The sequence below is a fragment of the Symphalangus syndactylus genome, chromosome 6 (assembly GCF_028878055.3).
Source record: "Symphalangus syndactylus isolate Jambi chromosome 6, NHGRI_mSymSyn1-v2.1_pri, whole genome shotgun sequence".
NCBI lineage: Eukaryota > Metazoa > Chordata > Mammalia > Primates > Hylobatidae > Symphalangus > Symphalangus syndactylus.
In genome coordinates, this window is record NC_072428.2 from 119,985,292 (window position 1) to 120,087,623 (window position 102,332).

The 102,332-nt window shown below is 42.9% G+C and overlaps 3 protein-coding genes across 7 annotated transcripts; 2 read left to right on the forward strand and 1 right to left on the reverse strand.

The window, feature by feature from the left end:
* Positions 1–4,989: 4,989 nt before the first annotated feature.
* On the forward strand, positions 4,990–6,803 carry LOC129485002 (uncharacterized). 2 transcript variants are annotated; one of them, XM_055284012.2, is made up of 3 exons: positions 4,990–5,956; positions 6,340–6,545; positions 6,699–6,803. In XM_055284012.2, exons 1-3 carry the CDS (start codon positions 5,701–5,703, stop codon positions 6,735–6,737), a joined length of 501 nt encoding a protein of 166 aa, XP_055139987.1. In that variant the 5' UTR covers positions 4,990–5,700; the 3' UTR covers positions 6,738–6,803. The 2 variants fall into 2 exon arrangements, with proteins under 2 accessions (XP_055139987.1, XP_055139986.1); XM_055284011.2 differs by having other exon boundaries at positions 6,340–6,803.
* Positions 6,804–28,373: 21,570 nt separating this feature from the next.
* On the reverse strand, positions 28,374–72,061 carry TMEM209 (transmembrane protein 209). 3 transcript variants are annotated; one of them, XM_055283981.2, is made up of 16 exons: positions 71,828–72,061; positions 71,015–71,234; positions 69,624–69,760; positions 69,440–69,498; positions 68,169–68,300; positions 67,494–67,741; positions 57,921–58,122; positions 50,260–50,435; positions 49,302–49,373; positions 46,748–46,844; positions 42,146–42,271; positions 39,285–39,382; positions 37,594–37,708; positions 37,401–37,498; positions 34,096–34,169; positions 28,374–30,215 (listed from the first exon to the last, which is right to left on the reverse strand). In XM_055283981.2, the coding sequence occupies exons 2-16, from the start codon at positions 71,015–71,017 to the stop codon at positions 30,161–30,163; spliced, it is 1,692 nt and encodes a 563-aa protein (XP_055139956.1). In that variant the 5' UTR covers positions 71,018–71,234; positions 71,828–72,061; the 3' UTR covers positions 28,374–30,160. The 3 variants fall into 3 exon arrangements, with proteins under 3 accessions (XP_055139956.1, XP_055139957.1, XP_055139961.1); XM_055283982.2 differs by lacking the exons at positions 71,015–71,234; positions 71,828–72,061 and adding an exon at positions 70,724–70,872; XM_055283986.2 differs by lacking the exons at positions 42,146–42,271; positions 71,828–72,061 and having other exon boundaries at positions 71,015–71,133.
* A 1,447-nt stretch (positions 72,062–73,508) lies between these two features.
* Positions 73,509–82,721, forward strand: SSMEM1 (serine rich single-pass membrane protein 1). Of its 2 annotated transcripts, none has more exons than XM_055284003.2 (3): positions 73,509–73,742; positions 79,118–79,172; positions 81,878–82,721. In XM_055284003.2, exons 1-3 carry the CDS (start codon positions 73,560–73,562, stop codon positions 82,297–82,299), a joined length of 660 nt encoding a protein of 219 aa, XP_055139978.1. In that variant the 5' UTR covers positions 73,509–73,559; the 3' UTR covers positions 82,300–82,721. The 2 variants fall into 2 exon arrangements, with proteins under 2 accessions (XP_055139978.1, XP_055139980.1); XM_055284005.2 differs by lacking the exon at positions 73,509–73,742 and adding an exon at positions 75,017–75,078.
* The last annotated feature ends 19,611 nt before the right edge of the window (positions 82,722–102,332 follow it).

Genomic DNA, 102,332 nt, shown 5'->3' on the forward strand with positions numbered 1-102,332 from the left:
CACGAGGTCAGGAGATCGAGACCACGGTGAAACTCTGTCTCTACTAAAAATACAAAAAATTAGCCGGGCGTGGTGGCGGGCGCCTGTAGTCCCAGCTACTCGGAGAGGCTGAGGCAGGAGAATGGCATGAATCCGGGAGGCGGAGCTTGCAGTGAGCCGAGATCGTGCCACTGCACTCCAGCCTGGGTGACAGAGCGAGACTCCGTCTCAAAAAAAAAAAAGACTTTTCTGAAGGTTGGAAGAGCTACAGAGAATTCAAAGGGAAAATGTGAACCTGTGTGTATAGTCGTATGACTGTCTTTATGATCTGAGGGAAGAGCCCCAGGAGCTGCTGAGCCCTGTGCAGGGGTCCTCTGGGGGTAAAACTACGCTTCCTAGCTCTGCCCTTGGTTTTCCAGATGCTTCCCTCACCAAAACAAACCTCTGTTTTATGATGCTGCGATCTCTAATCCTCTAATCCTTCTCCATGCAGTACTTTTCTCCATGTCTGTTTAGTCCAGAGTAGGTAGGGAAGGATACTCCCAAGTCTGGTCACTTTTAAGGTCTCCCTTCTAGAATTGCACAGATGCTCTTATTTGTCAGTGTTTCCATTGGTTAACTATTGGATCGAACACACCTTCCATGGACAAATAATCTCAGATATTACAATATACATCTACAAGGAAGAAGAGAAACAATTTCTACCCATTCATCCACCTTACAGTTAATACTTTATTATGCAGAGCAGTCTTCTTTCCTTGGGTTTATTTCTCCTAACTATACTCCTCTCCAACCTACCAGATATAAGAAATGCACCCTATACCTTTCAGTCTCTAGACCAGCCAGAGCTTTGAAATGGACTCTTATGTGCATCTGATTTGGTTCTTAGATAAGGCATCTAAGACCCATCTTGGCCTAGTGGGAGGAGTTTCAGTGGCCTAGTTGGTTTGCATGGTTTTGTTCTTCCAGTTTATGTGTATATAATTCTAGTTTGCTAAAATGATGTTGTTAAGCTACTTTAACAACAACACATTCTCTTGTAGTTAATCTTCTGTAGTAATTGCTTGAGGGAAGAAAACATTGGTAAAACCATCCAGTTTCCCTACTGCCTTCAAATGAAAGGCCAGGTTCTAGCCCAGTGCTAGAGCAATAGAGCTTTCTGCAATGGTGGAAATGTTCTGTATCTGTGCCATCCAATGTGGTGGTAGCCACAAGCCACATGGGGCTTTTGAGTACTTCAAATGTGGCTAGTATGGCTGAGGAACTGAATTTTTAATTTGATTTAATTTTCATGTATTTATAGGGAAACAACCACACGTGGCTAGTGGCTACCTCTTAGTGCAATTCTAGAAAGAGATGACCTGGGGGTTAGGAGACGAGGGCTCGGCTCTTGGCTCAGTCCATAATAGCCCTGTTCTGTATGCAACTTGCTTTTCTTTGGGTCTTGGTTTACTTATCTGTCAAATGTGAGGAGGTTGGCTAGATAATCCCCAAGATCTAACATTCTTTATTTAGGATGTTTGGCCAAAAGCCTGCAGCATAATGGTGAGTACCATAGGTGTGCAGTGCTAGGACTAGAGTTACCTCTTAAACTTGATCCTGATCTTAAGATCACTGATCCCACAGTGGTGGGAGGTCTGCTGCCCACTCCAGGTGGTTCCTTAGTGAGTGGCACAGTCAGGATTTCCACTTGCATAGTGCAGGCTCCAAGAAAAAGTATTGAAAATGGAATAGGGGCTAGAACATGGCCACTGCCAGGCCACCTGTAACCCACTGGTTTCAAAACCATGATCCATACTTGTTAACAATACAGATTCCTGGGCCCAAACCCTAAGGATTAGATTTTAATAGGTGTGCAATTTTAATAAACTCTTTCATTGATTCCAATTCAGCTGGTTTAAGACATTTGGGAACCCCTGTCCCACAGCTGAGCTAACTGGCCAGTGCCGGCCAAGATGAGAGATTTTGCTACCTTACTTTTTACTGTCGTATTTCATTGTCCAGCAGGGGACTTCACTGCAAAGGCCAGAATGAACGTTTCCCAATCCTTGCCCCATTAGAATTCAGTGGCAGACCGAGTACACAAGTATTCTCTGCTCCTTCTTGGAGAACCACTAAAATAATAATAAAATGGCCCTAGTTTCCTTTCCTCTGAAATGGGGCTAATAATAGTAACCTCTCTCCATACTACTGTGTGGCTGAAATAAGTAGATATGGGTAGGGTGCTTCAAATGACGCCTGGCATATAGTAAGCGTTATGGAGATACTGTGGTCGCTCTCTAGTTGATGGAATAAAAAATAAAAGTGAAGGCCGGGCATGGTGGCTCACGCCTGTAATCCCAGCACTTTGGGAGGCCGAGGTAGTCTGACCACCTGAGGTCAGGAGTTCGAGACCAGCCTGACCAACATGGAGAAATCCCGTCTCTACTAAAAATACAAAGTTAGGTGGGCGTGGTGGTGCACACCTGTAATCCCAGCTACTTGGGAGGCTGAGGCAGGAGAATAGTTTGAACCCTGGAGGCGGAGGTTGCAGTGAGCCAAGATCACACCATCACACTCCAGCCTGGGCAACAAGAGCAAAACTCCATCTCAAAAAATAAAGTATTTATTAAAAATTACAAAGTTAACCAATAAAGAAGAAACTATATGTAGGACGAGGGAGGGAAGGTGGTGATGCAAGTGAGCTGAGTCCTGCTCTCCATAGTAGGAAGGGGATAAACAGAATGTCTCAGATTGAAGCAACAGCCAGGTACACCTGTAAATTAGAGATGTAATGGTGGGTATCAGGCCGGGCACGGTGGCTCATGCCTGTGATCCCAGCACTTTGAGAGGCTGAGATGGGCAGATCACCTGAGGTCAGGAGTTTGAGACCAGCTTGGCCAACATGGCGAAACCCCGTCTCTACTAAAAATACAAAAATTAGCTGGGCATGGTGGTGGGTGCCTGTAATCCCAGCTACTCAGGAGGTTGAGGCAGGAGAATTGCTTGAACCTGGGAGGTGAAGATTGCGGTGAGCTGAGATAGTGTCATTGCACTCCAGCCTGGGTGACAGAGCAAGACTCCATCTCAAAAAAAAAAAAAAAAAAAGTGGGTGTCCAAAAAAAAAAACAGCTGCAAGAGCTTATGGTAGTAAGACAGGTGACAACGCAGAGGGGCTGTGGCAGTGACTGCTGGTTTTTGAGTGTGATCCTGATTTTTTGTTTTTTTACTTTTTCCACCTTCCTAAAGCAGAACCTTCTGTAGCTCTTTCAGTCTAGCTCTTCTTCAGAATACGGCGAGTCTGAGTCTCTTCTGACCACATAAGACGGGGTGATTCAAAGCGTGCAGCTGGAGTATTCATATTTTCAAGTTCCTCCCTGATTCAGCTGCAGCCTCACTGGTACTTGGGAATCTTTGATTTAAAAGCCAATCCTAGAGGCTAGTGGAAGGAAAAAATGGAAGAGAGGGAGGAGGTTTTTAAAAAATACACATTCTGTCAAGTTTTAGGTGTGGGGTTTTTGTTTGTTTTTGTTTTGTTTTATTTGAGACAGGGTCTCGCTGTGCTGCCCAGGCTGAAGTGCAGTGGCTCGATCACAGTTCCCGGGCTCAAGTGATCCTCTTACCTCAGCCTCTCAAGTAGCTTGGACCACAGGCATGTACCACCACACCTGGCTTAGCTGTGATTTTATCCTGTTGCCCAAAGCCTATTCCTTACCATCCTGTCCATTCATAAAATCAAGCAAGAACATTATTGTAGAGCAGAGGTTTTTTCTTTCATCCACAGCCAGGTGAGAGGAGGTAGTTTTGAGTGACATACAAAGCCAACCCAGCCAATCTGCTCACCCTACACTGGCCTTGCAGCCTCAAATGCAAAAGCAAGAGGCTTCTCAGATTCTCCAGCAGACAGCTCAGCAGGGGAGCTCAGCAGGCCATGCAGGAAGGTAGGTGCCACACACCACTCAGGGAGGTCAGGAGCCACCACAGCCCAGCTCCAGGACTTGGGAAGAGAGGGCAGAGATAGCCGGGAGCTCAGGCCACTTACTATTTGGGGGCCCCACAGCAGGCAAGGAGCTTTAGAGTATTGCAAATGACATCCATGAAAAGAGAAAGCAGCTGCCATGCAGGGCCTGTGTCACCTTAGAGGGGTCAGACTGGTCAGTTTATCCTCCTTGAACCTGCCACCTAAAACCAGGAAGCTCTGGGAGTGGAGGAGGCTCTCACCATGACTGCTAAGGACGTGTTCAAAATCCCCACCCCACTCTCAGGAAGCAAACTTTGTTACTCTCCCAGCTCCAGAAAAATACATCCAGGCCATCCAGGCGTCTCCTGCACCTGGGTTATTTACTACCCAAACCTCACCTTGAAACAGCTAAGATCAAGTCATGGTTCGGGATGTCGGCCTCCGCCTGGGCTCACCCTGCACTGCACAGGCTTGCTGCCCACAAAGACGCGGTTTATAAGAACAATAGGCACGAGGGTGTCTCAGAGCTACTTGCATACTAGGGCATCCAGGACGAGAACTCCAGCTTTACACCGGATCTAACCCCAGACCCCAAACACACACACTACCCCAGAGCCCAGCCTCTGCCGCCCCTGCCATGTCAGCTAAGCATTTTCAGTTCATTTTCTCCTCGGCAAGCCTGTATTGAATCGCAGGCCTAGAAGTTTTATCCCCGTTTCACAGATTGACAGGCCAAGACAAATTCATTGGTTTGCCAAGGGCTAGAGAAGGGAGTCCAAGTCTGCAAGCTTGCAAGGTCGCGTTCATGAGAACTTTCATCCTCCTGGGACCCGGCGGCAGGCACATGGGCTTGGGTAGTTACTGAGAAAATTCTTTCAGAAGGGCTTTCGGGGACGTGAAGTTACCCCTGGCTTCCCGAGATTCGGGGTTGGGAGCAGCCACGCAGGGGCGGTGAAGCCAGGGGCCAGGGCGGTCGGTGCTGCGGGCGGCTTCCCAAGGCCGGGTGCGCTGGGCTACCCGCCCTCTGGCCATGGACTTGCCGCCTGTAGCGCACATGGCTGGGGAGGAAGAGCCGTGGATTTCAGTCTGTACGCCCAGACGACTAAGAAGCTGCCGCCCGCCAGCGGGGAGGGGACTCGGCCGGGAGGTGGCCCCCGCAGCCCGGCGCCGCCGCGCGTCCCATCCTCGAGACCACCGTCGCTCACGGAACATCTGGCACGTGCCGTTGGTGCTGGGGTGCTGCGTGAGCGGGCCCTGCCTTCGGGAAGCTTCCATAGGGGAGGAGGCGATCGATCAGACCACAGCAAACGAGCAAGTCGACCACAGTGGCCCATGGAGGGGGAATAGGAGCTGTGTTGCGTAGAAACAAGGAAAGCTTCCCGCCCGGTGTGCACGGAGAGCTAGAAAGTGTGACCAGAGTGTTCGGGGCAGGGACAAAACCCAGCTTCTGGTGTCTTCTGCAAGGGGAAGAAGCCTTGCGGTGGGAGCCAGGGGAATCCCCGCGAAGAGGCGGCCCCGCACCTATCCGGGGGCTGGGACGAAGGGTTTGGCTTCTCTAATCGCAGCGGGAAGCTTTAAGCCAGAGCCACACAGAGCATCCCTGTAGCTGCCGCAGGAGAGTGCCCGGGGGTCCCAGGAGGGCGAAAGCACCTTTGGGGCCGGGACATTTCTTCTGCTCCCATCACCCCCGCCCCAGCAGGGCGCCCCTGTGCAGGGAACAGCCAGCAATCAGGGGACAGCGCCCCAGGCCCCGCTAGCGCCAGCACTGGCAGGAGGGACGCATGGAGGCCGGACGGAACTGGGGAGGGGGCGCTGGCCAGGGCGGTCTCAGGCCCTCCCCACTAAAGCCAGCTCGGCCCAGGGCCTCCCTGCGCAGCCTAGCGCGCCTTGCCGGAGAGGCTCCTAGGACCGGAGGGGTAGCCGCTCTGAACCGGAATGATCTGGTTTGGAGCGGGTTGGCTCCCTCCCTGCTCCCCCGCCCACTGCTCTCCCTCTCCTTCAGCGACGGGCTGGTTTTTGCCGCAGTCCCTGACCAAGGTAAACAGGAGGGAAGAGGAAAGAAGGCTCTGTTTCCATGGCAACCCAGAGGATAGGCGCTGTGGCTGTCCGGGATATGCGGGGGTGACTTCGGGGAGAAGAAAAGGCTCCCTGGAAAAGCCACAGGGAGGAAGGACCCTCCCATGCACACGGTGGGGTGCGTTCAGAAGTGGGGGATGGAGGGAAAAGGAGAGGGGTCAGGCAGCCTCGGTGAAGTGGAGAATTGAGCAGGGGCCTGGGGACACAGAGACACATAAGGGCCAGGGGTCATACCGAAAATGCAAGCACACACGCTCTTCTGGCCACTCAACCCAGGGAGCAGAAAACAGAGGTGCCAGAGCGCTCAGAGCTTCAGAAATCCACACCTTCCTGGTCCTTTCCAGAAAACCCTTCCTGGGGGCAGCTCAGCCTGGGGACAACCACAGAAGTGGGACCTGGGCCCAAAGACAAGTGTCGCCTGAAACAGGCCACTGTTGTCCGGCTGCAGTATGCTGGGAGGACCAGCTCCCGCTCCACCCTGCTCCCCCTGGGAGGAAGGCTGACCCCTGCGTGGCAGTGTGACTGCTGGAAAGGCCTCCTTGCTGCAGCTGTGAGTGTGATGGGACAGCAGAGTCACTCCTGCATGGGATTCTAGGGCTGGGGGTCCCAGAGGGGTGGCCTCCGCCCCTCCTGGGGGCCAAGGACTGTCACCGTGTCACTACGGCACTCTCCAGCTGCTGACCAAAGCCCTTGCTTACCACAGCCCTGCCATACTCCGGATCTTTCCTCTGGAGCAACCTGAAGAGACTGCAGTGAGGCGTGGAATTGGGAAGCTCTTCTGGTTTCATTAAAAACTCGTTCCACCACAGGAGTCAGCCTGGCCACTCAGGTGTGGGGCGGGTCTTTCCTCATTTAGCTTTCACCCGCGTGCCCAGGGATAGGAGAAAAACGGCAGAGGGAGGCTGTAGGGAGTAAGCGTCCCGCCCTGGCAAAGCTGAGTGAACGTGGGTAGTTTTAGCCCAGTGAAGCAGCAGCAGGGACGCCTGTGGGAACCTGGGTGGAGGTGCCCTCTGACCTTGGTTTCTCTGGGCCAGGGGGCGAATGCTTCTGGCAGTGGAGCTTCCAGGCCCAGAAAACCCAGGCCTCTTCTCCTCACGTGGGCCCTCAGGTGCTTGTGGACTGCCCGGAGACAGAACAGAACTGAGGGTGGGAGGGCCTGCTTTCACCTGCGGAACACCCCGAATGTCCCATTTACCCAGCTCTCTCCAGGGCCCGCACAGTCCAAGCGTCTCTGGCCTCAACTCCTACCACTGTGCCTTTGCTGACTCTCCACCAGCCGCGGTGGCTTCCTTGCTTCTCCTCGAGCGGTCAGGCATGCTGCCTCTTTCTGGAGGTCTCCTCCTCCAGTATCCACATGGCTCTAGGCCTGGCTTCCTTCAGTTTTTTAATGTGGTCTTCTCACTGAGGCAGAGCCAGGGCTAGGGTGAGGCGAGTGAGGCAGCAAGGGCTTTCCTGCCCTCTCTGGTTAAAACTGTATACTCTCCCCTCCGCTCAGGACTCTCCACTCCCTGTCCTCTTCCCAAAGAATGGATCACCATCTTGTTCAGTACATACCTTGTTTATTGCCGGACTTTCTCCATTAGAATGGAAGTGCCATGAGGACTGGAATCGTCTCTGCCTTGTTCTTGTTCTGTCTGTATTCTTCAGAGCCTAGCACATAGTAGGTGCTCAGTGTACACTGTCAGGTGGAGGGGTGGATGGAGGGATAAATGGGGCCATGGGGTCAGTAGGCTGTGTCCTTCCCCAGTTCCCCTTCCAACAAGTGGGAAGTGTGCTGCGGCCTTAGAAGAGGCTGGCAGAGTGGCATAACACACTCCTGGTGAAGCACACAATGTGAGGCACAGAGGTTACAACTAAAAAGAAAAACAGACTGGCCTTAAAAAAATAATGAAGGCGGATGCCGTTACTTCTACCAGGCCCAGTAGCCCCAGCCAGGCTTTAAGAGTCCTTCTACGTCTACCAGGTGAGGTGGCTCAGGCCTGTAATCCCAGCACTTTGGGAGGCCGAGGTGGGCGGATTACTTGAGGTCAGGGGTTCAAGACCAGCCTGGCCAACATGAAAAAACCCTATCTCTACCAAAACTACAAAAAAAAATTAGCCAGGCTTGGTGGCATGTGCCTGTAATTCCAGATACTTGGGAGGCTGAGGCAGGAGAATTGCTTGAACCCGGGAGGGAGGTGGAGGTTGCAGTGAGCCGAGATCGGGCCACTGCACTTCAGACTGGGTGACAGAGCGAGACTCTGTCTCAAATAGAAAAAAAAAAAAAAAAAAAAGAGTCCTTCTACATGACAACTGCTAGCACAATTGGAGAAATTAAATTCATCCTGAGGCCAAGACTCTGCTTGCTGGGAAAAGCAGGGTGGAGGGCAATAGCCCAGGTGTGCTCCCTGCCCCTACCCCACACCAAGGACTTTTGGGGATTGTGCAGGGGCAGTGGCAATGAGGCAGCTCTCTGTGGGTTCAGCCCAAGCGGGATGTGCTGGAGGCCTCCACCACTATTGATGGGCTCAGCCTGGCAGCGCATTGGGAGGGGTTGGGGGAGAGGAAAGAAGGGAGAAGACCCTCTTAGAACCACACTAGCCCTTCTCTCAGACATGCAGCCCTGACACCTGCACTGGGGGCTCCATGCGCCTTTCTGCTTCCTGTTCCTCGCTGTGTGTAACCAGCAACAACAGGTTTCACAGTCCATCCGTCGAAACCCCCACTTGCAGAGGGAGTCACCTTCAATTTCCTGCCCACCTGCCTCTTTCCTGATTGACCTGATAAATTCAGGACAGCTTTTATTGCTTTTGGCGAAAAACTGCCATTAAGATTTACAGAGCCGAAAGCTGGTACAATGTAATCTTCAGAGTAATTTACACAGTGAGTTTCAAAAGACGAAAAGTTAGCATTTCAGAGGTAATTTCATAAAAAGGATTATCAGATTAATCACTATGTCAATTTAATAGCGGTGTCTCAAATAATTAATTTGCTTTCTTGAAGTCAGCAATGCAAGAAAGGCCTCTAAAAGGAATACAAATGGCTGTGTCAGACAGTAAGTATGTTTTGGGCAATCGATCTTGAGAGAATTCTTCTTGGAATTACACCGGTGGAATGTCAGACGTGGGCTCATTGGCACAGAGACAAAAATCAGAAAGTGAAAAGCTCTTGGTACGCCCAGGTCTCCTGGAGAGCCTTGGGACGTGACTGCTGGGGGCTTGTCTGTACCCACAGAGCGAAAGCTGACCTGCCACGTGTTGAATTGTCCTGTGTCACCTGGAAAATGTGTCTAACCAAGCAAGCCACTGACAGGTTGCTCTAATGGGGGATCCAGGTGTGAATTGCAGCCCGCTTGTGAAATTACCCATGGGTGCTCCAAGGTGGAATACAATCAATGCCTGGGCTAGTTATAAACACAGCCCTCCCTGTTTCATAGCAACACCACTCCTAACAGCTGCCACATGGCAGGGCAGGGCTGTGTCTTTAGTGGATGCTATGGATTGAACTGTGTCCCCCTCATCCCCCCAAAAAATATACATGTTGGAATCCTAGCCTACAGAACTTCAGAATGTAACCTTATTTGGAAATAGGGTCTCTGCAGAGGTAAATTAAAATGAGGTTCAGCCTATAATCCCCGCACTTTGGGAGACCAAGGTGGGCGGATCACCTGAGGTCAGGAGTTCGAGACCAACCTGGCCAACATGGCAAAAACCCGTTTCTACTGAAAATACAAAAATTAGCTGGGCCTGGTGGTGTGCGCCTGTAATCCCTGCCACTTGGGAGGCTGAGGCAGGAGAATCGCTTGAACCCAGGAGGCAGAGGTTGCAGTGAGCTGAGATTGTGCCACTGCACTCCAGCCTGGGCAACAGAGCAAGGCTCTGTCTCAAAAAAACAAAAACAAAATGAGGTTATTAGAATGGGGTAATCTAATACGACTGGTATCTAATACGACTGGTATCTAATACGACTGGTATGACAAGGGGAAATTTGAACCAAGACACACGCAGAATACCATGTGAAGATGAAGGCAGAGATCTGGCTGACAGGTCTGTCTATAAGCCGAGAAATACCAAGGCTTGCCACTAGACCACCAGAGCCAGGAGAGAAGCATGGCAGATTCTCCCTCACAGCCCTCAGAGGAAGCTGACTCTGCTGGCACCTTTACCTCAACGGCCAGGCCCCAGAACTGTGAAACAATACATCTCTCTTGGTTGAGCCACTCAGGGTGCGATACTTTGTTTTTGTAGCCCTAGGGAACTCACACAGTGGGGCCTCATGGAAAGGGTCGACTTGAGCGTCTTTGTTCTTAACATTCCTATGTTTCTCTGAACTTTTTTTATACACAGGCTTGGGGCAGAATGTGAAGATATGACACATCTCAGTAGGTACAAGCGTATTCTCTATGTTAATCACTATTTCTTTTTCTTTCTTTTCTTTTCTTTTTTCTTTTTCTTTTTTTTTGTTTTTATTGAGACAGAGTCTTGCTCTGTCACCCAGGATGGAGTGCCGTGGTGCAGTCTCGGCTCACTGCAACCTCCCCCTCCTGGGTTCAAGCGATTCTCCTGCCTCAGCCTCCTGAGTAGCTGGGATTACAGGTGCCTGCCACCATGCTGGCTAAATTTTTTTTTTTTTTGTATTTTTAGTAGAGACGGGATTTCACCATGTTGCCCAAGCTGATCTTGAACTCCTGATCTCTGGTAATCTGCCCAAATCGGCCTCCCAAAGTGCAGGGATTACAGACATGAGCCACTGCACCCTGGCCACTATACTTTTTCCTAAAGAACTAAAAGAGGGTGCGGTGGCTCACACTCAGCACTTAGGGAGACATGCTGGTGGCTCACTTGAGCCCAGGAGTTCGAAGCCAGCCTGGGTAAAATGGCGATACCCCATCTCCATAAAAAAAAATACAAAAGAGTTTGCTGGGCCTGGTGGTGCACTCCTGTAGTCCCAGCTACTTGGGAGGCTGAGGTGGGAGAATCACTGGAGCCTGAGAGGTCAAGGCTGCAGTGAGCCAAGATCACTCCACTGCACTCCAGCCTGGGTGACATGAGCGAGACCTAAAGAAAAAAGACTCAGATTCTTTCTCCTGGGGTTGCTGACCTAAGGCTCTGAGCCTGGAGCTGACAGGAGCCCTGTGACCTCTGCCTGGGGACAGCCTGCCCTAAAGAGAACAAGCCAGCAAGGCAGAGTGGATTCTGGCGACACATGCGTACCTGGATCCACACACTTGGCCAGGTGTTTTAGCTGCACAAGCTCTGCAGAAAAGCCTCCTTGGCTTTAAACAGTACATGGTTTTGGGTCTCAGCAATTCTGCTTAGAAATATCATATTCTGGCCTGGTGCGGTGACTCACTCCTGTAATCCCAGCACTTTGGGAGGCTGAGGCAGGCGGATCACTTGAGCCCAGGAGTTCAAGAGCAGCCTGGGCAACATGGCAAAAACCCATCTCTACAAAAAAAAAAAAATATAAAAATTAGCTGGGTGCAGGCCGGGCGCGGTGGCTCACGCTTGTAATCCCAGCACTTTGGGAGGCCGAGGCGGGCGGATCACGAGGTCAGGAGATCGAGACCATGGTGAAACCCCGTCTCTACTAAAAATACAAAAAATTAGCCGGGCGTGTTGGCGGGCGCCTGTAGTCCCAGCTACTCGGAGAGGCTGAGGCAGGAGAATGGCGTGAACCCGGAAGGTGGAGTTTGCAGTGAGCCGAGACTGCGCCACTGCACTCCAGTCTGGGTGACGGAGCGAGACTCTGTCTCAAAAAAAAAAAAAAAAAAAAAAAATTAGCTGGGTGCAGTGGTACGCTCCTGTACTCCCAGCTGCTAGGGGGCTGAGGCGGGAGGATTGCTTCACCCTGGGAGGCAGAGGCTGCGGTGAGCCGAGATGGCACCACTGCACTTCAGCATGGGCAGCAGAGTGAAACCCTGTCTCAAAAAAAAAGAAAAAAAATATATATATCTTGGTCTTTGCCTACCTCCTTGCCAAAGAGAAAATCCACACTCAAAAGGTTGTGCTAATCAAGCACAAGGATAAAGTCAGGGTAACCAGGAGAGTGCCAGACCAATGGTAGGTGTTTGATTAGATACCCCAGGAGCCACCGATGCTACATTTAACAGCCTGAAAGGAGCGGTGGTGCCAGCCTCCTGAGCGGCACCACCCACCCGGGTGCCTCCAGCCCTCGCTGCCGTTACAGGGGGCTTTTCCCAGGGTGCTCTTCTCACCCTTCGGGGAGCAGGCTGTCTCCTCAACACCACCTCTTCCCACCAGTTTGCCCTCCCCTGTCTTTGTAGTCTGGAGTGCTCCCTGGGAGGATGACGGTGAGTCCCTTCAGGAAGGGCACCGGTGCCCAAGAGGCTGATGACCCCTGGGGTCTGCGTGTGACACCCAACCCGTACCCAGGGTGAAGCTTCCATGGCTGAGGAGCTTCCATAGGAGTCTGAGGCGGGCAGCGGGGTGTAAGGGGAGCCAGCCTAGTTGGCTCAAGGCTGCTAGCAAGCCCTTCAGTGGGGAGATCTACCTCCAACAGCCTCCTCCTCAACAGCCCTCTTGGGAAAGAAGAGCCCAGCTGCTCCCTCGCTGCGCATCCAAGAGCAGAGCCCAAGCCCCAGCTGTGGTTTCCACTCTGCCGCCCCGTCCAGTCTTCCCGCCTGCCTTGGCCTCTTTTTCACAGGGCCACACCAAATGGGGCAGGGGCCACTCCACCATTGCCAGAGGAGAACGTATGGGAACCTTCCATGGAGGCACTGCCCTCCCGGCTCCAGAAGCCCAGGCTCCCTTGCAGTGGCTCCTTGAAAAAGGGACAGCCAGCACGAGCCCCCAAAGCTCTCTCCTCTGCTTGAATGTCACTGTGGGCAGTGTGCCTCTTCCCCGCCTTTCCACCATAGACTTAGGTTCAGGCTGTCCCTGGTGAGAGCAAGGTGGCTCCAGAAGAGGAAGTGTAAATCATAGACGGGCTTGTAGGAAGAATTAGAACTTTTTTTTTTTTTTTTTTTTTTGTCTTTTCCACTAGCACAATTTATTTCCTGCTCCCAGACTTCTGCACATTTCTGCACTGGGGGCCTCCTGGGGTACCTTGACCTGCCAGCCCTTCCTGAAGATGCTGCGTCATAACGTTTGGCCTGGAATAGGGAACAGAGGGCTGGCTTGGGGCAGTGGCAGTGGGATGCAGGAAGCAAACGGTATTTTAAACCTAAGCTGCTTAGGGGCATAACTCTTCCTCATTTGGAAAGTCTTTTTTTTTTTTTTTTTTAAACTTGGGTCCTCGAATGGTGGAATTGCTCATTCTTCCCTGGGAGGAAAGTCAGGTCCAGATGGTGTCATCCATTTCCCATCCAGTCTGGCAAGATCACAGGAAGGGCCAGCTGGTGGCTTCCTTGTTATTATAAAGGTTATTTAATTAATTCATTTTTTTTTGAAAAGGAGCCTCGCTCTGTCGCCAGGCTGCAGTGCAGTGGCATGATCTTAGCTCACTGCAACCTCCATCTCCCGGGTTTAAGCAATTCTCCTGCCTCAGCCTCCCGAGTAGCTGAGATTACAGGCATGTACCAGTGTGCCTGGCTAATTTTTGTATTTTTAGTAGAGAAGGGGTTTCACCATGTTGGCCAGGCTGGTCTTGAACTCCTGACCTCAGGTGATCCACCCGCCTCGGCCTCCCAAAGTGTTGGGATTACAGGTGTGAGCCACTGAGCCTGGCCTAATATTTTTTTTTTAACGTTCTATTGATTAAAGTTTTGAAATTTCAAGAGGCCAGATGGGAGCCAAATAATATGGCCCTTTTGGTTTTCTTTTAATGAGACCAGGTTTGGGAGATACCTTGGAGAGACCTGAGATGGTGAAGCTGTCTGCTGGGTACCCTGGGACCTATTGCCCAGAGGGCTTGGCAAACCGTGAGTACTTTCATCCTCCTTCCTACAGGGAGTATTGCCTCTGTTTTTCCAGAAGATTCTTGTAATGGTTTCTGTAGGACCGTGCACTTCATAGGCTTCAATTAAAATTGGGCTCAGCTTGTGGGTGGAGAGACTAAAGCCCTGTGAAGACGTTTGATCCTGCAAGTCCTCAAAGCCTCCTGTTCCCCCAGGGGCGGCTGGGCACACGAATATGGAGAGCGGCATTGAAGATGTGCTGTCCTCTTCCCAGATCCTGCTGCCTGGGGACCAGCAGTGAGGCCCTCTTCCTGCAGAAGGGCACTCTCAGTCTTGCTGGGCTGGAGGAGGAAGCCACGGGGGGTGGTGGGCTGCAAAGGGCTGGGCACAGAGAGGGACCTGGCAAGGTGGCCGAGGGAGGTGACTGGGCTCAGGCTGGCACCTGTCCCACCTCACTGTCAGCCAAGCAGATGGAGAGGTGGGTGCTCTGCCCACTGCAGCCACCTGCCCCGTGGCCTTGGCTGTGCCCGTTTCTGCTCTGGGTCTGCCAGCAGGAGCTCAGCCCTCATCCTCATGTTCAACTAGTGAGGCGAGGGGAGGCGGTCAACCCAAGCAGGTGTGGGTGCAGAAGAGGCAGCCGCAGGTGTGGGGCCATTGCAGCGAGGGGCCCTGCCCTGACTCCAGGAACTCCCACGGGCTGTTAGAGTCTCTCCAGGTTGTCGCCATTTCACTTCTGCCTGCAGTTGGGCATGGGCTGTGTACGGAACACACATTAGACCCTGGGGAGCAAAAAGGAAACAAAAACAAGAAATGTGTCTGCTCTCAAGGATATTATTAAAATGGTGAGAGGCCGGGCGTGGTGACTCACGCCTGTAATCCCAGCACTTTGGGAGGCCGAGGCAGGCAGATCATGAGGTCAGTAGATCGAGACCATCCTGGCTAACACAGTGAAACCTCGTCTCTACTAAAAATATTTTTTAAAAAAATTAGACAGGTGTGGTGGCGGGCGCCTGTAGTCCCAGCTACTTGGGAGGTTGAGGCAGGAGAATGGCGTGAACCCGGGAGGCGGAGCTTGCTGTGAGCCGAGATCGTGCCACTGCACTCCAGCCTGGGAGACAGAGCGAGACTCCATCTCAAAAAAAATAAAAAAATAAATAAAATAAATAAAATAAAATCGTGAGAAAACACAAATCTACCCACGAAATGGCCTGAGAACAAAACGCACCCAGTGGCCCTGATATTCACGCTACTTAAACCAGAAGGCTTCGAATGGGCACAGTGCAGTGGGGCTGAGGGGGCTAATCAGAGGAGACATTAAATGTTCAAGAACACTAGCATGCAAGAACAACTGTGACCCAGGGAGACATTTGCTACCAAGTATACTGCGGGGCCCCACCACCCCGGAAGCGCGCATCAGCAGGTACTAAGGAAGACCAGGCCGTGGTTCCCTGAGGTCGCGCTGTGTGAACTCACCAGCTGCAGTTACCAGGAAAGCTTGTTAAAAAGGGCAGGTTAGCAGGCCCCAGGCCTACAGGTTCTGATTCAGTAAATCAGCGTGGGCCCAGACCTGCATTTTAAGGAAGGGCCACAGGTGGCTGTGCTGTAGGAGGGGCTGAAACCACACTTTTTTTTTGTTTTGAGTCTCGCTCTGTCGCCCAGGCTGGAGTGCAGTGGCGTGATCTCGGCTCACTGCAGCCTCTGCTTCCCGGTTTCAAGTGATTCTCGTGCCTCAGTCTGCCAAGTAGCTGGGATAACAGGTGCCCACCACCATGCGGCTAATTTTGTATTTTTAGTAGAGATGAGGTTTCACCATGTTTGCCAGGCTGGTCTCGAACTCCTGGCCTCAAGTGATCTACCTGCCTCGGCCTCCCACAGGGCTAGGATTACAGGCGTGAGCCACCGTGCTCAGCCGAAGCCATACTTCTTCTTTTCTTTCTTTCTTTTTTTTTTTTTTTTGTTGAGACAGTTTCACTCTCGTCACCCGGGCTGGAGTGTAATGGCACGATCTTGGCTCAATGCAACCTCTGCTCACTGCAACCTCTGGGTTGAAGTGAGTCTCCTCTCTCAGCCTCCCTAGTAGCTGGGATTATAGGCGCATGCCACCACACCGGGCTAATTTTTGTATTTTTTTTTGAGACGGAATCTCGCTCTGTCGCCCAGGCTGGAGTGTAGTGGCGCGATCTTAGCTCACTGCAAGCTCCGCCTCCCGGGTTCAGCCATTCTCCTGCCTCAGCCTCTCCGAGTAGCTGGGACTACAGGTGCCCGCCACCACGCCCTGCTAATTTTTAAAAATATTTTTAGTAGAGAAGGGGTTTCACCGTGATCTTGATCTCCTGACCTCATGATCTGCCCGCCTCGGCCTCCCAAAGTGCTGGGAAAACAAGCGTGAGCCACCGCGCCCAGCCTAATTTTTGTCTTTTTAGTAGAGATGAGGTTTCACCATGTTGGCCAGGCTGGTCTCGAACTCCTGACCTCAGGTGATCTGCCCACCTCGGCATCCCAAATTGGTAGGATTACAGGCGAGAGTCACCACGCCCGGCCTCGAAACCACACTTCTAAGAAAATTGCTCTTAGTTGTTCTTAGGAAGGCACCACGGCCCTTCCCTGCAGCAGCCCTAGGAAGTACTGCACATCAGGTTTCCCTTAGGGAACTCCGCTCCAGGGCAGTAGAGGCACAAGCTGCATTGCATCATATCACACAAACACGCCACAGGCCACACAAACCACATCACACACGCCACAGGCCACACATACCACATCACACACACACACGCCAGAGGCCACACACACATCACACACACACACGCCACAGGCCACACACATCGCATCACACAAACACCACATCACATCACAAACCACACACACCACATCACACACACCACAGGCCACATACACATTACACACACCACAAGCCACACACATCACACACACAACACCACAAACCACACACACCACAGGCCACACACACATCACACATACCACAAGCCACACACACATCACACACACCCCACAGGCCACACACACCACCTCACACAAACACGCCACATCACACACAGCACACAAACACTACAAACCACACTCACACATCACACACACAAGCCACACACACCACAAGCCCCACACAATCACACAAGCCATACACACATATCACACACACATCACACACACACCACAAGCCACACACACATCTCACACACACCACATACACACACCACAGACCACAAACCACACACAAGCCACACACACATCACACACACCACAAGCCACACATACCACAAGCCACACATACCACAAGCCTTGCAGGCCCGCGGGTCTCCCTCAGCTCCAGGGAGGCGCCGGCCTCGGCCTGCCATCTTCTCGCGGGTCCCAGGCCCTCTCTCTGCCCACGGCCACCGTGCCTCCACCTGAGCCCTGTCAGGTTCTGTCTCCAGAGCTCAGGGAGATGCCATGGGGGAGGAAGGAGAGGGGCAGTCAATTCTGCAAAGCATCTTCTAGAAAGGGGCCACAGAGTCCGCCGGTCAAGGTCTGTGGGCACCCAGGCACCGTGGGCTGAGGGTCTCTGGCCGCTTGGCAAACACCTCACAGCTCTCGAGCCCATGGGAGCAGGTGAGAAACAGTTGCGTTTCTTTTACCCACAACTCCCCATGTTACAGGAAACTAGTGGTCATCCGCCTCCATGTCCTCAGTGAGGAAGGGACAGCTGTGTTAGTGTGGCCCTGGAGCCTTTGGGGCGACCCTAGCAGGGCCGCAGAGCTTCAAGGTGAGACAGAAAAAGGTGCCTTCTCACGCCTGGGCTTCCAGGTTCTCAGGGGAGTGGGTTTGGCCTGGGCTGTGTGCTCCACCTGGGGGCTGTCCCAGGCTGGGGCAGTGCTGCCAGGGTGTGAAGGGGACACGGGGCCCAACTGCTTCTGCTTTGCTCACAGCTCTCAGCACCTCAGGAGCCAGAACCCCTCAGTGTGTGGTGGGGATGGCGGGGGAGTGGCGGGCAGGGGTGTGGGGGGTGGCGAGGAGGGCCAGGCCTGGTCAGAAGCCAGGAGGCGAGCCAGGCCCGAGGCTGACACCAGCTGGCTCTGGGCTCCAGCCAGGAGCAGGTGGCCATGAGGAGCCAGGCTCCCTGCCCCTCCTCGGGAGGGCCCCGCAGGAGCCCTGGCACCTTTCCCAGTGCCAGCTGTGCAGCCCAGCCCGGAGTCTGGGCCCAGGAGGGCCCGCAGCACCTGCAGCTGCCTGGGGACCACATGCGTGACTGGCTGGCCATGTGCTCATCCCGCCTCTCTCCTCCACCTGGCTTCGCGCCACCTGCCTGCCCTCAGGGACAAGCGTGCCCATCTGACACCTCAGCGCCTGCCCATTCCCCGGGACCAGGCCATCTGGCCTCGCTGCTGCCTCTGCTCCGTGCAACCCCCACGCCCCAGCTGGTCTCCTCCTGCTGCAGCCTCCGCTAGGACTATACTGTGCGCCCATCAGGGTGTCCTTGGTACCTGGCTGGCAGGCTGTGCCCAGTCAGGAAGTCCTCCTGTAAGCTCTCCATGCATCTCAGTGCCAAGGGGCACAGCCCTCAGCATGGAGGTGGCCGTGGAGGGGATTATCAGAGTGCAGGGGCCCAGCTCACCCTTGTCAGGCCACCATCAGGCCTTCCTGTGACCCTCCCAATGGTGTGAACTCTTGTCTCCACTTTGACCAGAGGCTGGAAGAAGAGTCTGACTCAAGCAGGGAACAGGAGGTGCAGGGAGGGTTAGAGGAGCCAGCCTGAGGGGGAAGCCAGGAGGAAACAAGCCCCCCCAGCAGCGCTGCCAGGGGACCTCCTGTTGCAGCAGTGTCCTGAGGCCACACTCCTAGAAAGGCCTTGGACCCCAGCACCAGCAGGGCCCGGGCACTCACAGGCCCACTCTGGGCTTCTGGGCCATCTGTAAAACAAGACAGTCCAATTGTTTGATCTCCAAGACCACTTCTAAGTTTTTCTGAGCTGTGACAAAGACAAAATCTCACCGAAAACCTGAAGGAGCTGGAAAAGCCAACGCTACTGGCATGGGGTGCTTCATATTATAAACCACACCTGTGTGTGGGGTGGGCCACAGAGCTGGCTTCACAGGCCTGCAGACTGCACTCTCATGGGCCCTTAGGAGGGCCCTGTGCTGGGTGTAATGCCCTGCTGTGGCTGCCTTGAAATTCTTGAACAGAGGGCCCCACATTTTCATTTTGCTCTGGTTCTCTCGCAAATGAGGTAGTTGGCGCTGGCTAAAAATACTTGGAATGTTGCTCCAGAAGCACTGTGGACACGTCTACAATGTTTTTGCTCTGCAGGATTTATTGAACATTTCATTTCCAGTGCCTGGGGAAGGGACAGAAGATGAATCAATTGGCTGGGTGTGGTGGCTCACGCCTGTAATCCCAGCACTTTGGAAGGTCGAGGTGGGCAGATCATGAGGTCAGGAGTTTGAGACCAGCCTGACCAACATAGTGAAACCTCGTCTCTACTAAAAATACAAAAATTAGCCGGGCATGGTGGCATGTGCCTGTAGTCCCAGCTACTCAGGAGGCTGAGGCAGGAGAATCGCTTGAACCCGGGAGACAGAGGTTGTAGTGAGCCGAGATCACTCTACTGCAGTCCAGCCGGGGAAACAGCGAGACTCTGTCTCAAAAAAAAAAAAAAAAAAAAAGATGAACCACTTAAGGAAGTGCTTGGTGAGAGTAAGAGGTTTCAAGGGAACTGATGAGTCCTCCATCTGCAGCAGTGACCATCCCCAGAGTCAGGTGTAGCCAAGGCTCTGTGGGCTTATTTAGACATCTCCTGCAGGGTTGGACTGCTGCTTTTGATTCACAGCCATCCTCTTCTTCCTTTGTGTTAGATTCCTAGCTGGACACGGCCACAGAGAACCAAAATTACTTTGCCCAGGTTCCCTTGCAGCTACAAGTGTTCACGTGATCAAGTGCTGGCCACACGGGATGTACGTGGAAGCATCTGCCACCACTCAGGAACCTTCCTTCAGAAACAGCTGGTGTGGGCCTGGCACAGTGGCTCACACCTGTAATCCAAACACTTTGGGAGGCTGAGGCAGGAGGATTATTTGAGCCTGGGAGTTCAAGACCAGCCTGGGCAATAAAGCAAGAACCCCATCTTTACAAAAAATACAAAAATTAGCCGGACATGGTGGCATGTGCCTGTGGTCCCATCTACTCCAGAGGCTGAGGCAGGAGCATCACCTGAGCTCAGGAGGTCGAGGTTTGCAGTCAGCCGTGATTGTGCCACTGCACTCCAGCCTGGGTGACAGAATGAGACCTTGTCTCAAAAAACAAAATTAATAAAATTTAAATTTGGCTGGGCGCGGTGGCTCACGCTTGTAATCCCAGCACTTTGGGAGGCCGAGGCGGGCGGATCACGAGGTCAGGAGATCGAGACCACAGTGAAACCCTGTCTCTACTAAAAATACAAAAAAATTAGCCGGGCGTGGTGGCGGGCGCCTGTAGTCCCAGCTACTCGGAGAGGCTGAGGCAGGAGAATGGCATGAACCTGGGAGGCAGAGCTTGCAGTGAGCCGAGATTGTGCCACTGCACTCCAGCCTGGGCGACAGAGCGAGACTCCGTCTCAAAAAAAAAAAAAAAAAAAAAAAATTTAAATTTAATTTTTTTTGAGATGGAATTTCGCTCTTGTTGCCCAGGAGGAGTGCAGTGGTGCGATCTTGGCTCACTGCAACCTCCACCTCTTGGGTTCAAGCAATTCTCATGCCTCAGCCTCCCGAGTAGCTGGGATTACAGGTGCCCACCACCATGCCCGGATAATTTTTGTATTTTTAGTAGAGACGGGGTTTCACCATGTTGGCCAGGCTGGTCTTGAACTCCTGACTTCGGGCAATCTGCTTGCATCAGCCTCCCAAAGTATTGGGATTACAGGTGTGAACCACTGCGCCTGGCCAAATTTTTGTTTTTTTAAACAAAGAGCTGGTTTGCATCCTTCCTTCTGAGTTGTATTTTTGATCTATAACTTAGCAGGAAAGTTTTAAACCCTTAAGACTAAAGGAGTCAGAAAAACATGTTACTTGTTGTATCAATTCACAGTAGAAATTTTCGTTGAGTGAATTGGTTGCTTTTTACTTTTTTGTTTTTTAATCCTGAATATTCTTTTCTTTTCTTTTTCTTTTTGGGACAGAGTCTTGCTCTGTCACCCAGGCTGGAGTGCAGTGGCACCATCACAACTCACTGCAGCCTTGACCTCCCAGGCTCAAGTGATCCTCCCACCTCAGCCTCCCTGGTAGCTGGGACTACAGGCATGCACCTCCCCAACGGGGTCTTCTTGCCATGTTGCCCAGGCTGGTTTCGAATTCCTAGGTGCAAATGATCTGCCTGCCTCCACCTCCCAAAGCATTGGGATTACAGGCCTGAGCCACCGTGCCCGGCCTTCATTCTGAATATTCTTGACATGCTTGCCTTTTAATGTTCAGTTTTTCAAACGGGAAGTTGAGACTAGTGTCCCAACTCTAAAGGTGATGCTCGAGGAGGGGAGCAAAATCTCAGGTAGGTGCAGAGAGGAAGAACTGAGCAGAGCGAGGGCGGTGGTGTGTGTGTGTGTGACAGGGGCACCACTGTAGGGTGGCAGGAAAGGGCATAAAGAGGTACTTGAGCAGAGACCTTACTGAGGACCGGAGAGGAGACAGCTGAGGGAAAGGCACTCCAGGAAGAGGGGATACGTTCCAGTTCTTCTGCCAAAAGTAAAGCTTTCCTCCTTGAGGTTCAGACTCGCATTTCCAACTCTCTGTTGTTATCTCCATGTGGATGTTCCAAAGCCGCTCAAATGCAACCCGTTTAAAATTTCTCTTCTGCTGCAAACCGGTTCCTCTTCCTCATTGCTCTATTGCTGGTATTTGTGCCACCCTCTTCCTAGTCACCTAGATACATGCACTGAGCTCCCAAGTTGTGACCATTTGTCTTCCACAAATGCTCTCCAGTCTTTTTTTTTTTTTGCCACCTCTGCAGTCCAGGCCCTGGATGACTGCAGGGGCCTCCTCATGGGTCTCCCCAGCTGCTGCAGCTCTGCCTCCAACTCCCCAACTGCTCCAGCTCTGCCCTTCTTCAGGACTGCGGTCGGTCATCTCCCTTCAGCACTCTTTCAGTTAATGCTGTGCTCAAAAAGCTCCAGAGTCTCTTGGAGTAAAGTCAGAAATCCTGAGTCCAGCACCTGAGGCCCCCTCTTCCTTCCAGTGCTATCTGCCCATGCTCCTCTAAACCCATCTCAGTTTGGATTCTTTGCAGTTTTCTAAAGACATCTCTTCCTTTCCTGTCTTGAGCCTGCTTCTTCCTCCTACTGAAATCCAAATATCACCTTTTTATTTTTGAGATGGAGTCTCACTCTGTCACCCAGGCTGGAGTGCAGTGGCATGATCTCAGCTCACTGCAGCCTCCGCCTCCTGAGTTCAATCGATTCTCCTGCCTCAGCCTCCTGAGTAGTTGTGACTACAGGTGTGAGCCACCATGCCCAGCTAATTTTCTTGTCTTTTTAGTAGAGACAGGATTTCACCATATTGGCTGGCCAGGCTGGTCTCAAACTCCTAACTTCAGGCCTCCCAAAGTGCTGGGATTACAGGTGTTTGTCACCACTGCACCTGGCCCAAATGTCACCTTTTTAATGAAGTCTCTCCTGTCAGCTTCCCACCCAGCAGCACCTTCTCTCCCTTTGACCTATAATTTGCACCACAATATTTTTTCTGGAGCTTTTCAATTATAAAAGATATATAACATTGAAAAGTACTTCAAAAAGAAAAGAAAAGAAAACGTAAGGACAATCATGCATATTCCCACTTCAACAAGTGAGTTCACATTTGGATATTCTCTCCTAGTCCTTGGTGATATGCATGCATATTTTTACATAATTGTAATCACAGTAGACATACAACTTTGATTTGTTTTCACTTCTATCCAACATTTCCCCATCTTTCCACATAGTCTTTTCAGAGCTGCAGAGAGTTTTAAAAAGAGGTCAAACTAAAAATCCTTAAGTGATTATAACATCTCAAGATCGTATCTCCTAGAGTTTACATATAATTTATTATTATTTTTTTGAGACGGAGTTTCACTCTTGTTGTCCAGGCTGGAGTGCAATGGTGCGATCTTGGCTTACTGCAACGTTTGCCTCCTGGGTTCAAGCGATTCTCCTGCCTCAGCTTCCCGAGTAGCTGGGATTACAGGCGTGCACCACCACACCCAGCTAATTTTTGTATTTTTAGTAGAGATGGGGTTTCACCATATTAGCCAGGCTGGTCTCGAACTCCTGACCTCAGGTGATCCACCTGCCTCGGCCTCCTAAACTGCTGGGATTACAGGTTTGAGCCACCTCACCTGGCCTACATAGAATTTATTAAACCATCTTATTACTGGACATTTGGATGGGTTTTATTTTTAGCTATCATAGACTGGAAGCTATGTGAAAGAAAGGATAGATCTTACGTTTTCTTTGTATTCCTAGCATCTGGCAAAATACTTCAATCAGTATTTATTGGATTGACTGGGCGTGGTGGTGGGCGTCTGTAATCCCAGCTATTCAGGAGGCTGAGACAGGAGAATCGCTTGAACCGAGGAGGCGGAGGTTGCAGTGAGCAGAGATTGTGCCACTGCACTCCAGTCTGGGCAACGGAGCAAGACTCTGTCTCAAAAAGAAAAAAATATTGGATGTATGGGTAAATAAATGAATAAGCACTCACGACAGACACCTTTAGGCATAACTATTTTTTTCTGTTGAATATTTTCCTAAGGTAAATTTTCCTGAGATCAATGAGACAAAGAGCATTAATTTTTTTTTGGCACTGTACATTATGGCAGATTGTATTTTCCAAAAATGGTCACACCAATAAATATTCCATCTGACATGCTGTGATGTCGCACACTCCTCCACTGAGTGGTAGGGGTCTGTGTTCCTTCCCCTTGACACTGAGCAGTTCTTTGTAGCTGCCTTGACCAACAGAATGCAGTGAAGAAACATGGTACTTCCAAAGCTAAGTTATAAATAAAAGGCAATATGCTTCTGCCTCTCTCTCTCTCACTTTCTCAGGACACTGGCCCTAGGAACTCAGCCACCATGTTATGAGGAAGCCCAGGCCCTGTGTGGAGGCCAAGTGTGGGTGTTCCACCAATATCTCCAGTTAGGCTCCCAGTCAGTAGCTTGCATCAACTGCCAGACATGTGAACCTGCAGACATTGTGGAGCAGACAGGAGCTGTCCCCACTGTGTCCTGTCTGAATTTCTGGCCCACGGAGAGAGGTACTAAATGGTTATTGTGGTTTTGGGGTGCTTTGTTTAAAGAATTCACGCAGACCATTCAACTGGAAGCAGAGTGTCATACTGAATTTAATTTTGAGATGGAAGCCACGTAACACACCTTCTCAAACCGCCAGGTTTGGGGCCTGGCAGCTTAGGTTCAGATTTCTGTCTGCCAAGTCTTTCCCGAGTCAGGGGACTCCTCAGGCTGTACCGTGGATGACACTCCTCCCCACTAGGAACACAAGGGGCCTTTCTTTGGAGGTGGAGCTCATTAAGCTGGTGCCTGTATTCCGGGCCAAAACTATCACGGAGCTGCCTGATTCCAGTCTGCACACCATGTGTTTGAGAAAGAATCATGCCTGGCTGCTGCTCCTGAGAAAACAAGTTTTGCCCCCAATAGAGCTGATCACCACCTTCTAACTTTCCTCCTATGGGATGCAGTGCATGAAAGCAGAGTCTGATTCGGGATTGTTATTTTTTCCTTCAAGTTTAGAAATGGGAAAGGAAAGAGACTGTGTTTTCTTGGTATACCAGAAAGCCCAGTCTTCAGGCTACAAGAGTGCTACTGTCTATGACTGGGGAATGAATGGCCAGGTCTCAGGAAGGGAAGGACAGAGGGAGCAGGAGGGACAAAGCTGGGCTAGCACAGTTGGGGTGGGTGGGTGTCAAGGCCATGAAGATCTGTAGCTCAGTGTGATCCAAGGAAGAGACAGTTGCTTTACAGTGCCAAAGGGGCCACTTCCTACTTTTATACTAATTTGCTTTTTCCCTTCACCTAAAAGCAGTCCATTCATTATTTTCACTTTGAGCTTCTCAATTACCTCTAGGTATGAAGAGTATCTTATCACTTATTATTTTTTTTAAGAGACAGGGTCTCACTATGTTGCCCAGGCTGGTCTCCAACACCTGATCTTAAGTGATCCTCCTGCCTTGGCCTCCCAAAGTGCTGGGATTACAGGCGTGAACCACAGCATCCAGCCCATCTTATTTTTTCAGAAATCAGTGTAGGGCTGGGTGTGGTGGCCCATGCTTATAATCCCAGCACGTGGATCGCTTGAGGTTAGGAGTTCGAGACCAGCCTGGCCAACATGGTGAAACCCCATCTCTATTAAAAAATACAAAATTAGATGGGTGTGGTGGCAGGCATCTGTAATCCCAGCTACTTGGGAGGCCGAGGCATGAGAATTGCTTGAACCTGGGAGGCAGAGGTTGCAGTGAGATGAGATCACACCACTGCACTCCAGCCTGGGTGACAGAGCAAGACTCTGTCTCAAAAAAAAAAAAAAAAAAAAATCAGTGTGAGAGACTAGTTGTCCCGCCCCAATTAATGACAGAGCTTAGTCCTCCCACTGAATGCTCAGTGCACTGAGGCCAGTGGCTCTTCTAGCCAGATTGATTTTGAAATACTTATTTTGGTTTGGGGCACAAAAGGATTTACATACAAATCTCATCCACAGTAGTGCCTGGGACTGCTTGCATGCAAGTTTGCTAAGAAATATCCTCAGGGTCGCTGCTGTCCCCTGTGGGGCGGCAGGGCTGTGGTGCTGTTCTCCACACCCATCCTGCTGTTAGACTCTCCTTCCTAACTCCCAGTGAGGTGCCGCCTCTGTAGAATCCATAACCTGTCCCATCCCAGGTCAATGCAGTTCAGTGTGAAAACATTATTATTGATGAACATTTAGGGATCAAATTATAATGTGGCTCAGAGCTAACACCTAACAATCCTGCACACCCAGCAGAAAGCTACTGGCATACCCAGTGAGATACGGCAGTGTCACTGGGGTCCAAGAGGCATAGGTGCTGATTGTACAAAGCCCTCTCATTCTAACTGGGCAGACAAAGCCTCACATGGGTCCTTCCCTGAAGCCTTCCTGCCAGAGAGCCCAGCTGTGTGCTGCTTATCCTTGAAGACTTTTGACCTCATCCACGGTCCAGGGACAGCTGTGACTAAAGCCACCCAGAAGGACAGGTAGGCCAGCCAGCCCCTGCCGGTCCCCGCCACTGGTCCTTGCAGCATTTGGGACAATGTTGTGCTGCTGCACATAAGTGCAGTGCCCTCACCCCCAGGTTACTAAGGAAGACCCCCAGAAGCACTGGAATGAGTTTCATCATTTTCCTAACACCTTTACTTTTCAAGCAGTCCCCCTGCTGCAGCTGTCCAGGCCCAGGAGTGCTTCCTCCTTCTTAGGTCTAGCCACAAAAGGAAAGCCAGTGTGCTTGGAGGGATCAAAAGGTGTCCTTTGGAGGAGAACGTGAGGCTTTCCCAAAAGGCAGTTTTAGCCATTGACAAGTATACTTGAACAGCAGCACAGCTCAGACTAGTAAGAAACTCAGTTCTTGTGCAAGGATAAGACAAGACATGAGGACCTACTGTTCGACTAAATCCATTCATGTAGCTGTTGAGTGCCAAAGGAGGGGCACAGATCTAATCACTCAAGGGGAGAAATGACTGCCATCTGGAGTGGTCAGGACTAGCTCCAAATAGCAGGTTTAATTAGAGTGAAGTCTCAATGCAGGGGAAGACAGTAGATTGGGAGGGGTCATCCCCAGAGAGTGATCAGGATGAGGAGAAGGTAGCATAGAGAGAACCCAGCAAGCAGTGAGCAGCCTGCACTGGCTAGAGCCAAGGGTTTAGGTGTATGAGGCCAGGTTGGGGCCAGATTGCGTGGAGCTTTAAATGTCAGGCTAAGGAATTTATCAGGGGGATGAAATGATCAAACAGGTGTTCTAGGAAGATCAATTTGAAGAGAATGTGCAGGATGAATTGGAAAATCTGGAAGCATGGCAACAATTCGAAGGCTGTGAGATTAATTAGACTGTTGCAGTAGTCCTGTGTGGGTTGATAAGGGTGTAAATGAGCATAGTGGTGGCAGAAATGGAAAAAGTACAGCTGCAAGAGACGTTGTTAAGAAAGAATGGATGAGGTTTGCTGCCTGATTGGATTGGGGACCCAGGGAGCTCCAGGAATCAAAAGATAACACCAGAATTTTGAGCATGGGTAACTGGTAGTACAATGAACAGAAAAAGGGATGTAAGTAGAGGAAGCTGATTTGAGCAGATGTGAACTCAGTTCCAGACACGGAATTCACAGAATATCCAAGGGGAAATGTCTGACAGGTAGATGGAAATCAACACTACACCTCAGGAGAGACATTATGCTTGATGATGAATTTGGGAGTCAAAGGCAGAGAGGTGATAAATGAAGTGGAATGAATGAGATCTCTAAGGAAAAGCATATACAGTCAATCAGAGGACCGAAGACTGACCTTTGAGGAATGTGTGCATTTCAATGTGTGCATTCCTATTACAAAGCTGTCTAGAAAGGGCTGGGCGCAGTGGCTCATGTCTGTAATCCCAGCGCTTTGGGAGGCCAAGATGGGCGGATCATGAGGTCAGGAGTTCAAGACCAGCCTGGCCAACATGGTGAAACCCCGTCTCTACTAAAAATACAAAAATTTGCCGGGCGTGGTGGCAGGTGCCTGAATCCCAGCTACTCGGGAGGCTAAAGCAGGAGAATTGCTTGAAACCAGAAGGCAGAGCTTGCAGTGAGCTGAGTGTAGTGAGCTGAGATCGCACCACTGCACTCCAGCCTGGGCAATAAGAGTGAAACTCCATCTCAACAACAAAAAAAAAAGCAAGTGCCACCCCACATGCTGCATGTCTTTACTGTTAAAATACAAAATATCAGTGTCAAGTATACTTTAGTTTGAGAAAGCCACACAACATAACATTTGTATGTCTCAGTAGAAACTAAATTATAAACACCTAATATGCCTCTAAAAGAAATCTGGCTTAAGGATGATATTTATAGACAAAGAAAAGGATAAATGATGAAGTGAATGTAATCTAGAAGATTAGTGGATCTGATCCCACAAGAAGTCAAGCAATCAAAAAAAAACTTGTGACATATATCCTGTAAATAACATTTGATCAGAGATATTAGTAGACATTTATTCATTTTAACACAAGGACTAAAAAAATTGCCTTATTTGCAGTGCACTGTCTTCCTGAGGGGTGAATTCAAATGAATCTACCAAAGTATTTTTAATAAAAGCTATATTTAAGTACAAACTGGCTCAAATATTTGGGAAGAAAAGGTAATATAGGAAAGCTACCCAGAGTACAGTAATCCACACTAGACTTATTAATAGTATGCAAACAAAACATCTTTTTAAGTGTGTATCCCCATGTATATATTTACTGTAGACTGTAGTTTTTTGATAGTCACTTTAAAAATATTAGAGCTTTGAATTTTTAGACTAAAGGCTATCTAAGTCCTATAAAGAAAAAAAGACATTTTGTCTTATGAATTGTTAAATTTTTCTCCACAGTGCTTTTAATAAAGTATATGCAACTATATAGTTTAACAGCATAACAATCGTTATTCCAAGACATCTTCAGTAACTTTTGAAATAGCAAATTTAAATTTTAACATGTTCTTATATTTAACATGTTTGATATTTTCTTCTAGAATATCATAGCAAATAAATATTTAACACACACCAAAAGTACTTAAAAGGTAAGAAGCTCCTTTCCTTTGGACATCAACTTTTAAAAACACGTACAACTTTTTGAAAGACAGAATTTACAAAGACAGAACTGTACTGACTTAAATTTGGAATTTACTAATTACCAGGGATACTTTAGTGAGTCTGCATATGTGTATTATTAATACATCTTAAACCATACTGCAGATAACAAAAAAAAGATACTTACACTTCTCTTCCAGAGAGTAATGACTGTATTCAAAGTCTGAGGGAATGACAAAATGGGATGCACATCTAATACTGATACACAGTTCTTCGGAAAAGACTAGTTTCAGCTGTTTCCAGGTTTACAGAAGATGATGGAAGCAGTCTCTAATATGTTAATCAAGAAAATATACGCAATTGCCAGCTACTATATATATATATATACAGAAAATAAAGATGGTGAGTCAAACAAAACATACAAACTTGGTAACTTCTCACCCTCCAGATATTTTGAACATATTTAAAAAATTTAAACAGATAGGATATCACTGTGATCTTAAAAAGAGAACTTTAAAAATAACACATTATGGAATAGTAAAACTGAGTTGCTAAAACCAAAGTGGTAAATAGTTTTCTTGATGTCCTCACACTCTTAACTAAAACCCAAATTAAAACTACCAGCTAAATTTAATCCAAGTGTTGACTTTTTAAATGTCAATACTTCCAAACCTCCTTTAATAATATTTTAAAATATACATAAACTTAATACATTACTTAAGAGTTAATCTCATTTCTTTGAATGTGGGCTTTGGCCTAACTTGCAGAATGCTGGGGAAACATTAAAAAAAAACAAAAAACAAAAAACAACAACAAAAAAAAAAACTAAATCAGCAATTTTCTTACTTTCTAAGTATACTATTAAATAAAGTAACTGAGGCTGGGCACAGTGGCTCGTGCCTCTAATCCTAGCACTTTGGGAGGCCGAGGTGGGTGGATCACCTGAGGTCAGGAGTTCGGGACCAGCCTGGCCAACATGGTGAAACCCCATCTCTACTAAAAATACAAAAATTAGCTGGGCGTGGTGGTGCGTGCCTGTAATCCCAGCTACTCAGGAGGCTGAGGCAGGAGAACTGCTTGAGCCTGGGAGGCAGAAGTTGCAGTGAGCCAAGATCATGCCACTGCACTCCAGTCTGTGTGACAGAGACCCTCTCTCTCTCAAAAAAAAAAGACTGAAAAAATGTTTTTGTAGTGCAAGAATCAAGTAGATGATTCTCATTTGGGGGTTATAATGAAAAAAAGACTCAAAATCTATTTCATTAAGGGGAAAGGCACTATTTTGAGTCAATAAAAATCTGAAGGGTTGCAGTTTTGTAGTCAACTGAAATTTCTGAAAAGTGATATAAAATTAAAGGCAATGTCTCGATATAGAAGATACAGGACATATTTTTACAATTACATTTCATAACAGCTACATTTTTTGTTAAATCTAAAGAGTCTGTAACATACACCCATGTGTATTTTATTTCTGAAGAGTCAGTGGCTCAGAGATGTTTAGTTTCGACTTCCGGTTCAGTGAAATAGTCCAAATGTTGGAATTAAATATATGACTTGCTACTCGCCAAAGATCCACAATATATTCACACCAGATAGACCAAGATTAACTCTCCTATAAAGAGAAAAAAAAATTTTATTAGAATTGGTTGCCAAGCATTTAAGGTCTTTTTCTAATAACAAAAATCTTTATGATTAATACATGTTTAATTGATATTTAATGTGATTCTGCAATGAATTATGTTATACATGGTTTATCAGGTGAATTCCAGTAACAGTAATTACTTTCTTAACTATGCTTAAAACTCAAATTTATAATAAATAGATTTATGGAGTGTTGAGAGTTAGTTTTTCAGTAAACAAGAACTATTACACCAGGTAATAGCTAACAGAATAATTTTAACAAGCAAGATTAAAGTAAAAGTATCAATTACATTTAAAAGATGGAAGATATGGAGATGCTAGCCTCTCAGAGAACTGTATTACTTGATTTGAATTAGGAATTTACTAACTACTGGAGATACTTTAGTGAGTTTGCATATGTGTATTATTAATACATTAAATCCTACTGCATATAACAACAAAAAAATACATATACTTCTCTTCCAGAGAGTAATGACTGTATTCAAAGTCTGAGGGAATAAGAGGGCTATAAGAGAAAGAAATTACTCACCTAACAAAATAAATCAACAGATAATATCTGAAACTGAAGAATCAAGAGAGCTGTATACCTCTATTATTTGGAACTATGAGAGTAATAACAGAAGAAAAAGCCACTTGGGGAATACAGTCTACTTTGGGAAGCAGACTTGGGGAATACAGGGAATTGCTCATTTCTGTCATGAACTTTTAGCCCTCTATGACTTTTAAAATTATAAGAATGTATTAACTGGTAAAAAGCTGCCAAAAATGCCTTTCAAAACAGGTAATTTTTATCAACTGTATTTTCCATTTCTTCATACCCGCACCGACACTACAAATGATAAATATCAAATTTGACAGAAAGAAAAGTTAATTTTGACTTGTTTGTGCATGAGTCTAAGTATCTTTTTGTGTTTAGGAGCTGTTTGCACACTTTATGAAGAAATCTTTCATACCTTTGTCCATTTTTCTAATAAAATCATATATGTTCTTTATATATAACAAATATAAGCTTGGATTTGCTATATTTGCAAACCCAATTACTACTGCTCGTATTATAGCAGAATAATGCTTTGCTTCAGTTTGTCATTTAACTTTAAACTTTATAGTGTCTTTTCCTGAACAGAACATTTAAGTCACTGTGCAGTCAATTCTGTCTAGATTTTTTTTTCCTTTTGCAAGTAGAACATTCATCTGATTCCTGTTACTGCACAAATACCTGGCATTAAACTGATAATGTATTTGGATCAATCTGTGGGTTTATGGTCATAAATCCAAATGGACTATATTTGAGCTACTCACTTATTTAAGTTATAGGAAAGTTTTTAACTATTTGTTTTAGGATGTATTTAAAAAATTATTCATGTTCGAAAGGTTAATAATTTCCAAGCTTTTCCCAGAGTTCAAAAACACTAGTTTTAGTCTAAAATGCTTAATTTTCCATATATAAGTTGCTCATTAAGAGAAGAAAGCGCTTTAAAAATTCTATCAATTTCTTTTGGCCTTTCAGAAAATTTCATTACATTTCAGTAAATGAAAAAGTGCTGCTCCACTAAGCACTTTTTCATTTTAATGCATATGACAGACCGTATATGGCACTCAAACCTCATGCTATCATGACAAACCATTAATGCATCAAAATATCAATTTGGATCCACAGAGGAAAAGATACATTTTCAATTAAAACCAAAAATTAATTGCTTATTTATATTATACAGGTTAAGCACCTACAATCTGAAAATCCGAAATGCTCCAAAACCCAAAACTTTTTGAGTGACATCACGATGCTCAAAGGAAATGCTCACTGTAGCATTTTGGGGATTTTTAGATTAGGGATGCTCAGTAATTATTGCAAATATTCCAAAATCGGAGAAAATCAAATCCGAAACACTCCTGGTTCCAAGCATTTCAGATAAAGAATACTTGACCTGTATTAACAACATATTTATATCAAATTCCATATTCCGTCTAATATATATATGTAAGTATATTTACAACCAAACATTCCTAGACATTTTAGGGGAAATTTGACATGGGAGAATGTCCAAGATATACCATAAGACTAAAAATTAGATCATGAAGTACTACGTTTGGATACAATACATTTTTAAGCAAAAGAAAGAAAAATAAAGCCAGGTGGAGTGGCTTATGCCTGTAATACCAGCACGTTAGAAGGCCAAGGCAGGTGGATCACAGCCTGGGCAATATAGTGAGATACTGTCTCTACACATAATTAGAAATTAGTTCTAGTTTATACACTCCTGTGTTATTTAAATACTTGTCTACTGAGTATGCATTATTTTCATAATTTAAAAATAAAAAACCCTGTTAGTTTAGATGCCTCACAAAAGTGAGTTTCCTAATCTTTCTTACATTAAAAAATATATGATAAAAGAAGCTAATAGCTGGGCGTGGTGGCTCACGCCTGTAATTACAGCACTTTGGGAGGCCAGGCAGGCGGATCACCTGAGGTCAGGAGTTTGAGACCAGCCTGGCCAACATGGAGAAACCCCGTCTCTACCAACAATACAAAAAATAGCCGGCATGGTGGTGGGCATCTATAGTTCCAGCCACTTGGGAGGCAGAGGTTGCAGTGGGCTGAGATGGCGCCACTGTACTCCGGCCTGGGCGACAGAGCAAGACTCCACCTCAAAAAAAAAAAAAGTTAATAAATGTTCATATTTGTTTACAAATTTTTGTTCATGTCTGTTTTAATCTTTACATCTAATATATTTAAAGACAGGAGCCTTGCTTTCTCTAGAGCAGTGCTGTCCAATAAAAATACAATACGATATAAACTGCAAATGCAAGCCACATAATTTTAAATTTTCTAGTAGATACCTAATAAACAGGTGAAATTAATTTTAAGAACATATTCCACTTAACTAAATCTATCCAAACTAGTATTTCAATATGTAACAAATATATACAATTTTTAAGGAGTTATCTTACTTTTTGGGGGCTATGTCTTTGAAATCTGTTACACATTTTACACTTTAGCGCACCCCAATTTGGTCTAGTCCTGCTTCAAGTGTTCAGTGCCACATGGGGCTGCTGGCTACTGTGCTGGACAGCACAGTTCTAGGACACGTATAAACTCTAAATTACAAATAGGATGCTATCTAAAACTTAAAGACGCATGCATATCCAAAGTGGAAATGACCACAATCCCTTCTGCTCCAAGCCCATCCCCCCACCCCTTTTTTTTTTTTTGCTAGCCTTAGGTTACTTAGTATGGCAGAGCTGGACCCACAACCCAGGTTTTCCGACTCCCAGATCAGGCACTACAAATATCCCTAGCTTTAGCTGGGGTCTACTTATTTCATATGTCATTTGATACACTAAAATTTCTAATCATCAAAATGACTACTAAAATTTTGAATTTCTTGCAGTATGTGAGCTTTGTTACCAAGTATGTAAACAATTTCAACTGACTACTTTTCCATTCCAGTTAATGATATTATGGAATAGGTACCGACTCAGTTTCTCTGGAAGTGTAAACACTTTGCAGAATACTTTGTGTCTGAAATGAAATGGCTTGGAAAAAAACAGACTCCAGATTTAAAAAAATGTTTTTAAACGGCAAGAGTCTAATTTTTACCTATCTATGAATTATTCCTCCAGGGAACACAACTATAATGCTAATGATGTAGTCTACTTGCCTTTTACCAATGGGTTCTGAGGAGTCAGCTAATGGATTGCCCAAAATAGCAGTAGTTTGTGACAGGGCTGAAGCCATTATCTATTGTTCAATCCATAAACCTTCAGTTACATGCTGCTGCCTTCTGCAGAATCTTAACGTAGGAAGAAAATCAGTAAATAACTACTTATGTTTTTAAAGCATAAGTACCTACCCAAGCATTCCTGACTCTTTGGTCTTTATGATGTAGAGAAACATCAACAATGTATGAAACATATTATTTCTGCCCTGGAACAAGGACAAAAAAGACAAGATTTAAACCAAACCAAGAAGATTCAATCTGGTAGGTAAATATATATCTTATCAATTCATATCCTACTAAACTCAGAATTCCATATAATTCAGACTTTCATTTATTCATTAAACAAAGTACCTACGCTTTGTGCTAGGAAGTGGGAATACTGCAGTGAGTAAGACAGAAAGGATACATGTCAAGGACATAAGGGCCAGTAGGAAAGGCAGACAGTAAACTAAGAATCACAACAAAGCCTGAGGAATGCTATGAGAGGAGGTGCCATAGGAACATATGAAGACGCAGTGTCTGATTTAGACTGGTTAGCAACAGAATGTCTCCCTGAGGGAAAGATTTTTTTTTTTTTTTTTTTTTTTTTTTGAGACCCAGGCTGGAGTGCAGTGGTGTGATCTCAGCTCACAGCAACCTCCATCCCCTGGGTTCACGTCATTCTCCTGCCTCAGCATCCCAAGTAGCTGGGACCACAGGCGCCCACCGCCACACCCGGGTAATTTTTTTTTTTTTTGTATTTTAAGCTGCAACCTGAAAGATGAGCTTAAAGAAAGGTAACATACTGGGCGGGGGGGCAGGCGGCTGGGGACTATGTTTCACACATGGGGAGAAACACTTAACTAAGGCCTGGAAGAGCCTGGGGAGCTATTCTGAGGTTGGTGCCCCTGTGCACTACACACACAAAAATGCTCTATAATGGCATAAACAAGTGTTGGGGTAAAAAAAAGCTTTTAGTCGTACTTTAAAATATATCAGAATATACTTTAGCATATAAATAACATTAAATATAAATTTATTTTATCTGCAAGGGAATACTAGGCAGCATATTGCTAGCTCTAAAATCAAACTATTGTATGTAATTTTTTGGTCTGTAAAAACAGCTCCTAATTTAGATTTTCAATTTACAGATTAACTTTTCCCCACTTACTCTGACTTAATGTGTTTTTAACTCAAGAATCTGAGAGAATGTATGATTTTTAAAAGATAATGTTTACACTGTGAGAAAAAGGAAAAAAAAACAGACAGTTGTTAAAAAACAAAGATTGGCATGGATATTCACAAGAACTTCAATGGCCCAAAGTATTTACATACAAAGCTAAAATATTAAACTTGAAAGAAATGAAATTAAAAACTCTTCCTGAGAATCTGAGAGAGCACAATTTATTATTATAGCCAATGTAAAATTTCTTAGTAAAGATGCTGGTAACAAAAATAATTGCAAAGGTTATCAACAGAACTGACGCTTGCAATTAAGAATAAAAAACCAGGCCGGGGGTGGTGGCTCACATCTGTTATCATCCCAGCACTTTGGGAGGGCAAGGCAGGTGGATCACGAGGTCAGATCAAGACCATCCTGGCTAACACGGTAAAATCCCCGTCTCTTACTAAAAATACAAAAAAAATTAGCCAAGCGTGGTGGCACACGCCTGTAGTCCCAGTTACTCAGGAGGCTGAGGCAGGAGAATCCCTTGAACCTGGGAGGCAGAGGTTGCAGTGAGCCGAGATCACGCCGCTGCACTCCAGCCTGGACGTCAGAGCAAGACTCTGTCTCAAAAAAAGAGTAAAAAACCTGTATGTGCTTGTAATCTTAGCTACTCAAGAGGCTGTGTCAGGAGGATTGCTTGAACCCAGGAATGTGATACCAGCCTAAGCAACACAGCAAGACTACCTCAAAAAAAAAGTAAAACACATTAATGGAAGTATAAATTGATACAATAACCTTTATTATAAAGTAATTTGGTAATACGTTATTTTTAAAGTCTTAAAAATATTTTGACCTAGAATTCCACTTTTAGAACTCTGGACTAAAGAAATGCAGATAGTTGTATGCATGAAGATACATTTTCAGCAGTATTTATTTTTTTATTTATTTTTTTGAGATGGAGACTTGCTCTGCCACCCAGGCTGGAGTGCAGTGGCGTGATCTCGGCTCACTGCAAGCTCTATCTCCCGGGTTCATGCCATTCTCCTGCCTCAGCCTCCTCAGCAGCTGGGACTACAGGTGCACGCCGCCACGCCCGGCTAAATTTTTTTGTATTTTTAGTAGAGACAGGGTTTCACCGTGTTAGTTAGGATGGTCTCAATCTCCTGACTTCATGATCCGCCCACCTCCACCTTTTCAGCAGTATTTATAATAAAAAATAAGAAATACCCAAAATGTACAACAGTAGAGAAATGGTTGAATAAATTATACTAGTGAAGTTTTTTTAGTAGCCATTAAGAAGTATTTTTAGGCCGGGCATGGTGGCTTATGCCTGTAATCCCAGCACTTTGGGAGGCCAAGGTGGGCAGACTGCCTGAGCTCAGCAGTTTGAGACCAGCCTGGGCAACGTGGTGAAACCCCATCTCTACTAAAATACAAAAAAAACAGCGGGGCGTGGTGGCGGGTGCCTGTAATCCCAGCTACTCAGGAGGCTGAGGCAGGAGAATTGCTGGAACCTGGGAGGCAGAGGTTGCAGTGAGCCGAGATTGCGCCATTGCACTCCAGCCTGGGTAACAGTGAGACTCTATCTCAAAAAAAAAAAAAAAAAAAAAAAAAAAAGATTTTTAATAGTATGGAAAATTAATTATGTTATAAAGCTAATATTTAAAAGCAGATATAAAACTACATAAATAATTTTAGCCCATAAAAAATATAAAGAAAGGGCCAGGTGCAGTGGCTCATGCCTGTAATTCCAGCACTTTGAGAGGCTGATGTGGGAGGACTGGTTAAGGCCAGGGGTACAGGACCAGCCTGAGTAACATGGAGAAACTCTGTCTCTACAAAAAATAAATTGGCCAGGTATACTAGTACGTGCTTGTAGTCCTAGCTACTTGAGAGGCTGAGGTGGAAGGACTTCTTGAGCCCATGAGTTCGAGGCTATAATGAGCTATGTTCATGCGACTGCACTCCAGCCTAGGTGACAGAGCTAGACTCTGCCTCTAAAAAGAGACATAAGACCAAAATGAAATTTACCAAAAGGCAATATAGCAATCAAAAAATCAACAATGGCTGTCTCAGGTGATGGAATGAGTGATTTTCCTTCTTTTTCTTTATACTTTCCCAAATTAAGCACATATTACTTTTATAGTAAGAAATATATATGTATGAAACACATTTCCCCTAATTTAAAAAATTTACTTCTTCTATCAACATGAGATTTTAATTTTAAAAACATTATCCAAGCAAATCACCCAAGACATTCTGTAACAGCATCTTCTTTATATAGAAATACCTTTGGCAGGTTGTATACATGACGCTGGTAGATGAGCTCGTAATGGGGAGGGTTGATGGCACTCTGATAAATGCAAAAAACATTCTCATTTGTAACATCTGTAAAGGAAGGCAATATGCTGCATTAAAAAACCAAACCCCCAGAGGTATTTTGTGTGAAAATCTCAACACATTCTTTTAGGAGAGGTTTATACCTGGTTTATTTGGTGTCTGAACAAAGTGCTGAGAAGTAAAAGTTTTTCCATCGGGATACTTCGGATGTGGAGGTAATCTGGAATCAAGGTAGGTGCAAAATACATGCATGATGATCTAAGGATGAAGAAATATATTTTTTTTTAAGTCAGCATGAAAATCTAGCATGGATGTAGAGCCCTTTAGAAACATCTGTATCTATAATGATTCCAATTAAAAAATTTTTCTCTAAAGAGTGAATTAGAAAAATGCTGTCAAATAGTTAGATTTACAAGATAAAATCTGTAGAATAAAAAGATAAAAACACATAGTTCAGGTAGCACACCTATTCTTTTAATTGAAAGTATTATTTCCTATAAAGATAAGGAATTCAATAATTCCTCTTAAATCATAAAGGAATTCAGTGTGTTTAAGACATGAAGCTAGGCTTAATTCAAATAATCTACTCAAAATTTAAAATAGAAAAAGATATTTGCCATCAAATCAGTCTATATTTTGATGGGAAGGTTTCCTTTTCAAATTGAAAAAGTTTAAATACTCCAGCCTACAAAGTTACCATTATCTGTTGAGGGTAGGGGTGGAGGGTGGGGCTTAAACACCAGACTCCCATTCCCTACATATTTGATCTTCATTTTTAGTTTTCCATAGCAACCTAGAAAAGCAGGGCATTCTTAGTTTTTTGCTAAGTGGATCATTCATACCAACACAGTTAATAGCAAAACCAAGATAAAATACATTCAATTCTCAATCTGAATCTCAACATAAAACTTAATTTTCACCCATAACAGTCACTATAAAAAAAAGAGAGAACATAATTTTGAAAAACTCGTAAGCATACAAAAACATTTATGTTCTTTGATCTCCTAAATATAATTCTAGGAGTCTCTCTTAAAGTGACAATCCCAAGAAAGCAAGCAATGCGCATCACACTATTTGCATGCTGCATTACTTAAGATCAAAAAACAAGTAAAAATCCTTCTCTACCACAAGTGTCTCAAACTTTTAGGTCCACTATAGGAGAATAGTTAAATGACAGTGTGTAATAATGAAAAAATATCTAGGTAGGAGGAGGCTGAAGTAAAAAAAGCCCTAAATATTACAGAAGCGGAAAAAAAGCAGAATACATAATTTTACATACAGGAGAATTACAAATATGACAAAAACATTAAAAAATAGTAGCAACCAAGTAAAGGGAAAAATACACAAAAATATTAACAGTGGTTGGGTGAACATGCTGATACTATTATAAATACCTTATTTTCTAAATTATTTTTAATACTTATGATAGGCAAACCAAAACACATAAATCCAGTAATGGAAACATTGAACTGAAAAAAACAAAATAAATCTAAGGGTCAGGCACAGTAGCTCATGTCTGTAAACCCAGCACTTTGGGAAGGTGAGGCAAGGGGATCACTGGAACCCAGGACTTCGAGACCAGCCTGGGCAAAAAAGTGAGACCCTATCGCTACAAAAAATAAAAAAAATTAGCTGGGTGTGGCAGCTCGGGCCTAGTCCCAGCTACTTGGGAGGCTGAGCTGGGAGGAGCACTTGAGCCCTGGGAGATCAAAGCTGCAGTGAGACGGGACTGTGCCACTGCACTACAGCCTGGGTGACAGAGTGAGACCCTGTGTCAGTCAGTCAATCAACAGTAAATAAATGAATGAATGAATGAATGAATCTAGGGGCTTACAGCAGAATCAGTGGGCAGGTCTGTATCCCACTTTCGTCCTTTGAAGTCGCCACCTCTGTTCCATCGAAATGAGCTCATACAACCTCCTTGAGAGAGTTCTGTGGCAACAAGGTGAAATTTTTAAAAGCTAAGAGTATGCAAAAAAGAAAAAAAAAAGGCTAAGGGAATATAATAAGGGAAGCAAATCATTTTAACTTGATCAAAACACCCAAACCTAAAGAAATACAAGATATAAAAAGATAAAAGTTAAACATGTCCCTGAAGACATCAGATAAATCCAAAATGTGGGATTTTAGATTTATCTGACTACTATTCTGGCTTCTTAAAAAAAAAGTCGATGGGTAGGGAAAATTTGAATATGGACAATATATTAAATATCAGAAAATTATTATTTTTTAAAGGTATAATTGTATTATGGTTAGGTAGGAGAATGTTCTTACTTTTAGGAGAATGCATGCTAAAAAGTAATGACGTCTGCAATGTACTTTCAAATGGCACAGCAAGAAAAAAAAGTGTGCGTGTATATACATATGTAGAAAGAAAGAATCAAATATGTCAAAAGGTTTCTAACTATCCAATCTAGAACAGGACAGTGTTCACTGTATTTTTTTTTTTTTTTTTTTTTTTTTTGAGACAGAGTCTTGCTCTGTCACTCAGGTTGGAGTGCAGTAGTGTGATCTCGGCTCACTGCAAGCTCCACCTCCCGGGTTCCTGCCATTCTCCTGCCTCAGCCTCCCGAGTAGCTGGGACTACAGGCGCCCACCACCACGCCCGGCTAATTTTTTTTTTTTTTTTTTTGTATTTTTAGTAGAGACGGGGTTTCACCGTGTCAGCCAGGATGGTCTCAATCTCCTGACCTCATGATCCACCGTGCCCGGCCCACTGTATTCTTTTAAGCTTTTTTGTATATTTGATATAAAACCTTTATATACTTTGTATATATGTGTACATACACAGACACTTTCTTTTTTTGGATGTACAAATACCCTGCTAACTACAAGGCAATCTTGCCAAAAAACTCAAACATGAATTTATGGGAAAGAGAAGGGGTTATGTAAAACTACACCATAGGGATGCATTCAGCAAAATCCACACTATGGGAACCTCTAAAGACAAACAATCCAGTTCTTCTGACAAAGAAATTGCAAAGGAAAAAAAAGGTGGATGGGAAGCATACAGCTTAAAATAAACTGAAATAACCAATTTCAATGTATTACGATATTTGAATCCCAATTCAAACAAACATTGCCAAAAAACTATGTATTTTTTTCAGATAGCTGGAAATTTGAACACAGACTTAATATCTCGTAACACAGGAAATATTAGGGCCAGGCAGCATGGTGGCTCAATCCTGTAATCCCAGCACTGTGGGAGGCTGAGGAGGGAGGATTGCCATAGCCAGGAGTTCAAGGCTGTAAGGAGCTATACACTCCTGCACTAGTGCCATTACTGCACTCCAGCCTGGGTGACGGAGCGAGCCCTGTCTCAAAAAAAAAAAAAAGAAAAAAAAAATAATAATATTAAGAATGATAATTGTGGCCAGGCGTGGTGACTCACGCCTGTAATCCCAGCACTTTGGGAGGCCGAGGTGGGTGGATCACCAGGTCAGGAGTTCGAGACCAGCCTGACCAACATGGTGAAACCCCATCTCTACTAAAAATACAAAAATTAGCTGGGCATGGTGGTGTGTGCCTGTAATTCCAGCTACTCAGGAGGCTGAGGCAGGAGAATCGCTTGAACCTGGGAGGTGGAGGTTGCAGTGAGCCAAGATTGTGCCACTGCACTCCAGCCTAGCAACAGAGAGACTGTCTCAAAAAAAAAAAGAATGATAATTGTATTCTGGTTATGTATGGTTGTATTAGTTTTCTAAAGGCTTAGCTGGGCACAGTGGCTCATGTATATAATCCCGGCACTTGGGGAGGCTGAGGTGGGAGGACTGCTTGAGCCTAGGAGTTGGAGACCAGCCTAGGCAACATAGCAAGACCCTGTCTCAAAAGCAGGGGGTTGCAGGAGGCTTATCTTTTAGTAATATACAAAGAAATATTTACAGATGAACTGATAATGACATGAGGGCTTGCTTCAAATAACACAGGAAGAAAGTGGATGGGGTATGGATAGGGCAGGGGCTGGCCAGGGACTAGTGATTGTTGAGGCTGGGTGATGTGTACAAGAGGAGTGTGTATACTATTTTTTCTAGTTTTGTGTATGTTTGAAATTCACCTTATATAAAATGTTTTAAAAAGTCATGAAAAATGTTTATTCCTGAACCCTGCTCTAACCTTACGGGAAAGGGAGAATGCTATAATATTTTCAAATTAAGATTTATGATAAATTTGAATACTATTTCTAAAACTTGTCTTAGTGATGAGAACCTTTTAAAAAGTTTATCCAAATTTTAAAAAATTCTAACTTTATGAATTGCTCTGTAAGTAGAGAGGCATAGAGGGTGTATGGGGGTGTCAGGGAGCCTACATTTCCTGATTCTCAAGTCAGTCTCCTCAGAAGAGCACATCTTCCACCAAATAAGAAGAATATAACAGAAATATAAGGAAGCAACTTATTAAATAGGAATTATAAAAATTAAGAGAAATAAGGCTCAGCACACTGGAACTATAAAGAATGTCATAGTGGCACCCATTCTTATGAGTCTAAAACTAGGAAATGAGTGAAATAGTCACTGGAGCCCACTTAGCTCATATTTAAGTTTCCTACACAAAATAAAATTATTAAGCTATAATTAATACGTATTTATAAGACATAAGTTATACTTTTAATTAAAACAGTTTTTCCTTGTTAATCTTTACTGATAAAATTCCAGCATAGAAAAAAAGCTATTTTTTCCTCTTCAAATCAATAATTACCTTTGATCCTTTCAAACAAGTATTCCTGATTTGGAGTAAGGTCTAGATACTGAACGATTGTGTTCAAAGTCGGAATGAGAGGCGCTTTAACCAGGGCGGCTTGTTTCAAGCTAGTAATACTAGCCTCTGTTAAAATAAAACACAGAGAACACTGATTATTCTAAAAGTGAGTTTCCAAAAGAACTTAAATGCTCTTCTCATGTGTTCATATAGCTGGTTCCTCACGGCCTTCAGGTCTTCATACAAGTCAATGACGTCTCCCCTGACCACCATACCTCAAATTTCACCCCTGCTCTCTAAACATTAGTAACACTACCCTCCTGTGCTTTTTTTCTCCTTAGCACTAAACACTGTCCAATGTACTTTTTTTCTTTTTCTCTTTTTGTTTTTTGAGACAGTGTCTTGCTCTGTCACCCAGGCTGGAGTATAGTGGCACAATCACCACTCACTGCAGCCTCAATCTACTGGGCTCAAGCAATCCTCCTCCCACCTCAGCCTCACCTCAGCCTCCTAAGCAGCTGGGACTCCAGGCACATGTCATCACACCTGGTTGACTTTTTTTCTATTTAGTAGAGACAAGGTCTCACTATATTGCCTAGGCTGGTCTCAAACTCCTGGGATCAAGCAATCCACCAACGCTAGACTCCCCAAGTGTTGAGATCACAGGTGTGAGCCATCATGCCTGGCCCAAAGTACTTTATCTTTTTTATTGTCTATCTCATCTACTAGAATGAAAGCTTAATGAAGGCAGGGACTTTGGCCATTTTGCTCACTGCCGTATCCCCCAATGCCTAGAATAGTATTAACACCTGGAACAGACTAGGCACTCAATGTCGAAGGAATAAATGAAAGAAAGCATCTTAATTTGCACGATCTACATTACCTAGAACCATTCTCAGCAAGATAGCCAGATTTACACATGCAACACCCCCTCCTCCCCTTCCCCAGAGAAGCAGCCAAATCGATTTTGGCAAATCTATAAACAACTAATATACAGAAAATTTGTGTAAGATATGTATAAAAAGGCACACAACTGTTTTCAAAATAAGTTGAATTAGAAATTGCTCATTATGCCAGGACAAGCAGAAGCTTTTTATGGTAGTGACTTCTCTTTTTTTTTTAAGTTTTTAATTTTTGTGGCTACACAGTAGATACACACACACACACGAGGTGTATATATGTATGGGGTACATGAAATGTTGTGATACAGGCATGCAATCCATAATAATTACATCATGGAGAACGGCATATCCCCGCCAGCATTTATCCTTTGTGTTACAAACTATCCAATTATACTCTTTTAGTGATTTTAAAATATACAATTAAGTTATTATTAACTATAGTCACTGTTGTGCTATCAAATGGTAGGTCTTATTCATTCCTTCTAACTATTTTTTTTCCACCCATTATCCATTCCCACCTATCTCCCACCCCACACCCCAATACCCTTCCTAGCCTCTGGTAACCATCCCTCTACTCTCTGTGTCCATGAGTTCAATTGTTTTGATTTTCAGATCCCACAAATAAGTGAGAACATGCAATGTTTTTCTTTCTGTAGCTGGCTTATTTTACTTAACATAATGATCTCCAGTTCCATTCATGTTGTTGCAAATTACAGGATCTCATTCTTTTTATGGCTGAATATTACTCAATTTGTATATGTACCATATTTTCTTTATTCATTCTGTAGCTGGACACTTAGGTTGCTTCCAAATCTTGGCTATTGTAAACAGTGCCACAACAAACACGGGAGTGCAGATATCTCTTCAATATGCTGATTTCCTTTCTTTTGGGTATATACCCAGCAGTGGGGTTGCTGGATCATATGGTAGCTCTACTTTTACTTTTTGGAGGAACCTCCAAACGCTTTTCCATAGTGGTTGTAGTAATTTACATTCTCACCAACAGTGTACAATGGTTCCCTTTTCTCCACATCTTTACCAGCATTTGTCATGGCCTTTTGGATATAAGCCCTTCTAACTGGGGTGAGATGATATCTCATTGTAGCTGTGATTTGCATTTCTATGATGATCTTTGATGTTGAGCAAATTTTCACATGCCTGTTTGCCATCTCTCTGTCTTCTTTTGAGAAATATCTATTCAGATGTTTTGCCCATTTTTTGATCAGATTATTATATTTTGTCCTATGAATTTGTTTGATCTTTTTATATATTCTGGTTATCGATCCCTTGTTAGATAGGCAGTTTGCAAATATTGTCCCCCATTATGTGACTTGTTGTTTCACTATGTTGATTGTTTCCTTTGTTGTGCAGAAGCTTTTTAACTTGATGTGATCCCTCTTGTCTATTTCTGCGTTGGTTGCCTATGCTTGTGGGATACTACTCAGGAATTTTTGTCTAGACCAGTGTACTAGAGATGTTCCCTAGTGTTTTCTTGTAAAAGTTTCATAGTCTGATGTCTTAGATTAAGTCTTTAATTCATTTTGTTTGTTTGTTTGAGACGGAGTCTCATCATATCCTGCAAGATAACTATGCAGAGAAATGTAAAAAGCAATTAAAAATTTCAAAATATCCAACCTTACTAGCAATATCCAATGTTAGGAAAAGCATTCTCATATGTGTCATGGTTGCTAGAGTACAAACTGGTAAGTTTTTTGGAGAGATGTGTATCTTCTAAGTCTTAAAATATATCCAGATGCATTGGCTCATGTCTGTAATCCTAGCACTTTGAGAGGCCAAAGTGGAGGGACTGCTTGAGCTCAGGAGTACAAGACCAGCCTGGACACCCCATCTCTATAAAAACACAAAAATCAGCCAGGTGTGGTGGTGTGTGCCTGTAGTCCCAGCTACTCGGATGTGGCTGAGGTGGGAAGATCTCTTGAGCCCAGGAGGCTGAGGCTGTAGTGAGCCATAAAAGCACCACTGTATTCCCTCTTGGGCAAAAGAGCGAGACTCTATCTAGAAAACAACAACAACAACACAAATCTTAAAATATTCATACCTATTGACACACAACTCTACTTCTAAGAAATTATCCTAAAGAAATAATTACAAATGTATACAAAGATTTAGATAAGAGGATATGCACCGTAGCATTATTGGTAAAGGTAATTAGTTAATAACTAAGTTATAGTATATATATTTTAGGTAATTTATATGGCACCCTAAAATTTTACCTTTAGCAGATAAGAGTTGAAAATAGGTGATAGAAAATTACTATTATTACATAGTCTTTACGCTTTATACAACTTTGTGATTAATATCTGCTAAGAGTCTTGGTCTTATATCTAGAATATATAAAGAAAACATCTACCATTCAACAAAAAGACAAATAACCAAATTTAAAAACGGGTAAAGGAACCAAAAAGACATTTCTCTTTTTTTTTTTTTTTTGAGACAAAGTCTCAAACTTGAAGTCTCACTCTTGTCCCCCAGGCTGCAGTGCAATGGCGCGATCTCGGCTCACTGCAACCTCCGCCTCCAGGGTTCAAGCGATTCTCCTGCCTCAGCCTCCCGAGTAGCTGGGATTACAGGCACCTGCCATCATGCCCGGTTAATTTTGTATTTTTAGTAGAGATGGGGTTTCACCATGTTGGCCAGGCTGGTCTTGAACTCCTGACCTCAGGTGATCCGCCCGCCTCCGCCTCCCAAAGTGCTGGGATTATAGGCGTTGAGCCACCGCAGCCGGCCAAAAAAGACATTTCTAAGAAGATATACAAATGACTGATAAACACATGAGATGTTCAACATCAGTAGTCATCATGGAAATGCAAATCGAAACCAAAATGAGACACCATTTCACGCCTACTACTGGATGACTATAAAACATATGACAAGTGTTGCAAGGATGTGGAGAAAGCAGAACCCCATACATGCTGGTGGGAATGTAAAATGGTGCAGCTAGCTGCTTTAGAAGAGTCTGGCAGTGCCTCAAAAGGTTAGTCAGTCACCATACAGCTCAGCAATTCCACCCCTAGGTAAATACCCAGGAGAAATGAAAACATAGGTCCAATATAAACACTTGTACGTGACTGTTCACAGCAGCATTATTCATAATAGCCAAAAAGTGAAAACCACCTAAATGTCAATCAACTGATGAATGAATAAGCAAAATGTAGTAGATCTATTTTGAATATTATTCAGCAATAAAGAAAATGATGTAATGATAAATTCTACAACATGGACAAACCTTGAAAGCATTATGCTCAGTGAAAGAAGCCAGTCACAAAGTCATGTTCATATGCTGTGATTCCATTCATATGAAATATCCACAACAGGCCTATGTATAGAGACAGAAAATATACTGGCACCTGCAAAGGGCTGGGAGAAATGTATAGAATGGGGAGTGACTGGTAAAAGGTGGAGGGTTTCTTTTTCAGGTGATGAAATGTTTTAAAACTGACTATGGTGATGGCTGCATAACCCAAGACTTTGGACTGTACATTTTAAATGGGTAAATTATATGGTAGCTAAATTACATCTTGATAAAGCTGTCTCGTTAAAAAAACAAACTAGATTACAGACATTTGGGGTTTTTCACCCCAAGGTAACAAAATAAGTTAAGCCGTCCATTACAAGAAGAAGTTTTCCACTTGGTAGATTTACTAATAGAAATCCAACACTGGGCTCTGTTTCCACATACCTCCTATCTGCAGCTCTGGACAACCCATTCGTCTCATCTGTGTGCTGACAGACTCAATCTCTTGAACAAGCGGCACTAATATTGTCTCATTGATCCACTAGAAGAAATAAGGTACAGATTTTGGATACATAATTCCCAAGTAGCTGTCAAATAATTCCTTTCTTTTTTACAAGCAACTCTAAGAATTTTTTTTTACTATCTTACAGTTGAATATTAAAAGAATCATAAAGTATAGTGAAAGAGAATGAAAGTAATAGCTACCTGAAATCAAAGATGGTTAAGTAAGTATGCCACTGGAGTGTAAATTAACTAACTTACATTCCTTTTTTTTTTTTTTTTTCGAGGCGGAGTTTCGCTCTTGTTGCCCAGGCTGGAGCGCAATGGCACGATCTCAGCTCACTGCAACCTCCACTTCCCGGGTTCAAGGGATTCTCCTGCCTCAGCCTCCTGAGTAGCTGGGATTACAGGCACCTGCCACCACATCCAGTTAATTTTTTGTATTTTTAGTAGAGACGGGGTTTCACCATGTTGGCCAGGCTGGTCTTGAACTCCTGACCTCAGGTGATCCGCCCGCCTCAGCCTCCCGAAGTGTTGGGATTACAGGCATGAGCCACTGCGCCTGGCAACTAAATTACATTCTTAAATGTTTTTTTTTCCTGAAAAAAAAAAATAAAACTTTTAGCTATATGTTAAATCTTTCTTAAAATTTTCTGATTATTATGTTTAGCTAAAAGGATAATCTTCAGTTTACATTTGTAGGGTAACTATTCACACATTTATTAATGTAGTGTTTATATTGGTTTGCAATCAGTAAGATAGTTTTTCAAACTAATATAACTGCTTAACTCTCAGCAGGCTCACCCAATTCCCTAACCATGTGGAAAAACAGAGACTTATTACATTTGAAACTGGCTTTTGAATATTACAATATTACTTTAGGACTGGGACTTTCAAATGCCTTTTCCATGGCTAATATAAAACTAATGCTGGGACGTGAAAAGACTGTCTAAGGATACATCCCATCTGGTTTGTGTGTTATTTTGTGTATGTGTTTGTAGCAACTTCAATTACCACTTCTGTTTCCATGCTTTTGTTTATCCATAAAATAAAAGGATGAACAAATGCTTCCAATGAAATACAATATTATAAACAACTGAAACAAAAACCTTCTGGGAACTTAAAAGATTTCTTGTAATCCATCTAAGGAAGCAAATTTTGATATACTGGCAAGACTTGAACTGAATTCACATGAAGCTATTTATAGGCTTTATCCCACTGAGTGTGACTATTCACATGTTTTTCTGCAGAAGTATTAATGTGGTTGATTACTGGGTGTTAACTAGAGTCTGGTGTTATAAATTATACGGTACAGGTATACATGTATTGCTTAAAAAAAAAATCCAAAAACTAAATTTTATAGCACATGGTCACCTAGGGACTTCAGATGAGGAAATGTATTTGTATTTCTTCTAAGTAGCTAATACTCCATCTAAGACTTCATATTTTAAACATGTTGGCATTTTTAGACTAGCCTATAACAGAAACTACAACAAACTCCAGTTTCAGGAGATGATTTGACTCATTCATCCTTCCAACATTTACTACATGCAACTTAATTTGCCAGCTGTGACAAATGGTACAAAAGAGTACAGCTGTACTCTTTGGCTGTAACAAAATCATCTAACGTGTCCCAGAGAGAGGTCTAGGCCCCACCCTTATAAATTCTAATTGAGTAAGCCTAGGATTGCGTTCAGGAATTATCTGTAAAATGCCATCCAGGTTTCTGGTTCAAGAAAGTAGGCTACCATTTTTTCCCCTCTATTTTGATGCCCTATTTAAATAACAGTAAAAGGATAAAAAATGAGCACAAGTGATTTCAAAATAGTTCTAGAAGATGCAGAGTGGATGGATGAGTGTTGAAGGATGAAACAACAGAAGTAGTAGCCCCTTCAGAGCTAAGTGGAGCTCCGTATAGTGGAAGGAGAAGTCCATATTCCTAACAGAACCCAGAACACACAGGTACTAGAGAAGGTGGGAGGAAGACGTGGAGTTGGAAATAGGGAACTAACTCACTCTGTATATGGAAAAGTTGGCCCAAGATTAGAAGGTTCTTCTCTAGAAAAACAGAAATCATAATCTACTTTGAAATAGCTTCAAGCATACGTTGTCTTATCTCTCTAACTCTTTAAGTTTTCTGATGGCAAGGACCTCATTTTTGTTTCCCCTCACAATTCTAGGTACATAAAAGGCTCCAATAGAAAAGCTCTTTGGAAAATAAAATTGAGAACTGGAAAAGGGAGGATCTCAATAACTAAACATATTATTCCTTTATCTTCTCAAAACATATCAATTCACTTAATATGGAGGAAGAAAAAATCTCATGAAAATAAATACCATATAGTAACAGTCATGTTTATCCTTATATATGTATCATTCATACTGTACCTTTATAACTAATATTCTAATTTATAATGAACTCTAAATGATATTCTAATAACATGCTTTGCATATTAAGAGGCACTAATATTGTCCAAAGAGTAATGCTAGAACTTACATTTCTAAATTTAGCTGTCCATGAATCCATATGATCAAGAAGTTGTCTATTCATAGCCACTCTTGCCCAAACCTATAAAAATTCATGTTTAAAATGAACAATCAGTGAGGAAAAATCTTGCTAGAAATCATCATTCTTTCTCCCATCCTAAAAAATATTTAATGAACTTTGAAAAAAAATTTCCCAAACATCAATATTCATCTAATTAATATTCAGTAATTTTCTTATTACTCACTTATAAATGCTGTTCACACACAGATTTATCTTTAAAAGTTCCTTACATTGGTATGTGTAAAGAACATTTTTCTTGCTTTTTTTTTTTTGAGATGGAGTCTCGATCTGTTGTCTAGGCTGGAACACAGTGACGCAATCTCAGCTCACTGCAACCTCTGCCTCCCAGGTTCAAGCGATCCTCCTGCCTCAGCCTCCTGAGGAGCTGGGACCACAGGCGTATGCCACCATGCCAGGCTAATTTTTGTATTTTTAGTAGAGACAGGGTTTCACCATGTTGGCCAGATGGTCTCAATCTCCTGACCTCGTGATCCACTGTGCCCAGCCCATTTTTCTTGCTTTTAAGAACAAAATAAACATTCCATATTTGGCATTAAAGTGACGAAATTACTGACAAATCTTCTAATCCAAATATATGTTAAAAGCAAGACTTCTGTATGTGATAAGTACAATTATATACCTGAGAGCCTTTTTATAATCAATGTAAAAATATGTTTCAGGCAGGGCACTAAGGTGAACTGTGTGTCAGAGTAAAATGTATGATATAATTTAGTTTTTAGTTTTAGGTACACAAAGTAAGACAGGAGCTTTCCCACTGCCTAATGTGTGCCAGATTTATATTTCTGTCCAACAGAATGGAAGATTACAGAAAAAATGTTCCAAAAGTAGAAGACTCTCTAGCAATGCATAAATCATAAATATTAAGTCACTTTTATTTTCCACTTACCTCTTCTGCGGCTTGTTTAGAGCTGAGATCGGCTTCATCTTTGTTAGCACATGGGGCCTGAGACCTACAGGCAAGCTGATACTGAAACTTCTTTAAAGTTTGTGCATAATCCCCCATAGAACGACTGTAGTTCCAGAAAGTAGGACTGCTAGAAGGAGAGGTAGAATCTGGGCTCCCTACAATTAATTGTTAAGATAAACAGTATCAGTGTGTTGTAGCAATTCTGACATCTAAAGTTAACACTTGTATCTAGGCAATGGCAATCCAGGAATCAGAAGACCAACCCTCAATGAGATTCTCTTCTCCCCAACATAATTTTCTCTTTAGAGAACACAGTCTGCTTGTAATTAAAAATTTAAAATAGTATTTTCTGAGTCATATTAATTTAAGAGTCATAAGAACAATAAGCAGCCAAAGGCATCTGTCTAGTTTTGTTGAAAAGTTAAGCTCGTTTCATTCTCTAAGACTTTTAAATCATTTAGTAAGAAACAAACAAAAGACATTTCTTTAGGAAATAAATAGGCTAAGCAAGTTCTTTATTTGAAATTTCTAGAAGCTCTTTCTGAATGGGATAACTATAGCCTCCTACTAAAAGATTACTCTCCTGGTAACAGGCTAAACTTATTTGTCCCTGTAATTTACTGTGTTTTATTTAACAGCCTGTGGTAATTCCTGAGTTGTACTAAAAGACTATCTGATGGTTATCCTTCTAAATTTATAAATTTACTTTTAAGAAATGTAAAAAAAAGTTCTATTTAGGAATGTACTCCTACAGAGGCCTCTGAACCAGGATACTCATCACACTTCAGGGTTATAGTTTTTGTCTGCTTTCCCAAATAGAATTTGAGCTCCTTGAAAGCAGGGAGCATTTTTTTTTTCCTAGCATCTAGCATAGCGCCTAAATAAATAAGCAAGTTTTCGACAACAACTATATGGTATTTATGAAGGGCTTATATTTTCAGAGTTTAACTGATATAAAAAATATCAATTGGTACTTTATACCCTCAAACAAACTATAAGTTTTTTATAAAAAAAACTTAGAAACAATTTTTTTTAATCTTAGCAGAATTCTAAAAGGAATGACTAGAAAATAATAAAACTTATTTTCCTTATGTTTATGGGTACAAAGAATCAGAAATCATCAAACAGATATGTAGCAATATTTCAATTCATCAAAATTTTGAAGGTTAGCTAGTCTTGTTAGGAGCGTTGGTGAACGTTTCATGCTGGCATAAAAAGTTATATACAGTAAAGAAACATCACACTTCGTATGAAATTCTTGCAAAACTGACTTTAGTGATGAATTAATGTCAAGAAAAGCAGTTGTCAACCAACACAAATGATTTAATAGAGAACAGAAATGGAAAGTAAAAACATGGTCATAACAGAGCATAAAGTTATCCTATTTTGATTAATCATTGCGATTATTAACTTTAAGAAACCTAAGTTTTCTATGAAAAAACTTGTATTTGAGAAAAATTTCATTGAGGACTGGCTTTAGACAATGAATAGGAAATTCTAGTACCTCTGGGCATTAGTCAAAGCGAAGAAAAAATGTACATAGCAAGTAATGACAAAATAGGGCCTTTCCATGATGAACACCACCACCACCACCACAACAGCACACAATCTATAGCTGGAGAACCTCAAAGACCTAAGAGTCAAAGCACATGGAGATTTGGAAATCTGGCAACACAGGAAACCAGACAACCTAAAACATCTCCCACCATAAATATCTAAAAACACTTATTAAATAAAATACATTCTTTAGGCCAGTGCACGGTGGCTCACGCCTGTAATCCCAGCACTTTGGGAGGCCGAGGTGGGCAGATCACTTGAGGTCAGGAGTTCGAGACAAGCCTGGCCAACATGGTGAAACCCTGTCTCTACTAAAAATATAAAGATTAGCCAGGTGTGGTGGCGCATGCCTGTAATCCCAGCTACTCAGGAGGCTAAGGCAGGAGAATTGCTTGAACCCGGGAGGCAGAGGTTTCAGTGAGCCGAGATCACCCAACTGCAGCTAGACTCCATCTCAAATACAAAAAAAAAACTCGGTCTCAAAAACAAAACAAACAAAACATTATTAAGATGAATAATGGAGCTTGCAAAAAAGGCTATAAATAGCCAGTGGTTAAAAATGAAAAAAGAATTAAAAATAAAAATAGCCTGTAAGAGGCTGCTGTGGCTGCTCTAGAGAATTTTGTAGGCCTTGAGAAATCTATCAGCTTGGAATTCATTGCCCAAGTGGGAAACGGAGATAAGGATTTGGGCCCATAAGAGGTAGAGAGTTGAGCTGACACCTTTCTCCTACCCCTAGTCCCTGCTCCTGGTAGAGGACCAGAAATCTCAAAGGGCCATGTTCTGAGTAGGTAAGAAGAAAATCTGTTCAATGGGACCAGGAGATAATGAAAGCTTGTCTGCCATAAGTTGTTGCGAGACTTAAAAAAAAAAAAAAAAAGAACACCACCACCCTGAGATTTAAAAATTATAGACACAATTTCACATGGGTTTAGAGTGCCCATTTATATTACCTGTGAGGTCCAGGAATCTCCAAGCTTAGAAATTACTTAAGTTAGCTCAAAGCCAATAATACTCCTAAGGCACCTACCTGACAGAGGCAAATATAAAACAGCTAGGAAGAGACAAGGCTTCCATCCAGCCAAGATAAGCTTACCAGAAACAAACAGAAATTACATCAATCACAAGGAAACAAGACTCCAGTCATAACAACCAACAAGACAAAAATGGTCAGTATTTAACCTCCAAGAACTTTAGATAATTGAACTATTGGACAAATAACATTAAAAAAGTGTGTTTAAGCAACTGAGATAGAAAAAGGAACTGAAAACATAAGAATAAAAAATATTCTACAAAAACCTGGCATATTTGAAAAGGACCAAATAAAACTATAAAATGAGAACAAGTGGCTGAAATTAAAAAACTCAATGAATTAGTTAACTAACAGTTTAGATATTACTAAAGAAAGAGCTGATGAGTCCACAGTGACTAAACCAAAAAAGCTGGGGTGGGGGTAAAACAGAATGCTCTTCTTAGAGAAGAATGCCAAACTATGAAATGTAGAAATAAATAATTAGAAAATCTCCACTTTGGCTGGGCGCAGTGACTCACACTTGTAATCCCAGCACTTTGGGAAGCCAAGGCAGGTGGATCACGAGGTCAGGAGATTGAGACCATCCTGCCTAACACGGTGAAACCCCGTCTCTACTAAAAATACAAAAAATTAGCCAGGCGTGGTGGCAGGCGCTTGTAGTCCCAGCTACTCAGGAAGCTGAGGCAGGAGAATGGCGTGAACCCGGGAGGCAGAGCTGGCAGTGAGCCAAGATAGCGCCACTGCACTCCAGCAGGGGTGACAGAGCGAGACTCCGTCTCAAAAAAAAAAAAAGAAAATCTCCACTTTATAATCACCACTTTATCAAGGGCAAGGATCATCAATAGATGCTAAAATCACTGGGTAAAAGGCTGTTAGGGAAACCGGACATAAAGGGAAAATCATGAAGAAATCCAGTTGCTATCACCTTAACCAAGTGATCCAATTTTATTATACATTACCGACAAAGAGACAAAGCAGCATCATGCATCTCCTGATGTGATACACTGAAAATGCCACCACCTATGTTGTATTCTTGCCAGAAAATAATATTTAAACGGAATCTAATAGTAACAAAATGATCAAACAGATCTGAATTTTCAAAACAATAGCCTCATCTCTTCAAAATGTAAATGTCGTAAAACAAAACAAAAAACCCCCACAAAACCCAAACTATTCAAATGGTTTAGATTTAAGGAGACAACAGAAGCACAAGTAAATGCAATATGTGATACTGATTGGATCTTGCATCAATAAAAGAAAAAAAAAAAGCATGACAAGGGTCAGTATTGGGTCAACTGGGGAAATGTGAATATGAACACCCGTAGTATCTTAAGCATGACAATCATACTGTAGTTATTTATTTATTTATTTTTTCTTTGAGATGGAGTCTTGCTCTGTCACCCAGGCTGGAGTGCAGTGGTGTGATCTTGGTTCACTGCAACCTCTGCTTCCTGGGTTCAAGTGATTCTCGTGCCCCAGCCTCCAGAGTGGCTGGGATTACAGGCTCGCGTCACCAGGCCCGGCTAATTTTTTAGTAGAGGTGGGGTTTCACCATGCTGGTCAGGCTGGTCTCGAAATCCTGACCTCGTGATCCACCCGCCTCTGCCTCCCAAAGTGCTGGGATTACAAGCGTGAGCCACTGCCCCCAGCCCATATTGTGGTTATAAAGGAAAATGTCTTGTTCTTAGGAGATGCATGAGAAATATTCAGGAATGAAGTGGCATGATGGCTGCAACTTCCTTTCAAATGATTCAGCAAAAAAGTATGCATGAGAGAGAGAATATGAGGGCCTGGTTTTTCACTACTGGAGAAAGTTACAAATATGAAAAGTGGGGAGGACAGAATAAACTGTATAGCTGGACTGGAATTGGAAGTAACATTATAAACTCACGGTTTTTTAAAAACACAGAATAACACATATAGATGTGTGTGTATACATATATCTGTCTATGTGTCTATACAAATATTTCCTAGAGGACCTGGAGTAATGATACCTCAATAACAACAGTGTGCCCAGTGCCCAGATATTAATTTCTAAGTATCATTCTCCATTAAAAGGAATCAGGGCTCTTAGAGAAACAGACTGACTCTGGAGCTAGCCAGGGAAAACACAAAATGAGCCTGACATATTCTGTGGTGCCAGAAAGGTGGTGGGGGCAGGGGGATTAGCTCAAAGAATGATAGTGTCATGTCAAAAGAACAGAGAAGTCAGCTTACAGAGGATCCCACTAGCCCAATCTGAGATAATCAAATCGCCAACATAAGTGACCTTTATCTTACAGAATATTCAACAAATAAATGTAAAAGGTAGCTGCACAATAATGTAAATGTACTTACCACCACTTAATTAAACACTTAAAATGGCTAATATTGGGCCAGGTGTGGTGGCTCATGGCTGTAATTCCCAGCACTTTGGAGGCCGAAGTGGGCAGATCACCTGAGGTCAGGAGTTTGAGACCAGCCTGGCCAACACGGTGAAACCCCGTCTCTACTAAAAATACAAAAATTAGCCAGGCATGGTGGCAGATGCCTGTAATCCCAGCTACCTGGAAAGTTGAGGCAGGAGAATCGCTTGAACCTGGGAGGCAGAGGTTGCAGTGAGCCGAGATCACACCACTGCACTCCAGCCTGGGCGACAGAGCAAGACTCCATCTCAAAAAAAGAAAAAAAAAAAGGCTAATGTTGTAAATTTTATGTATACTGTATTACAGTAAAAAAAAAAAAAGGAAAAATGTTAAAGGAATAAACATAGAAGAAATGATGAAATTGGAAAGCTCCATGACAACCAACATAGCAATAATTTGAAGAATAATCTTAAAAGGATATTAGAATTAGTAAGTCAAAGTTTGATGGGGTCAGGCACAGTGGCTTACGCCTATAATCCCAGCACTTTTGGAGGCCAAAGTGGGTGGATTGTGTGAGCTCAGGAGTTCGAGACCAGCCTGGGCAACACAGCAAAACCCTGTCTCTACTAAAAACACAAAAATTAGCATGGCACGGTGGCATGCATCTGTAGTCCCAGCTACTCAGGAGGCTGAGGTGAGAGAGGCACCTGAGCCCTGAATTCAAGGCTGCAGTGAGCCAAGATTGCACCACTGCAACAGAGTGAGACCTACTCTCAAAAAAAAAAAAAAGTTTGATGGGGACCAAGTATCTACATAGTTTTAGATAAGTAGCTTCCCACAAAATACCTATTAATCATTTATTAATTTGCACAAAATGCTTAATTTTCGAAAACCCATGGGTACAGAAGGGCTAAAAGTATAGGGATAGAGATAGATATACCAGCCAGATACTAACCAAAAAGAAATTAATATAGATGTGTCAATGTCAGACAAAATAGACTTTAAGGCAAAAAGCCTAAGAGATAAAGTGGCATAATTCACCAGAACGATATTCACAATTCTGAATTTACATGCATTTAACATAATCTCGTATGTATATTTAGCAAATCTGACAGAACTGCGAGAAAACATTTAATGGAAGACAATCAACGGGAGCTTTTGGCACACTTTCTTAATAACTAATAGACAAAGCAGATAAAAATTAGTAAGATAAAGTATTTAAGAATACCATCAAGAAGTGTGACAGTGAACAAATATAGAGCCCCAAATTTAGAGACTCTGCATTCTGTTCAATATACCAAAGCCATTTACAGAAAAGTGATCACATAGTAGACCTAAAAACAAGTCTCAAGCAAACACAAAATTGATAGGTACAGATCAGATTCTCTAACCACAGTAAAATTAACTTAGGAGAAAAAATGTAACTAAGCCTTTTCAGGCTTGAAAATTAAAGCAACACCAATAACACTTCCAAATAATAATATTACTTCTAAATAGCTCCTACTGGGATAAAGAATACAAGTGAAGTCAGAAAATATCTGGGTATTACAAAGATGTGCCAAGGATACATAGGTTCTTTGTATTATACTCTGTATTAAAGTTTCACTAGACTCAGAATATTTCAAAATTTTTTTAAAAAGCATGTATCAAAAATAAGAAGATAATATTGACTGGTTTCTGTAACATCTGTGGCACTTTCAGGCAAAATGAAATTAAAAATCACTGGTGAGACTTCAAGCGACACAAAGAGCCATGGTCCAATAACCGGCTTCCTCGCCACAGCTGAGTATTAGTGCCTAATATGCTTTCCGTGAAAGTTCCTGACAGGGAAAAATCATTACTCAGTTCAATAACCTAATTTGGTTTCAAATAATTGACTCTGTGATAATCAAATCCACCCCAAACAGATTAAGATTTGCTAACACTCTTTCCCAAGGTAAACTATAGGCTTTCAGGAAATACTAAAACGCAAGTTTTAAAATGTCCTGAAAAACAGCAGCGCTTCTCGAGTAAATACATGCTCTTTCAGCCTGCTCTGCCACCCCAACCTTCCAAAACACTACTTGAAAAAAGACAGCTATAATTTGAGTAAGTTCACTACGCACTGCTTCAAAACATTATTTTGTAGCCTCAACTTAAAATAGAAATTGTAACTTACGGCCGGGCGCGGTGGCTCACGCTTGTAATCCCAGCACTTTGGGAGGCCGAGGCGGGCGAATCACGAGGTCAGGAGATCGAGACCACGGTGAAACCCCGTCTCTACTAAAAATACAAAAAAATTAGCCGGGTGTGGTGGCGGTCGCCTGTAGTCCCAGCCACTCGGAGAGGCTGAGGCAGGAGAATGGCGTGAACCCGGGAGGCGGAGCTTGCAGTGAGCCGAGATTGCGCCACTGCACTCCAGCCTGGGCGACAGAGCGAGACTCCGTCTCAAGAAAAAAAAAAAAAAAAAAGAAATTGTAACTTACATTATACGAAAAAGCTTTCAATCTTATTGTAGGTTCAAGATTTCTTAGTTTAGCTATATTTCACTTCTTAAATTTAGTGAACTTAATTCTAACTGCATAAAATAATGTTACATATAAAGTAAAACAAAACGTGCTAAGCTAATAAAGTATGTTAGTATGGATATTAAAATAATGAAAATAGTAGGTTAAGGATTGACACCAAAAATACGTATAGTAGATATAAAGAAAATATATATGTACCCAGCTTAACCCTATGCTGTTTCTCCTCTTCACTTCTAAGAAAAGTATCCAAAGTTCGTAGGTCGGTCATGTAGTCTTCTTTGTCAGTAGGTGAGTTGTAGACGGTAGGTGAAGAACGGTAGCGAGATCTCAATCCACTGCTCTCCACTGGTCCAACAGTGGTAGGGTATGGAGAAGGAGGAGAGGGGCTAAAGCTCGCCAACTATACAAAATAAAAGATCTTTACCTTATTTTTCTTTAATTGAAATTCATTTTGGTTTTTGATTTAAGTAAAACACCTAGTAGAATGGCAAAAATCCACAATACTGACAACATCAAATGCTGATGAGGTTGTGAAACAACAGAATCTCTCATTCTTTGCTGGTGGGAATGCAAAACAATACAGCCACTTTGAAACACAGTCTGGCAGTTTCTCACAAAAGTAAATATTATCTTACCATACGAACTAGTAATTGTGCTCCTTAGTATTACCCAAGGAGTTGAAAACTTACATCCACACACAGACCTGTATGTTTATGGCAGCTTTATTCCTAATGGCCAAAACTTGGAAGCAATCAAGATGCCCTTCACTAGGTGAATGAATAAATAAACTGGCAAAATTAGGTAATCGAGTATTAGCACTAAAAAGAAGTGAGCTATCGCTGGGCACGGTGGCTCACACCTGTAATCCCAGCACTTTTGGAGGCTGAGGTGGGTGGATCACCTGAGGTAGGTGACCAGCCTGACCAACATGGAGAAACCCTGTGTCTACTGAAAATACAAAATTAGCTGGGCGTGGTGGCGCATGCCTATAATCCCAGCTACTCGGGAGGCTGAGGCAGGAGAATCGCTTAAATCCGGGAGGCGGAGGTTGTGGTGAGCCAAGATCGTGCGATTGCACTCCAGCCTGGACAACAAAAGCGAAATTCTGTCTCAAAAGGAAAAAAAAAAAAAAGTGAGCTATCAAGCTACGAAAAGACACAAAGCAATCTTAAATGCATATTCTTAAGTGAAAGAAGCCAATCCGAAAAGCTACACAGGTATGATTCTAAGTACATGACATTCTAGAAAAGGCAAAACTATGGCGGCAATTAAAAAAAAACAACAGTGGTTAACAGGAATTTGAAGGAAAAGAAGAATGAATAAATGGTGCAGATTTTTTATTCTGTATGATACTATAATTGTGAACACGTCATTACACATTTGTCCAAACCCATAGAACGTACAACACAACGAGTGAACCCTAATGTAAACTATGCACTTTGGGTGATAATGACGTGTCAATGCAGGTTCATCAGCTGTAAGAAACATACCACTGTGAGGCCGGGCGCGATGGCTTACGCCTGTAGTCCCAGCACTTTGGGAGGTCAAGGTGGGTGAATCACGAGGTCAGGAGATCGAGACCATCCTGGCTAACATGGTGAAACCCCGTCTCTACTAAAAATACAAAAAAATTAGCCGGGTGTGGTGGCGGGCACCTGTAGTCCCAGCTACTCGGGAGGCTGAGGCAGGAGAATGGCGTGAATCCGGGAGGCGGAGCTTGCAGTCAGCCCAGATCGCGCCACCGCACTCCAGCCTGGGTGACAGAGAGAGACTCTGTCCCCAAAAAAAAAAAAAGAAAAGAAATATACCACTGTGAGGGGGTATACTGATTGTGGAGGAGGCTATGCATGTTAGGACAGGGGATGTACATGAGATCTCTTGATTTTGCTGTGAACCTAAAACTGCTCTAAAAAACAAAGTCCATCAAAAAAAAAAAACAAAAAAAACTCATGGAGCCCAGGAGTTAGAGGCTACAGTGAGCCATGACCGTGCCACTGCATTCCAGCCTGTGTGATAGAGCAAGACCCTATCTCTTAAAAAAACAACACATGCATATTTTTAAAAATAGAAAGTATAAACATCTGTAACTTTGCCACCCAGAGATAATATAATCCTTTTTCATATTTTATGTATTTTAAAATCTCTAAAATATACATAGCTTTGTCAATGTTACGATGAAGATAGCTGTACATAAATCTTTGATCGAATTTCTGATGGCTTCTTTAACAGATTCCTAAAACTGAAATTATTTAGTGAAAGCATATTAACATTTACTTGATATACAAGAATTTTAAAAACTGGACATTTAATTTGCATTTCCCTATATTTATGACATTGAACACTTAAAAAATACAATTACTGGTCACTTGGATTACTTATTTTATTTAAATGTTTATTCAAGTACATTTATAATATTTTTCTATTGGGGTCTTATTATCACTTCATATTAGTTTGCAATAAGTTAAAGATTAACCAGTCTTGTAATTGTTAAATTCTGTTTGAAAATAAAAAGGTTAATCCTCTTCCACACAGGCTTCTCTTTTATTTTTAAAATTAACATATTACATCATTATATACACTGTATCTGGGCTATTATTGCATTAATTGGCCTATTTTTGCTTACGGGCCATAATATTTTACTTATTAAGTTTTAATGTCTATGGGGAAGTATCCTATTACTCAGAATTTTCTTGGCTCATTTGTTTTTCTTTATTAACTTTAAAATCAATGAGTAACTTGCATAAATCTATTTTTTAAAAATGGTAGACTGGGACTGATTAGAATTGCATACATCTTATACATTAGCATGTAGGGAGAAAATCTTTACAACAATATCTTTTTATCCAAGAACATTTCATCCCTCTTCATCTAGCATCTCTTATTATTTCTTGGCAATATTTTGGCCCCACTTTACTTCTAAAGCTCAATCTTGGAATCTTATGTTTTTTAATCAATTATGAAAGGAATTTTGAAACCCCTATTGGATCTAATTGAATAATGCTGGCATATATATGACTGTGAGCTATTGATTTTGGATATTTACCGTGTATCCAGCCACTTAACCAAAGTTTTTAATATTAAAATGGATGTTTTTAGGAAACAGCTTTTCAAACTTTAGATTTTAAATGAACCTTAAATATAATGTATTAATAGATTTCTTGCATTGCTAGGATAAATTTTACCTGGTCATCAATTATTCTTTAAAAGTTATTTTGAAAAAAAAAAAAAAGTTGTTAATTTCTGTGAATTCGAACCATTATTTAATTTACAACTTTCACATTGTCCTATTTGTTTTTAAGTTTTTTCAGTTTGTTTTTTACAGATCCCAGGGAGAACTATTTTGTGCTTTAAGTTTTATGACATTCTGTAAAGTGAAATAGGTGGTGGTGTTCTCATCTTTTTTGTATTTGGTAATAATTCATATTGAATACCAAGTATTTAGGCAGTCATTATATATGTCAGGCAATGTGCTAATTATGCTTAAAATATACATTGTCTTATTTTATCTTTTCAATAACAGGTACATATGATTACTATATTCGCCTTATGAGTTTAGGTAACTTGCTGAAGATCATACCAGGATTTCAATCCTGTTTTCTAACTCAAGTTTATGTTAACATGTTGTTTTACTGGATTAGAATTAGCTGTTCATACCCCAGCGAAATATTAATAACTTTTAGAAGATGGGTAAAAGATACACAGGAGTTTACTATATTAAAACTGGCCTCTTCACTTTTGTGAGTTTGAGATTTTCCATAATAAAAAGTCTATAAAGTAACTGTTTCTTCAAAGTTTAAAAGAACTCAATAATAAAACTTAAAGGCCCTACAGTCTTCTGGGGATGTATTTGATGTATTGTTTTTAAATTTTCTCTCATTTTGGTTTTCTACTTCTTAGCCAATTTTTGGCTTTTTTTTTTTTTCCCAAGAAAAGTAATGTATTTCATTAACTTTTCTAAGTTACTCGTTTGGTTCAACAGACACTGATGTAGCATCTATATTCCATATACTGTGCTAAGGAAACAAAGATGAATAAAAACACATAATCCTGTGCTCAAGAGGGTTACAGTCTAGAGGAAAAAAAGTGAACATTATTATAGACTGAATGTCTGTGTCTTCCCCAAATTCATGTTGAAGCCCTAACCCCCAATGTGGCTGTTTTTGAAGTAAGGGGGTAACTAACCTAAGTGAGGTCATTGGAGTGGGGCCTTGTTCTGACAGGCTCAGTGTCCTTATATGAAGATACCAGAAAGGCCATAGCAGGGCAAAGTGGCTGTCCGTAAACTGCAAAGAGCCTTCACCAGAAACCAAACTAGCAGGGACCTTGATCTTAGACTTCTAGCATTCAGAACTATGAGAAAATAATTTCTGTCAGGCCACAAAGCCTGTGGCATTTTTTAATGGCAGCCCAAGCAGACTAATACAAGCAATTATTTTAAAATACTATGCTTTGTTTGATGTATCATTATGCAAATATTCTAAGATGGGAATGTAAGATGGCACAGTGGCTACAAACCATGGTATGGGGCCAGGTGTGGTGGCTCATGCCTGTAATCCCAGCACTTTGGGGAGGCTGAGGCAGGAAGATTGCTTGAGTCTAGAAGTTTGAGAGCAACCCAGGCAACATGGCAAGACCCCATCTCTACCAAAACAAACAAACACCATACAGTGTTTCCTCAAAAAATTAAAAATTGATGCATAAACTCTACTTCTTGATATATACTCAGAAGAACTGAAAGCAGGGACTCAAACAGATAAGCTGTACAGCCATGTACACTGCAGCATTTGCTATTCCCAAAAGCCAAAAGGTGGAAGCCATCAATATATGAGTGGATAAACAAAATGTGGTGTATACATACAATGGAATATTATTCGGCCTTAAAAAGGAAGGGAATTATAATACATGCTACAACATGGATGAACCCTGAGGACATTACGCTAGTGAAATAAGCCAGTTAAAGGACAAATACTGTAAGATTCCACTTACAGATGTACTTAGAGTATCAAATTCAAAGAGACAGAATAGTGGTTGCCAGAGACTTAGGGGGTGGAAAAAGAGAGTTAATTCTTCAATGGGCACATTGTTTCAGTGGGGACAGGATAAGTTCTAGAGACAGATGATGGTGACAGCTGCACAATTTGAACGCATTTAATGCTACTAAACTATGCACTTAAAAATGATATGTTTTATCACCATTAAACAAAGGATGATATTAAGAGTGTTTTCAGCAGAAAGAATAACTTAAAAAGATGAGTAACAACACAGAGACATGAAACGTTATGATAATAGCTATTCTCTGCTCTTACCATAAAATGTAAAAATATTCATTTTGGTTTAAACTTCTCTGTATCCATTTCTAAATCTTCCATTTCAATTTCTCCTTAAGTTTATGTCTTATTTGCTCTGCTGATTTGACAGATTTGTCTATTTTATGGGATTTCCCAGGCACACAGAAAAAAGCTCTTAGATAACAATTCATTAACATTTGCTTTTATCATTTTAAAAACAGCTTTATTGAGATATAAATTCACATACCACACAATTCACTAATGTAAAGTGCACAACTCAGTGTGTTTTAGTATATTCACAGGATTATACAGCCATCACAATCAACTTCAGAACATTCTTGTTCTTCCTCCCACTAAAATCAATCCCCTTTTCTCCTTCCTTCCCACCCCAACTTTAGATAACCACTAATCTTCCTGTCTTTATAGATTTGCCCATTCTGAACATTTCACGTAACTAGAATCATATGTGGTCTTTTGTGACTGGCTTCTTTCATTAGCATAGTGTTTTCAGGACTCATCCATGTTGTAGCATATAGCTATCATTTTTTCTGTATCCTCCTTGTTGTACTCTCCTAATTTTGACCTGAAATCTGAGTACATCTATTTTTATTTTTTAAAACAAAAATGGGTAGGGCGAGGTGGCTCATGCCTGTAATCCCAGCACTTTGGGAGGCCGAGGTGGGCGGATCACTCGAGGTCAAGAGTTGGAGACCAGCCTGGCCAACATTGTGAAACTCCATCTCTACTAAAAATAAAAAAATCAGCTGGGCATGCTGGCGGGCCCCTATAATCACAGCTACTCAGGAGGCTAAGGCAGGAGAATCCTTTCGACCCAGGAGGCGGAGGCTGCAGTGAGCCGAAATCACACCACTGCACTCCAGCCTGGGTGATAAGAGTGAAACTCTGTCTCAAAAAAACCCTCCCAAAAAACAAAAATGAAACCATTTAAGGTTAAGAATTTACCACTGCATATAGCTTTTAGTATATTCATAAATTCTGATATTGAAGCATTCTGGTTTTCCTAATTTTAATTTAACCTAATATTTTGGTGAGTATTTTTAAACATTTTAGTGGTGTTTTTCAAACCTTTATTTTTAATTTCTAGTTTTATTTTTGTTTTGGTCAGAAAATACAACGTGTACAATTTCATGAACATCTCAAATAGAAAGGTACAATATTCAACAGTATTCTTATGGAGGTTGTCTTATTAAATTTTACTGCTCCAATCTTTTGTGTCCTTATTTGTTGCCTACTTTATCAGACATTGATAATGCGAAAGTCTTCCAATACAATTGTGTTTATTGATTTTATGTTTCTAAAGGTTTTTGTTTTACATTTTATAATGCTGTATTATTCAATATACAGGGATTGTGATTGTAGCTATTATTTCATCTTACATATTATTTCTTCCATCAACTTAAAATGACCTTTTGTCTCATATAATTCTTCCTCCTCTAAAGTTATTTGTTGTTAATACTACCACCTTATTTTTATGTTTTCCTAATATGCCTTTGTCACCTTTACTTTTGTATTTTTTAATTTTTTTTTGAGACAGAGTCTCGCTCTGTCGCCCAGGCTGGAGTGCAGTGGTGCCATCTCAGCTGAGAGCTCCGCCTCCCTGGTTCACGCCATTCACCTGCGAGGATACCCTCCCGAGTAGCTGGGACTACAGGCGCCCGCCACCACACCCAGCTAATTTTTTGTATTTTGTTTAGTAGAGATGGGGTTTCACCGTGTTAGCCAGGATGGTCTCGATCTCCTGACCTCGTGATCCGCCCACCTCGGCCTCCCAAAGTGCTGGGATTACAGGCATGAGCCACCGCGCCCAACACCTTTACTTTCTTTTGATAATTTCCTGACACAACTTTTAAGATTTTAAAAAAAGAAAGATTACTAAGATTACTAAAAAAAACTCAATTCATTATTTTTTCCCTCTAATTTATAAATATAAAGATGTACAAGGCAGAAGAAATGACTGGAAAAGAGTGGGTACAAAGGGAGAGTTAACCTAAGAAAAAAATTATTTCTTTAAAAATAAAAATTATACTTGATATTTTGGTGGTGTCACTTCTTTTGTACAAATAGAACACAAGCTATGATTTATCTGTTTTTGAAGCAAAAATGCAATAGTATTTAACATTTTTTGTTAACTCTTCTAACAGTCAGTCCACAATGAAACTGCTACACATAGCACTAAAAACATAGCAAGTGAACAGAATCACCCAGAAAAAGACTCTAATATGCAAAATCACATGTAATACAAAGGAGGCTCCAAGTCAATCAAGGTAAAAATAATTTATGATATTGGACAACTAGTTATCCATTTTAGCAAAAAACAAAAATGAGAAAATTATCATCTTATACTACGGTGGGGGGGAATCAATTCTGAAAGTGAGAAAATTTCTAAATTTAAAAACAGAGCAAACCACAAGGAGATAAACAGATAAGACTATTAAACATTTAAAGTTTCTCTCTCTCTCTCTATATATATATATATATATTAAACTCTATAATTAAACAGCAACCCAAGAAAAAAAATCAGAGGATGCAGACTCAAAAGACAAGTGAGTAAAGAACGAGAACTTCCTGATCTAGCTATGCGGCTTTGAAATAAATGTATGTTAAAAGTTACAATAGACTACTGTCATGTTTCTTATTAGCAGAGATTTATTTATTTATTTATTTATTTTATTTTATTTTTTTTGAGACGGAGTCTCGCTCTGTCACCCAGGCTAGAGTGCAGTGGCGCAATCTCGGCTCACTGCAAGCTCCGCCTCCCGGGTTCACGCCATTCTCCTGCCTCAGCCTCTCCGAGTAGCTGGGACTACAGGCGCCCGCCACCACGCCCGGCTAATTTTTTGTATTTTTAGTAGAGACGGGGTTTCACTGTGGTCTCGATCTCCTGACCTCGTGATCCGCCCGCCTTGGCCTCCCAAAGTGCTGGGATTACAAGCGTGAGCCACCGCGCCCGGCCTAGCAGAGATTTATTTAAAAAAAAAATTTACTTGATGGTCAAGAGTGTGGTAAAACAAACACTTCTACATTTCTGTGACAATGTAAATTAGTACAATTCTTTTGGATAGACACTCCCATCCCAAATTTATCAATAATTTTATGTACAGGGCTATTTAGTATACATTAAAAAGTTTTTTATAAATGAAAATGACTTAAACATTCAAGAGTAAATTATGGTATATCCATTAGATGAGTATTAAACAGCCATTAAACAGATTATTTTTGTGTGGCAGGACTATAATAATTTTCCTTCTATTTTACTTTTCCAATTTTCTATAAGGATCATATAGTATCATCTTGTGAAAAATTATTTTTAAAAGTCGTATTTGTCTGAGTTATGAATTTTCACTACATATATACTTTCTCATAAAAATTTAACTTGTACAAAATTTTCAAAATTCTATTACCTGCCAAAATTAATTTTAATATTGGATAACTAGTAGTATGGAATTTCATTACAAAGAAATATGTAAATGTTTGAGAGACCGAGGAGGGCGGATCACAAGGTCAGGAGATCGAGACCATCCTGGCTAACACGATGAAACCCTGTGCCTACTGAAAATACAAAAAATTAGCCGGGCGTGGTGGTGGGCACCTGTAGTCCCAGCTACTTGGGAGGCTGAGGCAGGAGAATGGCGTGAGCCTGGGAGGTGGAGCTTGCAGTGAGCCGAGATCACGCCACTGCACTCCAGCCTGGGCGACAGAGCGAGACTCCATCTCAAAAAAAAAAAGAAATATGTAAATGGATAAGGGCAGATAATGTGTTGGTTTCATCTCCAGAGAAGACTCCTCTTTTAACTAGCAGCTATAGAGATGTTAGTCCAACAAGCAGCGACAGCATCTGAAATGACCACTCTTCTTTTAACGCCCCTCTTATATTAATAGTTTTATGCTTCAAGAAGGAGTCAAAATTTCAATTTGTCAGTCCTGTTTCTATTAATTCTAAAAATTAGAACAAAATTTCACATTACTGTGGGAGTGGAAATGAAGGTTCCTACTATTCCATGGAAAGTGTCCATACTCAAGAATCATTTGTACTCACTGGAAAACAAAAAAAAGAAACTATGTGACAATCCCAGCTTTTAGCTTAGAGGACACTCCAACATGATAAAACACACTAAAACTCTAAAAGGGTATACAAAGGCCTCACACGAAGGAAAGAAAGAGGGAAAACAGGAGTAAAAGCAACTAAAGTAAAAAATTATCCTGGTTTCAACTTGTTTTAAAGACTGCTGAAAGATCGTAGATGGTGAACGTAAGTTTGTTATCTCTGCAAACGCTAATTTTTTCTCTTTCATTTCAAGATGTTGTGTTTAAGATATTGTGTTCTATTCTTGGTTTTTAAATGGGTGTTCTGGGCAAATCAAGTCTCAGTTTGCTCATTGATAAGTTTTGACTCATTAGATGATTTTTAGTATACCTCCCAATTCTAAAATAATGTGACTAGACAAGACAAGAGAGTCATTACCTTATTATAACCACTGACGGGCGAGTAGGTCACTCCAGGGCTATAAGAACCACTGCCACCTGAGGACAGACCTTGCAGCTGAGGGCTGTAACCAGTCATACAGCTGGTGGTGAACTTGGGACTGGTACTGGGCGAACGAGAAGGGCTATAACTCAACACACTCTGACCCTGAATTGAAGGGGAAGGTGGAGCGGGAGGGATTTGGGTTGCTGCCAGATCATGTGGAGATCTAGTTGTGGTCTGTACAACTAGAAGGAAAAAAAAGCAACATATGTGTATGTACATTCAAATAAAATTATATGAAAATATATTTAAGCAACTAAATCTTTTTCTTCAGGGAAAAAAGTTAAGAGTTACTTGGTTGTTAAATCACAGAATGTATTATTACCAAAGGACACAAATTAGGTGTTTACCATTTCCAGAGCGCAAAATTAGCAACTCAGCAAGTTAGTCATTTAATTTTAATTGCACCTAAACAATGGAACAAACTTCCATGAAATAGTTGAATGTATACAAGTAGGAATGATAATCATTGGTCATAAGACAATTTATTGTATCCTGCTTAAGATAGCTGATATCCCTTCCAGCTTTGAGTCTATGAAATGGGAAAATTAAACTGAGAAAGATTTATTGCCAACCTTTTCCCCGCCTTTCCAAGAGATATAAAACACTCACCAGCTGTTTTCAACCCTAAAAGTGTTTGCTGTCCAGGACTAACAACCAGACTTGTTGGTGCCACAGTATATTTGAAATATCTCCAAAAATCAAATAAAGCATTAAGGCTGAAGAGAGATGCAAGGGCAAGCTCTGGAAGAGAACAATTTTTTTTTTAATAAGGGGGGTGAGGAGGGCATCTATTGGAGAACACAAAAACCCTCTATACTTAGCAAACTAAAATTACCTTCTTTTTCCTCATAAAAACTATAATTTAATGAATGTTATGTGTAGGGTGGCTGGGCACAGTGGCTCACACCCACAATCCCAGCACTTTGGGAGGCTGAGGCGAGTGGATCACCTGAGGTCAGGAGTTCGAGACCAGCCTGGCCAACATAGTGAAACCCCATCTCTACTAAAAATATAAAAATTAGCCAGGTGTGGTGGTGCACACCTGTAGTCTCAGCTACTTGGGAGGCTGAGGCAGGAGAATTGCTTGAACCTGGGAGGTGGAGGTTGCAGTGAGCTGAGACTGTGCCACTGTACTCCAGCCTGGGTGACGGAGTGAGACTCCTTCTCAAAAAAAAAAAAAAAAAAAAAAAAAATTACGTGTAGGTCATTTACTAGTGAGTTGCAAAATAGCACTACTCCTAGCAACCCTGTACAATAAATATTTTCACCTTCATTTTAAATATATAAACCAACACTATTCAGAAGCCAAGTGACTCTTACAAGAGTAGAGAGTTAGTTAGTAAAGCCATGATTCTAACTGAGGTCTGCTGATTGCAAATCCCTTGCTCTTCCACCTATCTCCCTGTGAAAGACTTTAGATTAATGTGTATAGACTATGAAATTTACTTTAACATCCATAAAGACTCTTTATACCCAATGACTACGGAAGAGCAGACAAGAAGAGAGGAAAGAATGTGAAAACTGAGGAAGGCATCAATGGAGCAGAAATCTGGGCTGGTCTTGAAAGGTAAAAAGGTAGACACGCAGAAAGGGCATTTCAGGAGAGTGATAAAAACAAATCTCACTAACCTCTAACCTTATTTTTCTTCACAGAACTCATGATTACCTGAAGTGTTGTTTATTAATTTGATTGTCTAATAGAATGTTCCTTTCATAATAGCAGGGTTTTACCTTGCTCCCTTTCTGCTGTATTCCAAGTTTTTACAACCCGGCAGGCAGTCAAATACTTGTTGAATAAGGAAATGTATACTAAGCTGAATTAAACCTGAAAGCAGTTTTTTATTGGTAAATGTAAGTTACAGTGAAAATTAATTACTTACCAATATACCAGAGGGGCCAGTATGTCACATTGTAGTATGAACTAATCAATTTTCCAGTCCTGAAAAAAAATCAGAAAGGCTTTCCAAGGAACTTAAAAACACCAAAAATCAAAAACAAACACAAAAACCCGTGGAACCAGCCACTGGCTTCTTAAAAGTTTCATTTTTGGACTGATTAACTTACATTTCAGTATATATCATTCCAGCCATAGATACATTTAGGAGTCCCCAGGCTAAGACCACTTTCCTAGCCTCCGTTTCTTTTCTCATCTTGATGGTTCTGTCAATAAGGGAAGCACTAGGGTGTGCCTCCCCCTGCATCTATGAAAAAACAAAAAGCACAGGAATTAACCAAAAGAAACTATTGCTCCATTTAAAAACCAAATTTTGCATCCCTTATAAAGGTAACTGAAACCGCATATACCTTCTCTCATCTTTAAAATGTTTTATCAAAACTTTTTCCATTTTAATATCAGTATATGGAAAGGGAACCCAAAATTATGCATAACTTAACTGACATCACAGTGTAATCAACAGAGAAGTGGCTGGTTATTTATTTATTTATTTTGAGACTGAGTCTTGCTGTCTCCCAGGCTAGAATGCAGTGGCGCGATCTTGATTCACTGCAACCTCCGCCTTCCGGGTTCAAGCGATTCTCCTGCCTCAGACTCCCGAGTAGCTGGTATTACATATGCCGGCCACTGCGCCCGACTGATTTTTGTATTTTTAGCAGAGGAAGGATTTCAACATCTTGGCCAGGCTGGTCTCGAACTCCTGACCTTTTGATCCACCCGCCTCGGCCTCCCAAAGTGTTGGGATTACAGGCGTAAGCCACCGCGCCCAGCCGTGGCTGGTTATTTAAGAACAATTTAATACTTCCAATACATAAAAATGTCTTATTTTGTAATTTAAGGGTAATGTCTAGAAATACTTTGTGTTTCGTCTTTGGGGTATGTTACAAGGACTAGGCAAAAGGCTAATTTCAGAAACTCAGAATGTCAAGTTTTGGGAGACTATATTCCATATCCGCTATAAGTCATAAAGACTCTTCCACATCCTCATGCAGATGCCATTACTATCTAAACAACTCTGCACTTGGACAGCTGTACTCCAGGGCTCTCCCTTTTGTGTGTGGATAAAGGGTAAGGATTCAAGTTTTAGAAGGGCACGTACTCATGATAGTGGTGAGGGGAGTAAGAGGGAGAGAGGGGAAAACGTGCACTGTTTTGGTCCACATTTGGGATTTATAATTCCTTTCTTCAGCTAGGCTCAACTCTTACAGACCGTGCAAAACTTGTTCCAGCGACAAGCAGTCGTATCCCACAGAGGACAGAGGAATAGCTTTCGCGCCACTCAGTCCCCGCGTCCCAATTTCCCAGTCCAGAGCTTCCCTCCCCGGCTCCTCGGCACGAACTTCAGCAACCTTATTGCTTCTTTCTTCCCTTCCCCTAGATAGGCGGGGCGCCTAGCCACATCCCCCCTTGGCTGAACCCCGGACAGATCAGCAGGCGCGGAACTCCCACAACCCGCGTGGATTCCAAGACAGGAAGCACAAACATGACCCCGAAAACGCACCATGTCCTCCGGCCGGAAAGCGCAGGCTGGCGCCTCTCTCTCTGGGCACGCGCGAAGCCAAGCTCAAGAGGCAGGCGACCGGCAGGCGGCTCTGAAGTTACCGGAAGAACTTGGCAGTCTCTTCTCGCGAGAAAGGGAGGGGTCGCAGGCCCAGGCGCTCGGAGCGTTACCAGGGAAACAGGTCTCGGTTTTGTGGCTCCCACTCAGCTGCGGGAGAAAGCTAAGCAGCAAGATTCAGACCAGGCTCTGAACCCGCAGTAAAAAGTAATAATTATAACAAGCTGAATTTTGTATCTATTAATATAATCTTAGCTTCCTTAGGGCATTTATGGACTCATATGTGTAAACTGATTAAGTAGGGCGGCTCACCGCAGGATAGAGTGGCGTGATAAAGTGGCCAGACACCATCAGTGACAAAGCATTTCTTTCCCCTGTGTTAAAGTATCTATGTCAAGAGTTCTGACCCCATGTAAATTCTTTTTTTTTTTTTTTTAGCAGAGACAGGGTTTCGCCATGTTGGCCAGTCTGGTCTCGATTCCCTAACCTCAAGGGATCCGCCCGCCTCTGCCTCCCAAACGCCTGCTGGCCTCCCACCGCCTTTTGGGATTCGTGGCCCACCGCACTCGGCCTAAATTCTTAAATAATCTGTTTAAGAGGGTGCAGCAATAACAAGCACACCCAAAATTTGTTTTATCGAAGTTGCTAGTGGTTTTGAGGTTAAAAATAATAACACATTTTCCTATGTATTTTTTGGAAGAGCTGCTCATCCTGAGGAAAAGGTTGAGCTTTGTTTTATTTAGCACAAATACCTACAAGTGTTCCGCTGAGCCAGGCGCACGGATATGGAAAATAAGAGCTGCCTGGTTGCTACTCAGAGGACCTCAACCCCAGCGGAGGCCCACAGATGCATTTCGGGGGTAGGCGAGGTGGATGCGGTGCACCCCAAGGAGGCGCGTCCAGCCCAGCCCCAGCTCTTGTGAGCTTCCTGGAGGAGGTGACGCGTTAGAGAGTCCAGAAGCCCAGGGCCTGGGGACTTGTTCTGAAGTGTACTTCCTAATAAAAACATTAAGCCATGTCACAATAAGCTAGTGGATTATTACATCATGTATGTCCAATGGCCAAAGTTTTTCCTAAAATGATCCTAAGATTAATACCACGTGGTATTGTATATTAATGAAAATCAGCAGGTATGCTGTGCTCTTAAAGAGCTGTTTTTAAGTAAGTTTTATCATTTTTAGATTGCTTTAGCAGCAATGTTTTGCTCTAGTTTTAGATTTAGAGATGAACTAACTTGAAAATTGTTCAAAGCGAAAGGGCTCAAGGTACAATCAAAATTAGAATACCGACCGGGCGCGGTGGCTCACGCCTGTAATCACAACACTTTGGGAGGCCAAGGAGGGCAGATCACGAGGTCAGGAGATGGAGACCAGCCTGGCCAACACGCTGAAACCCTGTCTCTACTAAAAAGACAAAAAATTAGTCGGGTGTGGTGGCACGCGCCTGTAATGCCAACTACTCTGGAGGCTGAGGCAGGAGAATCACTTGAGCCTGGGAAGCCGAGGTTGCGGTGAGCTGAGATGGTGCCACTGCATTCCAGTTTGGGCGACAGAGTGAGACCCTGTTAAAAAAAAAAAAAAAGTTAGAATATCGGTTTCCCACCCTCTCCATATGTGACTCTTTCCTAAGAATAAATTGTATGCATTTGATGTAGTTCATAGTAGTTCATAAAGGGCACATCTGTGTTTTTCCCTCTTAATATAATCTATAAGTCGTTGTGCATTTATTCAAGGCTTAAAAAAGAACACTACTCACCAAATGACAGCATTATGTATTAGGGCTGCCATAACGAAATATCACACACAGGTGGCTTAAACAACAGAAATTTTTTTTTCATAATTTTGGAGGCTGGAAGTCTAAGATCAAATTGTCAGCAGGGTTGGTTTCTCTGAGGCGGGTCTCCTTGCAGACGGCCACCTTGTATTGTGACCTTGATTTCAGTGCTGGTGAATCCTTGCTGTCTTCTTGTAAGGATACCAATTGTATTGGATTAGGGCCCTACCATTATGACCTCATTTAACTTTAATTACCTCCTTAAAGGCCCTGTCTCCAAATAGGGTCACACTGGAGGTGAGGGGTTCAACATATGAATTTTAGGGAACACAGTTCAATAGGTAATACATTAGAACTGTCTATGATAATTTGCAATGGCATGATACATATAAAAGAGACTGAATTAAAATGAGTGGATACATTAAACACTTAGACGTAACAATAGAAAACTTGTATGTACAAGTTTTAGGAAAAAAAATTAAGGCAGAATGCACCATATTGAGGTATGGGGGATAAACATTCACAGGAGTAATTTGAATAAGCCTTCCACAAACTTAGAAATCCAAGAAGCATTTGTCAGTTCCTAGAACAGTTGCTTAAGTATATGTCATAATAGGTTGCCAAGGAAATTGTCATACATCATAGAGGGAGTGAAGTAGTTCCCAATCATCTTTATCCCTTTAAGCATGGTTTATTTTCTGAGCAAGGAGCCATCATGGGAGACCTTTTTTCCTTATTTTGGGAGGTAGATCCTCCCCCCATACCTTTAAATTGTGCCATTCCAAATCAGAATTATGAATGCCGGAAGGATGACCCTTGTGGGACCATAGGGAGCTTCCTGCTTTGGTATTTTGTTATCGTATTTGTCCTGATGTTCTTCTCTAGGGCTTCTGTCTGGGTAGGATATCTGTTTTTCATTTTAAATAATATGTTTACTGTACACTAGGAAAATTTCCATAAAATACATTTACTATACTTTGATGAAACTACTTTTAAAAGTTGTTTAGTTTTAAAAATAATGCAATCTTATTTTGGAGAATCCAGGAATATGGAAAAGGATGAGAGGAAAATATAAAGCTACAGTTATCCTCTTTCCCAGAGATAACCACTGTTAACATTTTGGAGTATGTTCTTCCAGTTTGTTTTTTTTTCTCTCTCTTTCCCAATATATCTCTCTCCATTTCTCTATCTTTGATCTTACATGGTTGGCATTATATTGCATATATTTTCATATCCTGCTTTTTAGGCTTAATAATATATCAGAAATACTTCTTTATATTCACTCAGCAGCACTTTTAATGACTGCATAATTTTCTATCTTTTGATTGCACCAAAAAATTCTGTAAGTTTGAAACATTCAGATTGTTTACAGTTTATCCATATGCTATGTAATGCTGGCATAAAGCTCCCTGCTGGTTAATGACTTCCAAATCCCTTTTCTAGCCATGTGATTCTAATCAAAGATACGAAAGTTTTCATATTGATAGGATACATGCTGTAGGATTTTGGGGTTTTTAGAATGAGGCAATACGCTTTCTGCATAGAATAAGATGCAGAACTAGACTAAACAGAACTAAAGTCACCACTAAAATGCCATCGTCTTAAGAATGAGATATCCCACTTTATCAGGACTGTGATGCTTCCAACATGTTATGAGTAACCAAGCTCTTTTTTTTTTTTTCTTGAGATGGAGTCTTGCTCTGTCACCCAGGCTGGAGTGAAGTGGTGCAATCTTGGCTCACTACAACCTCCGCCTCCCGGATTCAAGTGATTCTCCTGCCTCAGGCTCCCTTGTAGCTGGGACCACAGGTGCAAGCCACCACGCTCTGTTAACTTTTGTATTTTTAGTACAGATGGGGTTTCACCATGTTGGCCAGGCTGGTCTCAAACTCCTGACATCGAGTAGTCTGCCCGCTTTGGCCTCCGAAAGTGCTGGGATTACAGGCATGAGCCGCTGCGCCCAGCCGTAACCAAGCTCTTATAATTCGCTGACATAATATCCTTGCTGGCCATTAATACCAGGCTGATGATTAAGAAAACCACCATCATTTAGCATTATAGCCAGAGGCCTGGGCTGGCAGTAGTCAGTAAGACTTAGTGCTCTATGAGCTCTGGATGGGGTGGAGAAGGTTTGTTATGTCCATGCCAGCTGGATTCCATTCTAATCAAAGACTCTTTGATAACCACCACCTCCTGGTGAAGAACTTTCATCTAAAGTCTAAATGCTTCTTAAGGTAAATACTTTGCCAAAAGGAGATTTAGAATAGTGATAGCTTATATGTGTCTTAGACTCCCTAGCTAAGTATATTGAATTTGACCTGTCAAGCAAAGCTACTTTAGAAAATTACCAAAAAAATTGAAATTGATCAGTGGCAATTTCATCATGAATTAAGAGGTCTAAGCTATTTTTTTTATTTTTATTTTTTGAGATGGAGTCTTGCCCTGTCGCCTAGGCTGGAGTGCAATGGCACGATCTTGGCTCACTGCAACCTCGGCCTCCTGGGTTCCAGCGATTCTCCTGCCTTGGCCTCTCTAGTAGCTGGGATTACAGGTGCGCACCTCCACGCCGAGCTAATTTTTGTATTTTTAGTAGAGATGGAGTTTCACCATGTTGGCCAGCCTGGTCTCGAACTCCTGACCTTGTGATCCACCCGCCTTGGCCTCCCAAAGTGCTGGCATTACAGGCGTGAGCCACCACGCCCAGCCCACCCTAATCTATTTTTCTGCTGCCTTGCTTGCATCAGCTCTTGGGAGTCATACAGCCTTGAGCTTCCAGGACCTCAAGAGAGCATGTGGTCCAGCCTCCTGTTTGTAGGCAAGTAAGTTATCATTATCCCTTCCCCACCATTTTTTATTGATAAGGCCCAAGGAAATTAAGTGACTTGTCCAATGTCACAAAAGTGTTAGTGACAGAAGGGGAATATACCCAGATTTCCTGTCAAATTATTTGTTTGCTTCAAAGCATAGTTTGAAATGTCCACTTAGATCTACTCAATCCTGATTAAAACCTTAATTATTTTAGAGGTTTCGTCTTTCACTTTGTACCCTTGTGGCAGCTACAATTGGCTGGATTGCTTCTTATGAAAGGTCCCAGATTTGAAATCTGAGAACCATATGAGAGCTAGTAAAGGAGGATGGAATTTTTCCTTCACTTTGAACTTCTTCATTTTCTCTGCTAAACTATGAGGTTTTATTTACAAACCTTGAAGTAATGGTAAAAGCGCGATGGAAATATGGTGGTAATTATCCTGCAACATGAAGCACGCTGATTTCCTCTGAATTTGCCACTTTTTAAAGCGGCATTTACCCTTTTGCTTTCAGACTATAAATACTATATTTAGTTTATATTTTTATTTTGTGTTTATTCAGATTGCTAGTGCTGGTATTTTTCTGGACAATAGTAATCCAAACTCCTTATTTTGCTTATGTGGAAACTGAGCTTAAGAGGTGTTAAGTGGCTTGGAAAAATCAAGAGTTGTTAGTGGGAGAAAGAGAGCCACGGCCCTCATTTTCTACTCTGCCCCTCAGGGCAGGCACTCCTGCTGTTTTCACTCACTGAGTCACACACAAAGACAGTTAATAAAATGCTTTTCGTAACCACAGTTCATACGATCCCACTTAGTTTAATGCAAAATCTTTCTTTTGATTTTGTGGTTATGTTTTGATTTGACATCAAATGTGAGAGCTTTCTGTGGAAATGATATAAGCCTAATAAGTGTTTTTAAACACCTTCTCCCATCTATTACAAAAGTACACATTATATAGAAAATGTGGAAATTATAGGGCAGAAGACAAAATAAAATAAAAATCACTCCAGATTATGTAGAAATAACCAACTACTGTTAACTTTTAGGTTTATAAACTTCCAATTATTTTGGTTTCCTTTATGTATATTAAATTTATTTTTTTCCTTTTCTATAACCTAATCTAAGTGATACATATTAAATTTAAAATATTTAAGCCCATTCCAAAAGCATTTTTTAGAAAGTGGTATCTTTTTTTTTTTTTTTGAGACAGAGTCTCGCTCTGTCGCCCAGGCTGGAGTACAGTGGTGCGATCTCTGCTCACTGCAAGCTCCGCCTCTCGGGTTCAAGCCATTCTCCTGCCTCAGCCTCCTGAGTAGCTGGGACTACAGGTGCCCGCCACCACACCTGGCTAAATTTTTTGTATTTTAAGTAGAGACAGAGTTTCAGCGTGTTAGCCAGGATGGTCTTGATCTTCTGACCTTGTGATCCACCCGCCTCAGCCTCCCAAAGTGCTGGGATTACAGGCATGAGCCACTGTGTCTGGCCAGAAAGTGGTATCTTAAAAGAGAACTCCGCTTTCAAGATTTTTAGAGAATGATTGCTGTAACCCAGGAAACAAAAAGACACCTCATTAAAGATGCTTGCCTACCATTGCAGAGATCAGATATTAAGAAAAGCATGAGTACCGAACTATGGCACTTTTCATCCCAAAGAAACTGGACTTCCACATAAATTCATTTTTTTCCTAATTGTAGACAATTTGAAAAAATTAGAAGAGAAAAAGTCCATTTCACCACTTAAAGCCAACCACAGCTATCACTTTTATGTGCTCCTTAAAGTCTTTTTTTTCATATTTTAAGCTAATTTGTGCTCATGCTGTATATACAAATTTGCATCTTGATGTTTAACCCAGTGTGGTAGCACACTTATTCCCTCATGTTATGACATACTTTTATTATAATAATTTTACAACTGTTTATTATATAATTGTACCATAATTTACTTAAGCCATTGTCTACTTTTGAACTTTATATTATCCTAATTATGCTGCGATGAATGTTTCTGTGCACAAAGCTTTCTTTCTTCTGAGGGTTATTTCTTGCTGATAGATTCCTGGAGAGAGAATTATATGTCAAAGGTGTTAATGAAAATTTCTAGTTTTTGTTATTTTCTGAAAGAGTTGGTTTATATCTGTGTCTTTTGGCAAAATCACTTTCAGCATCAGAAAGTGGGACACTAATCTGAAAAGTGGGACAAATATTTATGGAGTATTGGGGGGCAGAATATTTGAAATTGGAACTATTCAAAGAAATCCATTTCTTTCAGTTGCCGTATTCACAAATAATATATTATGATTACATTTTGGAGGAAACTTTTGGAGGGATTAAGGAGATATTAAGTTCATGAATTCAGGTAAAGATCTTTGTGTATGGTAGATGTCTTCTATCTTAAAGAACTATCAATACCTGATCAAATGTCCTTTAAAAACTAAACTAATTTGGGCCGGGCGCGGTGGCTTACACCTGTAATCCCAGCACTTTGGGAGGCCGAGGCAGGTGGATCACCTGAGATCAGGAGTTCGAGACCAGCCTTGTCAACATGGAGAAACCGTGTCTCTACTAAAAGTACAAAATTAGCCGGTTGTGGTGGTGCATGTCTGTAATCCCAGCTACTCGGGAGGCTGAGACGGGAGAATCACTTGAACCTGGGAGGCGGAGATTTCAGTGAGCCGAGATCACGCCATTGCACTCCAGCCTGGGCATACAGAGCAAGACTCTGTCTCAAAAAAAAACAAAAAAACCAAAAAAAACCCGAAAAAAAAACTAAACTAATCTGAGTACTATCAAATTTTTTAAAACACTACTTCTCTGTAATGTAAATGGGTACAGGAAAGCTTTATAAGCTATAGCTCCTTATCAGTGTTGTTTTCTCTCAAGTCTGCTCCATTTTGCTTGGTCCAAAACATTTTGGTAGATTCTGCTATCAAAGCATAGTCTTAATGGGAAGTGGAAGTAGGATCACTATAACAGGAACTCAATACATACTGAATTAGTTTATTATTTAATTCAGTAAATACTTGTTTAAACTGAATGTTTAAAATTAGACATTGTCAGGCTGGGCCCGGTGGCTCATACCTGTAATCCCAGCACTTTGGGAGGCCAAGGCGGGCAGATCACTTGAGGTCAGGAGTTCGAGACCAGCCTGGCCAACATGGTGAAACCCCGTCTCTACTAAAAATACAAAAATTAGCCGGGCATGATAGTGGGCACCTGTAATCCCAGCTACTTGGGAGGCCGAGGCAGGAGAATCACTTGAACCGGGAAGATAGCGGTTGCAGTGAGCTGAGATCATGCCGTTGCACTCCAGCCTGGGCAACAGAGTGAGACTCTCCAAAAATAAATAAATAAAATAATAAAAAAAAAAACCAGACATTGTCAATGGGCCTCAGCAATAGTGTTTTATAACAAGTACATATTATCAAAAAAACAACTGAGATCACTCTTACTAACCTATGTTTCTGAAACAGATGTCTGGGGATAAAAAGGATGAAGGCAGTGGGACAAGTACTTCAGTAAGGAAAGGTGAGAACCAGTGCATATTTGGTGTTGGACTATGAGGGGAAGAATATGTGTGGTGCTGCACGCCTGTAGTCCCAGCTACTCAGGAGGCTGAGGCAGGAGGACTGCTTGAGCTAAGCAGTTCAAGACCACAGCTTGAGCAACATAGTGAGACCCAGTATCAAAAAAAAAAAAAAAAAAAAGAAAGACAAAGAAAGAAATTTGTGCTGAGTGTGGAAAGCAAACAACAGAGATGAACAGCCAACAGCATTGTCTGACTTTGTACACTAGAGAAGGCCCATTGGGATTGGGTGAGTTTTTGCTTTTGGACTTCCTAGTGCAGAGGGACAGTTTAGCTGCTTAGCAAGAAGCTATGAATTACTGGGAGGTGGAACTCAAGTTCTTTTTTCACTCCTTAGCTCTCTCCCTTCACATTGCTTGCCCTTCCCACATCCTCATGGTTAGTGCTATTATAGGATTATGAACTGTCTATGACATCTTTTTCAATGACCTATAAGCAGTGGTGCGCTGGTAAATGTTTAACAACTGGCTCTTCGGCCGGGCGCGGTGGCTCAAGCCTGTAATCCCAGCACTTTGGGAGGCCGAGGTGGGCGGATCACAAGGTCAGGAGATCGAGACCATCCTGGCTAACACGGTGAAACCCCGTCTCTACTAAAAATACAAAAAAAATTAGCCGGGCGTGTTGGCGGGCGCCTGTAGTCCCAGCTACTTGGGAGGCTGAGGCAGGAGAATGGCGTGAACCCGGGAGGCGGAGCTTGCAGTGAGCCGAGATCGCGCCACTGCACTCTAGCCTGGGGGACAGAGAAAGACTCTGTCTCAAAAAAAAAAAAAAAAAAACAACTGACTCTTCAAAACTCCTGTGTGTACATATGCTTACTAAAAATTTTACTGATATAAAGGTTGCATGTCATCTCAGCCCCTCCGGAGGCTGAAGCAGGAGAACTGCTTGAGGCCAGGAGTTCAAGATCAGCCAGGAGAACATAGCAAAACTCTGTCTTTTAAAAAAAGAAAATTAGCTGGCATGGTTTTTCGCACCTGCGGTCTCAGCTACTCAGGAGGCTGAGGCAACAGAATCACTTGAGCCCAGGAGTTCGAGGCTGCCAGTGAGCCATGATCATGCCACTGCACTCCAGCCTTGGCGGCAGAGTGAGTCCCTGACTCTAAAAAATAAATAAATAAAAATAAATAAATATATATCACACCATTTATAAATAATAAAATATACAATACTCCTTATGGCCAATTTCATATAGACAACTGATTCTCACAAAACGCTCTCCTTGATTTTTGCCAGACCCTTGCACCTTAGCCAACCATGGTTGCAATTGATGAACAAGTATAGTTCCAGCGTGAATGTTATTTTCCTCTAAGTTAAGGAGTGAGATGAAAGTGAAGCAGAAGATAGATGTATGTTGGAACTTAACTTGGTTGTCAGTGATGTGAGTGACTTCTTTGCTGGAATGGATAATAGTTCTAAAATACTGGAAGAATATTTCCTCATTTTGCAGGGTTAGTCACAATGTAGTGGCTACAGGGATGATACTGAAATGTAATATGTAATCTGCATTAGTAACATATTCTCCATCATTTTCTTAAGCCTAGACAATCAACAAAGCCATACATCAAGCCCTGATGTTTAGTGTTTGCTGATTTTCATGGTATAAATACTTCCACCAAAGCTGATTTTAAGCTACCCACATCATGTCATTGAACATGGAGTTGGGAGGAGATGTGCAGTAGTGCACCCTTAACATAGAATTTCCGCCGGGCGTGATGGCTCACGCCTATAATCTCAGCACTTTGGGTGGCCAAGGAGGGTGGATCTCCTGAGGTCAGGAGTTCGAGACCAGCCTGGCCAACGTGGCAAAACCCTGTCTCTACTAAAAATACAAAAACATTAGCTGTGCATGGTGGCACGTGCCTATAATCCCAGCTGCTAGGGGGTCTGAGGCAGGAGGATCGCTTGAACCTGGGAGACAGAGGTTGCAGTGAGCCGAGATCGTGCCACTGCACTCCAGCCTGAGCAATAGAGTGAGACTCCATCTCAAAAACAACAAAAAAAACCCAAAAAAAACAGCATAGAGTTTCCAATATCCAAATACAAGGGACATAAAAAACCAGAAGAGCACACAGCATAAACAAATGTGGTAAGATAATTAGGAAGTGATGGGTTTTGAGTATTACCTCCATTTTTAGTAACTGAATTTATTGTAAGTTGGTATAATTTAATTTTTAATAATGGCTATGTTTAACCATCTCGCAAAATTCCTGAAAGTTTATCAGCTCTTCTGAGCGGGTACAAGCCAACTTCCACACACCACTACATAAAGGAAAGATCCTTCTTAGTTCCTGCTCCCCAAATCACATTCATATACGTGCTTGAATCTTTAAGACTTCAATTTTTAAAGGAAAAAAAGGGTTCTTCCCTGGAAAAGTTTAGAGATCTTTTCCTTTGATCTTATGTTTAGCATCCACAAAACTTCAAAAGTGATATGTCAAGCATCTATCTAAGCTCTCTTGTCTGTAGGAGTTGGGATATGGTACTAGAAAATGCAGTCAGCTGCCAACACTTGCAGGTGACTGGAGAAAAGCAATGGCTTGACAACTGGCCACTAAGAGTGAGCTCACACATGCACAGGCTTCTTAAGTAATAGGAATTTATAGTAACCAACAATATTACTAACTTGATATGTTTCATTGGTTGTTAGCAAGCAAAGAGACTTCCTGTAAGCGGCAAAGCAAAGATGGTGCCTGGGATCCCTCACAAACAATGAAGAAACCAAAGCAGAACCAACTTACCCCTGTAACCAACTCAGAAGTGGCTTTGGTCAATGCCTATCTTGAACAAAGACGAGCCAGGCACCAGTCTCAGTTCAATGAAGTGAACCAGAACCAACATGACAGTGATACTACGGAATGTGGCAGTGAAGAGTCTAACTCAGAAGCCTCCTCGTGGAAGGAGAGTGAAAGCGAACACCACCCATCACCAGACAGTATTAAGAGGAGAAAAATGGCTCAGAGGCAAAGGAATCTGGGAAGTTACCAAATGAGCGAAAGGCACTGCCTCCACTGCAAAGCCTTGAGAACCAATGAATGGTTGGTGCACCATTCCCAACAAAAGCCTCAGTAACACCGCCAATGAAAGGAGACAGTCAAGAGGAAAGTTCCATATCTGACATTAACACGAAATTTAGTAAATTTTGAATTTTATCACGTTCTTCCCTCACTTGAAGCCAAATGAAAGAGATGAATAAAACATGAAAAATCACCAGAGCTCTAGGTGAGGAGACTTTTACAACAAAGTCTCTCTACCAACAGACAAAAACATACTTGGAACCCAAGAGGTAAAATCTCACACAATTCTTTGTTCAAAAAAAAAGGCCATCAAATGTGTTTATGGCACCATTGGAACACCAAAGATCTGTATCTGCTATGATTTTTTTATTTGGAAATAGCACAAGACAGATATTTTATGCCTTGAGTGTATGTATTTTGTTTATGTCTGTAATATGAATAAGAAAGCTCTTTGAAAATATTTATGTTGAGAAACCACTTAAATGTATTCAGATGTCTTGCTTATCTGACTGACTGAATGAACTAGGTGAAGTTGGCTGGAATAGAATTGCCCCATCCTCTCTAGGTTTGACCCTACAAGAACTGTATTGCCACACATGTCAGCTAGGGGCTGGTGTGGAAGAGGAGCTCAAGAGGCTGGAATAAGATCTGATTCCTGGAGTAGGGAGGAGAGGCAGCATGACCCAGAAGGCGGTTGGGCAGTGGGCTACCCACGGTTGTCGTCCACAAAGTACATGGCAAATGTTAAAGGAAAAATTATTCTGACACTTGTCAAAATGGTCAGGAGGACTTCATTCAAGACTCTATTGCAATAGAGAGTAGAACTTGAGCTCCACTCTGAATACAACAAGGATAAGTGGGGATTTATAGCCAGGAGCAGGTGGAGGACGTCACAGGATGGGAAATTACTAAAGAGAGACATCAAACAGAGAGGGATTCCTGCTAAAGTGACCTAACAGGATTCATGCTAAAGGCAGGCCAAGGACTTACACATCGAAAGTGGAAAATGAGGCCAGGCATGGTGGCTCACGCCTGTAATCCCAGCACTTTGGGAGGCTGAGGTGGGCGATCACTTGAGGTCAGGAATTTGAGACCAGCCTGGCCAATGTGGTGAAACCCCACCTCTACTAAAAATACAAAAATTAGCCAGGTGTGGTGGCACATGCCTGGAACCCAGCTACTTGGAAGGCTGAGGCACAAGAAAAGCTTGAACCCAGGAGGCGGAGGTTGCAGTGAGCTGAGATTGTGCCACTGCACTCCAGCCTGGGCGATAGAGTGAGACTCTGTTTAAAAAAAAAAGGGGGGGATGAGGAATTTGATTAGTTATTAAGGATGGGGAGACTCTCGATAAACTTATCCAGTAGGATTCTTGCCAAAATTGGATTGGGCAGGTCAAAGACAGGATGGAGTCAAGATTGAGGCCTATTTGAGAAGAGGGCTCAGAGGAGCCTGACTAAAGTTTGGCCAAAGAGAGAGTCTTTGTCACAAGTTAGGCACAATCTAGGTATAGTTGGGGCTAGGTTTTCTAGTTAAGTGGGGCCCCCAGGTGTGGGGAATGTAAGCAGGCCTAAGTAAATGGGTGGTCAATCTGGAGATCATCTTCCCAGAATAGAAATGGGAAATAGGGTGGATGGCAGGACCCCAGCTGGGATAGAAAACAAGGCCCAGATATCAGAGGAGAGGGCTGGCAAGGACAAGATAAAGCAGCAGGGTCCCTTATCATGCCGCTACAGTTCAAAGCAGGGCCTAAGTCTTGGGGGAAGCTGGGTGCAGTGGCTCACACCTGTAATCCCAGCACCTTGTAAGGCTGGCAGGAGGATTGCTTGAGCCCAGGAATTCGAGACCAGCCTGGGCAAAATGGTGAGACCTTGTCTCTTGAAAAAAGAAAAAAGTCTTGGGTAAGGACTTGGGTACTATGTATGGTTAAGACTACAGGCTAATACTAAGGACTGAGACTTTCATGGGAGACAGGTAGAGGATAGGGACAGAGACCAGAGAGCTGTGACTTTGGGCCCATGAGTCATTCCTGATAAGAGCAGATTCCTCAACTGAATACAACAAAGATCCTTGGGAGGCAATGAGGGAGTCCCAACAACTGGGACTAGGCCACTAGAATCCACGAAACGGTAACATTTCTCAGCCTATTTCTGGAGGCTTTGTCTTATTCAGATTGCCTCAGGATTAGAACAGGTCTGAAGGCACAGGTGAGAAGCAGTGAAACTGTCCTCACAGAGTTAACAAGAATTCTAGACAGAAATATAGTTATAAATAAGCACTAATCAGGCTACACTTTGACCCACTTCCTTGTAACCCAAAGTCACTAGATCCTGACCATTTGTATCCCCATTGTTCCTACAGATGGGATTTTTGACATTAGTATTGTAAGTCTTTTGTTTAAGAATTGCTTAAGATGTTTTTCAGATCCCAGATTCTAAGGAAACAGCTAATGCTAACCAGCTTGAAGAACCCATCTCCCTGTCCATGACTTCACGCTGCACTCTTTGACCCCTCAGTGATCTCCACACTTTGGCCCACTCCATAATCCTGAAAAACCTAGCCCCCAAATCCTCAGGGAGATGGATTTGAGGTTTCCTGTCATCTCCTCATTTGGCAGACCTATGATTAAACCTTTCTCTGCTGCAACCTGGGGTCTCAGTGTATTGACTTGTTGCGCGTGAAACTGCCTTTGCAAAATCATGACAGTAAGAGAAATCTGACATAGTTGACTCCATCTTGCTTCTGACCTTTAAGCTGTCCTTAGCCATTCCTGGGCACAGGCCAAGCTAACTTTGGGAGGAATTTACAGTTTAACCTTAAAGCAAGGATGAAAATACCCCTTCCCCAAACTAAACCACCTTTGTAAAACTAATGAAAGACCACAAAATTAGGATTATGAGAGGATCCTGAATTCTGAGAAGATGTAAGCATAGTTTCTGTAAACTCTTACTGCTCAGGAGTCATGTGGCCAGAGATGACAAGGTTTGTGTTATCCCCAGTTGCTCCTATAGATAACATCACCATTGCTCCTATAGATAACATCACCATTGTAGAACCTAAAATTGGTTTTTTGAGATGTCTTTCAGACTGACCCCACCCAGACCTGTGGCGCATGACTCAATTGGTCCTGTGGCCCCATACAGAAGCGGACTGGGTGCATGAGGACCATTTTCCACACGCCTGTGATTTCATCCCCACTCAACTGGCAGCACCGATTCCCTAGACCCTTGCGCACCAATTTACCTATAAAAACTCTGGCCCCCGAGCCTTTGCGGAGACTGATTTGAGTGATAACTCCAGTTCTTCTGCATGGCCAGCCTCATGTCAAACTCTTTACTGCAATTCCATGGTCTTAGTGAATTGATTTTGTCTAGGCAGCAAGCAGGAAGAACCTGTTGGGTGAATGCAAGCTTATCAGGCAGCAGACCTATTATGGTTACAGCAGAACAACTTCGAGATTCAGTAGTTCAAGCATTGACCTTTTCCACAAAAACTTTCCTTGATCCTTGACACACTCCTCCACTTTGTTCTCTCAGGCAGAACTCACTTTGCCCTCCCTCATCCTCCAGTGTGACTGAAAAGTTCTTTCTCAGCATCTTTATCTTTTTTTTGAGATGGAGTCTTGCTCTGTCGCCTAGGCTGGAGTGCAGTGGCGCAATCTCGGCTTACTGTAACCTTCGCCTCCCAGGTTGAAGCGATTCTCCTGCCTCAGACTCCCGAGTAGCTGGGATTACAGGTGCATGCCACCACGCCCAGCTAATTTTTGTATTTTTGGTAGAGACGGGGTTTCGCCATGTTGGCCAGGCTGGTCTCTAATTCCTGACCTCATAATCCACCCGCCTCAGCCTCCTGAAGTGCTGGGATTAAAAGGCGTGAGCCACTGCGCCTGGCCATCTTTAACATTTTGATGAATGCATTTGTTTGCAAGTCTCTGTCCCCAACATATACTTATCCACCCTTTAAGGTAGAGTCCATGATTTGTCATCTTTGTATCTCTGTAGCCTAGCACAGTGCCAGACAACATGACAGATAAATAATGCAGTTGAATCAATATATTATACAAAGAGATTCCTGAATGTAAAGTGGTGGTTAGGGGAGCTGGGGAATCAGAGGTAGAGGAATCAGGGCAAGGGCCAGTATCCACAATTTAGTGAATAATTCTATTTCCAGCTTGATATGATCAAGGTGCTTAAATTATCCTAAGTAGTACCCTCCCTCCAAACAGCAACAACAAAAGAACCAAGTTTAAAATATAGCAGTAAGTTGCAGAGGAATGATTTAGACCCAAGTCATCTTGCTTCAGAGTTTGGGCTCTTAATTGCTATGACCTTAATCATAATCTGAAGATAGAAGGTATGATTTCAAGGTAAGTTAATCACCACTTCCCCCACAGTCATAAATGTTGTCTAAGCAGATACAACCTCACCAGGATCTATTGGAAGAGATGGACAATGGCGATTTTCCAAATAACAGTAAGGGCCCATGCACCCAAATGTTTTGCTTGTAGATAGAATAGAAACCAATGACACTATTACCCAAAGAGTCACTTTTCCTAGTCTTACTCATAGGACTAGAAGAGTTGGGGGGCTGAAGATGGCTGTCTTTAGGAAAAGGGAATCAGGATTGAGTTAAGTATGGGGGTATTATAAATCCTATAATATGGGGTTAGCCAGGATAATCTGAGTACATGAAACCAAAAACAGGCTAAACATAGCTGGGAGGATTATCCAAAGCCAAGGAGAGAATTGCACCAAATCAAAGGGACAAGGCAGAAACATGGTAGGATGAAAAGCAAAAGCATAGCCAGGTGCTTTGGGACTGGATCAGTGAACAAGGTGCACAGCTGGTCAGGTGGGAGCTGGCTCATGAAACTAGAGCTGCCGGCTGGGCACTGTGGCTCATGCCTGTAATCCCAGCACTTTGGGAGGCCAAGGTGAGTGGATCACCTGAGGTCAGGGGTTTGAAACCAGCCTGGCCAGCATGGTGAAACCCCATCTCTACTAAAAATACAAAATTAGCCAGGCATGGTGGCACATGCCTGTAATCCCAGCTATTCGGGAGGCTGAGGCAGGAGAATCACCTGAACCTGGGAGGCGGAGGTTGCAGTGAGCTGAGATTGCGCCATTGCACTCCAGCCTGGGCTACAGAGTGAGAGTCGGCCTCAAAAAAAGAAAAAAAAAAAAAGAAACTAGGGCTGCTAACACTAGTCACGTTGGTTGTTGCTTTTGTGCAGTCTGGTGTGGGTTCTTAGGGTGGCGTCCCTGGGTTGCATAACAGTCCCCTCTTCAGTCCTTCCTTGCTGGTTGAGATAAACTAGGCCTTCTCTGGCTTTCATGGTCAAAGCCTGTAACCTGTTTGGGTGGCTTGCTTGAGGGAGGCATAAGATTCTCAGGCTGGCCTCCTCTCTGTGGCCCATCCATGCAGCTGAGCATCAGAATGACTTCTGTGGCGATGTCCAGCTACGTTAAGTATCACGATTCTTTTTTTTTTTTTTTTAGACGGAGTTTCCCTCTTGTCCCAGGCTGGAATGCAATGGCGTGATCTTGGCTTACCGCAACCTCCGCCTCCCGGGTTCAAGTGATTCTCCTGCCTCAGCCTCCCAAGTAGCTGGGATCACAGGTGTGCACCACCATGCCCAGCTAATTTTGTATTTTTAGTAGAGATGGGGCTTCTTCATGTTGGTCAGGCTGGTCTTGATCTCCTGACCTCAGGTGATCCCTCCCGCCTTGGCCTCCCGAAGTGTTGGGATTGTAGGCGTGAGCCATCGCTCCTGGACAGGTATCACAATTCTTATTAGGAACTGGGATGCAGGGAACTATGGAATGTAGAGAAAGGTCACTGTCCAAACCAGTATCTGCCCTCCAGGACGGGGTGGTGTGGCTTTGGTGGGAGGAGAGATGAGTCAGTAGGTTAAATCTTACCAATAACAGCAGCAACAATAATAACAATATTGGAAATGAGTAACATTTAGAGCAGGGGTACCCAACACCCAGACCATGGAACGGTACTGTTCCGTGGCCTGTTAGGAACTGGGCTGCACAGCAGAAGGTGAGTGGCAGGCAAGCCAGCATTACTGCCTGAGCTCTGCCTCCACCTTCTGTCAGATCAGCAACGGCATTAGGTTCTCATAGGAGCCCGAACCCTATTGTGGACTGCACGTGCGAGGGATCTCAGTTGCGTGCTCCTTATGAGAATCTAATCCTTGATGATATGAGGTGAATCTAATGCCTGATGATCTAATGCCTGATGATCTGGGGTTTCATCCCCAAACCACCCGCCCAGACCCCAGTACCTCCAGTCCATGGAAAAATTGTCTTCCATAAAACCTGTCCCTGGTGCCAAAAAGGTTGGGGACTGCTGATTTAGAGATGGCTTTTCATATGCCAGGCACAAGGCAAGCAATTTATAAAGATTATTTATCCTTCACAATCCTGCAAGATAGATATTTCAATTTTACAGGTGACAAAAGTAAGGCTTGGGGTAATTAAATAACATACCCCAGGTCATACAGTTGGTAAATGGGGAGCTGGGCCTTGGTCTTGTCTGACCAAAAATATTTTTTTGTTTTGTTTTACCATGATAGAACATTATCCATTAAAAAATTTATTTTTTATTTTTAGAGATGGGGTCTTGCTTTGTTGCCCAGGCTAATGTCAAACTCTGGGCCTCAGGGAGGCCAGGTGCGGTGGCTCATGCCTGTAATCCCAACATTTTGGGAGGCTGAGGCAGATGGATCACTTGAGGTCAGGAGTTTGAGAACAGCCTGGCTAATGTGGCGAAATCCCATCTCTACTAAAAATATAAAAGTTAGCCAGTTGTGGTAGCATATGCCTGTGATCTCAGCTACTCTGGAGGCTGAGGCAGGAGAATCACTTGAACCTGGGATGCAGAGGTTTCAGTGAGCTGAGATCGCACCATTGCACTCCAGCCTAGGCGACAGAGTGAGACTCTGTCTCAAAAAAACAAGACAAAAACTCTGGGCCTCAGGCAGTCCTCTTGCCTTGATCTCCCAAAGTGCTGGGATTGCAGGTGTGAGCCACTGCACCTGGCCTATTATCCAAATTCTTAATGAAGAGCAACTGATAAAAACTTGGGACACCACATACCAAATATCAAACCAAGTGCTGAGAGAGCAGAGGACTATTAATGGATAACAGAGCCAAGAGTCAGAGGCTGAGCAGAGTTAGAAGCAGAAGTAACCTGGAGAGGTTTCACACTGTGTGGTGGTGAGGTCTTGCAATCACCTGACAGGTTCTTCCTGCCCACTGCGCAGACAAAACCAATTCACCGAGACTGTGGGATTGCAGTAAAGAAAGAGTTTAATTAATGCAAGGCAGCCAAGAGGCAGGACTGGAGTTATCACTCAAATCAGTCTCTCCAAGAACTCAGAGGCTGGGGTTTTTATGGACAATTTGGTGGACAGGGGGTTAGGGAATAGGTACTACTGATTAGCTGGGGATGAAATCACAGGGATGTGAAGAATGGTCCTTGAGTGTTGAGTCCGCCTCTGGGTGGAGGCACCACAGGACCTGTTGAGTCACAAATCAGGAGTCTGTGGGGTCAGTTGGTTGGCAGAATGCCAAAGCCTGAAAAACACCTCAAAAGACCAATCTTAAGTTCTACAATAGTGATGTTATCTATAGGAGCATCGGGGAAGTCACAGATCTTGTGACCTCTGGTCACATGACTCCTGAGCAGTAACGGATTGTAGAAACTATGCCTACATTTTAGCAGAATTCAGGCTCCTCCCATAATAAACCACTTTTGCAAAATTGTGCCTGAGATAGTGAAAGAGATCTAATCTAACTGACTACACCTTGCTTCTAACCTCCAAGCTGTCCTTGTTGGGCGTGGTCTGAACTAACTTTGGGAGGAACTTAGTTTATAGTTTATAGTTTTTCTCAACTTTTTTTTTTTTTTTGAGACAGAGTCTCACTCTGTTGCCCAGACTGGAGTGCAGTGGCACAATATTGGCTCACTGCAACCTCTGCCTCCGGGGTTCAAGTGATTCTCCTGCCGCAGCCTTCTGAGTAGCTGGGACTACAGGCACCCGCCAGTACACCTGGTTAATTTTTGTATTTTTAGTAGAGACAGGGGTTCACCATATTGGCCAGGCTGGTCTTGAACTCCTGACCTTGGGATCTGCCCGCCTCAGCCTCCCAAAGTGCTGGGATTACAGGTGTGAGTCACTGTACCCAGCTTATAGTTTATAGTTTAAAACAAAGATGATAACAGCCCATTCCCAAAACAAACCTCCTTCTTGTCTGGGGACTAGACTGCCTTTGTAGGACTAAGAAATTAGTCACAAGATTGGAAATTATGGTTTAGGAGTCGTGCAGCTGGAGGCTACAAGATTTTGTCCCTCCCTAAACTTCTCCTAAGGTAAGTGCTTGAGATATTTTGCAGCCCCTGCACTTGATGGATCAGCTGGCACCACCCAGATCAATAAACTGGCTCATCTGATCTTGTGGCCCCTACCCAGGAATTGACTAAGCACAAGAAGACAGCTTCAACTCCCTATGATTTCATCTCTGACCAGTCAGCACTCCCGGCTCACTGGCTTCCCTGCATCCACTAAGTTGTCCTTAAAAACTCTGATCCCCTGGCCGGGTGCAGTGGCTCACACTTGTAATCCCAGCACTTTGAGAGGCCAAGGCAGGCAGATCATCTGAGGTTAGGAGTTCGAGACCAGCCTGACTAACATGGTAAAATCCCATCTCTACTCAAAAATACAAAAAATTAGGGCAGGGCCGGGCGCGGTGGCTCACGCCTGTAATCCCAGCACTTTGGGAGGCCGAGGCGGGCAGATCATGAGGTCAGGAGATCAAGACCGTCCTGGCTAACACGGTGAAACCCCATCTCTACTAAAAATACAAAAAAATTTAGCCAGGCGTGGTCGTGGGCGCCTGTAGTCCCAGCTACTCGGGAGGCTGAGGCAGGAGAATGGCGTGAACCCAGGAGGCGGAGGTTGCAGTGAGCCGAGATCGTACCACTGCACTCCAGCCTGGGCGACAGAGTGAGACTCTCTCAAAAAAAAAAAAAAAAAAATTTGGGTAGATCACAAGGTCAGGAGATCAAGACCATCCTGGCTAACACGGTGAAACCCCATCTCTAGTAAAAATATAAAAAATTAGCCAGGTGTGGTGGCGGGTGCCTGTAATCCCAGCTACCTGGCAGGCTGAGGCAGGAGAATGGTGTGAACCCGGGAGGTGGAGCTTGCAGTGAGCCGAGATCACACCACTGCACTCCAGCCTGAGCAACAGAGCGAGACTTCATCTCAGAAAAAAAAAGCAAAACAAAAAATTAGCTGAGCATGGTGGCACATGCCTGTAATCCCAGCTGCTCAAGAGGCTGAGGCAGGAGAATCGCTTGAACCCGGGAGGCAGAGGTTGCAGTGAGCTGAGATGGTGCCATTGCACTCCAGCCTGGGCAACAGAGCAAAACTCCGTCTCAAAAAACAAAACAAAACAAAAAAACAACAAAAAAATTCTGATCTCCGAATGCTCGGGGATACTGATTTGAGTAATAACAATACTTCGGTCTCCTGCATAGCCAGCTCCATGTGAATTATTCTTTCTCTATTGCAATTCCCCTGTCTTGATTGGCTCTGTCTAGGCAGCAGGTGAGGTGAATCCATTGGGCAGTTACAATAATCCTAATTTTCATGGACTTTTATTAGTTTTACAAAGAAGATTTCAGTCCCTGAGCAAGGATAGAGATAGTTTTAGGGAGAAACTATTACCATCCTTGCTTCAAAGTTAAACTATAAAATAAATTCCTACACCTAGGAATGAGCAAGGCCAGCAAGCTCACGAGGCTAGAAGCAAGATGGAGTCAGCCATGCTGGATTTGTCTCATCATCATAATCTTTGCAAAGGCGGTTTCTATCTTATGACATCAGCTTGCTTCCTCTGCAGGGGTTAAGCCTGGCCAGCTTAAGACAAAAAGGGAGAAATGGAGACTTAGCTGGAAGCATTGGTGAGGATAGAAATGAACTTTGCACTGACTGTTGAGAAACAAGGGACAGTAGGAACTAAAACAGTGACTTTGATGGCCAAGGGTTTGAGTGTAGGAGAAGGAGGAGGGGATCTGGTTTCAGACTGCATGGGGAGTAAGAACTCTCATGTGAGTGGGCTACCTTGCTCCATCATCCCAGGACATGGTGAACCATAGAATTAGGAGCAAAACCATGATCAGGTACAGATCTGGTGAGATAAGGTGGTTATGAAACTGGGACTACAAACACTAGTCATGGCTGGATGTTGCTTTTGTGCAGAGTCTGGTGTGGGCTCTACACCAAGCTGAACACCATCAAGAAAACCAGATAGCAACTACGACTCTTCCCCAGTGCCACTCCTTTATCTAATGAAGGAGTGCTATCTTCCAACACACTCTAGAGGAGTATTTTGAAAATGACAACCCATTAGCAGATTGTGAAATCAATTTAGTGGGTCGTGATTCACATTTATTAAATAATAAACAGAAAGTTGGTTGGGTGTGGTGGCTTACGCCTATAATCCCAACACTTTGGGAGGCCAAGGTGGGTGGATTACCTGAGGCCAGAAGTTCGAGACCAACCTGGCCAACATGGTGAAATCCTGTCTCTATTAAAAATACAAAAAACTAGCCGGGCATGGTGGCACACACCTGTAATCCCAGTTGCTTGGGAGGCTGAGGCAGGAGAATTGTTTGAACTTGAGAGGCAGAGGTTGCAGTGAGCTGAGATCGTGCCATTGCACTCTAGCCTGGGCGACAGAGCAAGACTCTGTCTAAAAATAAATAAATAAATAAAAATAATAGAAAGTAACAGCATATCACACATAACAAGGCTAAGTATTATTAAGTGTGTGTGTGTACTGAATTACAATGTAAAATGTATTTCTTTTTATGTGTGATAAGAGAAAAGGGCTGAGCACAGTGGCTCACACCTGTAATCCCAGCATTTTAGGAAGCTGAGGCAGGAGGATCACTTGAGCCCAGGAATTAGAGACCAGCCTGGGCAACATAGTAAGACCCCTGTCTCTAGAAAAATATTTAAAAATAGAAAAAAAAAAGATAAAAAACAAAAGTCACTGCTCTAGTTTTCTTTGTAGATTTTCCTGTATCATCTAGCAATACCACTAAATTAGTGAAGGCAGTATCACTCCATGCTTTCCCAATTGTCTGCTAGGAATTAGTAAATCCTCACCCACACTATAGGATGGACTAACTGTCTAGATTAGTGAAAAGCTTGAATTAAATTATACTCCTTTAAAAGAACTTCAGGTTTATTATTTTCAAATACAAAAAGTGGAAGCAAGCTAACCAATTGTTGCCTGGTACACAGGGGTGGGTTTTGGCCTGGTGAATAGACAAGAGTTATTTGTAATTGACATTTCAAAGAAGACTAAGAAACAGGCAAGCCTTTGTTTAAATCATAATTACCCTGTTTGTATGTAAAAGAATACTTCTAAAGCTTTTCAAAACAACTAGTTCTTTTAAGCAGATAATTATTACCCTTCCAATCTTGTTTACACTACTATTCGGAACTTCAGTGAACTTTTTTTTTCATAGATAGTACAAAGGTTAACTTCAGCCAGTCCTTCCTCAAATTATCACAAATTCCCAATTAGTGGATTCTAAACAGGGTTTCCCTGTAACAATATGCCCGAGACTTGCATGATGTGTTTTTTATTGCTTTGAATAACATCTGACAAGTTTCCAAGTACCAGGCCACCTGGATATTCTCTGTCAGGAACATGTGGTCAAAGAGGTGGGTGGGAGGGTGGGGGAAATATAAATCAGGCCAATACATTCCTATACTATTAGAGGAAGACAAAAGAAAGAAAATGCTTTTTTTCCCCCCAAATATCTATTACATACCAACTAAATCTTAAGTAATAGGCACTTTTTGGTGTAAAGAAGAGTTGCACTTACCATCTAAATTTAACAAAACCTCAGATGAAAATAGAAAGCTGACCTTTTTTGTATGTAGACTGGCAGTTATTGGAGAGGCCCAGGGAAGTTGGCAAGAGAAAGATGCATTATAAATAAATTATACTTGTCCTTTCTCGTTATTTCTTATTGCAAATTTCCACTCAGTGCACAAAGGGATAATGCATGAAATCCTTTTTTAAAACAAAAATTTTATGATCCTGAGCAATACTGTTTTCGAGTTCTTTTATCTTCTGAGCTCAGCCTTTTTCACAAGCTATTCCTCAAGCCGCCTTATTGCAGGGGCCTGTTGTCTCTAATTGTCTTTGTTTATTAGGGCCCTCTGTCACCATGAAGTTTCACGTGTTCAAATCTTGATTTAGCAGTGAGAACACCAGGCTGGGAGCTAACTCTGCTACTAATTAGTGTAAATCACAAAAGGGGAAGTGGAGAGATAAAAACCAGGTCCTAGTGGAAGGGTCTACAGCCAGGGTTAGTAAGACTGACTGGCAGGTCAGAGGATTGAGGAAGAGACGAAAGGGCTTGGAGAAATGCCACTTAGGGTCAGCGTCTTTTTGTCTCTTTTCTCTGATTGTACCCCTTCAGATACAGAAAGGGTATGAAGTAGCCTATATTGATTGTTTTCCTCTCTTCCATTTTGTTCCATTGTTCCCGCTCTCTTACATGATTTACGGTTAAAAGACAAAAAGGGAGAAATGGAGACTTCTGAGTGGTCTAAGCCAAGCCTGGTCGTGCCATTCTCCTGGTCCATGAGTGGCTCAAGGGTGGGCATGTAATCTCGTTCTGGGAAGGGAAGTTTGCTGGGGGGAGCATTCAGAGAAAAAAGTTTGTTCAGTCTTTCTTTAAAAAGACATGTGGAGAAGAGAATAGTCCCTTTTCTTTTGGTGGATGATAGCAAGTCTGCACGTGATGACTAGAACTGTGTGACAGCCAGCTCGTGTCCATAGGGGCATTCGCCTGAGGATGACGGTGTGGAAATATGGAAAAGACTAGGTCCCGAGCTGCTGAATTAACAAATTCTGGAAACATCCTACTTTTAGATTTGTTGCTAGGCAAAATAATCCCTATTGTAAGTTGGTTTTTCTGTGACTTGCAGTTGATACAGGGTCTTAGTCATCTTCTTATGTTCTATAACCTCTAGAGCAGCTTCTTTTGCCTGGAAGGTGCTCTATGATGCCTAAATTGTTAAAGGAAAAAGTATGTGTGCTTCTTTGATGGGGGGTGCCCATGGCTTTGCATGTGTGGTGACGATGATCGTATTAGTCCGTTCTCGCACTGCTATAAAGAAATACCTGAGACTGGGTAATTTATAAAGAAAAGAGGTTTAATTGGCTCACGGTTCTGTAGGCTGTACAGGAAGCATGGCTGAGGAGGCCTCAGGAAACTTTCAATCATGGTGGAAGGCGAAGAGGAAGCAGGAACGTCTTACATGGCTGAAGCAGGAGGAAGAGAGTGAAGCGGGAGGTGCTACGCACTTTTAAACAACCTGATCTTGTGAGAACTCACTCACTATCACGAGAACAGCAAGGAGGAAATACACCCCCACGATCCAATTGAAGTAGGATATTTCCCTGACCCTTTTGCAGGACTCACGAAGGGGGTGCCCTGTTTACTCAGTCCATAGCTCTCAACTCCTCGTGGAAGGGAGTGCACGGGTGAACGAGACAGGAACTGGAGGATATGAGCACTGGAGTCAGCTGGCCACTCTGGCACCAGCAGGAGTGAACTCCACTCAGACCCACTGAATTCTACCCCTTGCTGGAGGGGGTGTGCGGGTGAATGGGTGCAGGAGCTGGGGCAAGTGCTTTAGGGGGCCAGTAGGAGCCAACTCCTTGCTGGTCCCATGGCAGCGTCTATGGGGGTGCTTGCGACCCCTGAGGCCCCAGAAGGTGTGTTACGGTGCTCTTTTAGCTCTGCCATCCACGGATGGCCGAAGTGTTAACAACTCAGTGTGCCCTCTGCCTTTTTGCATGAGGCGGCTGCCTTCTGCCAGTGAGAGCAAAGGGTCAGTGTGACAGCCTTTTACATCCTCACTCTTGGCTCCTGAATTCTTGTCCAGCATCCGGGAGAAATGAGGTCACACGCACAAATTGAAGAATGGTAAATGTGGGGAATTTTACTGCTGATGAAAGTGACTCTCAGTGGGAAGGGGAGCTGAATAAGGGATGGGGTGGGCAGGTAATTTTCCCCTGGAGTCTGGCCATCTCTGGCTGGATTCTTCTCTGAAGTTACACTGTCAGACTGTCCCTCGGAAGTCAAGCCACTTCTCTCCAACGTCCAACCATAGTCTCCGAGGTACAGCTGCTTCTCCTCTCTGCTGGCTGAGTCAGGGATTTTTACGGGCACTGGATTTGGGGTAGGGCAGGCCATGGGTAGTTTTGGAAAATACAACTTTCAAGCAGGAAAACAGGAATGTAAGTTCTCACTTTGGGCTGCTGTTTCAGGCTCTTTGTCTTGAGGGTGGGACCCTCACTGGGGACCTGCCCTCTTCTGCCCAGAATTTCCCTGCCTCCTGTCCCTATCACAATCACCTTCCATCAGGCCACTTCTCCAACAGTGGGGATTACAATTCGAAATGAGATTTGGATAGGGACACAGATCCAACCCATATCAATGCTGAGAGCTATTAACAGCTGAGGGAAGGTTTTCTGTAAATGTTTTGGACTTTTTTGTGTTGCCTGTCTCCTCCCTTTTCTTTTCCAGGAGCCACTTCTTCCCCCAATTCTCGTGAATGTTGACACAGTATGATGCTGCTCTCTACCACCTCGCCTTCACCTTGACCAAGCATAGACTGTGGTAGGACTCTCTTCCAACCTGAGATGCTTCCTGAGAAGCTGGAGTTGAGACCAGGAAAGAGATCAGTCTCTAGGTAACTGCAACTAGAAGAGGTTTTCAGGCTCTGCATTTCCCTCTATGCAGATTGGGAAACAGAAAATGCAGATTATTACTGAAAGAAAAAAAGGACCAGGCAAGGTGGCTTATGCCTGTAATCCCAGAAGTTTGAGAGGTCATTGGGGAGGGATCGACTGACGCCAGGAGTTCAAGACTCTACCTTTTTTTTTTTTTTTCCCCGAGATGGAGTCTTGCTCTGTTGCCCAGGCTGGAGTGCAGTGGTGCAATCTCGGCTCACTGAAACCTCCACCTCCTGTGCTGAAGCAATCCTCCCATCTCAGCCTCCTGAGTAGCTGAAACTACAGGCACATGCCACCATACCTGGCTAATTTTTGTTTTTGTTTTTATTTTGAGACAGAGTTTCACCTGTCGCCCAGGCTGGAGTGCAGTGGCATGAGCTCAGCTCACTGCAACCTCTGCCTCCCAGGTACAAGTGATTCTTGTTTCTCAGCCACCTGAGTAGCTGGGAGTACAGGCATCTGCCAACATGCCCAGCTAATTTTTGTATTTTTAGTAGAGACGGGGTTTCACCATCTTGGCCAGGCTGGCCTTGAACTCCTGGCCTCAAGTGATCTGTTTGCCTTGGCCTCCCAAAGTGTTGGGATTACAGGCATGAGCCACTGTGTCTGGCCTACTTTTTTGTAGAGATGGAGTTTTACCATGTTGCCTAGGCTGGTCTTGAACTACTGGTCTCAAGGGATCTGCCCACCTCAGCCTCCCAAAGTGCTGGGATTACAAGTGTGAGCCACTATGCCTCACCAGCCTCACCAGACCCTGCCTCTTACAAAAAAAAAAAAAAAAAAAAAAAAAAATTAAGCAGAGAGGGGCAGAGAGATGAGATGGAAAATGCTGATGTTTTTCAAATCTCTGATTCTAGGTTATTTCTAAGGCCCATCTGTTTACACACTCATAGGCACCATGACACTTCGCTAGCAGATTTTTATAATAAATCTCCCTTTTCACTTATGCTGGTTCAAGTGGGATTGTATTACTAGAAACCAAAAAAATCCTTAAGGTTGTGGTGTGCTGGTAAATGTTTAACAATTGGCTCTGATTGTTAACAGCCCTGATTTTACAACACTTGCTGATTTCCATAATATAAATACTCCCACTATCACTTCTCTCAAGTGGCAGCATGAAGGTGGAGTTAGGCAGAGACAGCTGTGGAGTCCTGATAAGTGAGCCACAGTGAGGAAGGGGCCCCAGGTGGAGGAGGGCCCCAGGTGGAGAAGGGCCCCAGGTGGAGAAGAGCAATGAACAATTTTTCTGAGAGACAGCTAATAACAAACAACCCCCAGGCACAATGACCTCTGTGGACACAGCTACCTCTTCTGTTCGTAGTCCCAGCAGCACGACCTTGTTCCACATGTAGCCCCTTCCAGCATGACCCTATAAAACTTCCCTTTAGTCCGCCTCTCTGCAGACAGCCCTTTCTCTGCTGTGCTGCCTGTTGTAACCTTGAAGCATGTTTTCATACCTTCTCTAATAAATCTGCCTTTCTTTACCTAAAACTGTCTAGGTAAATTCCTTTACCACCTGTGCCACTGGCCCCAAATAGTCACTACCCGCTATAGCAAGCACATTGGTTTTGGTGAGCTGGTGGGAGGTGGCTGTAGCACACCACTGGCTAAAGAACACAACACATAACCCATATTAAATACCAATTATGGAAAGCCATTGTTTTGGACTAAGTTTCTGCTGTAGGCCCCAACAGACCAGACCTAAGACCAAAATGGAATCATTCATGCCAAAGTTCCAGGTCACCCAGCCTACATTAAGTTGTTATCTGACCTTCAGAGAAATCAAGAGAAAGAGATAACAGCCAATTTCCCAAACAGGCCAGTTAAAAATCTTCAATAGGCTGGATAATGCAGTTCTCTCTCTAAACCTTACACAAAAAAGTAACCTGAAGTAACCTGACATTGATCAGTTATTTTTCTATTGTTCTGTGTAAAAGTAACGAATATACTCTTTGTTCTTTGTCTTTGCTTTCTTCAGCTCCCTGATGGTTAATACTGTCAGCTTGATTGGATTGAAGGATATAAAGTATTGATCCTGTGTGTGTCTGTGAGGGTGTTGCCAAAGGAGATTAACATTTGAGTCAATGGGCTGGGAAAGGCAGACCCACCCTTAATCTGGGTGGGCACCATCTAATCAGCTGCTAGTGTGGCTAGAATATAAAGCAGGCAGAAAAATGTGAAAAGATGACTGGCCTAGACTCCCAGCCTACAACTTTCTCCCATGCTGGATACTTCCTTTCTTTGAACATTGGATTCCAAGTTCTTCAGTTTTGGGACTGGGACTGGCTCTCCTTGCTCCTCAGCTTGCAGGCAGCCTATTGTGGGACCTTGTGATCATGTGAGTTAATATTTAATTTTTTTTTTCTTGAGACAGAGTCTTGCTCTGTTGCCCAGGCTGGAGTGCAATGGCGTGATCTCAACTCACTGCAACCTCCACCTCCTGGGTTCAAGCGATTCTCTTGCCTCAGCCTCCCAAGTAGCTGGGATTACAGGTGCGTGCCACCATGCCTGGCTAATTTTTTGTATTTTTAGTAGAGATGGGGTTTCACCATGTTGGCCAGGCTGGTCTCAAACTCCTGACCACGTGATCTGCCCGCCTCAGCCTCCCAAAGTGTTGGGATTACAGGCGTGAGCCACTACGCCCAGCCATGAGTTAATATTTAATAAACTCCCCTTTATATATGTATCTATCCTATTAGTTCTGTCCTTCTGGAGAACCCTGACTAATACAAGCTCAATTCATTGGAACACTTATTCCGTTTTATGGAATGAAGTGTTGCCTGATCCTAGACTTGCAAATAAAGCTAGCCGAGATCTTTAGCCTCAATTTGTTGTAATTATGTCTTTTGACACACACTTCTCAGTTATATAGGAGGTTCAGGGACATATACTGATGGTTGCTAAGTTAGGAATTCTGGTATACTAATCTTTTAATTAGTTTCAAATGTGCAGAGACTTGGGGCTCAGGGAGTAGAGGAAATAAGACTAGGCTCTTAAATCATACTGAAAAAATACTTTTGTTGTATAATAATGCTTTTATATGTATTGGGAATGGGAGGGAGGTAAGGGGCTGAGGAAGGAAAACTAGCTGTAAATGCAACTGGGAAGATGTGGAAGAAAGTGGTCTCTGCAAAGGAAGTCTCCAGACCTTGACAAAAAGGACAGGATTACCTTCCTCAGGTGAGGAGCAGCCTTCCAGGCTACCTGAAACCCCCAGCTACCAAACAAAACACTGACTCAGTTCACTGGGCCATCTCATGTTAGATCTCCTGATCTGCTTTGCTTTTGTCTGAAGTTCCTTTAAGGACAGAAAACCCTTTTTTCTTTTTCTTTTCTTTTTTTTTTTTTTTTGAGACAGTCTTGCTCTGTTGCCCAGGCTGGAGTGCAGTGGCCCAAACTTGTCTCACTGCAGCCTCCTGGATTCAAGTGATTCTCATGCCTCGGTCTCCCAAGTAGCTGGGATCACAGGCGTGCATGACACCCAGCTACTTTTTGTATTTTTAGTAGAGATGAGGTTTCACCATGTTGACCAGGCTGGTCTCAAACTCCTGACCTCACGTGATCTTCCTATCTTGGCCTCTCAAAGTGCTGGGATTACAGACGTGAGCCACTACACCCAGCCAGAAAACCTTTTGTTACACAATTAAAGACAAGGTATAGAATGCATGTTCAGAATGGAAGTAATATTTTTATTGTGAATGAAGACAAATAATCAATTATTAGCAAGACTCACGTGGCTGGCAGCAGATCCTTCCCTTCTTTGATGAAGGGAGATTGGAAGGGGTAGAGAAGAATGGTATCAAGGTCTGCAGGGAGCCTTTTCTAGGCTGGCCACCTACACACACACTTGGTTCTCTGCCTGAAAAAAGATGCCACATCTTCAAATAAATTCTTAAAGCCCTCTTCAATTTTAAGACCAACCTAAAAGGTTGGTTTTTCTAACCAACCTCTAACATTTTCTGTGGCTTTCTCAGGAAAGCTGCTTTCATGGTTCAGACCCCTGTTGTAGTGTTGATCTCATTTTATGCAATTGACTGACAGCAGTCTCTCCTGTCATCTGTTTGGTGTTCAAATAAACAGAGCTTTTGGACATTATACATTGACACCACTAAGCCCCCAGAATTTTGATTTTTGTACTTGAGCTCATGAATGAACATTTCAAATGGCTGCATTGTTTAGTTCCAAAAGCACCAATATCTCTGTGCATTGGTATTTGAACATGATTTGAATATATATACATGGAAAAAGAATGTGTTGATGTTAGTTATAAGAAGAGTAAGTCATAAACATAGTTCAGTTGGGACAAAGCTGGAAATCATTAGACATGCTGGAAGGGGTGCATTTTAACAATGATCACATATTTGGGCTTAGGCCTGTTGATTCTGTTTGTGGAAAAAAAAAAAAAAAGAAAATTAAAGAACACATAAAATGCCGAAAAATATATTCCTGAAGAGTATATCTGAAAGGTGACATGAACTAATTCCTCATATAAAAATTAATTCCAGATGGAACAAAATTGAGAGATAAAACAAGGAAACCATAACAGTACTAGAAAGAAAGCACTAGAAAAATTTTCTTAATCTCACTCAAAAGTAGGAAAGACTTTTCCAAGCATAATATAAATAAAATCCAGAAGCCTTAAAGGAAAAGACTGATATTTGTACTGTATAAAACTATTTAAACTTCTGTAGCACAAGAGAAAAAAAGCAACTCAGTAAATAAAGTAAAAAGTTGAAAAAAATGTTGGAACACAAGCCTTCATTTTCCTCATATATAAAGAGCTTTAAAAATAAGATGAAGTGCCTATAGTCCTGGCTACCTGAGAGAGTTAGGCAAAGGATCATTTGAGCCTAGGACACAGAGGCTGCAGTGAGCTATGATTGTGCCACTGCACTGCAGCCTGGGTGACAGAGTGACACCCCATCTCAATCAATCAATAAGATAAGATAAAGCCACATAACTTAGTAGAAAAATGGTCAGAATACATGAATAGACAGTTCATGGAAGAGGAATTCCAAATAACTAATAAATACATGAAAAATGGTCAACTTTACAAATAAATAAATATAAAATAATGAAATATTTTTCTTATTTTAGATTGGCATAGATCCAATTTTTGATGATACCAGTATCAGGAAGATGTCCTCTCAAAAGCATTGTTGGTAGGAAAGAAAATTGTTATAATTTCTTTGGAGGGCAGTCTAGGAATACTAAAAATGTTCACACACTCTGTGACCCAGCAATT

What these genes read in the sequence shown, in the direction of transcription:
- LOC129485002 (XM_055284011.2), top strand. Translation starts at nt 5,701, where the DNA reads ATGGAGGCCGGACGGAACTGGGGAGGGGGCGCTGGCCAGGGCGGTCTC. An exon ending in TGCCGCAGTCCCTGACCAAG is followed by an intron (nt 5,957 to 6,339) that starts GTAAACAGGAGG and finishes GGTCCTTTCCAG; the next exon opens with AAAACCCTTCCTGGGGGCAG.
- SSMEM1 (XM_055284003.2), top strand. Translation starts at nt 73,560, where the DNA reads ATGGGAGACCTTTTTTCCTTATTTTGGGAGGTAGATCCTCCCCCCATA. An exon ending in TCTCTAGGGCTTCTGTCTGG is followed by an intron (nt 73,743 to 79,117) that starts GTAGGATATCTG and finishes TTTCTGAAACAG; the next exon opens with ATGTCTGGGGATAAAAAGGA. An exon ending in AAGTACTTCAGTAAGGAAAG is followed by an intron (nt 79,173 to 81,877) that starts GTGAGAACCAGT and finishes ATTGGTTGTTAG; the next exon opens with CAAGCAAAGAGACTTCCTGT.
- TMEM209 (XM_055283981.2), bottom strand. An exon ending in CTAAACAAGCCGCAGAAGAG is followed by an intron (nt 49,374 to 50,259) that starts GTAAGTGGAAAA and finishes GAATTTTTATAG; the next exon opens with GTTTGGGCAAGAGTGGCTAT. An exon ending in AAAGAGTCAGGAATGCTTGG is followed by an intron (nt 30,216 to 34,095) that starts GTAGGTACTTAT and finishes TTCTCTTTATAG; the next exon opens with GAGAGTTAATCTTGGTCTAT.